The sequence below is a fragment of the Talpa europaea genome (assembly GCF_964194135.1).
Source record: "Talpa europaea genome assembly, chromosome: 7".
Lineage (NCBI taxonomy): Eukaryota > Metazoa > Chordata > Mammalia > Eulipotyphla > Talpidae > Talpa > Talpa europaea.
Window position 1 is genome coordinate 62,306,126 of NC_140074.1, and position 144,179 is coordinate 62,450,304.

At 38.8% G+C, this 144,179-nt stretch overlaps 1 protein-coding gene across 1 annotated transcript; it reads right to left on the minus strand.

Moving 5' to 3' along the window:
* Positions 1 to 6,061: 6,061 nt before the first annotated feature.
* On the minus strand, positions 6,062 to 104,398 carry ECPAS (Ecm29 proteasome adaptor and scaffold; the record flags this gene model as incomplete). Its single annotated transcript, XM_084238500.1, has 49 exons — positions 6,062 to 6,201; positions 7,940 to 8,011; positions 10,256 to 10,344; positions 10,518 to 10,623; positions 12,228 to 12,366; positions 13,666 to 13,858; positions 13,953 to 13,996; positions 14,848 to 15,056; positions 15,621 to 15,812; positions 16,016 to 16,082; positions 16,163 to 16,254; positions 16,806 to 16,872; positions 17,815 to 17,904; positions 18,769 to 18,834; positions 20,782 to 20,932; positions 21,590 to 21,711; positions 22,523 to 22,570; positions 23,634 to 23,739; positions 24,441 to 24,520; positions 26,524 to 26,691; positions 26,998 to 27,115; positions 28,730 to 28,798; positions 29,460 to 29,574; positions 30,742 to 30,796; positions 31,214 to 31,359; positions 33,798 to 33,921; positions 36,630 to 36,731; positions 37,807 to 37,979; positions 38,943 to 39,105; positions 40,428 to 40,562; positions 41,755 to 41,846; positions 42,309 to 42,534; positions 43,444 to 43,524; positions 44,457 to 44,580; positions 46,761 to 46,864; positions 48,979 to 49,101; positions 49,190 to 49,256; positions 50,290 to 50,339; positions 52,054 to 52,132; positions 52,352 to 52,437; positions 54,792 to 54,911; positions 57,322 to 57,403; positions 60,706 to 60,845; positions 70,072 to 70,240; positions 71,901 to 72,050; positions 73,747 to 73,865; positions 75,587 to 75,703; positions 82,655 to 82,785; positions 104,359 to 104,398. 49 exons carry the CDS (start codon positions 104,396 to 104,398, stop codon positions 6,062 to 6,064), a joined length of 5,541 nt encoding a protein of 1,846 aa, XP_084094626.1.
* Positions 104,399 to 144,179: the final 39,781 nt, after the last annotated feature.

The following is a 144,179-nucleotide window of genomic DNA, read 5'->3' on the forward strand; positions in this document are numbered from 1 at the left end:
GCATTTTCGTTTTGGTCCTATTCCCCATACAATTGCACCCCCCCCTTACTTTGATCCTTATCCTTCCTCTCCCCGCCCCTCCCCCCTCCCGTAGTGTTACTCTCTGGTTTATAGTTAGTTGTTGATTTTGATTTTTACTTTGTATTAATTAATCTTTTTCCCTGTCCCTTATTTAGGTTTTCTAAATTTGAATAAAGCCCCCCTTTAAACTTATTCTGTGGTCCTCGTCTTTCCCTCCATTTCTTCCCCTGCCGAAGCTTTCAGCTGGATGCTGAAATTTGGGGATGATGGGCTAGAGTGACCCATTCAAGACAAACTTGAAATAAATGTGCTAAACCCAAATGGGCTTGTTTAATTGTAAAACACAGGAAACATCTGTTAATGGCTTCACAATGTTTAATATTAACTTGAGACTATTTTCCTGAAGATCAGTGGTTATAATAAATCATTCATCACCATGCAACAAGGTAAAAAAAATTCTAGAAGATTGACAATAAGATATTAAATGCAAATGGGCATTGATATTAGAGGAAATTATCACGATTTTGTATCTAAGGAGAATAGATTGAAATTGTTCCCCAGCAAGTTTGGTGATGTAGCCTAGTGAAAGAACTAAAAATCAGTAATTTTCTTGCAGCCAGCTGAAAGATAAAGCAACCAGAAAGATACTATTATCAGCTACATTAAAATTAAGAGTCTAGGATGAGTCTAACAACAGAGATACAGATAAAAATGATCTAGAGTTCAGCTAATTGAAAAATCATTGTGGACTATGGGTGATGGCAAAGTTGGCTGGAACATTAATGGAATCCTAAACTCTGTGTTCCAGGGTTTAAAGGCAGTAACTTTCACTTTCTTTCCACCTTCTTTATATCATGAAAAAGTATTTTACACGATAAAATATTTTACATGATTTGCAAGTATTTTCCCCCAATCTGTGGGCTGTCTTGTCTCTTGGTGGTGTCCCTTGAAATATATTCATTTTAAGGAAGATGTATATGAATTGTCTAATGGTATTATAAATAAAATTGATTTGGGTAAATTAATCTTGTATCCTCATCCTTGCTGAATGCCTTTATTTTTTCTAATTGGTTTTCAATGGACTCATTGGATTTTCTATATACAAATATATATTATAATCTAGAAATATGTTATTTCTTCCTTTCCAATTTGGATGCATTTTATTTCATTTTCTTGACTCATTGCTCTGGTTAAAGACCCAGTATAATGTTGAATAGAAATGATGAGAATAAACATCTTTATCTCATTCTTGATCTTAATAGGAAAGTATTCCTCTTTCTCCATTATGTATTGTGTAACCCCATCCTGTAACATTGTGTACTGTTATTTTTCACTTTGTATGATGTAAGCTGTTCTTGTACATGCCATTTATCAGATTGATGACGTTTCCTCCTATCCTGTGTTTTTTGTTTTGTGGGACCCTCGCAGAGACGGGGAACGAACCAGTGCTGCAGAGGCTGCAGGCAGCATCGCAGCCCAGTGCTCAACCGCTGCGCCACCAGGGGAGGCCCTCCTCCTATCCTGTTTTAATTATGAAGATGTGTTCAATTTGTCAAATGCTTTTTCTGCATCTATTGAGATCATGTGGTTTTGTCCTTTATTATGTGTACAAAGTTTTACATGAATTGGACCTCCCTGGTGGCACAAGGGTTAAAGACAGTGCTATCAAGCTACTGCCAGCCAGTAAAGCACGAGTTCGATCCCCAGCCAGCCAGGGAGCTGACCCACATGGCACAGCAGACCTCTCGTCTTGCCCGATGCTTCCCTCAGAGGTGTATTTCAGTACATCTACCTGTTCTGCTTCCCACTCTTTGGTGAGTCCTTTCACCCCCTAACTGTACCCCAGTTCTTATATGCATGAATAAATCTTCTACCAAAAATTTTTTAATGTTCTTCATATGTAAAAAACCTTATATTCCTAAAATCAATCCCCCCATATGGTCATGATGTATAACCCCTCTTATATTTTGCTTCATTCCATTTCTAGTATTTTGTTAAAGATTTTCATGTGTATACTTATAAGAGAAATTGCTCTAGAGTTTTTCTTTTCTTCTCATCTGATGTCTTTGTCTGCCTTTGGTATCAGGGTGCCATTTCATTTTCAGATAAGATACCAACATCACAGAATGAGTTAGGAAGTATTCCCTCTTGTGTTTTTTTCAATAGATTTGAAGAAACAGTAGTCTTTAGAATTCACCATCCGGGACTGAGCTTTTCTTTGTAGATAGCTTTTTGATTATTTAGTTGATAGAGCTCTAGTCATATTTTCTATTTCTTTAGTACAATTTTAGTTTGTCTTCCTAAAAAGTTGTCCATTTCATGCTATCTAACTTGTTCGTATACACTTGTGTATAGGATTCCTCTATATTCCTATTTTAAAGATCAATACAGAGAACTGTATCATCAAATAGGTAAAATTGGAGTCCAAGATAGCACCAGGAAAAAAATGAGTAAATAATGGCCTAAGATATCCCAAATTTGGTGAAGTACAAAAATTTAGAAATTCAAAAATCAAAGCAAATCTTAAACAGGATAAATACAAAGGAAAACATACATAATCATCAGAGTGATTAAACCCCAAAACAGAAAAAATCCTGGAAACTGCCAGAGGAAATGACAAATCCAAGGAAACAATTTAAATGAGCACAGATGTCACACAGGAAACCTAAGAGGCCAGAAACAGTGGAACACCTTTGTAGTGCTGAAATAAAACTTGATGACTAGTAGGAGAGAACAAGCAAAGTAAATCTCACATTTTAGCTTATCTCACATAGCAGAGAATTTTTTTGGCAGTTTACAGTATGTGCCTGTACCTGATTCTTTATGTCCATAGCCATATATATAAATCTTAGTCAAAAGAACTGCCTATTTGCTGTCTTATGCTCATCTGGAGTTACTTTCATCAAAAAAAAAAATTTCTCCATGCACTCAATAACAATCATTCAGTTGTCTTGTCTTACCTTTATTTGTTTTGCCTTAGAATTTCCCCTTAAGCCAACAATTTCCGCTAGAGGAGCTCAGAATACAAAAGGCAGTAAGATCTTTCTGATGTTTAAGTATATAGTCAGTGCTTTAGAAGTTGAACTTTTCCCCTAAATAACTGGTAAAATTAATGCACTCCTTCAAAAGAAGTGATCACGCAGCTTTTATTTTCCACTTATTATCTTCTTTGGCACGGAAAGAATTTTTCTTTCAAAGACGATCACATGCTTGGCTAGATGACTATATATTGCAGAGGATTCTATGAAGACTTTGCATATAAAATACAAAAATCTATTACACAAACATCCATTTAACAACAGTTTGTACATTACAATGAGTGCCCCAAAAAAAAAAAAAGGAACAAACCAAAAAGCCTCCTTCTACTTAACAAGCAGCATGAATGTATTGTGGCTGCAGCAGGTAGAAACGTCCCCCTAGCGGGCAGTGTCCATGCCTGCAGTTGCACCTAGAGTGAGTACATGAGTACAAGATGGGAGAGGGTAACAGTGGGGATTTGGTGGCCGTCAGATTTATTGTGCAGGTGAACTCTATTACAGGCAGAAACACTGAAAATTATAAATGGGACACAAACATTAGAGAAACTGTTGCTCTTTATCACCAAAAAGATAATCTTACACTATTTTATTGTTCTCAGTTCCAATTACCAAACTTCAAGTACCTCTTTTTCACGTATCACTAAAATTGTGAAGATATATCTAGTGCACTAAATCCAGGAATAAGGAATTCAGTAATTAGACTATCTTAATCAGATGCTTGTATGACAAGTAGCACTGAATATTCCTAGAGAAAAAAAAAATATTAAAAATCTGTTCCAGATAGCTTTGAAAGATAAAGGCCAAAGATAAAAACATGCTTGGATCCTTCTGCCATTTGTTCAACAGTATCAACATCCCACAATTACAAACTCTCAGTTATTAACCCTTTTAAATAAAAACGTAAGCACATGCACACCAAGACCTACTGCAACAGGAGGCCCTGATTTAGCATTGTTATGAAAATAAATGTTTTGGCTGGCCAAGATGAAGGCATTAAGTGTACAAATTAGAAATGCGATTAGAAAGCTCAAATAAATAAATTCAATAGCACAAGTATCTTAGCACCACACTCAGCACCATGGGAAATTCCCTATATTAAATAACAGAAAGTTGAAAAATCACAAAATTTGATGAGGTTTTAACACACGATGTAGGCCAAGAGTACAATTCTCGCTCTTTCATTCTTAGTTTCTGAAAATACCCGGCCTACACTGCATTTTTGCCTATAAAGAGTTTCCTAGGTCCTATAAATGAAAATCAGAGGTGACTTTGTGGAAAACACCAAGTCCTAAGTTTCTGAAAAACACCCAAAGCTGATTTTCACCAAGCAAAATCCATTTTAACTGGAAATCCATTCCTAGGTTTCTTAAAATTCACACTACTACTAAAACAATTATATTTTGTATCAGCGAAGAAATCTTTTGGTAACAAATTTTCACTTGTAAACCCCTTTTTCAATCAGAAGCAACCCCAAAACTCAGAACATATAGCCAAGTTTAGGTACTATTGACGGTACTGTTTTTAAAAACTGAATAGCAACTCATTTGTGAGTTAGGAAAGGAATTTTAGTGAATCTGAGGTGCACGTGAAAATGGGGGTGGAGAGTGGTGGGGGGTGGGATGGTGTGTAGGTCAGGGGAGTAGAACCAAGGAATCAAAGTATATCACACATAGTAAGAGTATGCATTATTTCACAAAACATTTATTTCAGCTAATGATTTTGCATTTTCTACATACACACACACACACACACACACTCTCTCATCTGGGTCACAACGCAAAAAAGGATTTTTAACTATGCGTCACAGTCCAAAAAGCTTGAAATTGGCCAATAGAGATCACCAAATTAATAAACATGGAGTTTCTATCTTGGTGTTGTCAATAAGGGGTCAGTATTGAGTGTAAGCACATTTTCTGCTTGGAATCCAGGAGAAGCTAGGAGTTCTTGGTGTATCATAAACATTTACATTAAACAAGTTTTCCCCCCTTGCTCTGCATCCTTACTTAGGCAGGGGTGTGAGCAGTAGAAAGGAAGAAACCCTGCAATTATTTTGAGTGGTATCACATTATTCCCAGATGGCTAATTAAAATGCTTTCCTTTCTCTCCTATAGCGGAAAAGCGGGTGGAAAATTTTAAGTTGGCTTTACAGCTTTGAGATTATAAATGGTCTAAACCAAAGCAGTTGTAATTTTGGTTTTTGGATAGGGTTTTGCTAAATATGCAACCAAAGATAGATAGAATGAGCACCCTTGTCCTAATCTATTTTCATCTGCCTGTAAAAGGACAATCCGAATGATCATGTGACTGTATTCTCCCTCTCAACCTGTGAAGACGCTAAATAATCATTTCTAAAAGTCAATTATCTAAACTAATGACAAGACAATATTCAGCTTCTGTGGTGCTGAGGTAATGGGTGGGTTTGGTAAAGGCTAGTGTATGCACCTTATCTTAGGAGTTTCTCAGGTCGGCCAGGGTTAGCACTGATCAGGAGCAGGTTGTAAAAGAAAGCATCACCAGGCAAGTCTTCAAACACCTGGGGTTTGGTTTTGGCACAGACTCATAAAGGAAATTGTGTCATCTCATAGACTATTTCTTCAGGTGCAAAATAAGGGGGTTAAATGAAGTGATTACAGGTCCCTTTCTGAAATAATTTTATTTAATTTGGATGCAGTTGTAAGATTTTTATCCAGCGTGCTCTGCAACTTTTGTCTGTCAATTCATTTAATAACAACTTTCTTTCTTTTAATAACTGTGTCAGTTTCATCTACAATCACCTCTCAAACATTCGACGTTCCATTAAGTTCACTCAGCTCAGCTATTTTGAAAACATTGAGTAAAATAAAGCTAATAAGGAACAAAATTTAAGGCATTTTTTTTTTTTATTTCAGCCAAGGAATGATGCATGCTACAGATTAATCTTTACTTTTCCCACTTCTTTTCAAAGAATACCACCATTTCAACCCCAATAAACATGGCACTTGTATGTTTCTTCCCCTTCTAATTTATTCCAGATTTTCAAGTGTTTTCTTCAGTAATGATGCTTTCTCCTGCAGTTCAGGTCTGCTGTCTGTCTCCATAGTTGCTAAAGACTCAATTAGGAGTGCTCGGCATTCAGATGTCAAACTTTCCCACTGTTTAGATTCTGAATAGGAAAAGAAAGGGGGAGGGAGGGAAGTCCTTATAGAACAAGCAAGCAAAAAACAATTAGAATCATGCTTTCTGCTTTTCTTCCATGGAGTCTATCCCCCAAATAAATGCAAAGCAACCCCTTGATAACAGGACAGTCGATAATGATCGCACGTTCATAGTTGTCTCAAACCTGATTGGTGACAAAACCCTAGAAGCATATCAGGGAATTTCATCCCCTTACTCCAGTACTGGTGGGACAAGGGGAAATGAGAGATACTGAAGCAAAAAGAGAAGTGAGAAGTATCACAGCAAAACACAGGTAACAAAAAGTCATTTCAATAACTAAAAGCCTCTTTATAATAAGATACGCTCAATAAAAATATGAACAAATTTCATAATTGTAAAAACATCAGAGAATATATATATGGAAAATTTTGGAAACTCAAAAAATACAAGCAGAGCCTAAATGTTTATGAGGTTCTGTAACTCTAAAGCTATTTCAAACAAGTTATTATTTCACCTTTTAGCCTCATTTTCTGGCAAACCGAAAATTCAGTGATATAACTAAGTGCCTAGCTCTTTTATTTAACAAGGAAAAAAAGGGATTATAAGATGTGTAGTGCTAGCAGGTCCAAGAGGCCTGTTTTATGGACTCTAGGAGAGGTGATTTCATTGCTAAAGCAAAGATACAGCGAAGCAGAAGGAGCAAATACCTAAAAGTCAAAAGAAAACTAGATTCATTTCCCCATCTTCACTACCTTCCCCAATGTTAATCCACAGAGTTAAAGAAAAAGAATAAAGACGGCTTCTTTTGAAATTGGTAATAGACACACTCATAGAGAAAATGCCAGCAGTTTTCCATTCATACAACAGACACATTAGAAGAAATCTGCTTGTGGCTAAGACAGTTTAAAGAAAGCAAGCTGGGGTGGGGAGGGTAAAAAATAAGATTAAGAAAATCGCCATCAAAAAAAAAAAAAGAAAAAGAAAATCGCCATCAAAGATGTGGTACATATATACCATGGAATATTACTCAGCATTCAAAAAAGATAAACACATGCAATTTGCAGCAACATGGATGGCGCTGGAAGGGATCATGCTCAGTGAAATAAGCCAAAAAGAAAAAGAAAAATACCGGATGGTCTCACTCATAGCAGGAATCTAGAAAACTTAAATAAGGGACCAGGAAAATGAATAACTGTAAGAAAGTGAAAATCAAAATCAACAAAAAACTATGAACCAGAGACACTTTTAGGGGGGCGGGGGCGGGAGGGGAGGGATTCGGGTCAGAATGGGGGGGCTGCAATTGTATGGGGAATATAACAATAAAATTTATTATCTAAAAAAAAAAAATTTGATGAGTAATTGTCAAAACGTTTTTCCAACTCCACTTTTCAGTGTGTCGGTCTGTTTACTTAGATGTGTACAATGAACTCTACTTTGCCACTGTTGGCCACAATCTATAATTAATGAAGATTAAATCAGGATCTACAATGGAAACAAAACTGTAGTACTGTGAGATAACTAGAGCTTCATAATACGTTAAACGTATATAAAATAAGAGTACCAAATTTAAACACTTGGTAAAATTTAAAGAATTTAGCTTTGTACATTCCACTTGCACATACCTCTGTCGATCTGTATTCTAGATTGTATGATTATTAAAAGCAAAAATGAAACCAAAACACTCCTAAAACATACATTACAAAGAGTCTTGGCTTTTCCTCTGACCAGAATTCTCAAAAACTCACCTTCAAGTTTTTTAAGCAGTAATTCTATCACAGATAAAGCTTCTGTTCTCACAGATGAGTAGGTCTTATTTTCTAAGGAGAAAAATAATATAGTTCACATTACTTGTCTTATGATCTTTACAGATAGAAACTCTTAAGACTAAATTAGTGTTACTGAAAGAACAATGTTCAGAAATTATAAATTCAGGGAAAGATACACCTGTTTTTAAGTAAGGTTAAAAGGTTATCTTATATGATACTTGAAAAACTTTAAAGAGTACTTTAGGGCCTCCCTGGTGGCGCAGCGGTTGAGCGCGGGGTTACGAAGCTGCCCGCAGCCTTGCAGCGCCGGTTCGATCCCCGGCTGCTCCCCGGCCACTGGAGGAGGGTCCCGCATGGCGCGCGGACCTCTCCTGCCGCCCGCTGCTCCCCTCAGCAGTGTACTTCGGTCCTTCTGCCTGCTCTGCTCCCTGCTCTGGCTCTGGTGAATTCTCTCACCCTCCCGCGCTTCTGACTGTACCCAGTGCTTGTATAAATAAAAATATAAATCTTAAAAAAAAAAAAAAAAAGAGTACTTTAAAGGTGAAAACCAAAACACACTATCCAAACAGTCATCTTCATATGACACCTAAGAAAGGACTTAAGGTTTACATGACTCTCCTCATTTTACCAAAGAACATTACACAACCCAGGGTTTACATCAACTCAGAGATAGCTGAGACCCTGCACAGACACACCTCTTGGCTGCCAGTTCTTTATCCAAAGGCACGCTACCTCCATGAATTGTGACAGAAATATGCTTCCCTGGTGTCTACTCTAATTTCTAGTTCACAGTAGAATTTTGTGCCTAAAAAATTAATAACCAAGTCCAAGGCAAGGGGTAATGATGAGCTTTAACATCCTGTGATACTACAAGGACGTGCTTAAAAGGATGACAGAGACCTGCCAAGAGGACACGGAAGGCAGCTTGAAGGAGCTTCCCTAGTCAAATCTCAGTCAATCTGAGCAACAAATGAAAGAAGGAATATAATGCATTATAAACCAATGGGGCGGGGGGAGCAGGGGAATCTATATATTCACATTGATGATAGATAAATAAAGACATAAGGAACAAGGGAAGGATCCTGCTTCCGATAGGATGCCAACTGCCAAATGGCAAATGTGGAGGAAGTGCCAGAGTTAGAAAATCATCTTAGTAAAAACTGGTTCAGGGAAAAACCATTAATGCATGCTAGGTCCAGAGAAGACATTTTGAAGAGGAGCAGTATTTTTTGCATGTCTTAAAGTGTCTTCTCCCAGACTGCTTATTAGATGCAGTTTTCAAGAGAAGCAGGTTATTTGAATGGTCTTTAAGCGTGTTACCATGGCTGCTTATTAGACACAGAAGGGAAAAATAGTAACTGTACAGCAGAAAAAATTGAGTAATACCTTGACCAGGTAAGCAAAATTAACATCGCCAGTGAAGGCAGATGGACACTGTGTGCCTCTTGATGTGAGAGGACACAACATCACTTATGGTGTATGCCAACTGGGAACTCATAACCTGGATCTAATCACAAGGAGACATCAGACAAACATCAAATGAGAAACATTCTGACACATTCTAATTTTAAGGGCAAGGTGGTAATGCTGTCTTTTCTTCAAAATTTTAAATGTTCTACAAGACAAAGACTGAGAAAATGTTCCAGGCTACAAGCAACTAAGAAAATAGGAAAATTAAATTCAGTAAGTGATCCTGGACTGAATTTCCTAATGGAGAGATAGGGGTAATTTTTGTAAAGAACATTACTGAGTCAACTGAAAATGTAGAATATGAATGGTAAAAATTTGATTAAAATACAAGGTTAACAATGTAATACCACCAAAGCTGATGATGGTACAGTGGTTACATAAAAGAATACTAAATGAAGAACTTGGAAGTAAAGGAGGATGAGGTAAGCAACACCCGTTCAAATGGAGCAGGAAAAAACTATGCACACAGAAGTGCGCACGATAAACCAAATGGAGAAGTGTTAATAGATGTCTCTGGGTAAAGAATACACAGACACAATATGTACTGTTACTACAACTTTTGTGTAGTTTGAAATTATTTCCAAATGAAAGTTTTTAAAAATACCTGTTACAAGGTTTTCCTAATCTAGGCCTAAAATCCTAAATCAAAGTTCCAGGTTAAAATATTAAAGCTTAGGGGAACATATTGAATATACTAAATAAAACTGTTCAATAGTTGCTCCATAAATTTAATTCCTAGCACAAGGTAGGGAATATAATTTGAAGCTTAGATCCTTGAGTTTTTAAAACCAGGACTCCTTATCAATGTCAGTTTAATAGGCTCACCTAAAGAATACGTGATTGCTTTACAAGTTTCAAGGAGAATTTCAGTCAAAGCCTCAGGATCTGCATGCTCTTCTTCTAAAAGCATTAGTCTGTACAAACCAGAAAGCAAGATACAAATGTTACTAAAAAAATTCCGAAACTTTCTGGCAGAAACAATTTCTATTCCATATATCTTTTCATGATGTCAGTTGTGAGTTTTAAATTTTACAAGACTTCCACTGATAATATGTAAAATAAATGACTGAATCATAAAGCAAATTACCCCCGAAAAAAGGCATTCATTGACTGCAGGACTCCTAGCTGCACTTTCCATGTGCTGAGTTTTAGCCGTTCACACATCAGTTTGCACAGCTCCTGGCGATAACAACCTGGAGCGGGGAGGAAAGGCAACAGAATCGGACAAAGTAGGACAGAGAATGGGAAGGAGCAAGACACAAAGTAAGTGAGGGGTAGACACGGGTAGCCAAGAACAGAGAGGGGTAGAGGGACAGGGAAGGAGGGTTAGGGAGAGGAAGGAAGAGAAGGAAAAAATAAAATAATAAATGCCTTTAATTAAAGACCAAAATTTCCCCCAAAAATCCCTAAACAAATTTCCCCAATAAAAACCACTCCCACCTCCCATCCCACCCAGCCCCAACTTAAGGTCCCAATATAAATGTTCATAAATGATCACTTCCAAGGCAATATCTTTCTCCAAGGAACTGACACAACATTTTAACCACATTCCTGCTTCCCTAAAAAACACCCTGAATGACGGCCAAAAAAAGAAGAACTCTGGAGGTCAGGAGTTCCTCTCTAGACAGTCACAGGCTTCTTACAAGTTGTTGGCTTACCAAGAGTCAACAGTGTTTTACCCCAAACCTGTTAGGCCAACTGCACTTGTTATTACAATTATGTAATTAACAGTATGCTAACTAATGAAACAGGAATATAAAACATAACAAAGGAGCCATTTTTTAAATGCTGTACAATTTAGGACAGTCAAAACAAATGAAGTCGGCTAAAGATCTACAAGAATTCTACACTTGAATTGCTTTGAGAAAGACTGTAAATTCTTCCTTTGCTTTCAAGAGACCAAGCCGACACTGTAGATGATACATTTTCAGTAAGACGTACAGGAGAAACTAATGTAGAACAGTCAAATTCTCCAAGACCTTTCAAGCAAAAGCTAGTAGTCCTGATGATGTCAAACATGAGGACTTCCACTTCACTCCAAGAAAAAAGAACACAAAATTTATAGTATGTCTTGGAAAATTCTTTCTATACATAGTAAATATACTTTTTAAAGTCCACACAAAGGTTAGCAAGGCTCATTAAGTCTGATTTAAGACATAACCAATCACAATCAATAATACTCTTCACAAATTTCAAGAATACCCCACCAATAAATTCTGTGGATTCCTCAAAATAGAGCATCATAAAGAAAGGTAACAGCATTCTTTTTTATAGTCAAACAATATATATAAAACATATCATGGTTGTTACGGGCTTAACTGTGTTCTCAAAATTCCTATATTAAAGTCCTCACTCCAAATGGAATGTGACTGTACTGGGAGACAGGGTCTTTAAGGAGGTAATTTGGGTGACCTCTAATCAATGGTGCCTTTTAAGAAAAGGATATTAGAACACAGACATGGGTGGCTATTTACAAGTCAAGGAGAGACATCTCAGAAGATGATAACTCTGTCAACACCATGATCTCAAGACATCTACTCTCCAGAATTATGAGAAAATTCCTTTCTGGTGTTTAAGCCACCCAATCTGTGGTACTTTGATATAGCTGTCCCAGCAAACTGATACAATGGTGAGTGAGATTATCTGCTGATATAGGAATAAAATTTATATTGGACATTTCACTATTACTGAATCAGGCTGTACAAGACAACAATAACTGTAATTTATCATGCAAAGCATCTTTGCCCTCACTAAAGAACCTCTGATTACTTCTTCAAATGCAGTTTCAGGTACTTACGTTGGGTCTCCTCATTTCGAGGCCAGGCTTTGCCAAGACTCTCAAATGCTCCCAGCAGGGAGTCCAGCTGGAGCTCCTTTTCCTTCTCATTCTCATCCTCATTTTTGTTAGTCCGGACTCCAATGCTTTCAGGTGAGTTCTAGGACATGTCATAGAAAGGACGGCAAAAAGTAAAAAAAAAAAATTTTCAAAGTTGCAGGTATATACTGAAGGTACCAGAGTATGATATGGTAACCAAGAATTAAAAGCTAAATTCTCTGCTAAAATGCTAAATTAAATGCTAAATGATTTTTGCAATTTGTAACAAGAACACTATACCTCTTTAGTAAATCCTTTAAGAAATCTGTGAGCAAAGTAAGAAAAAATAATGTATATATAGTGTTTTGAACTCAACATAACAAAGCCTTGTACTATAATCATGAAATTAAAGAGGAAGAACTCATCAGTAAAAATCTAAATCCAAATTCTTCCTTAATATATGAGTGAAACAGAGGCCAAAAAGTGACTTGGCCAGTTAGCTAGTGATGTAATCAAATTAAAATGCAAGCCTCCCAAAGCCACACACTGTATTGCATGTAACAGAAATTACACATTCAACATTGTTTTATTAAAAGAAAACAACTGCAAATTAGCAGGAACATAAGAAATAACATTATTCAAAATATTTCATCTTTCACAAATAAACAGGTAAATGATACCTTTTTTTCTTTGACTCAGTACTCAACCTTTAAAAACAAATATTTCATTTTCCAAATAAAATCAAACACCAAAGTCCCCGAATATATGGCAAAGGCAGTCAACAGTGACACAGTGAGTTCCGTCTTCACTCTAGAAATGACTGGGGTGGCTTCTGTTCGTGCTCACAGGGTTAAGTTTAGTGTGACTATGACAGACAGAGTTCATTCACTCCACCATCCACTCTGCCCTTCTGCCACAGTGGGCAAATAGGAGCCTGGAATGAAGACAACCTTTCCTAGCTTCATCTGCAGCCAGTGTGCCTATGTGGCTAAGCCAAAGGGCAAGAAGTGCAAGTGCTGTGGAGAAGTTTCCAGAAACTGTCCTTAAGAGAAAACTGTCAAGTCCACTTGGATCCTTCATCCTCTCTTCATCTTCTCTGCCACCTCCTGTCTGGAATGCAGCTACACTGTGGACCACGAAGACAATGGCCACATCCCAGGGACAGCAGAGCTGGGAGCTGTAAAGAGCCAGAATTCCTAAACTATTATGTGAGAAACAAAATTCTCTTGTGTTTGAAGCTGCGGCACTTTGGTGTTTTCTGCTATTTGCAGTTACACTTATTCTTATAAATACACTTATTACACTTATTCTAATAAAACAAGCAAACAGGACACAGGAAAATCTTTTCTTCTTTTTCTTTTTTTTTTTTAAAGTTTTCTAAAGCATAAACCAGACCTGAGGGGATAGAGATGGTCATTACCTTCTTGATGAGAGGTATGACAATGTCAGAAAACTCCTGAAATCTGTCTTCTTTGGTGGCCTTCAAGACATCTGCCGCACAGCTGATAGCTACTATCTTGTACTTGAGATTCTCTTTGCAACACTCCTTCAGAACAGCTTGGAGAATCTCATCTATGCTGGGTTGATTGGGCACAGGCTTTTCCAGCTCTGCACTACAGGATCCACACAAAAGCATCAGAACAATTAATGAAGGCTGAGCTTTCAGGTTCAGTTTAAGAAATAGAATCTTCACTGAAAGAACATTACCTGCAAGCTGTCACCACACAGGCAATGGCTTTCAAGAGCTCCTCCTGATGGGATGAAACATGAAGAAATACCATTAAGCACATGTGTCTCTGGAATATTCTCCTGCAATGACTACAGTTACCTCAGAAATATTTAATAATTACGACTTCAAAAATTAACCGATCCCATCTTCTCTTTAATGCACTTAACTGTTTAACAAGCACTTCAAAATAGTTCTACTCCAAACCAGAGACAGGACAACTATATTCATTTCTATAAAGAGCTAGAGAACTGACTTGCCCAAGGTCACTCAGGTAGATGTGCACCCACGTCATCTGACTGAGTCTTCCTCCTAAGTTCAGTACTTCTACAGTACTGGCTTTTACTACCAACTTACTATAGATTTTTACAAAACCAGATAGATCCTTGTATGTTGCCACAATCTCATGTTCTCACTGAGTGCTCACTGTTAAGTACCATACTATTGCCCTCATATAAAAATGACTTGTATGAATTCGTATGTCCCGGAGATTGGTATTCTCAGCTCTAGGATTAGATGTAGCTTGCCTTGCTACTCAATTTCACATACACCTGATTCTGATCATCCACTGGTCAACTGGTACAAAATGGTGAACTCTTAAGATTAAGATTTAGCTTGGAAAGCTGGGCATGATAAATAAAATCAATCCTCAGCATCACCACACATATTCAAGGACACGTGGGTTATTTTGATGACATATACTTTATCAGGCAAAGTTACCCAAATTTCCCCATTGGCTATGAAATCTGGCTCACAAAAACAATTCATCAGAATGAAGTTCCACAAAGCCAGGTTATTTTTCTAGAAAAGGAAAAATGAAGTCATAATCCTTTAAAGGATACCTTAAATTCAACTGGGCATGCATGGTTCCTTTACCTTTCCTGCCCATGTTCTTCCTGCTAGGCCTTGCAGTAATGCAGTCAGTATCATTCCCAGATATGGAGGTACTAGGGAGCTGGTTTGTTTTGCAATCGATGCCATGGCAATTGCACCCTGGGCTTTCATTTTCCAGGACTGAGACTGTAAAGCCTTCTGGGTAATGGTAATCAACTCCTGCAGGTACAATCGAATGCCACCAAAGGAACCTATATGATGAAAAGCAAAATTAAATAATGTTTAAATGACAAAATAAATTAAACTGACTTTTCCCCCTAAGTTAGAGACCATTAGGCTAAAGCAATGATTCTCAATGGTATTATCACACCACTCTCTCAAAGAGAGGAAGGGTGAGGTATGGCAACTTATCTTTACAACAGAAGGGCTCTATGAACTTGGGTATGTCCACGAAAGGATGTTATGAAAATGTCACCACCCATTAATATGTATCAAGGTGAAAAACACTGCTAAGACATACTACTCTAAAATAATACTCGAAGGTGACACAAAATCACTGTTTTACTCTCATCTAAGATAAGTAAAGCTTTCCTTTGCTTGGACAGAGCAAAAGTATTGCTCACACACGCAGCAATGAGTGAAAAGTTCTGAGCGCCAACCTTGACAACCCAGTTGTTTGGATAGGCTGCAAACCAAATGGGATACATGTTAAGGTCCTTGGAAAGTAACTACAGGAGTTTCTGAATAAAGAGTATGAATAAAACATCCAGATGTGATTAAACAACAGACTTGACTCACAGGCATTATTTACTAACCAGGGACATTTTCCTGCCATACTTCAGTCCATAAGTTACATTCTTCTTTTTCAGATTTCTCCTCATCAGCAATTTCATGCATGCCTAGAAATGCCAAAGGCAGAACTTCCTTGGCATGGTTCTTCAACACATCAGGGCTGTACCGTCCAATAGCATGAACAGTCAAAGCACAAGAGGTCTTGTAGATGGGTTCTAAACAGTAGCAAAGAGAAGCATAATCTTTAGAGATGATCTAAACAGACGAATGCTCAATTTGCACCACAGAAAACAGATAAATAGATAATTAGAAATGTTTCTAGCAAACTACATAAAATCATAGAGGATAAGATTTGAATTGTTTTGTTAAATTATAACTTCTAAATTAAAGATAATATGAAATAGAGGAGAGAGGATACCTTCTTTCTCCATATACCAGCCATTGAGCTTCTGCAGGAGTTTTTCAGTGCTGCTATCCCGTGAGGTCTAAAAAAAAAAACAAGCATCATCATTTCATTGTAATTATTACAGTGTAATTACTTAGCTACATTAGAAATTCAACTCACCCGAACTAAATGGCCCATGGCAAATGCACAGGATTTCTGAATTACGCTGTTCCGATCTGTCAGGCCACTAAGCAAAGCACTCATAAGTTTACCTGTCAGGAATATGGAAGAAAAATCTGTTACCTGGTTGACCAAATGTCCTGCTCTATTCCGAGGATGAAAACAAACTTAACCCTGTAATTAACATCTTACTTACTCCATGAAAGTCTAGATCCCTTTTATGTTACATTTATACTATCCATTTGCTTCCCTTTGATATTCATAAAATTAAAAATAATCTGTGTCTAGACTATTGTAGGGGAAGTTGCAAAAATGAGAACTAGCTACATAAAATTCATTAAACCCATGTAGAAGCCAATACAGTAGAGAAAAATGCTCATGTAAAAAACTAGCAATAAACAGCAAGCAAATCTACATGGCAGATAATTTCACCTCCATGTACCACTGTACATCAAACACAAAAAATGGAAAACTTGCTAAATCTGATAATCACTGTGCCTCTTGCAAATAAAAAGGGAAGAAAAGGAAAAAAGCATATAGTATTATAAGTGTGTCTAAAAGATAATTATTTTTCCTTTTAAAACTTTGTCGCACAAGGTTTGAGGACACAAAAATATCACCAGCATGGTTCTGACAAACTCACCTGAGTAAGGTGTAAGGTCCTGGGGACACTGAGTAGTTAATGACACAATGACGCTGGCACAGCCTCCCTACAAGGTTACAAAAGCAAAGGTCTAAATGTGATGGTCACAATGCTTTGTCTATCAAACCATGAAGCTGAACAGACTCTCTAGGATTCAATTATAAAGAGGAACACTCTCCTATCAAATTAAAATGCAAAGATTTTTCTCAAGACCTTCAGCATGGAAGATGCATACTCTGCTACACTGCAAGTAAAAAAGAAAATTGATACAATTTTTCAGGAAGGCACCATAAGTCATCGTATCCACCCTTGTTCTAACATCGCCAGTTCTAAAAATTTAATAAAGGAAATAGCCTTATATATGTCAAAAGACACTCATTTCATGCTTTGTTTAAAGCTGAAAACAAACCTGATGTTACTGGATGGATTATCTACGCAATAAACTACTACATGGTCGTTAAAGGAGAGACCATAGAGGGCAAATGCATAGAAGAGTCCAGGAAGAAACACTTGGAAACATTACCATCAATTATCGCTAGGTGTTAAATTACAGACAATTTTTAGTGTTCGCCTAAAAGTAGGGGATTTCTACTAAATCTTTAAAGGTAAGCATTAATTATTTCAAGACAAAAAAAAAATCGAGGTGTCTGTTTTAAAGAGTGGGGTGGGGAGCTAATCATTCCCTAAAAAACACACCTGGGGGTTGATGAGGCGTGAACAGCCCCACCAATAACCAATAACGAACCAAGAGAGAGCCAGCATGTGCAGGGCAACCAGTGGAGAGAGAGAACTGCATTAATAAAGTAAGACAATATTCACTAAGTCCCATGTTTTATTTTCTGAATCAGTTACATGTTTTAAGTTATGAGTACAGTCATGATAACAAAAGTGACTATAAAATATTAGGTTTTACAGAAAAATAAGAACTTCAAACATGATGGCTATTCTATTTTCATGGGCAAAACCAATGAAGTTGCAAACTCCTCATTTGAAAAATATACTTACTTACCTTAGTTCCAAGACCCACACCACTTCTGATCAGCTCACATAATCTAGGAACTAGCTCACCCAGCACCGACACATCAAGATATTGCAGGCACTTTTGAAACAAGAGAACATAAATATAAAGTTAACCTTAACAAATACTTGTACCCCATCTCCAATTAAAAACTGTTAAATATGTACCCACTAGATTTCACATTCAACTGAAAAATGTTAAAACCACCATGTATTACACACACAAAAAAGTATTCATCAGTGTTCGACATTCAAAACAAAAGAAAAGCAATTATTGTCAACTTCTTAACAAAACTGACCATATTATATAATGCAGTGATATAAATCCTATTATTAATGAACGTATCTGCAGGTGTTCACTATTTCCTTAAGCTTTCTATTTCTCCCAATAACCCAATTAAGATACAAGGTCCACAGACCAAATTTTGGTAATACTCTCCCAGTAGGCACCTAAATTACCGATTTCTTTTGCCCAGCCTTATGATTTGCTTAGGAGAAGAGTTGCCAGTAACTAACAAGCTCTCAATTAACCACTACTGGCTAAGCATGGCAGTCAGTTTAATGAGTTTAGTAATTTCTAAACCAAACTCCACAACTTTGGAACTTAGAACCTCAGAGCCAAGCAACTTTCTACAAATCCCCTCCCATAACTTAAACAGCAATTTTAAAACAACAATTTTCTTTACCAATCTATGGTACCCACTTCACTGAAACCTTCCCAGTTCCTCCCAAAGATAACACTCAAGCAGAGGTGAAATCTGAACCTTTCTAAACAGGCAGGCCAAAAGAAAGATAGGTCAAAAGAAACATATTAAAAGAGAGATCTTTTATGTTGTTCTCCTGTGCAACACCAATCCGGACTAATGGATTTTAGTATTTGTAGCCTGTGGAGTTTGAACAACCACATCCTAAGGTAAAAAACAACATATTACATGTAGGTACTGACCATGTTGATCGTTTCCATCATGGGAGAGGATTTGGCAGCGCTGAGTCGAGCACTATCCATTGCAGCCTAAAGAACACAAATTCAAGTCACTGAGCAATTTAAGGACCCCAAAGACACTCCCCTAATAGGGATTCATTTCAAAAATGAATCTTCTTATAATATACAAAATAACAGAGTCACACATAAGTCTGACTCTAATTTCTTTCTTTTTTTTTTTAATAGAGGCATGTTTTATTTATTTATTTATTTGTTTGTTTGTTTTTGTTTTTATACAAGCACTGGGTACAGTCAGAAGCGCGGGAGGGTGAGAGAATTCACCAGAGCCAGAGCGGGGAGCAGAGCAGGCAGAAGGACCGAAGTACGCTGCTGAGGGGAGCAGCGGGCGGCAGGAGAGGTCTGCGCGCCATGTGGGACCCTCCTCCGGAGGCCGGGGAGCAGCCGGGGATCGAACCGGCGCTGCAGAGGCCGCGGGCAGCTTCGCAACCCAGCGGTCAACCGCTGCGCCACCGGGGAGGCCCTGACTCTAATTTCTTTTGACCATGACTCAACCATTTACCTGTATAGGGAGCATCTCACCACAGGTTAGAAATTCAGATGATACTGAGAAATTGACTGCAGTTATAATTTAACAAGTATTCCACCCTTTGTAAGTCTCAGACTCTCCACCCACTAGATACAGGAATAGACTAAATAAATTTCTAAGGTTTTCTAAGCAATAAGAAAAAAAGTATACATTTACCGCTTCAATTCTGTAAAAGGCCTTCATATCTACAATGATATTTAAGTTTAACAACTATCCTAAAGAAAAAGTTAACACAACTCAGACATCCTAAGAAAAATCGTATGGCATACAGAAGTGGTTTGCCTATGGTTGCAAAGTCTGGACTAGAATTTATGTTTCCTAATTGTCAGCACCTAGAAAACATGTTATAAGAAGCCAGGAAGGGAAATGTCTTCTGCTACAAAAAAAAAAAAAAAAAAAAGGGAAGAATGATGAATGTAGAAGAAAACAGCAATAGCAGAGGCAAATGGGAAAGAAAACAAGTTATCAGAATTTACGCAAATTTAAAAGTTAAATAGTGAACTGAGGGAAAAAATTGCAATATATATTCATGGACTTGATGATACTAATAAAAATAAATATAAAAACATAAATAAGTCAAGTGCAAAAATAGGCATCAAATAGAAAAACACAATTTACAGAATAGAAATGGCTAAAACAGTGTGAAAAGACACTGGAAACAGTAATGGTAAGTGTAAACCACAACAAAAAGATTCTTGCTTATCAGATTAATGTTATTCAATGTTGGCAAAGGTGTGAAGAACACGGAACATTCATAACTTTTAAAGTCAAAATCTCCCACAAATATCAAAACCACCTATTGTAGGACTAATCTTCATGCACTGAAAAGAATGAGGCAGATCTATATACAGGTATGATACATTGCTAATAACAAAAAGTAAGTCACGGAACAATCACAGTGTGATTCTACTTTTAAATTAGTATGTTTGCTCAGCTTTGCAGCCTCCAACTACGAAAGAATTTGAAAACACGCAGGGAACTGTTAACAATAGGCACTCCTCAGAAAACAGGGGAGGTGGATTCCTAGGAGATAACTTTCTGCTCTATTGATTTCTCACAATAAATGATGTGGGCCATGCCAGAGTCTAGAGACAAATCCTTTTTACTTGCAGAAGATAAGTTGTCCATAAAAAGATTCTGAAAGTATAGACCCACACTTCAAAAAAACAAACAAACATGTACCAAAAAACTATGTTAAATAAACGTCAATGCATTTTTGGGTAGAAATGTTACTTTCATACAATTCACAGAGTAATATGAAACTCTTCTTCCTCCCCGCCCACAAAAAAACATCCTGTGTGTGTGACACACGTGAGCTGGAATCATGGGCTTGCCTAAGGACTATGGAAGGATCTTCCAGAAGCTCCTCAGTACCTTAACAGGGTTCTTCCTCCACAATATTTACCAATAAACCTGTGCTTCCAACTCACCTTTTCTTGGTCTGTTGCCCGGAGGCTCAAATAATTGAGAACTTGGGGTTCCAATACACTTAAGGATTCCAGAAGAGCTGGGATGAGTTTTGGTGCATGTGGTTTCAGCATGGCTCCTGCACTTTTGCTGATCTTCACAAGCGTGTTAATGCTACAGACACACAGAACACAACTCCTGAATCTTCGTAATGTAAGCATGAAGCACTACAAATTTAATCATGGGAATGGTCTCCTATTTATCCCATTCGGGAATATGATCCTTTGGTTACAGAGCCTGGTATTAGCACTGTTTTTTTTTCCCACTAGAAATTTTCTGGCATATATGAAAGTAAAGATACTCAGAAATAAAATTCTGGGTATTCTCCACCCAGCTAAACAATCGGCAACCTCTGGCCAACTGTGTTCTCATCTATACCTCCTCCATACATGGGCATACTATTTCCCCTGCACTGAATTATTCTGAAATATTATGAAGTAGCATAACCAACAACCTTGGGCCTGTGGAGTAACAGGAACATGCCTGACTGGGACCCAAAGAGGTTGATGACAGTAAAATTAACACATTTACTCAAGGTGGTGGCAGAACGTTGGTCAAAATAAGGCTGTTAATAATAAGTCCCATGAGGATGTTTCTGTGAAAATGCTCTGACTCTCAACTTTCAACAATTGGTCTTGGGCTGCCTCCATGGAGTCCCCTCAACTCACTTTCCATACTTTCAAGAATCTAACATTCAAAGAAATCTAATTCCCACCGCATGGCTAGGGACTAAGTAAATTCAACACATTCATTTAATCAGCTGATTCACACCTGAGGGCTCGAACTTCTGTCACAGGACTCATCATTCCTTTGTCCAAAAGGCAAGGCAGAAGGACGGCAATGGTTCGCTGGCCAGCTGCACCTTTGGCAGGGTCACACATTTTCACACAAACCTCACATACAAAGAGCATAGAAATTAGTGAACCAATCTCTCATCCAATAAAGAATTTACCTGACAAAAGAATTCCTATTTCTCATATTCATAGAAAAAAATTAAAATATGACACTACAGAGAGAAACAGAAGAATGAGATCTGGGATTGAGTTCTGTCTGCCAATAACTAAACAGAAATTTTGGTAATACATTTTTTACTTTTTAAGTTTTGGTCTTCTAATCTGTGACATAGGAAACAGTTAAAGACGAAATGAGAAAATGTATAAAAAGATTTATCATCATCATAACTTTGGGCAGCAGCAAAATACAGTGGTCAAAAACAAATCTAGTATGAGAAACACTTGGGTTAAAAGCTGGATTACTACTTACTAACAATGTGACCTATGGCAAGATTTATACAATTAGAATGTAGAAGTCCCTCACAGATCACAAAACCAAGTCCAAGTGGGAAATGAGTTTTAAAAAAGCTTGCCGATTTCACAGGCATATTAACACATAAACATAGCAATAGTAACAGAAAAGACAGATGCTGTTTGATCTAAATGAGTAATGTGTTCCTTAGGAATACATAAGAGAAGGCAAACTTTATCTAAAGGCACAGAGAAGCTCACCATTAAAAAGATATATATACATTATTAAAAATATCAGTGTAATACTATCCCCCACCAATTTCTCATTCATTGTAAGACCAGGGGGCCAATTACACTGTAACTAAATGTCATTTTATATGACCAAAAAAACAAGCCTTTTTAGTTATGGCACACAGAAATATGCCCCACTTCACCCCCAAAGTAAAATAAGAGTCTTCACCTTGCTTAGAGTTTTCAGAGCTAGTTCTGCTGCTTTTCGTACAGATTCCTAAAAATGAAAAAAGTCTGGCATCATGCAAGTTAGAGATTTTCATTCTCATCTACCCCACAGTATTTACGTGCCTGTGACTTTATGCAGATTAGTAAAAAAAAAAAAAAAACCCTATTTTCAATACTAAGTAAAAAACAGTGTTTCACCAGGCTCATGAGGGAACATATTATCATATCATATATATTTTTTAATTAGTTATGATCTATTTGGACCATACAAAAATATGGCTATTAAGTATGTTGTACAAACTAAATGCATTACAAAAGCAAATATGTAAAGATCAACATGAGGATTATGAAAGACTCTAAATCTCTAATGAATAAAGCAAAAAGAAAGGCAAAGATGAAGTGCCTAATATTAACATATCAACAGCTCTAACATTAGATTGCCCAGGAAAAATTTAGAAGAAACTGGTCACATTATTTGGGAATGCCTGATTCAGTTTATGAAACGGATCGAAGTAGAATTATTCAGGATTATTTCAAAACTGTAACTTGATCCTAATCGATAACATGAGTCTCCTCTGAAAGCAAATCAGGAGATGGCCATGTTTATTTTCTTTCTTTTTTTGTCAAGGTTGATGTTGGTTTACATTGTTTGTATTTTAGAAGTATAGAGTCAGCCTCTTCAAGTGTTGTTGCTGTACCACATCCACCATCAAAGCACCCACAGTTCATCCCCATTGTCCTCTGTGCTCTCTCCCCACCTTCCTCCACCCCTGCCCTTGCCCCTGCCTCCCACTACAGTAGCTTCAGTTCTATGGTCAGTTTGCTAGAGCTAGGTCTTAGTTTGGCTTCATCTGACCCTCTGTTTGGTTTCTCTACAATTCACATATAAGTGACACCATCCAGTAAAAGGAAAAGGAAAGGAAAGTCAATTCAATTTAGAGCTAAAGAAACCGAATCTTGCAACTTCACAACATATCAATACTAAAACTTTGGGGAGAAACTAAGATCTTAAAATTGCCTAAATATTGAATTTTGAAATCTGTAACATGTTTATTTTAACAATTTCAGTTTAAGCTATTCTATGAATAAATGCAGATTTATTTCCAAAATACCTTTATATCATCTTGTACCCTGAATAGAGTTTCCCAAATTTCTGGAAGTTTATCAATGATGTCGTCTAAGGGTCTTCCTCTCAGTAAATCATTCAAAGCTAAACAGCTGAAAATAAGCAATTTGATTTCAAATATATAATCAAGAAAGCTCAATACTTTACTGTGAAACATTCCTATCAAATAAGAGTATGAATTCTGCCTGTATTTCTAGTTCTAAGCCCCTTACCCCAAAGTAACAATGACTGTTCTCTCCTTTGTGCTGCAAATATACCAAAAGCATATGGCATTTACAGCCAACAAATGTCTGCTTCCTACAACTACAACACAATCTCTTTACATGACACACTCTTTTTTACTTACCAGTGTGCAGTGTACCCCAGGGCATACACCCCGCCAAATGCATCACAAGTAAGTACTGAATAAATATAAATTGTTTGTGTGTAAGAGAGAAATACGTTTATATATACACACACATATATACATACACATGTGTGTGTGTGTGTGTATATATATATACATATGCTATCCCAGAAAGTCATGAGATTATACATTTATCATGTATATGTTATAAAATAAATCTTGATGCCTACCAATTTAACGAGTGATCTTCTATTTCTTTAATTTTATACTTACAAAAACGTAAGATAACTCAGGAAAACCTCTGACAAGTTTAAATGGCTAATGATAACTGTCTAACCTAGCAAGAAATACGCTTAATTGTCATCTTAATTTACTCCTTTTGCACAAAGTATGAAATTTGGACATATGCAGGAAAAAAATTTCAATTTGTATTTTCCAAAATGGTACCTGGATTCTCGAACTCGCCACATATTACTGGTAAGGTTCTTAATTAAATCTTGAAGAATTTCCTTTAAATACTTATCCACCTAATGAAAGCAAAAGGATAAAATTAAAAATAAAAAATCCATCAACAAATCATTCATCTCTCAACCACATGAATGTTTCTGTATATAACACATTAAGGGTCTCTCAAGGCCTCTCAGTCAACTACTCTTTCCCCACTTTGGTTGCTAAAATCTGCCAGAATAATCATTCTAAAATGCAAACTTGGTTGTCTTCAGTGGATAAGAATAAAGTTCAATCACCTGAGCATGGACACACAGCCCTCAATGACCTATTCACTCTATAGGTCTCGATCCCATCTCAGCTCCATCCCCTGGCACATACTACCTACTCCTACCTCCTACTTGTCTGCCAGACTCCTACTTGCCCTTCAAGGTTCAAATCAGGTGCTCTTCAGAGAAGGCAGGCCCAGCGTCCTCTGCACTGCCACAGCACCTTCTTAAAGCACATCCTATCGACCACACATTAACTCACTATGCCACCACACTGAGACCTCAAAGGCAGGGGACACTGTCCCACTTGTCTCTGCATCACTGCACCTTGCACAGTGTCTGGCACATAAAGAAGTATCATGACTGCTCAGAATAAAAGATGAGTTTAATCTTTTAACCCTCTGCTTTGTTATACAGTTACAAATCAGTAAGAACAAAACCTGGATAACAGACTCAGTTTTTATGCTGACCCAAAGAACCTGAAAACATATGGCTTCTCCACTTTTATAGGTAAGAGAGGTTTGTTATTCACACTCATACATAAGAAAATCAAGACAGAGTAGTAAATAACCTAAAATTTAACAAACTGATGTCTTTCTATTATCTACGTCTCTAAATATTCTCCAGAGATGACACTGGTATCTTAGGAACATAAGCCTACACTCTGACTCAGATCTCTAAAGTCAAGGCCTATTAGATCTTGGCTGCGCCAATGGTACCAAATAATCTCCCAGAACAAATGAAACTCACCAAGCCTTCAAAGCGAAACCCTCTAGTGCTTACCACCCTGAACAGAAAATACTCAGATAGAAAGAAGCAGAAATGGCCACATCATGTGCAGGAACTGGAAAGACATGGTACTTAAAGTGGAACTATGGAGTTACTCAAGGATTTTATTTCAATAGGGCACAACCTAATTTGCATTTTAAAAAATCTTACTCTGATAACTAAATGAAGACAGACAGGAGAAAGGTCACCACCTGTTCATCAAGAAAGAACAGAGTGGATTCGGGAATACTTAGGACACGAGAGACAATTTGATACTGGATTTAACTGAGGGTGTGAAATGAGAGAGATAAAAATCAAAGATGACACCAAGTTTCCTGAATTGGGTAAACAAATGAAGAGTGAGAAAAAACAGGTATGGTTGTTTTATGTCCTGTTCCAGGCATGGTTAATCTAAATTATCTTGGAACAACCACCAAGTGAAGATGCTAAGCAGGAGTGAGATAAGCAAGTCGGGTGCACAAGACATGTCTGGGGTAAAACTGTAAGACTGGGAATGATCACAGTAAAAATGACATTCACGTGCCACTGAACTGATGTGCTCATCTAGAAAGAAAATAGAGAAAGCAGAAGGAACTCAGAGGCAAGCCCTGAGAAATCCTAGTATATAAAGATGAAGGAAATGTGAGGAGCAGTCAGATGACAGGAAACCAAGAGAGAAAATCATATCCAGAATTGTCTGCTTTTTTGTCCATCTCCTCAACTAAGCCAACTCCTCTCAGGCAGGAATGACACGACCTGTTCTCCACTGCATCAACGGCAAAGGACACACAGTACCCGTATCTATGACACACAGTATCCCACTGGTGTGAATATAGTGCCATTTCCTTAGCCAGCTACCATTGGCTGGTTTCCATTTATGAGATACCAAAAAAAAAATTGCCAGGAGCATCTTTGAACTGTGAAAGAAGGAAGACAGCAAGGAATGAAAGTTTGTTTGAACAGGTAAGTACACAAAGTAGAAAGGAAGATGAACACTGGCTTTAAGTCCTGAGTATAATCTCGGACAAGGGTTCACAGATACTTACCGTCGTTTTGTCGGTAACCAACGCGTTCCAAATACTTGTCATTGCCTGTCGGATGCCAAGGTTGGGATCAAACTGGTAGCGATAGAGACGAGGAACTAACTGAGGCAGAAAAGGTGTCAGCTGTTCTCCAGCTCTGGTAGCAATTACATTAAAACCAAAGGCAGCACCCTAAAAAACAGTAAGATAAAGAGACTCAGCTCTGTTATAGTAAGTTGTTAACATATTAGATATATGAAAATCACAAAGTTCTCCCTCCCAAAGTAGTCCCTGAACAGAGTTCAATTTACAAAGCACCCAGCTCTCCCAGTCAGTAATGGCTGTGTGGGGGTCTGGCTCTCTTTACTCACATACCTTTACAAACCACACAACACATCAACTACCAATGTCTGTCAGTGCAGCAGGCAACGTTTTCATGGAATGTAAAAAAAAAAAAAAAAAAAAAAAAAAAAAAGCTGTCCAGATATAGTAACTTACCTTCCTAGAGTTCCACATTGCATGATGGTTGGCCAAATTCATAAATTTATACACCAGATCTGGCTGACTAAGATCACTTGCCAGAGAACAAAGCTCCTTGTAAGTAGAGAGGCCCTGGCTTGGAAATAAACAAAAAGTTTTTAGTATATCTCTACCTCCAGTCTAATAAAAATTACACCACCAATATTCCCAGGATATTTTAAAATTACATTTTCACTAAATTACTAGTACTGGATAGAGAGAGGGAACTGAGCAGAATATCCAGTCACCTAACTTGGTTATCAGCAGGCCTAGTGCAGACCTGGGCAGACCTGCCAGCCCGATGGAGGCGACATGCTCCACGCAGAAGGAGAACGGTGGCTCTGCAGGGTGTCGTGCACACATCTCTTTCATAATCATCAGGCAAGACAACTCTTGTCTCCCTAAGTCTTTTCTGAGCTAAAGGACCCCAATCCCAGTAACTTTTTTGAGACCTGTTAATTTGCCTCTGAGTATCTGCTCAAGTACCTGATCCTTTGCGTTAGTAATGTTGTGAGAGTTAGCACTTTTTAAAAACTCAGGAGTCTACAGGGAGAACAAGCAGAATGAAGGCTCTGTGAAACCAGACAGCTGTGGGCAAATGGCAAGGACAGAGTGAAGGGTGTGCCGAACTGCAGACAGCATGGAGTAGGGCTGTATGGAGGCGCCTCCCAGGAAGGCTGTGAGCTGCAGTTTCACCAGAGAAAATTTAGAGACAGGGCCTCCCCGGTGGCGCAGCGGTTGAGCGCTGGTTTGCGAAGCTGCCCGCAGCCTCTGCAGCGCAGGTTCGATCCCCGGCTACTCCCCGGCCACTGGCAGAGGGTCCCACATGGCATGGAGACTTCTCCTGCCACCCACTGCTCCCCTCAGCAGTGTACTTCGGTCCTTCTGCCTGCTCTGCTCCCCGCTCTGGCTCTGGTGAATTCTCTCGCCATCCCATGCTTCTGACTGTACCCAGTGCTTGTTTAAATATATAAATAAATAAATCGTTGAAAAAAAAATTTTTTTTTAATTTAAAAAAATAAAGGGCTGAAAATTTAGAGGCAGCCCAACACCACAGCCACAATGGAATAATTATCAGATAAAGATAGTGAAGTTCTAGGCACTAATTTGAAATGCCAGGTTGGTGAACTCTAAGATAAAGACACCAAAAGAGTTGCTCCCAACACAAAACAAGATGCATGGAAGCTAAGCTGCCCTGCCTCATTGCCCCCTCAGAACTCACTGGCCAGGAACTGGCTAACAACGGCCCTTGCTCCGAGGTCACATCCTCCATAGAGCAGGCCACCACTGATAGAATCACTGACAGGAGGTAAAGCCTGCTAGGAGGACAATACACACTGGCACCTCAAAGCAGGACAATTCTGCAAGGCCACACCGGCCCTATTCCGGAGCCTCCAGAGGTGGGTATCTGCAAGAGGGCAGAGAGCAGTTCACCTCCTTTTTGAGCCATCAGCTATATCCTGCGTCCTCACTGCTCCTAGGGTGATAATCCCAGGGAAGCCTTCAATAAACTTTCAGCATATAAATCTCCCAACTCATAGGTCTGTTTCCCTGGAAACCCATTTGGTAACACTAGGCCTTTTCCATACAAGTTTTCTTTTTCCACTAACATACAGTATTTCTTAGAAAGATGGAAATCAACCTTGTGAGTGCTCTATTCACCAAACTAAAGATGCCTAAAATGACTGATGGATGGACTTGGCATACTTACCCATCTGGTGTTTTGCCAAGGCCTCCCCCTTGAAATACCACTGTCTCTCCAGAAACTTCATGTTTCGCTCTAAACAAAAAGAACAGTAATTTTAAATAGCCTCAAATTGTTCACACCAGTGTTGAACTGCTTATTATTTACAAACTGATAAATTCAAATTCCTATCAAGTATCTATCATGTACAAAATGTGAAAGTCAACTAATTCTTTCCACAAGCCTGAAAATTTTAAAAAACAAATTCTAGAATAAACAAAGTAATGAAGTAACTGACATACAGGATATCCCATATAATGTTACACTGAATTAAAAGTGGTCACATCTTAAAATTTAGTCTCTCTACAAGGCAGGCAACATAAAGCAATGATCAATCTCTCATGCTCTTCACAGATCAAACTGTCAATGATAGGCAAGCTTCCTCTTCACATTGTAATTTTCATACCAACATATTATGGTATTTTTGCAACCCAATACTTTAACTGTCTTGTTTTATTCATTTTTCAAAGACTGATCATACAGCCATGTTTTTAAATAGTAGTTTAGTTTCTGAACAGTACACACCACATAATTAAATTGCTATCTACAACGTAACAATCTTTGATTTGCAAATTAGAAAGAGATGCTTAATAAATAGGAAAAGAGAAAGCAGAATTTTCATTTATCCATTGCATATACTCAGTATTGCAAAACTTGCCCTATGTGTTTAAATCTAAAATTTTCAAGTTCACCATACCTTTTGCCAGTCATAAGTGTTTCTACAAGGGTAGAAACCAATTCCTGTTGATCTTGTTCATTGCCCAGTTCATAAACCAACCCAAGGCCTTTTGAGGCAACATCTTGGCTGAGTTCTACAGGAGAGTCAGACAGAAATAACAATACTTTTAAGAAAAGTTTGTTTACTGGGCATCAAAATTTTTTTTACAAGTTGTAACATTAACCCAAAATGATACTGAAGATATAAAAGTAAAATCAATACTAAATCCTCTCAGCAGACATAGCATTAAGGAGTTCCTGTAAGTGAGAACTACATTCATAGAAGAGCCTACTCACAAACTGCCTCTCTGTGCGATCCACAGTGCCAGAGGCTCAAGGACTCAGACCAGAGTTCAGTGAAACAGGTTCATAGAACTTCAGTTTCTTTTAAATCAAAGGCCAATACCAGACCACATATTTCAAATCATTTATAAAACAAAGGTGCTATCAATTCTTGAATACATCTGTGATATTTGCTCTCTTCTGGAATAAGGGGAACGAATCAGAAGCAGAAGAAAACCATTACCTAGTAGAGGTATTAAAGTGAAAGAAGCTTTCAGCTCCAGCTTTACTTTTTTTAATGTGGTAAACTGTAAATTATTTATTAATGAGATATCACAGAAAAGATCATTAATCACCTCCAAATATTTACAATGGTATCTGAGTTAATGGCAAGCTATGTGAATGGTATACTACTATTTCATGGAACATATTAACATACATACAAAATAAATAAAATGTTGGTTATGTAAGTAATACTTTTTAACCTCTATGTACTTAAATATTTATTTCTAAAAATAAAGCTATTCACTTATATAACTGTGATATTACCATACTTGGAATCATTTAACATTTAGTCCATATTCAAATTTCCCTCCAAACATCTTCATAGCTTCCCCCCGCCAAATTAGTATTCAAAACAAAGTTGAAGCTTTTATTTGTTTATAAAACTTTCATCTTTTTTTCTGTGACATGAATTTTTTTTCATTAATGAAGTGCATGGTTGTACATTTTTGTTCACGTTTTGACAGAATAGGTCTGATGACTGCAATTTGAGCCTCCCCATTCTTAATCTACTACTTCTGATTTTATATCTCAGGTGTGGTCACTGCAGTCAGCTCCATCTTTAAATGCAAAGCTGAAGGGATCCAATTAGTAAGAATTCAATTTTCCAGTATCTTTTTTATTAACTCGTATTTTTCACAATTTTAAAGAACAAGTTCAACAAAGTTTAAAAAGCAAATATTTTCCAATAACCTTACCATCATTTTCTGACAAAACTGAAACAAATGCACTCTGGATTTCTTTAAGATGAGACTGAAAGAAGAAAAAAGGCATTAGAACACTGAGACTCCATCTCTTCGGGAGAGTAAGAATGTTGCTTTCAGGGTGTATGGGTGAAAAGTTTTACACCCCAAGGCAGTCATAAACCCTGCTGTGCTCTCAGCTTCAGAGGCAGCAAACTACCAGAAGGTTGAACAGCTTAGAATTAGGTCTGATGGGTGCAATTTGAGCCTCCCCATCCTTTATCTGCTTCTTCTGACTTTCTATCTTCTAGCTTAGAATCATTTTTTAGCCAATATATACCAGCTACCACCCTTCAACTCTTCATGTACGATTTTGTTTAAGATCTCTGCCATTGGTTAAGAGCCCTCACCTTCAAATGATTATTTCCTACCACCTTGCAATTATAAATATTTCATAAGTCATTTCCAATAGAGAAGGCTGACTTACCTTCACTTCTTTATGGGTACTAAGCTTCCTCACAAGGGAAAGGAGCCAGATGCAAGCTGCTTGCCTCACATGTGGGTTGGGACTGACGATATGTTTATTTAAAATTACATCCAACACCCAGGGGACCACATCATTTACTTTGGCTCCTTGGGAAAAGCAAAGATAATTAAAATAATTGAATAGTTTCCTGAGAAAATTAAATTTAAATCAACATTTACCCAGTACAAGGATCCTGTAACACTGAAATCTAAACAATTAAGACTTTCAAATAATTTGCTGGAGGAATAACCATTCATTTCAGAAGCCAGCATAAACTGAGTAACTTTCAAAGGTAAATTCTTTACATGAAACTCCTAAACAATTTCCAATTTGAAACTCCTCAAAATTACATCTTCACATACTCAACTGACTTCTGGATTATGTTCATGAGGATATTGGTCCTGCTCACCTCACGAAATGTGAAGAGAGAAGAGCCAGGAAAGCTGTTTTTCCACATATCTATGCCTCCTACAGCTTCCGACATCTTAGTAAATGTCAACTCCATTCTTCAAGCTGCTCATGTAAAAATCTCTAAAGTCATTCTGACTCCTTACACCTCACACTCAATTCATAACCACAACTCTGCTGCCTGTAGTTCTACTATCTGGGCAACTAGAATTACCAAATTAACAAAGCCCTGGTTAGAGTCACACAATATGCTGGGTACTATGCCACGTGCTAGAGATGCTAAGATGGCTAAGACCTGGGCCCTAGCTGACATTTCAAATGCTGTTCCTTCTATTCAGGCAAAATTGGTAGACCGTAACAAAAAATACCCAAAATTTTAAGTCGTTCTCACTTGAGAATGACAAACAGAACCAGTGTGATCAAAATCCAGGTCACAGGCCTCCCTGGTGGCACAAGGGGTTAAGCTTAGCAACATGGAGCTATCGACAGCCACTACAGCATGAGTTTGACTCCAAGCCAGGGAGCTAACCCACATGGCACAGCAGACCTCTCCTGTCTCGCCCGCTGCTCCCTTCAGCAGTGTACTTCGGTCAATCTGCCTGTTCTGTTCCCCACTCTTTCTCTGGTGAATCCTCTCACCCCCACACATGTGGCCTGTACCCTAGCTCTTTTATGCATGAATAAATCAATCTTAAAAAAAAAAAAGCTTTACTATTAAAAAAAAAGTATTTGAAAAAGGTGAAATTTGTTTGGAGGAAGGGTACAATTTTTTTTAATCTTGCTTCAAACATTATAAAGAGAAGAAAAAGGCTATTTGCATTTCCTCTTCAGAGAAATTTCTTTTTAGCTCTTCTGCCCATTTTTTGACTGGATTATTTTCTTTGTTTTTGTTGAGTCTCATCAGCTCTTTGTAGATTTTTGTGATCAGTCCTTTATCATTAGTGTTGTGTGCAAAAATGTTCTCCCAGTCGGTGGGGTTTCTCTTTTTTTTTTGTTATTGTGTCTTTTGCTGTGCAGAAGCTCTTTAATTTGATGTAGTCCCAGCTGTTTATCTTTGCCTTCACTATCACTGCTTTGGGTGATGTGTCTGTAAAGATGTCTTTGATGTGCATATCATGTAGTGTTTCGCCTCTATTTCCTTCTATGTATTTTATGGTTTCAGCATATGAAAAAATGTTCAACATCATTGTAATCACGGAAATGCAAATCAAAACTACAATGAGATACCATCTCACACCAGTAAGAATGGCACATATTAAAAAAACTAGCAACAACAAATGTTGGCGAGGCTGTGGAGAAAAAGGAACTCTCCTGCACTGCTGGTGGGAATGCAAACTGGTCCAACCACTATGGAGAGCTGTGTGGAGATTTCTGGACCTACTAAACATAGAGCTTCCATATGATCCAGCAATTCCACTCCTAGGTATTTACCCAGAGGACACAGAAACATCAATTCCAAAGAGCACCTGCACCCCTATGTTTATAGCAGCACTGTTTACAATAGCTAAGATTTGGAAACAACCCAAATGCCCAAAAATAGATGACTGGATCAAGAAGATGTGGTACATATACACCATGGAATATTACTCAGCATTCAAAAAAAATAAACACATGCAATTTGCAGCAACATGGATGGCGCTGGAAGGGATCATGCTCAGCGAAATAAGCCAGAAAGAAAAAAGAAAAATACCGGATGGTCTCACTCATAGCAGGAATCTAGAAAACTTAAATAAGGGACCAGGAAAATGAATAACTATAAGAAAGAAAATATCAAAATCAACAAATAACTATGAACAAGAGACACTCTATGGAGGGTGGGGGCGGGGAAAGGAGGGCTTGAGGTAAAAATAAGGGGGTTGTAATTGTATGGGGAATATAAAAATAAAATTTAAATTAAAAAAAAAAAACCTATTATGTACCCAGTGCTACTACTTACTAATTATGTAATGTGGAAAAATATATAATCTCATAAGACTTGCCTCCTCTAAATGTAAAACAGAAATAATAGTACTTCAAGCACCTGGTTATTTCATTGAGATAAAAGAAGATACTGTATGATTAAAAAAAAAAAAGAGAGAGAGAGAGAAGAAAAAGGGTTACTTAATGATTATAAACTGATTAGCGGAGTATCTGGTACCAGCAGGAGGAGTGTACTCTTCTTCGGTCACCAGCCAGGCATCCCGGGCAGCCACAGAACACGTTCCTATGGCAGCACTGGTAATAGCTTCGCCAGTAGTGAACTGAAGTTCTATCTGCTTGGCCTACAGGGAAGGAATAAAATCCATGAAACAGAGAGAACACTTCTAAAAAAATATCCATTTCTATAAAAAGACAACTTCATATCTTGTTTATAAACATGGCTTTTTATTCTTCTGCCTGGACTGCTACATTCAGCTAACTGGATGGTTCAGAAGTGAGGCAGGGCGAAGGAACTGAGAAAATAAGAATGACTTGGAGATCTTTTCCAATCCCATGTCATATTCCTCACCCTAAACAGAGAACCATGAAGCAATGTTTGTTAATCTTTGGAAGCATGACACCAGTTACCTAGGGGGTAAACGTATGGACTTTGAAACCACACAGATCTCAGAGCAAATGCTAGCTCTGTATCTCAGCAGCTACACACCCTTATTTAAGCTCTGAGCCTCAACTTCTCCGTTTGTTACATGAGCATATCATCACCTACCTCATTACATTGTAAGGATTAAATGAGGTTAATGGACATAAAGTTTTGAGTGGACAACTAATATGTAGTAACTGTATAACAGATAAGTCATTATCATTTATTAATACCTCCTTTTTGCACTCTAAAATTACATGATAACCTGCAAGTTATTTCCAAATGGCTCAGAAAAAAACAAACAAAAAAACAGAATGATAGCACAAACGTAATAAAATATCAAAATTTGGTAAATCCAAGTAAAAGGGTTACATTATTTTGATAACTGCACTCTTAAGTTTGAAATTATTCTAAAAAAATCAAATGCTAAAAAAAAAATCCTACATCATATATACTCAATTTTTTTTTTAATTTGATTCAGAAATTTTGACATGCTTCACAAGTACGAATCACTAACTCAACACGGAATTGGACCTATCAGTTCCTTTTGGCATTTTTCTCTGTCTACTGTGGATTGAGGGGATGAGAACAGAACAAGGAATGGAAGAACATGAGGACTATAGGTATACTCACCTTTAGGAAAACTACAAAGCATACATACAATAGTTTAGTCATTCCTAAGCTAAATCAGCTATATGTTCTAGCCTCAACTGATGAACTATCAAGCAATACCACATGCTTCCTCCTCTGAGGAAGAAGTTAGGCTTCTGTAGGCTTTTGTAGGCTTTTGTCCTACAGTTTCCCTGGTCAAAAGTGTCTGTTGGCAACCCACGATGAAAAAAGTTATTTCACACAGAGAGTCCTATATTAAAGATTCACTTTATGTTGTTCTTACATGTTTTCTATTATTAACAACAATATGGTGATCTTACAAACAAATACAATACTATCTAACTGCAATTATAAATAATATGAATCTAGATACTCCTTTAAACATTTCAGAAATAAAGAGGGGGTTGAAATAAAATAAAATTGAAATAAAAGCAGGCACATAAGGATTCATTGTGCGCTTACTATTTTATTTTCATGTGTGTTTAAAATTTTCTATAATAAAATTTAAAAGAAACAAAAAATTCTAGACCTTTGTCCTAGCACACTGTGAAGATACTCTGTTCTCTGATTTCTGCTTTTCATTCTTATCCTTGACTCTCTCCATCACGTTTCTAGCTCTTCATGCATTGCTGTACTTCCAAACTCTTAAAATAGTGGCTTCAATAGCAAGTTAAGAATCCTGACAAATCTTCAGTTAAACAAAACTAGAAAAAAATCCACCTTTCTCACAGATTTTGAAACAGGAAAAAGATGAAAAAGTAAACCTCATAAGCTTTCCCAAGTGGTATAACGTCAGTACATCCAGGTAGAACCTGATGTGGGTATCAATCATTGTCCAAAAAATTCACCTCAAAAAAATACTGAATTCAGAATCCTGACACCTGAATTCAACATGGGTTCCACCACTCAGCTGCCTTAGTCCTCAGTTCCAACTATCTTCTCTCCTCCCTCACATCCTTCAGGTTCCAAGAACAACCTCATCTCCAAAAATCTACACCACGTCTGTAGGACATATAATTCATACAGTTATACCTCCTTCGTGAGTCTACTGCCTTAAATGAAAATGTCTCTTAATTACTCTACCCATCACTGAAGTCCTGCCATTACCAATCACACTGCTAGATGCTTGTTTTGTAATGGTGAGCAAAAGAGACCTTGCCTTCACTGGAGTGGGCAATTAGGAACCAGGATAAATACTATGAAGAAAAAGTGTGGAGATCATGACAGCACAAATACTAAAGAATATAATATGAGGGGTCAGGGAAGGCCTTCTAAGAGGCACAGTAACAACCCTAGAAAGACATGTCTTTCAAAAGCTCAAAGCACAAAGAGGCTGGTATACAAAAATGTTTTGTGACTTTGTTAGTGATAAAACATAGGCTAGGTCAGGGGTCAGGTCAGTTCATGCAAAGACACTTATTACACTGGGCCAGCAGCCATCTGTTTATAGTCACCTTCACCACACTGGGCAGAAGTCTAAGGACAGAAGCTTAAGTTATCACACCGCAGTACAAATGGATCCAGTACCTGCTCACCAAATCCAGCCAAATGCATAGGTTTCCCCTTCGACCCAAACTGCCCATGCTTTACTTAAAAAATATGAGAAAAGATTATCTCCTACCTAGGTGATTTGTCAAGGCTATACCTGAAACAGGGATGAGTCCAAAGCTGGCACTCAATAAACATTCAGCAAATAAATCAACAGAAGTTCAATTTAAAATCTCAATAGCATGCAAAATTTCAACCAGCAAATGGCTTTTGTTTGCATGACTAACAATCAGAGAGCAATATAAATACCTCCACAGAATCCATCAGACCTTGCAAGAGCAGCTTCTGGTGAGGAAAATCTCCATCCCCAACTGGAAAATATCCCAGTGTTTGAATTGCTCGTTCTTTCATCTGGAAGAAAAGATTCATTTTTAAAAAACAAGTATGTAAAAGTTTTAACGCAAAACAATGTTTACAAAATGAGATGGCAGAGAAGGGCAATGTGTTTAATGCATTCATGCACAATTTTACAGAATTATGTCTATAATACACTGAAGGTAGATGGTGGATAGCTGAAAAGAAGAAAACTTTTAACTAGGTTTATTATCCCTCAAATTTTAACAGTTATAAATGTACGTTCTGAGCCCAGAGGCTCTAGGATCAAATCATAACTCAGCAGCTTTTACAGGTGTGTGTCCTGAAGCAGTTTCTTTACCTCTCTATAACTCTATTTCCTCACCTGGAAAACAAAGATCAGAACTATAGATACTTCACTATAGACCTGGAGGATTCAATTAATGTATGTGAAGCACCTAGCATCTGCCTGACACATTTCTGGTATTCAACAATGGTTGGTTAGCAATAGCTAGCAAAAACTACACTGTATGATCTCAGAAAAAGTTGAAGTAGTAGCCAGATCAAGAGTAAGAGTACATGTTTATTAAAATTGCAGTGAGATGAATTTTCTGTTCATTAAATCATTTGTAATTCAGACAAAATGTTTTAAAGTCTATGAAAATTTTATCTAAAACTGTAAGATTTTAAATGTTCTTTCCTCCACAGATTACTCACAAGGCTTACTAACGCCTAGACTTCTTAAAAACAACTGGTTGTAGATTAAGATTTGGATTTGGACTGAAATTAAAATGCTATTTAACCCTGTTATTCACCTTTTGCAAGAAAAATCTTAACAGCTGTGGGCCTAAATTGGAGTTATTGGGTCAAATAGTGTATACACAAAAGTGGGACACAAATCCTCCCTAACTCAAAATAAAACAGTCACCTAGATTTTCTTCTTTATCATTCCTTTCCATATTAAATCCTTCCTCCAGCTGCAATGCCATATATTATCTTTACAACTGTGGTTTAGCTCCTCTCCATATTTATGAATCTGCCCAGTGTAGTGAAAGTGACCTGTAAACAGATGGTTGTTGGCCCAGTGTTATAAAAGAATTTCAGAAGGGAAGGAAAAAAGAAAAAGACTTGCCTTATTTGTTTCTTTACTGGACGGTATTCGACTTAGTAAGCTTTCCACAAGATGCAATTTGGTAAAGCCAGACCCCTCATTAGGGATTGGGAGTGGACCATTTCTGCCAATTTCACCCAGAGCTGTACAGGCAGCAATTGCCAAGAGGGGTGATGTACTATCCAAAAACGAGCCTGTGAGCACATTTAGGAAAAAACAGAGAATAATATACTATTACCCCTGTGATCCAAAGCAGCCAGCAATGTACTCAAGACTCTTTTTAAAGATAGCAAAACAAAACCAAAGTCTGTAATACCTTCCAGTTAATAATACACTAACATTTATTCAGTAATATATTTACAATAGCCAAATTATGGAAACAGCCAAACTGCCCAACAACAGATGAGTGCATTAAGAAGGTGTGGTATATACACACAATGGAATACTATGCAGCTATTAAAAAAAAACCAAACCTTGCTATTTGCAACAACATGAATGGGACTAGAGGGATTATGCTAAGTTAAATAAGAAGTCAGGAGAATGACAAATACCAGATGATTTCACTCATATGAGGAATAGAGACAAAAACAAACAGACAAAACTAAACCAAAGCGAGCCCTAGAAATCTAGCTATAGAACTGAGGCTACCAAAGGGGATGGATAGGGAAGAAAGGGAGAAAAGGATCCAATGAACTGTATTAAGAGGATATGGATGCTTGGGTGGTAGGGGTGGTGTCGCGACACACATCTGAAGAGGTGTGAACCTAAACCTCTGAGTCACACAGTGTTGTAAACTAGTGCAACCTCAACTGGGGTGGGGGGGTGGAGGGAAGAATAAGCAAAGGGGAACAAAAGAATTCCTTAAGTAAGCAATTTATTCAGTAATAAAACACTATAGAAACAGGGAAGAGAGCAGAGTCCTTTTCTTAATGTTTAAATTTTTTTTCATGACAGAATCATCTCTGTTATATAGAAACATTAAAAGGAGTACTTTCGTTGTTATTAAAAATACAGAATTTATTTACTATCAAGTAAGATTTTATGAGAAAGCTTGTACCTTTATAGTGCAATGCTGTGAAAAGAAATTAAAGCATGAAACAAATGTTAACCTTATTCAAGAACTACAACACCCAAGCCAGCATACACATGCTACCCACCTATCGTTTCCGTGGCACTCTGAATGAGCTGCTCTTGCTCAGGCAGGAAATCACCTGTCGTCTCCAGGTCTTGCTGCTCTGTCATTCTCATTTTCTTTTTAGCCAAGTATCTTCCTACTGTGAATCCCAATGCAAGCAAGGATCCATGCTGTATCTCCGGGCTCTGAATGTAACAACACAACAGCATATGTCTGTCTTTCTATCACAGGGTAAGAATGCACTGAAATAACTATGCATTTATTACAGCTGTGCCTCCAATAAAACATAAGGTCAAATAATGAAGTGGTCAGGTGAGATTCCACTGGGCTCTAATGAATCAGAAGTGTAAACAAGAGAAACCTTGAGTTTCTAACAGAGAATCCTAATAAGAAGTTAATCTGTGTCTTCTGCAGCACAAGTTCGATCCCAGGCCGGCCAGAGAGACACCCACATGGCGCAGCAGACCTCTCCTGGTTCGCACGCTGCTCCCCTCAGCAGTGTATTTCAGTCAGTCTGCCTGTTCTGTTCCCCGCTCTGTCTCTGGTGAATCCTCTCATACTCCACATCTCTGGCCTGTGCCCCAGCTCTTGTATGCATAAATAAATAAATCTTTAAAAAAATTTTTTTCTGGAAACAAAAACTACAATAATATGTCCATTGTGGCGAGGGGGTGGGGAATGTTGCTGTCTTTTAAATTTTGATAGTCAATGATCTATCTTTGTCTTTGTGGTTTTAATTTTTTTTGTTTAATTATATTTTTGTAGCTTCTGTTTGTTTTTTAATCTTTTTGAAATAATTTTTGGTTATGTATAAAGTAAGGACCTAATACCAGTTTGGGTTTGATGGATATACTGTTCTTGGATTTCATATTAGATAAATCATATTTCCCATTGATAAAACACCAAAAAAAAAAAAAAGTTAATCTGTGTCTTGACTCACTTCAGGATTTGGATTTCCTAACCCCACACCCAGCCAGCTCTGGGTGAGGGGCTTCTCTTGCATACTCCTACAGGACCTACACTTTCTTCTAGCTCACAGTACTTATGTGACTACACTATTGTAATTTTCAAGCAGAGGTCCTCCCTACTGCCAACAAAATACAATAAAGAGATCCCATTTCTAATTGTTAAAATCTCCAAACACAAGGTAGGCAGCAATATTTGAAAGCATGTGGTCCTGACAGTGTGTTTTTGATGGGACAGGCACAATGATAGGTTTCTGATGGGGAAGGAAAAGGAACTGACATTTCTGAGCACAGGTAGTATCCAGGATTTGCACATAGTCTCCCCAATGCAATCCAAGCACTTAAGCCAAGTGCCTATCAGACATAAGGTTTCAAATTTGTTGAGTGAACCCATTAAATCTATATTATTTAATCTTTGCAATCATAAAAACAAGGAATTTCTAAGTTCATTTTTTAAACAAGAACACAAAAACTGAAAATATATTAGATGCTTTTGTAAAACTCTCCCACAATAAAGGATAAAGACAAAACTGACAACATACGTGACTGTCTTTTGTAGTCTTTATAAGCTGTTCTATCATGGACTTCAACTCGTTTCCCGACACTGTAGATACCACCACAGAATAAAATAGTGCTGCCAGTTCACGCATCTCCTCCTTACTGCTATTCATGAGACTCTGTATGTGCAAAAAAACAAACACATACATGACATGTAAAAAAAAATTCACTGTTTATCTGAAACTCAAATTTAAGATGTTCATCTGCTAGGGCCTCCCCTGGTGGCGCAGCAGTTGAGCGCTGGGCTGCAAAGCTGCCCACAGCCTCTGCAGCACCAGTTCAATCCCTGGCCACTGGCGAGAGTCACACATGGCAGCGTGCAGACTTCTGCTGCGCCCGCTTCTCCCCTCAGCAGTGTATTTCGTCGGTCTGCCCATTCTATTCCCAGCTCTGTCTCTGGTGAATTCTCTCACCTTCCCGCGCTTCTGACTGTACCCAGTGCTTGTATAAAATAAATCTTTAAAAAAAAAAAAAAGATGTTCATCACTAAATCTAGCAATCCTTTCTGGTGTGACCAGAAGACAAGAACACTCCTAACATGGCTGGTGGGAATGCAAGCCAGTAATGCTTACAAGGAGGAGGTACACTATCTACAAAAACTGCAAAAGCCCATGTCCTCAATTCCACTACTGGGGAACCTATCTAAAAATTATACTTCTTGATATTCAAAAGGATGGGCTGTTATTGCAGTAAACTTCAAATACCCTCAATGACCATGAGTAACGATCTAGAATAAACTATCACAATTCAAACAGTGAGGCTGTTACACGAAGAGGCTCTCCTCCCATTGCTCTATGACAACAGTTCCACGGGCTAACATAAGTGAAAAAAGGCACAAATAAAGTGTGAAACGATGCTACCTTTTGTGTAAAAGGAGAAAAATTGAATATGCTTATAAATAAATAAATAATTTATAAATAAATACCACTTATAAATAAGTGATGCCTTATGTATTTGTCAAGTGAGAAAGGAAGGAGAAAACTGAACAATTTGGGTAAGTGAGGGAGAGTAATTAAAGAAGGTATTTTACATATTTTTCAACTTAAATTATACAAATCTATTACTTCTTTTTAACTTTTAAAAACAAAGAATTTATTATTTTTTACCTTTATGACTCAGCTCAACTCCCACATAGAAGGACAACTGAAATACACTGACCTACAAGATTCCCATTAAGTGTCTGATGAAAAGAGTTTTCAAAATGACCCAAAGGCAGAAAAGATCATAGGAACACTGGTGGGGAGACAAAAATCATTAAAGCAAAATTCTGAATACAACAAATAAAGGGCAACATGCAGGCAATGGACATACCTTTATCCATTCTGTTTTGTCTACAAATTTGGTAGCCAGCTTTTCTGGATACACTGACACAGCTTCCAACAGGCAGTACATGACTGGCAAACCTCAAAAAGAAAAGAATTCAGAGCCATTTTAATTTCAAGAAAAGTGACAAACATACAGGACCTCTAAGTTCCTTTAAAGTGTAACCTTAATACAGTATGTGATTCAATACAGGAAATTTACAGCTAGGTTATCTATAAAATGATGCCCTATTCTTCTCACCCACCTCCAAAGTACAGTTGTGTTACAGGAAATTTACAGCTAGGTTATCTATAAAATGATGCCCTATTCTTCTCACCCACCTCCAAAGTACAGTTGTGTTACCTATTGTTAGCCTTTCTTTCTGTACAGAGAAATGGTATACAAAGGATGAATCAGATAAGTTTAGAAAAGAAACAAAGACTTAAAGTTCAGTTACAATAGTGGAGAGAGAAAATAATTTTGCTTTTATTTTCAGCTGAGGTTAAAGTTTAGATTTCCACTGAAGCACTTGCATACCTGACCTCAGTCTCACAACCTCCTACCTCCAACACCTGCTAGCAGCTGCTGAAGCAGACCAATATAGATCTGAACGGGGTTGGTTTCTCCACTCTTGGAAGAGGACGAGGAGGATGTGGCCTGGCTGCCTGACATTAAAGTCCGGATGTAGCGTCCAATGGCAGGGGAGTGGTCTTGCATATCAGCCAAGCTCTGAGAGGTGGGCACCACACCTGCACTGTGAGCCAGGCACATGCGCAAGTATAGAACGATCTGCAAACAGAAGAGAGAACACGTGGTAAGGGCTAAAGAAACCCAAGTTGGAGGGTATTCTTCAAAGTGACCGTTTCCACTTTTGATCCCCCCCAAGCTTATTTCATTAAGTTAGTGAACAATCCTCACAGAAACTAGAAAAATGATTCAGTATGTTAACTGGAGAAAATTTTACACAACAAGCTTTCATACATCCAGAATTTCTTTCAATAAATTTAAAATGTCTAAAAAATTACAATGAAAACAATTTTTTTTTTAAATGTGTAAGTGTGTGAGGGGGAGGAGAAAGAAGCTAGACAGACACTAGAAAGAAACCTAGGTCAGATGATCTATTTCTTGTGAAATTCCAGTTATTATCTCTCTGACACATGAATTTGAGGAAACAATTCAAATCACCTACAGAACACCTATCATCAAAACCTCTGATGTAAGCTGGTTACTAAGGAGTCCTCTAGAAACAGCATTCCTTGACAATTAAATAGGGCAGACAGCAATTTCACTGTGGGTATTCTTACTCTGAACAAAATTATCTCATTATTTAATTAGTACAAGACAATGATTTAAATAAAACTTCCCTTAGTAAACATAAATTAATCTAACTCTCTAAACTTCAAAACTAGATAAACCAGACATCAATAATAAATTTAAATTTCAAACTTAACTTGCTGTAAAATCCGTCAAAATCAATGCAGAGCACCCAATTTTTTCAGATACTCACTGAGCTACATATATGCACAGAGTATTATGAAATATAATAAACCATTTACAAATATTGTTTTTCTTTAACAAAGTATATGATAGATCAATGCATGGATTTACATAGGACACAAAAAATTCAGACATCTCTTTGAGTGTGAATATCTTTTTAGAACTTTAAGAAAGCAAAATAAAAATCTGTGCCAGTCCTACCTCTCCAAAGGCTGCTGGGTTAAATGGGAGGACGGTGGTTCCAGTCATGTACTTGGCTGGTGTTTTCATTCGATGGGAAGCCTAATAAGTGTAAAACAAATACAGAAACTGACACATGGAGCAGACACCCTTCCTCAACTCAGAAATAACTACTTCTGGCTACATTACAGGTCACTGATTTTCTAGCCAAAACATTTTCCCATTAATCCTTCTAACTGCACATATCCCTCAAACCCTAAGTGACAGATGTAGTAGTTTTCATTCCTTGTGTTTTCACTGGCTTGTTTAAAAAGAATAACCCACTGTAAGCATTTACTGACACTGTCATCCCACGTCACTGCATGCTAGTTATGCCCATTAACCATGGAGGCAGGGGAAAATCTATCTCTGACCATATGTACGTGTGCTGACAGAGAAAAGAATCATAGCCGCTCCATCCCAACCCCAACTCCCTGAAGATTTCTATCTAGCAAGAAGCTAGGGCCTCCAGTAGAGGGGAAGGCACTCCCCCAGAATATTCAAAGAAACACTGATGTAAAAAGTGGGATCAGGACAAGGCTGGGGGCTGACGGCCTATTCTCTCTCTGCTCTACCAGCAGAAAGCAGAGTGTGAAAAGAGGAGATTTGCACAGCAGATGAGATGTTCTCTTATGATTTCAGTGTAAAAATCGACTGCTTCCTGAAGCATTCTTAAACTGATGATTCCCTAAAAAATGCTTTTAAAAATAAAAAGATGTATTTCTAAGCAAGTTATACCAAGGGAAAACAGTTTTAAATACAACTAAGATACTAAAGAGTATAGAAAGAATTGTTAAGTAATTCAGATTTGGGCAAGATTACACTGAGAATTCTACTTTTCTCATTTTGTTCCTCTTGTAAATATTAACATTTTTAGAAACTTTAATACTGTTTAAAGTTAAATGATCACACTTTTTAACCTAAAAAAATGTTATGCTTACTGTCATCATTCCATTACATGATTCAAACTAATTTATCTGAAGTTCAATGCTTACCTTTTCTTGGATATAATACACCATCTCTGGGAAAGAAGGCATCTGCTTAGCAACACTTTCTTTTCTGTTTCTACCAGGAAGACACCTTAATACTCGCTGTGCTTCTCCATGAACTTCTTCCCGTCTTTCAGAAAGACAAACATTAATAAAAAAGAAATTTCAACCAATTGGAGAATGATCATTTGAAGAGTTAAGAACAGCAATCTTATCTGATTGCGGAAAAATGCCTTAATTATCAAATAAAGAATCATAAAATACATGGTAAGAAAGAAATTAGTTCTTGGAAATTTTAAGAGATTTGGTAAATCCTATAAATCCATCTTTTGAATTTTACCCAAAGAAAAAAAACAAGATTCATTATATAAATAGCTATGTCTATGCCTTATCCTTATTAGAGGTAAATCATAAACTGAAATATATATTTTAAAAAGTCAATCCCTCTCCTCCAGTGACCCATGCACACTACCTTACGCCCTCTTACACCTTTATGGATTCTGCTCTAATTATGTACAACTAGTAGCTGATAATATGAAATTAATGTGTAAAAATACAAAACCAATTTCAGACTACCTACAGGTAAAGTTTTATCCAAAAACCATATAAAGGTTCTTTTAAGTCTTTATTTTACTTGCCTCTGAATTGTTTCTAGTTTTCTTAACAGAGTAAAATCAAAAAGAAAGACTTTTAATATTTACTCAGAACAGTTTTAACTAAATTGAAGAAAAACTGTTGATTAGTTTTCTTTAATAAAGCTAATTTTCAGCACTTAAGAGACAAGGCTCAGTGGGTCAAGAGCTTTGCCTGGCAGTCCATCTGACTGGCTCAAAAATACAGCTCTAATGTAAACTGCCATCTTGGCCACAGAGTTTGTGACCTCTGCCTGTGGTTAGGAACCTAAGATAGAAAAATGACAAACAGTAGAGCACCAGAATACAGATTAACAATCCAAAGCCACTTTAACCAAATATAAATGCAGCTGTATGAGAAGAAAAAGCCAACATTGGGGCCTGGCAATAACCTTTGAAATATAATTAAAATTCCAACAAAAAAGCTCTAGCCAAAAATGCTAAACTCATAAAAACAGGGAGTAGAATGGTATTTCCAAGTAGCAAGAGTGGGTAGGGGAGAGGAGGTGAAGACAGGAGTTGCTGGTCTAAGAATATAAACTTCTAGCTATAAAAATGAAAAGTTTCTAAAGAGCTAATATACAGCATAGTGATTATAGTCAATAATACCACTATAATCTTAAAAGATGCTAAGAAAGTAGTTCCTACATTGCCACCACAAAAAAGAATGGTAATTATGAGTTGATACAAGTGTGAGCTAATACCATGGTTAACACTAATTATTTTGTGATATAAAAATGCGTAAAATCAACACACTGTGTATCTTAAACTTACATAATGTAATATGTCAGTCATATCTCAATAAAGTTAGAAAAAAAGATAGCAAAATTTTAAAAACTTATAAGGAAAAAAAAATGGTTTGAAGGGCTTATACTGGACCAATCAGAATAGTGATTGATTTTATTTAAACCATTCCTAAGCACAGATGATGAAGTTTCCTAAGTCTACCACAAAAAAGAAAAAAATATGCAAGAACCTCACATAAAAGATGCAAAAGTTCCAATCACTAGTTGAAGTAATGAAATTGCTATTATGAAATACATTAAAATGCTTCATGGATTTAAAGATAATAGATTTGATAAAAATTTTAATTTTAACATGTACATATACACTTATTTATATATACTCATGGCTTTTAAAGGTATGTCCCAACTTCAGAATCACATGTTTCAGAATATGTATCATACCAAAAAAATGTAGTAATATAATCATTAAAACAAAATTCAATATACACAACTCATTAAAAATCTTAGTATTCTACTAGAAACAAGATAATATTCCATTAACATAGTACTAAAATACATTTGAATCAATAAACATTTCATCTTTTTTTCTCCTTACAGTTTGATTTTGAGATATAATTATATTATGTAACAATAATTTGTTCTATCTACACTTGATTAATTCATAAACACTTCTCTATATTATCTATTCACGCATTAATATATACATGTAACCTATGTATATTTTATAAATATAAACACAGTATGTGTTATATAGATACAAACACACACACACGACTATGTGTCTATAGCATATCAAGGGTCATACTTTTAACTGTTGAGCAAACTGCTTCTAAATTCCATAAATGAACACTGCAGGCAACCGTTAAGTTTTAGTAATATTCACATAAATTTTATATAAACCCAAATTCAAATTAAGACCTTTTGATACTTACGGATCTCCTGCAGCTAATAAGAGCAAATATCTGGAAGGTATATGATCTGAGGGAAACACCGTGCTGGCAAATTTCACAGCCACCTGTCGAACTTGAACTTCAGGCTATTGACATAAAAATGAAAATACAGAGAGAGACCCTTTTTTTAAAAATTCCAATTACCAACAATTCATTTCAGTCTAGTTAAGTTATATTAGTTGCAACAATCAAAATTTAAGTTGCTAACTCAATAGATATGTATCCAAATAAATAAAATCAAGACAAACTCTTTGTTCAAGATCTTTAATCATATCTTTAAAGCTGTTTAAACAGAGTTATTACTTAAAAAGTACATTTCTGATCTAAGAGGCTCCTCCAAGGAAAGCAAGACCACAAAGATCACCATCAGAGAACCTCTCAGGACGCACTCACCCTCGGCCCAAAAATGGTCCCAAGATTGTGCCAAGGATGTGCGTGTACAGAGACCAAAATGACTGACAGTTTCTTGTCATTACCTCTGCTTCCCCACCTCTCAAACTCAGTAACACAAGTGAAATTCAGGTATTTTTCAGGAAACAGAGTTTACCTAGAATCCCTACAACTCTGAAGCAAAATACCTCCAACTGTTTCATATCCACTCTACAGTTAAAACTGACTCCCAAGCAGTCTCAACTACATAAATACATTCAATTAGCTTAAAAGGGTTAACAGTGTACAAAGTTCAACCAGGAAAGGTTTGTTCTCCTGTACTTCCCCCACCCCAACCCAGTCAGTCCTCCAGCTACAACAGAATTGAGATGACAGCAAAAGGAAATATATTCTGTCCCATGGATTCTGGTGTTCTTGATCTTTAGCACTTCCTGAGATTTAAAGAGCAACAGTGTTAAGGACTGGTCTTTAAGATTTAGCCTGGACCCTGATTGCCTTAAATGCAGTATGAGAAAAGAAACAAATTAGTTTAGCTTGGTAATATTGTTACATGATTTGATTTGCAAGAGTATAACCATACCCACATACATTATAATTAAGAATCTTACTTCTTTGTACTCTTAAGTGTCCAAATGAGCTTCCTAAAATGAGGTCTATTTTTTTTAAAGATTTATTTATTTATTTATACAAGTACTGGGTAGTCAGAAGCACGGGAGGGTGAGAATTCACCAGAGCCAGAGCAGGGAGCAGAACAGGCAGAAGGACCGAAGTACACTGCTGAGGGGAGCAGTGGGTGGCAGGAGAGGTCTGCGCACCATGTGGGACCCTCACCTGGTGGCTGGGGATCAAACTGGTGCTGCGGAGGCTGCAGGCAGCTTCGTAGCCCAGCGCTCAACCAATGTGCCACCGGGGAAGCCCAGGCCTATTCTTTTTTTCTGTGACATATGATCATGAGTTATATACAATGGACACCAAGAGCAGCTGGCAAAGGGAGTCTACAGCAATCTACTTGCCAAAAAGGAATTTTTCTGAGTGTACATAATTATTCTGTGATATTTTCACAGACATCAGATACCTTTCTCAATGTTGTATAATTCCCTCAATATGAATGTATTAAATATGCCAGTCAAATCAGTAGGACACAATATACATTCTTCTCACTAGTATTTTTGACAGCATTCCCTCTTCAATCTCCCTGTCTGACAGCACTCCCTCTTCAATCTCCATCTTTCCACTAGAAATGGAAGATGACTGACTAAAGAAAATACATAATATATTATTTTATAATGTATAATATATACCAGGTGTACATATGCCTGCATATCTACAGATGTTCAAAATTCTCCTACAAACTCTCATGAAAACCAAATAAAAAGGACTAGAAGGAAGAAAAGTAGGTATGATGGTATTGATTGACTTCCAACATACTTATTTTGATATAAAAAAATTTTTAATATATATATATAAAATCCCTCTGCCTGTCTCCCCTGATGCTACCTTTGAAATCTATGGACTTGAGCGCTCACTATCAGTTAAGATAAAAATCTTCCAACATGGAGGACATGACATTAATAGCAGTTTTCCAACATGGAAGACCTTAAACATAAAGTTTCTGTGACCATCACCAGATTTCTCTCCTAAAATCAGATTTCCATCAGGAAGAACTAAAAATAAATCATAAATCATAAGCCAAACGAAAGTAAGCATTCCTCTTAGTTGTTAAGATAATTAACAAGGTAATTCAAATCTTGTTCTTAAAAATGTAGTATGTACGTGCGCCAGCCACCGTAGTGCACATATCTAGACCTACCTTTATTAAGTACGAAGCCACAAGCGCCTCCATGAGAGTTCGCTGTGCTCCTTCCAAGGTACTATAAGCTCCAACCATCATAGATAGTGCTTCTTGAATAGCAAGTCTCGTCTCGGGCTCTTCCTATAAAGATAGTAAAGATAATGTTTCCCTCCTTTTGGGCATTCAGGAGAGCATCCAAACAGCATAAACTTTCCAGGTATCTCCCTACCTTACATAGGGCTTCAAAAAGCTGCTGCACAAGAGCTATATCCTTAGTGAATAAATGAGGCATTCGACTGTAAGAGAATATAAGACCCTCATTATTATCATAGATTTCCACAAGCTGGAAGAAAACAAAACAACATAAATATTCCTGAACTTGCACTTTCATCTCTGAACACAATGTTAGTAGCATCATTAGATTACCTCCCCAATGAACCAAATATTTTAAAGTACATATTTAATTCCTCAACTATCTAAGTAACCTTTGATTAACATACATGCTATCCAGATAGATACCCTTTATAATATTCCATGCATTCAGTTAACATTTCTGATTTTAATATAAAGAAAACAGATAATTAAGACCAAATTGCTATTTAAATTAAAAGCTATTATGATGATGGGCTTTGTTACTTCATGCCAACAGACACGAGACAAGGACTGCTGACAACCCTGCACTACATCACATCTAGGGTAGCTTTCGTCTGAGCCCCAAAGCTCCTTTCCCTGCACAATACAGAAAGCAAGACCTAGCCTACACAGGCCAATACAGTAGGGTGGAAGCGCTGGGGTAGCAGCAACACATGGTGCCACTGAGGTCACTGCACCTCTACCTCCCTACCTAGAAATACAGTGATGGAAGAGGACACCAGGAGGAAGAGGAGGAGGAAATCATACTAAGTGGAAGAGGAAAATCCATCTTTGGAAGCAGAGTCACTCAGAATCATAAAGAATCATATCAGAAAAGAGAATCACTAGGAAAACCTTGATTATTAGAGTTAATAAAGACTCAAAGTAAGTAGCAACAAGAACACTTAAAGACAATCAAATGTCTCCAGGATACAAGAAAATAACTCATTATGACAAAATCCAGTTCAAAATCTCATTTCAAGACCACCGTTTAATATGGCAACGTAATTTCAAATGTAAATTAAAGTGTCTCACATCATTTTCCTTCTACAAAGAAGTTACTTCTAAACATCTAGGGCCATTAAATACATTTCCTTTCAGAATCACAACTAATTTATTCTCCATCCATTATTAAATACACATCGTTTTTCTTAGTTTACCAACAGGATATCCCTCACTGAAAAAGAGTTTACTCACCTGGAGAGTTTTCCAACAGCTGAATATGCCATTGACAGTAGCTTAGGGTCCTTGAAATTAAGAAAGAAAAAAAAAAGAACAAAAAACAGACAAAAAAAATAGTAAACGGCAAACCTTTTTGCTGCAATTGCATGCATTACTTTACTCCTTGCTACTCTGCCTGAGTACATGATACTAGCACCTGAGCAAAACAAACAAAAATGTCCAAACCCAGAGTTCATCACACTACTAAAGGAAAAACAAAACAAAACTTGAATCCCCAATTCACTTCAAAAGAAAAATGCAGCAGTAACATATAAAAAGATTCTCTTAACTGATCTAAGTTCATGGTATTGTCAATACTATGTAACCTGCAAACACCAGAACTCATCTTCAACATACTCATGAAGCAGCTTAACTCATGAGAAAATTCATCACTGGTCCAACAGACTGGAATCCTCCCTCTCTCACCCAGAAGTACGTTAAGTTTGGGAGTGATTTTCTAAAACTCTGTACTATAATGAATGGCTCCTCATATCTTCCACCATAAAACATTTAAAGCAATCAGTCATCAAGTGAGTTTGTAATCCTCCCACTCAAAATACAGATCCACTTTACATGGTTTTATGAAAACAGAGTCTTGCTGATTACTCAGAACATAGCAACACTTCTATCAGCTGAAGTTCATACATTTAACGGAGGATTCCCCCTTCCACACCTAGATGGATACCTGTTGAAAAAACATGCCGTTGTCATCTGGAGGTAAGAGGATTAGAGCCCAGTGCTCTATCTGGCCTCTCTAATCTATTTTTAAATATAGTTTCTCCCCTAAATGTTCCAAAGCATTTTTTTATTTCTACCTACCACCCAAAGCATCTGACTATGTCATTAAAATAATCAGAAGGTTATTTATAAAACCATGCAAGCACTATTCAATAGGAGAAAGATAGGTCATTCAGGCCTAACACAGCCCCCAGAGCACAGCTGCGTAAGAAGGGACAGTGTTTTACCAATTCATTGTGCTGAACGATGGACATATTTATCTCTCCTAATCTTCATAATAATTCAGTGAAATGGCAACATTGTTTTCTTTTTCTAATAGAGAATGGGGGTCCAAAGAATTTAAGTTACTCACCAAAGAATGAAGCTAGTATTCAAACTCAATTCTAACTCCAAACGGTAAAATCTTGATCACACTACTGCAAACATGCATTCATGTTTAGCTGTAACTTAGGGGGAAAATGCTAACTAGAGTTCTTGAAACCTTTCCTTGCTTAAGCAAAACTTTACCTGCAAGCCTGGAAATGGTGAGAACGATGCAGCAAAGACAAAGAGGATTCAAAAATCTACATTCCAAGGAATCCTCATCCCAATTAGATAAGGAATCAAAAATTTACTGAATGCATGTTTTGACAGAATTTTGAATCAGTAAAATCTCAGTCCCTAATAACTAACAATTTCTCAATACAAGCAAATCCAAATAGGCCCTTATGAAAATAAACTACAAAACAAATTTTAATTCCATTTTTTACACAGTACCTCCAAATGGATGCTGCTTTGAGTTATGTTAAATTAGCCATAAGACTCCTCAAGAGTATCAGGTTTTTTTTTTTCATTTTCAAAAAAAGTAAAAGATGAAGTACTGTCTAAAATTTGCCCCACTTCAACTAAATATGTTAAGAAATGAAGAAAAGCCAGCAAAACTTAACTAAATCAACATGCAGACCAGAAAGGTTTATAACAAAATATTTTAAAATATAAAATATTTATGAAATTAACACTTACTTCTTTATATTCATTGATTAGCTTGGTGAGGCCATTCAAAAGCATTGGACCTAGTGGCTTAATCTTGATTTCTGGGCAGCTTTTAAAAAAATAACATACACAGACAAAGCAAGAAAAGAAAATTGCTATTACTACCTTTTTTGATAATCAGTTAAAATAGAGATAGAGTGAAATACACTTATATAAACAATTAAAATCTAAAAGTTTTAAGATAACAGGATTAATTTTAGGTAAGATATACTAGAATCATTACCATTCCAACAACTTGAAAACTTTACAAGCTGTTCAAAAAACTTACGTTATACAAATGTGATGCACAAATTGCAGAGACAATGTTCTTAATTTTGAATTTGTACTTGTACCGAAAAGTCCATCATATACCACCTATAAGAAAGGAACAATGTCAAGAACACCAATTAACAAGAATATCAATTACTATTTCCAAGTATTAGTCGAGTCAACTATAGACCTTTTGCAGTGCATCTTATTCTTCAAAACGAATGCAGTTCTTTTTAATAGTTTGTTTGTTTGTTTGTTTTAATAGAGGCATGTTTTATTTATTTATTTGTTTGTTTTGTTTATATATGCACTGGGTACAGCCAGAAGCGCGGGAGGGCGAGAACTCATCAGAACCAGAGTGGGGAGCAGAGCAGGCAGAAGGACCGAAGCCCACTGCTGAGGGGAGCAGCGGGAGGCAGGAGAGGTCTGCACACCATGTGAGACCCTCCTCTGGTGGCAGGGGAGCAGCTGGGGATCGAACTGGCACCGCAGAGGCCGCTGGCAGCTTCGCAACCCAGCGCTCAACCGCTGTGCCACTGGGGAGGCCCTAATGCAGTTCTTTTTAGTACAAAAATTTTAGCCTACTGACTTAGGAAGTCAATCAGCAGCTCCACTCAGCAGTCTGTAGAGTAACAAACACAACAGTTGGTCCTACCAGTCTACAGAACTGGCAGGTATGCCACCGGGGAGTAACTAAGATTCTACGCTGCTGTGCACCACCACTCAGCACTCTCTACTGCAAAGGGGACACTAGCAGATGAGATCATAGGGGGGAAATAGGTTTCTTAATTACATGTATCCATTCAGAAGATACTATAATAAAAGTGTCTCAGAAAAATATAAAAATGAAAGCATTCTACAAATCTGTACTTGGGGGACAAGTGCTCCACCTGTTGTGTAGTTAGGGCTAGAGGCAAAGAGATCATGAAGATAATGGGTTCTTTGCAGCATCCAGAGACTGCATTGATTAAATATCAAAAAAATCTAAACTCTTCAAATTCCCTTTTTTTTAATGGGATAGTCTATGTTTTAAAAAAAAAAAAATCCAACATCTTTTTTTGCATTCTTCAGGTAGACAGCCAAAAGTGGAACTGCTAGGTCGTGTGGAAGGATCCATTTTTAACCTTCTGAGAAACCTCCACAGTTTTCCATAGAAGCCGGACGAATCTACATTCCTACCAACAGGGTAAGAGGGTTCCTTTTTCTCTACACCTTCACCAACACTTGTTGTTTCTGGTCTTTACGATTTAAGCCATTCTCACACGTGTGGGGTGGTATCTCCTCTTGGTTTCAACTTGCGTTTCCCTGACAGTAAGTGATAAGCATTTTTTTGTGCCTGCTGGCCATTTGTATGTCTTCTTCGGAAAAGTGTCTATTTAGCTCTTTTCCCCACTTTAATTATTTGTTTTCTGGAAAAGACTTTTTCTTAAATTAATCTGACAATGCTGTAATATATGGAATAATGTGCTAAGACAAAAGGATTAAATCAGAATGCTACTGTTTTACAGGAAAAATAAAATTCATGGAAAACATGTGAAGAACTGCTGGGTGCTTTCTTATGTTGAAAATCAAGGTGAGGTAGCCCATGTCTACTTAAAGGCTGAGGTATCAGGAAAGAAGCAGCTCATCTGCACCATACCTTCAGGAATTCTGTGATTGACAAAAACAGAATACTGTGATTCTCATAGTAGTGAGAATATAAGAAAAGGATGACAGACAATGAGTTTGTCTTTGAATGCTCAGTTTTAGCTGAACTTACTTCTAAAACATAACTACATCTAATGTGTACACAATAAAAAGTCTATGACTATTTTCTCACAAAATTCTAGCCACTCATTATGCAATGCAATGTTACTTCAAATTTTCTGAACCAGAATTATCAAGGTATTATCTGAGAAACAGAGCTTGGAAGTGAAACTGAAGAAGCTGTGCAATAATTCTAACTTCATGAAGACAGAATACTTGAAATTAATGAACCGTTAGAGTGCCAGATAATTGGGAGTGAAAGTTTACATCTAGAAGGAGGAAGCAGCCACATAAACAAACAAGACTTAACACAGAGAGATGCTAAGACAGCAGCCTGTGTCCACCATACAGTGAACACAAAATACTTAAAGTGCAACTATCTTTTGTTGACGCATAAGGTAGAGAGCAAGAGCACTTCTACTCAAGTGATTCAAGCTTCTGGTGGTACCATTTGTGAAGAAAAACTAATTTGAGATGATCACCACACAGTATGTGTGAATAGTAACCACATACATAACATTTATTATATAGAGAGCTTCACAAATCACTTCTGCAGCTGAACTTGAGATTCAGAAAAAAAAGGTGGAATCTCCTTAATATGTTTATAGATGTCAACCTATCTCCTCAATACCCATTAACACAGTTCTTTCTCTAACAAAAAAGAGAATACAAAAGTTACAAAAAGTCCATTTTTCTCTGGAAAGAACAGTTACCTGAATGTTAGCCGGAAACGTTTCCGCAGCCTGCCTAGAACGAAGGAGATGAGGGACGATCTTTAACTTGACCCGTGTACTGACTGGGTCCCTTTTCAGCTCTGGCTTCAGAACTGCTCCCTGTAGGAAATATTTGATTATGACTCAGAATTTCAAAATTGTTTTGAACTGAAAAAAATCATGAGAAATATCTAAATCAGTTGTCTCTCAAACTTTTGTCTCAAGCTCCCTCACCCTTAAAAAAAAAAGTTTTTGTTTATATTGGGATACCTTATCAATAGTTACTATATTAGAAATTAAAACAGAAATTCTTATTTACTCACTTAAAGATGTTAATAAACCCACTACATATTTTCAAAAACATACTTGTCAGAAAAATAACTGTATTTTCCAAAAGAAAAAACTATGCTGACAATGGTATTGGTCTACATTTTCTGTAAATCTCTTCAATATCCCCCTTAGTAGAAGAAACCCAGATTTTTTTTAAGATTTATTTATTTTTATACAAGAGCTGGGGTACAGGCCATAGGTGAGGGAGGGTGAGAGGACTGACCAGAAACACAGCAGGGAGCAGAACAGGCAGACGACCAAAATACACTGCTGAGGGAAGCAGTGGGCAAGGAGGTCTGTGCACCATGTGGGATTCTTGCCAGCAGGAAGGGATCGAACCCTCACTGCAGAGGCGGCGGACAGCTTCACAGCACTGTGCTCAACCTGCTGCGCCACCAGGAAGGCCCAAAACCCAGATTCTTGAATCTTCTTGTGCACTCAGTATGTTTAGAAATATGCGTGGGGGGGGGGGGGGAACAGCTTTAAACAGATATGTGGTTGGAAAAGCAAGGATGACTTTAGCCTTTCCAGGTAACTGTGGATATTCTTTGATTCTACATAAAAACTTGATAAATAGTTGCTTACAGGTTAGTTGCCATTTGGATTGGAAACTCTGCATCAATGAACCTTTTGCATATGCTGTTATGTTAAATACCACTGGTCTATCTTGCACACTGAACAGCCCCCCTATCTTTATATGGTTCTGGGACACCACTGGCCATTTCGAAAATACTGATTCACTGAGTTAAGCAAATGTTTCAGTATGAAACATTCAAAATTTAAAAATCATGTTAATAATGTCACCACCGATCCAATCAGTAGTCTAATTTTTGAGAAATTGTCAAGCTCATTATGATGAATACAGGCTTCCAAAATTTTATTTTTTGCTTTTTAAAAGCTCAACTTTTATCATTGCCTATAAATCATGTTCGTTGTCAATCTGAAGTCTCATTGTTTCATTTTAGAGACAGTATCTGCCAAATATTGATCTCCATAAGCATAATTTGCCTGTTTAGTCTTCAGGCAAAATAATTTTTACTGCTTCATAAGCTGAGCTTTATTCTCTCTTGATTCATTTTCTTGTTTAAACCATGAGTACTGACAGCGAAGAACAGAACACTACTTAGCAGTATGCAAAGACACTTGGATTGGCACTGTGACCCTAGCTAGCACTTATACTAACACTGCTTCTGCACCATCAGAGCAACTATCAGCACAGTTTGAAAAAAAAAAAGTCTTGCCTGAATGGACCCTGAAAAGTCTGTGTCCTGACAAAGGTTCACAGACCACACTCTTGCCTCACTGGTGGCCCAGGGGTTAAGTGTCAGCACCAGACTCTTAAACCACTCATATAATCCAACCTCTTTATTGTCTACATGAAGAACACCAGGCCCAGAGGAGTTCATTAGAGAGATTAGTGAAATCCCTTCTCCCAATACATGGACGTACAACCATTCAGGACTAGAATCCAGAGGGGTCCCAATTTCTAATTCATTGTTCTTTCTATTATATCACACTCAGTTAATCAAATTGGAGCTAACAAAAATTTTAAACTACTTATAGTTTAAAAAGCAACAATCTTCTATTTCTGGGTTTGGGCTCAGAATACTTTTAAACACAGTAAACTGAGCAGAGCGTGGATTAAGTAAATGCCCTACCTTAAGGCTCAGAAGCTTCTAGATTCAGAGTTCAGAAGTCAACAAAATACAGTCCACAGGCCAAATAGGGCCACCATCTGTCTTGGGAAGGCCTCTGAGCTACATTTTAAATGTGTTTTTACATTTTAAAATGATTTTTTTGACTCAAAAGAACAGTGTTTCTTAACATAAAAACTGTAGAAAATTCAAATTTCATTATCCACACAGTTTTACTAACACACTGCCACGCTCACTCAGTAACGTGTTGCCCAGGCTGCTTCATAGTATCACAGAGTCATGTAGTTGAATTCAGAATCTACAGTCTATAAAATCTAAAATATTTGCAGAAAAAATTTACTGATCCTAAATCTAGACAATGTATCATCACGGTTTAATTATTTGAATTGAAAACACAACTCAAACTATTTTTAATCAACTTAAAATTAGTATTTTCTATAGCACAGAGTTGATTTAAATAACTATGAGAAAATGTTCAACTACACGGAGCTCATGTCAACAAAACATTTTTTATGATAACGAGAGAATAAACTAAAACAACCTACCTCTTTTGTCTTCAGTGGGATATCGCCAAGGTATACTTTGTACATCTTATTAATGATGGCAGGATTATTCCAGTCAATCAAGCTGCAGAAGGTTTCAACATAGCTTGTTAATTTTTTTTACTCCCACTTCTATGATTTCAAGAAATCAAAGTCACAATATTTGTTTCCAACGGCAAGTGTTAAAACACAAACTTGAAATGTACAATTGACATTACAGAAAAGAAGAAAATAAGCTACCAAAAGTTTATTTTAAAACAGAAAAAAAAAAGTTGCTTATTCCTCCTTGAATCAACAGATCAGTGTATCCAAGGGCCCAATTTGGTACCAAAGGAAAAAAGTAGACTCTCTCAGGGCCACTCTCAGGGTCAATGTCACGAAATAGTCAAAGAGAGCTGCACTATAATACAGACACTAGTTCTAAGAGTATAGAGGTATGATTCTTCTAACTACCACTTAGATCAAAAGTGATAAGGGAAGCGATCAAGAAAATTTTTACCCATTTTACCCATTAAAGTCAAAACCCTAGAAAGCTTGCAGTCCATGGCATTTCCCTAAAAGTTAATAATGGTTAACTAATAAAGACAATTTTCACTGTTTTCTTCTATTTTTCCTCTTGCCATCTTTTTAATTTTAATTTCCTGATTGCATGTTTGTTTTGAAAATTCAGAAATGAATATAGAAAATATAATTCCTTATAATCTGTGTCACATTCTCTCTCTCTCTATTCCTCTTCAATAACCGCTAACTTTGGTGTATCTTTTTCTAGACATCAATGAATGTAAAATAGGTGAATGGGTACAACAGGCAGGTAGTGAAGAAATAGATAACAAACAGATGCATCACTTGAAGAAGTACTTTCAGATTCTTCTTTAACAAAATGGGGTAATATCTACATATTGTTCTCAACTCACTTTTTCCTCTCTTAACAATGTTTTAATGTTAAAATTTTGTGTTTTTTAGCTGACTGCAAAAGTTACGTATCTGAATCAGGAGATAAGTAGAAGGGAAGGAAAATACAGTTTACTTTCTTACTTTTTTATACTTTCAGAGGAGTCTAGTAGAACACAGAGTACTTTTTATGATACATCAACAAGGGTTTTAATTAGTAGAAAAGAATCACAAATTTTAATAAGTTAAATGAAAGCTTGAATTTTTACTGTGGTAACTATATATATATATATTTTTTTTTTTTAAACCAGTACAATTTAGAATAAGCTTCTTAGTTTTGTTTTACCTTCAACAAATTCTTTAAGGATATCATCTGAATAGGAATTATGTACCTCCTTTAATAGAAACATCAAATCAACTCAAATAAAGGCAACTTAGAAAATTCACACACAAGAGAAAAACATGATTTGGTACCATCTTTGCTAATGATATGGCAATCAGTTATATCCAATAAAGTCCAGCTATTAAAAAAAATTAAAGTGTTATTATTGAAAAATGCCTACACTTGTTTTAAAATAGACAAAAGCACAACTAATTAGAATGCTTAAGCACCATAATTGTATTCCCAACAATTCCATCCACTATATGGTACAAAGAATAGGATCAATTTAAACACAAGGAGTTTTTAAAAAGACTTTTGATAGAACAAAAACAAATTCCTTTCTAAGGATACTAGGAAGATGTGGTTATTAGCAGCATAAATGGATATTGGTCTTGAAAGGGAGATACTGGACTTACATGGACTTACACTTAAGTGGACTTACACTTAAGTCCAAAGTAGTTCGACTTTCTTATTTTACAGAGTTATAGACCTGACAAGGTTAAGTGAGTGCTCCAAATGCCGACAATCAACAAGAGGCAGAACCAGAATCAACTCCATAATTAAAACGATTCTCCTCTATGAGGCCTCACATGCCCTTCAGTGTAAACTATTCCCTACCCCGCACACACACAGTTTGCTAATATCTCAATACCATGAAGATACCATGAAGTTCATTTCCTTATCCTGTTACACATAGTTGCAAAGGCTTCTCTGAAGAGGGGAAACTAGTATGTGCAATCTTTAAAAAGCGTTATTATCTTATCCAGTCTTCTAGCATGTTATCTATCACATTAAGCATTAAAATGTTCTTTAAAAAAACTTCTATAATTTTAGTTTTCAGCCAAGTACCTACAATTTTTCATTTTATGTTTCAGTCTTTCACATGTCAAGTTTTAAATCCATACAAATATAATTCTGTATTCTGCTTTACTGGTTTGCTCTCATTGGTGAAAATTTACATGCTCCTTTATTATTTTTAAAATTATGCTAGTAAATAAATAACATTCCATAAAGATACAGTTAATTTACTTAACTATTTCCATGTCATGTCTTAGAAATCTGAATTTGTTATAATTATAGGAAACGGCATAATGAACAAATCTGTACCATTTTTTCTAAATATTTTTTCTTATTTTCAATGATTCCCTTAGTATAAATTCCCAGAAGATTTGGATGAAAGGTTATAAATATTTTTATGATTCACTACTTACCACAAATAGCTTTCTAAAAAGTACTTCAATTCATGATGCCAATCAACAGGGTACATAAGAATAGTTTCAACAGAAACCTAAGTGGAGTTATCAACTGTTACTCAACTTTATTACCACTGGATACAAACTGCCGTTTCAGTGCATTATTTCGTATTAATTTGATTTCTCATGTATCTTCTGTGAGGCTACCTACTACCTGTGCTTGCTCCTGTGTGGATTATGATCTAATCAGCACTTCTCTTTTCAGGTCCAACTTTCATTTTATTAATCACAATACTGACATAACCTTTTTAAAAGCAATCGAAAGGTTTGTGATAAAAGATGAATCAAAACTGATTAGCCTCTGGGTTTTGACATTTTTCCTAGTATCAGTTCATTTATCGAGTCAAAGATCTCTTTTTTTTTTTTTTTTTTTTTTTAAAGCAAGCACTGGGTACAGTCAAATGCACGGGAGGGTGAGAGAATTCACCAGAGCCAGAGCGGGGTTAGAACAGGCAGAAGGACCAAAATACACTGCTGAGGGGAGCAGCGGGCGCGGCAGGAGAGGTCTGAGCACCACATGGGACCCTCGCCCAGAGGCAACGGATCCAACTGGTGCTGCAGTGGTGGGCAGCCTGGCAACCCAGCACTCAACCACTGCACCACCAGGGAGACCTCAAAGGTCTCATTTCTCATGGTAACGTTCCTGACACATTCCTGTTTTTAACTGCATCTCCAAACAGCTTTCTTCTTGCCTTACACAGAATTCTGGTCTTTAGCAAAACTGTATTACTATCAAGTTATATTTCATAGTCGCATAAATTGAATGTCTCATCACACAAAATCTTAAAATAACAATGTTAAGCAAGCTTTTATAAATCTAGTTACTTTTCAATTTTGAAATTTTGAAAGGAAGTAGTTTACCTTTGCTTGCTTTTCAATTCTAGGTCCGCGGCCGTTGCGACACTGTGGCGTGTGTCACTAGAAGCAATCACCAGGTGGAGAACAGCTTCGAGTTCAGGCACCTGCTCAGCTTCAATGAATTTCACTATGCCCAATTTGCACTGGAGACAAATAAAGGGAAGGAAAAACAGTGATAATCGAACAGAGAACAGGAACAGAGAAAAAACACCAGCCAAAAACAGTTTAATGTATTAGGTCATAAACCAAGGATTAGTAATAACAAAGTAGCAGTTCCTCTTTAAGTCTTACAATGTGCTAGGGATTATACTAAACCAAATATATTCATGATTTCATTTAACCCTCACAATCTACAAAGTAAGAATTATTATACCCATTTCTCAATGAGGAAACTGAGGCAAGAGATGAAGACACATTGTAAATGATAACAGCAGAATTAAAATTCAAGTTCTCAGACTCCAGGCCATTTTGATACCCAGACTTCCTATTTAGTTTACATAGCTTCTACAATGATAACACCTTAAACTGTACTCCAAATCTGGAGACTCCAGGTAAAATAGCAGTATATTAGGAATAAAGTGCTCCACGGATTGTTAAGACAATCCAGAAAGAACTAAACAACCCACAGTTCACGGAGTCCCCTCTACTCGACTGTTAACATTCATTCTTGTCCTCAATATTCTTATATACTAAAAACAGTCTGATTTTAAATGCACTTGCATCAATGCAAGAGAAATTCTAATCAGTTTTCAATCTAATCAACAAGCTCAAATGAACACACACTGAAGACAGACATGCAATGTGAAAGAGCTATGAATTTTGCTACAAATGACTGATTATATAGACTTTTAAAAAGATGACTTTTTAAAACCTGATATAAAGTAAAATGAAAACAGTGAACTACAAATAAAATATTATATGACACATAAAAAATGTGTTATGCAAAATTTTGTGTACACACACACAAGATGCAGATGAATGACAAACTAGAGTTGGTAGAATTCCAGGTAATTAATTTTTCTTTTTTTTTTTTTTTTTTTTTTTTTTTTATAAATTTTATTGTTATATTCCCCATACAATTGCAGCCCCCCATTCTGACCCCAATCCCTCCCCTCCCGCCCCCGCCCCCCTAAAAGTGTCTCTGGTTCATAGTTTTTTGTTGATTTTGATTTTCACTTTCTTATAGTTATTCATTTTCCTGGTCCCTTATTTAAGTTTTCTAGATTCCTGCTATGAGTGAGACCATCCGGTATTTTTCTTTTTCTTTTTGGCTTATTTCGCTGAGCATGATCCCTTCCAGCGCCATCCATGTTGCTGCAAATTGCATGTGTTTATCTTTTTTGAATGCTGAGTAATATTCCATGGTATATATGTACCACATCTTCTTGATCCAGTCATCTATTTTTGGGCATTTGGGTTGTTTCCAAAGCTTAGCTATTGTAAACAGTGCTGCTATAAACATAGGGGTGCAGGTGTTCTTTGGAATTGATGTTTCTGTGTCCTTTGGGTAAATACCTAGGAGTGGAATTGCTGGGTCATATGGAAGCTCTATGTTTAGTAGGTCCAGAAATCTCCACACAGCTTTCCACAGTGGTTGGACCAGTTTGCACTCCCACCAACAGTGCAGAAGAGTTCCTTTTTCTCCACACCCTCGCCAACATTTGTTGTTGCTAGTTTTTTTAATATGTGCCATTCTCACTGGTGTAAGATGGTATCTCATGGTAGTTTTGATTTGCATTTCCCTGATGACAAGTGATGTTGAACATTTTTTCATATGCCTGTTGGCCATTTGCATTTCCTCTTCAGAGAAGTTTCTTTTAAGCTCTTCTGCCCATTTTTTGACTGGATTATTTTCTTTGTTGTTGTTGAGACTCATCAGCTCTTTGCAGATTTTTGTGATCAGTCCTTTATCATTAGTGTTGGGTGCAAAAATGTTCTCCCAGTTGGTGGGGTTTCTCTTTGTTTTTGTTATTGTCTCTTTTGCTGTGCAAAAGCTCTTTAATTTGATATAGTCCCAGCTGTTTATCTTTGCCTTCACTATCACAGCTTTGGGTGATGTGTCTGTAAAGATGTCTTTGATGTGCAAATCACGTAGTGTTTCGCCTATATTTCCTTCTATATATTTTATGGTTTCAGGTCTTATGTCTAGTTCTTTAATCCATTTTGAGTTGATTTTTGTGTATGGTGTGAGGTGGTGGTCAAGCTTCATTCTTTTGCATGTAGCGACCCAGTTTTCCCAGCACCATTTATTGAACAAACTTTCTTTGCTCCAATGCATAGTCTTTGCTCCTTTGTCAAAGATTAGTTGACCATAAACCTGTGGGTTTATTTCTGGATTTTCTATTCGATTCCATTGGTCTGTATGTCTGTTCTTGTTCCAATACCATGCGGTTTTGATGATTATGGCTTTGTAGTATAGTTTGAAGTCTGGGAGTCTGATGCCTCCATTCCCTTCTTTTTTTTTCAGGAGAGCTTTGGCTATTCGGGGTTTTTTGTGATTCCATATGAATTTCATCAATAATTGTTCTATTTCTTTGAAGAATGACATTGAAATTTTGATTGGAATAGCATTGAATCTGTATATTGCTTTTGGAAGGATGGCCATTTTAATAATGTTTATTCTTCCAATCCATGAGCAGGGGATGTCTCTCCATTTCTTTGTGTCTTCTTCTATTTCTTTTAACAGTGTTTTATAGTTTTCTTTGTATAGGTCCTTTACCTCTTTTGTTAGATTTATTCCCAAATATTTGATTTTTTTTGTTTCAATAACAAAAGGGATGGTCTTTTTGATTTCTTCTTCTTCAGATTTATTGTTTGTGTATAGGAAGGCTACTGACTTTTGCGTGTTGATTTTGTATCCTGCCACTTTACTGAACTGATTGATGAGTTGAATTAGCTTTTCTGTGGAGTTTTTGGGGTTCTCTATGTATAATATCATATCGTCTGCAAATAGTGATAGTTTGACTTCTTCTTTTCCTATTTGGATTCCTTGGATGTCTTTCTCTTGTCTTATTGCCCTGGCTAGGACTTCCAGTATTATATTGAAAAGCAATGGTGAGAGTGGACATCCTTGTCTTGTTCCAGATCTTAATGGAATTGCTTTCAGCTTTTCACCATTGAGAATGATACTGGCTGTTGGCTTGTCATAGATGGCCTTTATGATGTTGAGGTATGTTCCTTGTATCCCAAGAATTTCAAGGGCTTTTATCATGAATGGGTGTTGCACTTTGTCGAAAGCTTTCTCAGCATCTATTGATATTATCATATGGTTTTTATATTTCTTTTTGTTGATGTGTTGGATAACGTTGATTGATTTTCGGATGTTAAACCATCCTTGTGCCCCTGGAATGAATCCAACTTGGTCGTGGTGAATTATCTTATGGATACATTGTTGGATTCTGATAGCTAAAATTTTATTGAGGATTTTTGCATCAGTGTTCATTAGGGAGATTGGCCTGTAGTTTTCCTTTTTTGTGTTGTCCTTGTTCGGTTTTGGTATTAGTGTAATGTTGGCTTCATAGAACGTGTTTGGTATTGTCCCTTCCTTCTCAATTTTTTGGAAGAGTTTGTGAAGGATAGGCACTAATTCGTCTCTGAATGTTTGGTAGAATTCATTTGTAAATCCATCAGGTCCTGGGCTTTTGTTTTTGGGGAGGTTTTTGATTACCATTTCAATTTCGCTAATTGTAATTGGTCTGTTTAGGTGTTCTATTTCTTCTTTATCTAGCTTTGGGTGATTGTAGAGTTGTAGGAATTTGTCCATCTCCTCTAGATTGTTAAACTTGTTTCCATATAACTGTTCATAGTAGTTACTGATTATTCTTTTGATTTCTGCTGTGTCCGTTGTGATTTCTCCTCTTTCATTGATGATCCTGTTTATTTGTGCTTTCTCCCTTTTTTCCTTTGTGAGCCTGGCTAGGGGTTTGTCTATTTTATTGATTTTTTCAAAGAACCAGCTCTTGGTTTCATTGATCTTTTGGATTGTTTTTTTAGTTTCAATTTCATTTATTTCTGCTTTGGTTTTTATTATTTCTTTTCTTCTACTGGTTTTGGGGTTTTTTTGTTGTTCTTTTTCTAGATCTTTGAGCTTCGAGATTAGGTTGTTTCTTTGCGTTCTTTCTTGTTTCTTGATGTGAGCTTCTATTGCTATATATTTTCCTCTTATTACTGCTTTTGCTGCATCCCATACATTTAGGATATTGGTGTCCTCCTTGTCGTTCAATTCAAAAAATTTTTTAATTTCTTCTTTGATCTCCTCATTAGTCCAATGGTCTTCCAGTAGTGTGGTTTTTAATCTCCATGAGGTAGGAAAGTTCCTTGCCTTCTTTTTATGGTTTATTTCTAGTTTGATGCCTTCATGGTCAGAAAAGATGGTTGATATGATTTCAATCTTGGTGTATCTGTTGATGTTTGTCTTGTGCCCCAGTATGTGATCGATCCTGGAGAATGATCCGTGTGCGCTTGAGAAAAATGTGTACTCCATTTTTTTGGGGTTTAGTGTTCTATAGATGTCTGTTAAGCCCAATTGCTCTAGGTCTTTATTTAGAGCTTTGGTTTCTTTACTTATTTTTTGTCTTGTTGATCTATCCATTGTTGATAGTGGTGTGTTGAAGTCTCCCACTACGTATGTGTTTTCTCTGATGTCTGTTTTCAGAGAGGACAACAGTTGTCTGATATATTTTGGTGCTCCTTCGTTTGGTGAGTATATGTTAATGAGTGTTATTTCTTCTTGAAGTATTGTCCCCTTGATCATAATGTAGTGACCATTGGGGTCTCTTTTTATCTTTTTGAGTTTGAAATCTGTTTTATCTGATATAAGTATAGCTGTTCCTGCTTTCTTTTTTGGTCCATTTGCTTGTAGGATTGTTTTCCATCCTTTAACTTTGAGCCTATTTTTATCTTTTGTAGCTAAATGTGTTTCCTGGAGACAGCAAAAGGTTGGGTTTTGTTTCTTAATCCAGGCTGCAACTCTGTGTCTTTTTATTGAAGAGTTTAGTCCATTTACATTTAGAGTTAATATTGATATGTTAACATCTGTATTTGCCATTGTGTTTGTCTTTCCTTTGATTTTATTTATTTATTCTTTTAATAACTTTTTTTTTTTTATTTTGGCCTTCTTTCATTGTTATTCGTCGCTCTGAGGTTCTGGCTTTAGGACTCCTTGTAGTATTTTTTGGAGTGGGGGTTTAGTTGCAATGAAATTCCGGAGTTTCTGTTTGTCTGGGAAGGTCCATATTCTTTCTTCAAAGAGGAAGGAGAGCTTTGCGGGATAGAGTATTCTTGGTTGGCATCTGTTTTCTTGGAGTCTGTTGACTATGTCCCTCCACTCTCTCCTTGCCCGTAGTGTTTCTTCGGAGAAGTCTGATGTCAGCCTGATTGGTTTTCCTTTGAATGTTATCTGTTTCTTCCCTCTTGCCAGCTTCATTATTTTTTCCTTGTCCTGGATTCTTGGGAGCTTTACTATTATGTGTCTTGCTGTATTTTTCCTTTCGTCGTGGAAGTTTGGTGTTCTTCTTGCTTCTTGTATATCAATTTTCAGCTCCTTCTTCACATTTGGGAAGTTCTCTTCAATTATCTCTTTGAATATTTTCTCTGTTCCTACATCTCTCTCCTCTCCTTCTGGTATTCCTATAACTCTTATATTTCCTTTCCTCATGGAGTCAGATAGTTCCCGAAGTCTTTCTTCGTTCTTTTTCCTTCGTACTTCTCTTTCCTTTTCTGTTTTGGTTCTTTTTATTTCTGTGTCTTCAAGATTACTTATTCGTTCTTCCATTTCATCTATTCTGCTTTCATTGCTTTTCCCAGAATTCTTTAGTTCTTCCATTAGTTCTTTGATCTCCTGCATTTCTTTTACTTCCCTCTTTAGGGACTCAATTTCTTTCTTCTGACCATTGTTTTCCCTCTCTAGGGACTCAATTGCATTCTTCTGATCGTTGATTATTTTTCCCTTATCATTGTTTTCCTTTATGACTTCTGTCAGTTTTTTAATCACGGCAATTTTAAATTCTCTTTCTGGAAGGCTCAGAAATTCTTCCCAGTTATTGTCGTTGCAATCTGGGGGCTGGCTTTCTTTTTGTGGTGTGCTTTTTCTCTGGAGAGTTGCTAGGTTGCGTGTGGTTCTTCTCCTCCCTACTGTCTGTTTTCTAATTTGCCGTATGCGTTGGGACACTGTGTTGTTGGGACTTGCCGGCATCTTGGGTGGGCTTCTCTGTTCCCCTCTGGTTCTTCCAGGAGTCATCTGTCAGTTTCAAGCAGCCTTTACTGGAGAAAGGTCCCTGTTCTAAAATGCCGATGTGGGGACACACTCCCCTGTGCGCCTGGTCTGCCCCGGCGGTGGGTTCCTGCTTCCCTCTGGGCTTGGACTGCAGGCCAGAGGGGGTCTGGCGTGGGCGAACTTCCCCAGTTCACCTCTGGCTCCTGAGGAAGCCTTCTGCAGGTAGTCTTTACTGAAGAAATGTCCCTGTTCTAAAATGGTGATGTGGGACACACTCCCTGCGCTTCTGGTCTCAGGCACACTCTTCTGCGCGCCTGGTCTGCCCCGGCTGTGGGTGCTCGCTCTCCCTGTGGGCTCAGACTACTTGTTCAGAAGGGGCCCGGTGTGGGCTAACTCCCCAGCTGGCCACTAGCTCCTTCAGTAGCCTGTGCTGGGGTCAAGTCGCTAGGTGGCACCAGAGATCTCTCCTAGAGCCCTTGGGGAGCTGATTTTCCACCCCGTGGGACAGGGAGCAGAGCGGGGATGGTAGGGTACACCTCAACAGCTTTGGGGTGCTGTGTCTGCCTTGTGCCCCACCGTCGTGGGGAACCCACGCCCCTAATTTCGTGCCCCGGGTCTCAGTTCCAAAGCCCTCAGTTCCAGGACGCGGGCTGTAGCCCAGATCAGTGGCGCGGGAATGGCGCCTTTTGAATCCCGCTCCCCTGCCTGGGCGCCTTGTTCCTGCTCACTCAGGGAGGGCCTCGCCCGGGTCTCAGTTCCAAAGCCCTCAGTTCCAGGACGCGGGCTGTAGCCCAGATCAGTGGCGCGGGAATGGCGCCTTTTGAATCCCGCTCCCCTGCCTGGGCGCCTTGTTCCTGCTCACTCAGGGAGGGCCTCCGCCGTCTCCCCGCAAGCCTAGGTCGCAGGCACAGGGGCCCGGGCAGCTGCAATCCGAGCGCTGCTTTCGCGCGCAAGCTTACCGGGCGGCCGGGGCTGTGTGCTGGTGCTGGTCTCCTCCTGGTGGGCGGGGCTCTCTTTTTAATGGCGCGTGGAGCTCACCTCCGCGGCGGATCCTGCAGGGTTCGCCTCAGCTCCCGTTCACGGGGTGTGGTGGCTGAAATAGTTCCTTTCCACTCACAGTCCCGCTTGCTGCATCCGTTTTTCTTGTTGGGCGTTTTGGTTTGTTGTTTCCCTGGTCTCTGCCGGTCGGTCGGAGAGTGCCGCCTCTGTGGGCGGGGGAGGGGAGCAGGGTTCTGCGCTTCCCTCCCTTCTCGTCCTCTTTTATGGCAACTTTCTTCTTCGGGCAGTTTGCTGGAGTCGTCCGTTTATCTTCCGTGTCCCAGTTCTCACTGGGACCTGCCGCTTTTCCTCCCTATTAACTTTTTTTAATGGGAGATCTTACTCGCAGCGTCTCCTCGCCGCCATGTTGCTCCGCCCCCCCTAATTAATTTTTCTTAACAATTTTCTTTACTACTTGAATCTTTTAGCTTTATCATCAAAAAAAAAAAAAAAACCCACGAAAGTTGTTTTATCTGGAAGAAAAAGTGTGATACAAAAGACACTTAAAAATTAGAAGAAAAGCGGGCCTCCCTGGTGGCACATTGCGTTGAGCAAAAGGTTGTGAAGCTGTCCGCAGCCCCTGCAGTGTGGGTTCGATTCCCGGTCAGCCAGGGAGATTCCCACATGGCGGGGTAGACTTCTGTCACACCTGCTCCCCTCAGCAGTGCTTTCGGTCTGTCTGCCTGTTCTGCTCCCCATTCTGTCTCTATTGAATCCTCTTGCCCTCCCGCACCTCTGGCCTATACCCCAGCTATTGTATAAATAAAAAATAAATCTTTCTTTAAAAAAAATTAGAAGAAAAGCACTTTCATCCTTAAAGCTAAACTCTTCATTTGAACACCAGATTATGAAATTGACAAACATCATAGACGCCCTTAGAAATTAGCAAATAATGACCAATAAAAGATGACAATTTAATGTTAAAAATTATATATTATATTACAGAACTTATAGATTTACCCCTAAGCAGACTTAGATTCAAAGCCTAGGAGTCAGAACATGATGAATGTCAAAATCTCAGTTCCTTTTAAAAAATGGAAACAATTTCTACAGTTCATTGGGTTGCTGTGAGAATTAAATGAGATAATGTATTTAAAGTATTCAGTATAGTACCTGCCACACAGGTAATTATAAAGCACAGTTTCTGTTACTATTTACCTTTCTTACTTACATTATGGTTTAAGGAAGAAAAAACTCCATAAAACAAGAAGGAGGCAATCTAATCAAACTTAACCGTGATGAACAAATCATTCTATAAATTGTAACAAGAATGCCCAGATTGCCATTTTCCCTCTCTTGGAAACACTTGTTTTGAGCAGTGGTCACTTACATTCCCCCAAAAAAAAGGATCAAGGCATTTACACTACCATGGAGAGATAAAGGAAGGATTGGAAGACTAACCCATGTTGCTTGAATTCCAAAATAATTACATACTGATCTCATCTGTTCTTCCCTGAGGTGCCTGATGACACAGACACAGTGAGGCACCTTCTCTGTAGAGCACCAGTCTTTTATAAAAGCTGCTCAGAGAACATCTGTGTCCTGTTTAAATCCAGAATAAAATTCTTAATGCCAATTTTTTTAATTCCCAGTAAGAAATATAAAAGGGAGTCATGCTTTTTTCCCCATATTGTCCCTTGTGAAGTACATTCATTTTCAATAACACCAATGTACAAAGTATTAATCCAGGAACTGGCCTAGATTTCTTTCTTATTAAAGTTCCTCACTTTACTCAAAATGTACAGCCCTAAAAGGCTGAATAATGTTAAAATAAATTATATTCTAGCTAAATCAAAGCAGCTGGATAGTTATCAGACCTATAATTAAAAACTAAAATGAAAGAAGTTGAATATACTCAAGCTATAAATGGGCTGTATTTTGTACTTGCAATATGTAAGTTGTTTAGAAAAACTGAAGTGCATACCCCACTCCTCCCTTTCCCTGGAGCTTTAACAAATAACTGACATAATGAAGGGAGCATTACATCAATTGCTCCTTTTAAAGCTATTTCACGAGAGAATCTGAAAAGACTAGAACCATGTCGCACATGCTTTCATCAACTTCACAGGGGTGAGTGTGTAGAGGTGCCATTATGAACAAGCATGTGGGATGGATACCTGTTCCAACTGTTCAGGTGTCCAGGGATTATCACCAATAACTCGTTTAGCTGCATAAAAGCTCATTCCAGGGGGAGGCTGTGGGATTCCAGAACCTCCCCCGCTATTTGAAGAAGAACTCTGTGCTGAAGATGAATTTTGGCGACTCTGGGATTCATTTAACACATATCTGGAAAAGAGATAAAAAGTTAATGTCTCTTACAAGGGAGGAACAGGGAGAGGGATCAGAGGAAGGGAGGGAGGAGCACAGGGGACTGAGGTGATGGTACACGGGTACATTGGTGAAGGAAACTCTATGGGGAATATACACCTGAGGGGGTTGGGGTAAGCAAATATTGTTTAAAAATGAAAAATGCTGTAAAAAATTAAAAAATTAATAAAAAACTAAACTATAAAAAATTAAAAAATAAAAAGTTAATGTCTCTATAAAGACTTGCACATACTTCTCCAAATGAATAAACAATGAAGTTAAATTTTATTATCAGGAAAAATTTTCTATCTGTAAAGGCTACCAATATCTATTATATGTGTGATCAAGGAAGAAACTTGGTAGAAGCAGAATTTTAGAAAACTCCCTCTTAAAGCAGGACAGCCTACAAAATAAGTAAGTTGGGAGCATTTCACAATGTGCACTGTGGCAGGGGCAGAGAGAGATGAAACAGCTCCTGACTTCAAGAACTCCAAATCTATTAGGGAAGAGGCACATGTCAACAATGCGACAGACACAAAGTGGCAATACAGAAGGGCATCTAGTTATGGACAACAGTGACCCTGTCTAGGGCAAGAAGTCAGAGATACACACGGGGTGCAGCTAAGCTAGTTTGAAACACTTTTTCAAAGTGACTTTTTTCAGTTGGCATTTCTTATTTTCCTTCTTTATTTTTCATAAGGAAGCATTGCACATAGGAGAGACCTATATTTTCTTGAAAAAATAGAGACTGTGTAAACTTGAGTGTGTTTAATAACTGTAAAATAATAGCCCAATATTTTAAGATGTGAACTGATAAGATCTGTGTTTTAAAAATATGGAAACTCGGGCCTCCCAGGTGGCGCAGCGGTTGAGCGCTGGGTTGCGAAGCTGCCCGCAGCCTCCGTGGCGCCGGTTCGATCCCCGGCTGCTCCCCGGCCACCGGAGGAGGGTCCCACATGGCGCGCAGACCTCTCCTGCCGCCCGCTGCTCCCCTCAGCAGTGTACTTCGGTCCTTCTGCCTGCTCTGCTCCCCGCTCTGGCTCTGGTGATTTCTCTCACCCTCCCACGCTTCTAACTATACCCAGTGCATGTATAAAAACAAAACAAACAAACAAGCAAATAAATAAATAAATAAACATGCCTCTATTTAAAAAAAAAAAATAAATAAAAATATGGAAACTCTATAGCAGGGTAGAAAGTTGTGAGAAAGCAGCTGAAGAAAACATCATGATAAGAGCTGAACAGAGCCACAATAATAGATGATATCAGTGGGGACAGTTCCAGGACATATCAAGGAGGGAGGCGTTACTATGAAATTGATATTGTAACAACAAGGAAAAACTGGATTCAATTTATAATTGTAAGCCTAGACAACTAGCAAAATCATCATAGCACTGGTAATGATTAAAGGAGAGGAATTATTTTATAGGAGAAGACATTTCAGCTTGGACAGGGTGAGTCTGAAATCACAACAGCAACTTCAAACCTATATATATGGCCAACAGGCCATGCAGTCGGAGCTGCAGCAAACAGAATTTGAGACACATCCACTTTTAAGTGAACGCTGAATCATTAAAAATAGTTCTTCACTCACTCAAGAACAAGGCTGCTTTATTTTGTTTTCACTTTTTTAACTTACCCATAAGGCATCAGAAGGACATCTAGCATGAAGTCCAAAAGCAGCTGCACAGTCTTTGGTTTCTCAGCAAGATTAAACGGAGAAGCTGATTTTGATGATTCAACAGGGTATTTCATGTGAAAAAGGGTTGGTATTAAAAGATGCATTAAGCTGAAAAAACAATTACATTTATTGCAACTACTTTAAAAAATAAGGTTTTCATACATGCAAATAACAGACCAAACAAAAACCACAACTCAACAAGTAGCAACTGTAGTAGGGCCATTCATTTTCAATACCACTAACGTGCAAAGTATTAATCCAGGAACTGGCCCAGATTTCTTTCTTGTTGAAAGCTCAATGTACTGAGTGGTACTTGGGATTTAGCCAATCTGACTCATCACTAAAAATGCCTTGGAATAAAGTACATAATATGATTCAGTATTAATACCTGAAGTTACCATAAGAGATTTCAAATGAAACCTTAAAATTTAACTTAGAACATTTCCTTTCAGTAAAATTTTTTTCTTCCAAAGTTAATTAAATTGAACTTATTCTAAATCTAAAGAAATTAAAAATTAATCTTGTCAATATTTTGAATTAATATTGAGGTTTCTACTGTGAATTTAAGTAACGTGGCTTCAGTAATTCCTTCTTTCACTACACTACTTGTTATGCTTAAAACACATGAAAACAATTTCAAAAGGCACTTGTAAATGCTTATTAATTTGTACTGACTACAAATTACAGTCTCTATTAAAAATGTGCATGCTTGAAAAAATAAATGAAGACACCATTTAGTATCACCCTTCCTCCATGACTTCTGCACTCTTTACTGTGACTCTCACCACTGAGAGGCCATAATGCAGACTTCTGGGCTAAGCCTAGAAACTAAAGCTGTCATCTAAACCTCTTTTTCACCTCTCCTTTTTCCATATTAATATAATCAGGTGATCTGTTTCTTAAGAAAACTACTCTGTAATTTTACATTTTCCAGAATAGAAATGTTTCGACATTAAGCATTGCGTAACTCTTTCTTTTTTTTTCTTTAAATATTTTATTTTATATAATTCTTATATCTTTTTTCATCTTTGCACAATGTATATATTTTCATTTTGGTTATATTCCCCATACACTTGCACGCCCCCTCCTTATTCTGACTCTAGTCCTTCCTTTCCTTGCCCCTCCCTACCACTCCCCTCCCCGGTAGTGTGCCTCTGGTTTATAGTGGCTTGTTGATTTTGATTTTTACTTTGTATTGATTAGTCTTTTTCCTGGTCCCTTATTTAGGTTTTCTAAATTCCTGCTATGAGTGAGACCATCCGGTATTTTTCTTTTTCTTTCTGACTTATTTTGCTGAGCATGACCCCTTCTAGCTCCATCCATGTTGCTGCAAACTGCATGTGTTTATCTTTTCTGATTGCTGAGTAATATTCCATTGTGTATATGTACCACATCTTCTTGATCCAGTCATCTGTTTTGGGGCATTTAGGTTGCTTCCATAGCTCAGCTATTGTAAATAGTGCTGCTATAAACAAGGGGTGCAGGTGCCTTTTAGAATTACTGTTTCTATGTCATTTTCTAACTTTCAATATCACATCAAATTAGCTGCTTCAAAATAACTGATGGCCATAATACACGTAGAGAATAATGTTGTTAGTTCTGCACATTTTTAATATGCTCTTATCCAAAAATTTTATAATAGTATTAATAAGATGATAATGTTAAGGTAACAGAAAATTCAATTATTTGTCGGCTGAAAGAGTTCAAGTGTACGCATTTGTCCAAGTGAAACCAAATATGCAGACCTAATTTGAAAGGCAGCTATTAACATTTGCAGGTAAGAAAGTAATTTAGGAGACCATACCTATCCTGCTGTGGCTGGGGCTTCCCTTCCATGGCAGTAAGAAGCGTAGGGGCCAGTTCACATTGTTTTTCCACTGGCAGGCGAGGATAGCCCATCTTAACATAAATTATAGTAAAATTCTAATATAATAAGAGAAAAGCAAGTGAGAATGCAGACAATATTCCAGAATTTCAAAAAAATTCTATGGCTAATAACTTAGGGAGTTACATTTATAAAAAAGAAACCCACACGTTCATACGTGTTTATTATAGCTTGGCCAACTACTACAGCTCAGCAAGAATTCCAGTCCCACTTACTCAAAACATCTGCTCACAGGCGCCTCATGAGAGGGCACGTGACCTAATCTAAAGCTCATGTACCGGACCTGTACACTTTAAAGACACACAATTTTTCTGTTAACCATGCCTCCAGAAAGCCGGAGGAGTAGAATAAATACATGTAGTTCCTTTTCACTGAAAAGCAAAAGTTGTCATTTCACTAAATCTGTACGCCACACATTAGCATCAGTTCTCCCAGTCTCCCGCATCAATTCTTCCAAGCTAAAAGGAAACTACAGGCGCAAAGCCAAAGCTGCCATTTCCCAGCTGGCCAAGCATTAGGACCCCCTTGTACACCACAGCCCTCTGCCTCCTCACTCCCACAACTGACCAGGAGATAATGAACCAAAAGAAACTGAGTGCCTCATTTTAAGCAAACTCCCGAATGTATATCTGGATTTATATATAAGACAAAGGTTTGTTTTTCTGAAGGGCTTATCGGTTTAGAACAGATTTTATAAGGTTATTCCTCTGAAGAGATTCTATTTCCAGTTTTATTGGCAATGTTTCTATTTGCTGAAAGGACAACTGCAAAGAAGCTATATGTCCAGAATAGGCACCGACAAGATTTCTAAGTCAGTAGGTGTCTCCAAAGGTTTAGGATCCAGATGTTAGATAAACCCCAACAAGATTCAGCCTTAACGCTAGGAACAACAGGGATCAAAAAAGAACATCTGTCATCATACCGCATCAACATTCTTTACCCTGAATTTTTATGAAGATGACAACAGAAATACGTCTTACCAACCTCTGTTTACTCCACTTTTTTGAAAGTATAACTTTCTGAGTATATACGTATATACAGTTCAGGAACACAGATTTTTAATTCAGTCTCCCAATTTCTTCTTGCCATTGGACCTTTTCTTCTTCTTCCTTTATTCACACCTCACTACATTACATTAAACTCTTATTTCTACTCAAACTGATTTCATATAATCTTTACCAAGAAGTAATTATTCTCTTATATATAAATGTACCTGACAAGTGACTTCACCAACAATCCTTTGCCCAGTGTAAACAGCCACGTATTATACTGTTCCTCCCATTTCCTTTAAGGTAAATATTTTTTCTGGGCTGGTACACAGTGGGAAAAGTGTGTCATTTAAAGATAAACATCTGGGGCTTCCCTGGTGGCGCAAGGGGTTAACACGCAACCAAGAAGCTGTCTGCACCCACTGCAGCACGAGTTCGATCCCCGGCCCGGGAGCAACCCACATGGCACAGCAGACCTCTCCTGACTCTCCCGCTTCTCCCCTCAGCAGTGTACTTCAGTTGATCTGACTGTTCTGTTCCCCATTCTGTCGCTGGTGAATCCTCTCACCCTCCACACCTCTGCCCTGTACTCCAGTTCTTGTATACATAAATATATAAATCTTAAAAAAAAATAGAAACAAACACAAACATCTTATGTTTCATTTAGAAACTAAGGTGAAATCTTAAGCTTGCCAATATATTGATGACATCTGATAAGTGCTGCAAGAAAACTTACTGTAAGTCAGAAAGCATTGCACAATAGCACTCACTGTGACAAAGGAAACTGCAGCAGGGTCCTGGTACTGAACCAATAGTGTCTCTACTGGTAGCTGTATTTTTGGGCGACTTTTTATACGCTTATTCAGATGGACCAATAGTTCCATAACCTAAAACAGAGATAAGGACCAAAATGAATGAGCCTACCTTATTAAAAGCAAATTCACTTTTCTTGGTATTACTTATTTTGATGAGTGGCAGTTACTTTGTTCTCTTGAAAAATAAAATTTGACATCCCATAAAATAAGTATCAAAATTTTATTCCAAAATGGTACCCCCAAGATTCCATACGCCAGAATTTTACTAGTGAATTTATTTTCACAATCCCCAGAAGACCTATAAACAAATGATTGCAACATACCATTTATGGACTCAAATGTTTTTGCCTTCCCAAAACTCGTATTTTCAACCTCTAGTTCCCCATGTGATGGTTTGGGGAGGTGGTTAGGTTTGGACAAGGTCATGGGATGGAGCCGTCAAGATAGGATTGTGTATTCTTAACAGGGGATGAAAGGCTCAAAGTTCTCTCTGCCACATGGGGATAGAGCAAGAAGGGAGCCCTCTGCAAACCATGCAGCTTCTCCAGAAGAATGTGACCATGCTGGCACCATGATCTCAGACTCCTAGCCCCCAGAACTGTGACAAAAGAATGTTTGTTGTTTAAGTCACCCATCCTATGGCATTCAGTTATAGCAATCCAAACTAAGGCACACTATGGATACTACGAAAAGTGAAATGTACACTATGTGTTTCCAGAAGAGAAATTATCTATCAGAGCAAGATATCCAAGAGGAAGTAGGGAAAAACTCTAACAGAACATGGAACATACACCGTATCTGCTGAAGACAGAGGGGAAAGAGATAGACTCAGGATTATAAAAGGATTCGGGTACAATGCTGAGGAATTTTTACTTTATTCTGAAGATCACCTGATTTTACCAAATAATTTTCAGTAAGTAAAAACAATCTTCCTCTCCTTTAAGTGGGAAAAAAAGAGCAGAAATATAGGTCAACAAGTCAACGATTTCCATGGGTGAAAAGGAAGATACAGATGCTTATGTCAAATGGCCTCAATCTTACAATAAAAGTCAGATTATCTTGGTGAGAGAGAGGCAAGAAAGGTTACAAATAGAAAACCTCACCTAAGAAAGACTCAAGAATTTAAAATATCTATTCTGGAGAAACAGGCCCATATTAACATCATTTCTGATTTATGCTATAGTTTCAAAACAAGTATTAACAAGAGTCGTAAGGATGTTCAAAACAACAGCAAAAGTTCAAAGGAATTTACAGCAATAATGAAATCGATGAATTTTAAGAGTAACAACAAACCTATAATCAAAGTTAAATGTTAAATGAATGATAATAATAAAATAAGTGACATTTATTAAGCAGTTCCTATGCAAAAGATACTTGTGCACTTTGCATTCCTTATCTCATCTGATCCTCACCAGAGATGGTTTGCCACTCCATTTTACAAGTGAGAAAGCAGAGGCTCAGGGGAGTGGAATAACTTGTCCAAGGACACCCACTCAACAAGTGGCACTGTCTAGATTTGACTCCAGGGCCCTTTTTTTTTTTTTTTTTTTTTTTTGGTGGGCCCCTCACCGGTGGCCAGGGATCAAACTGGCGCTGCAGAGACTGCGGGCAGCCTCGCAACCCAGCGCTCATCTGCTGCGCCACCAGGGGAGGCCCCAGGGTTCATATCCTTAACCTTTTCAAACACTGATAGTTGAGCTCTACTCATCTAAAGTGTCTGGCCAGCTGAGTCATCTCAGGACCCCCTAATACTTTACAGAGACCCAGAATGGGTCTCCATGGAAAGGAAAGACTCTGGAAAACCATTATTAAGGATGCTAGACATCATATTCATGACCCCATGCTTTCTTTTTATGACAAATTTTTAAATTTTAAAAGAATTAACTACTTAATTTCCTTTTAGCAATAATATCCCCTTAAAGATTAATTTTCTAAATTTGGTTATCCATTCTCTGGAATCCTCTGTAAGTTCATAAAAATCAAGAAGTCAGCAGAATCAGTCCTTCCTGCTGGATAAAGAGATAACAGTTAACCTCTATCAATAAGCCCCCAGAAATAAAAACTCAGGGGTCGAGTATTTTGTCCAAATCTGTTATCTTAATAGCTGTTCATTATTTTGCTAAATTATTGTTATAACTTAAGTATAACATAAACTGTCCCAACATTTTCACCAAGTAAACACACCTATATAACCAGCAGAACTGAACCACAAAAGTCTGCATCCCATGCTCCTATCCCTTACTCACTAGAAGATAACCACTCCTTACTAGAAGATAACCAATGTCTTGACTTCCAATACTATTTTTAAATTTATACAAATGGATATACAGGATGAACTCATGTGTCTGAATGTTTTTTCATTCTATATTATATTTGAGATTTATCCACATTGTTGCTTATAGAAGTTTTTTACTTTCATTACTCTAGTAATGAAAACACCACTATTTATGAATTCTACAATTATGGACATCAGATTATTTCCAGTTTGGGTTATTAACAACATTTCTATGAACATTATTAGATATTTATTTTGGTGATCATATATGCATATTTCTGTAGTATAGAGACCCAGGGTTTGAAATGATCTGTCACAGGAAACACATATGATAAGCTTGGGAATATTTTCGAACCATTTTCCAAAAGTGGTAATATTAATTTATACTTCTACCAGCAGTATCTGTTTTATAAACAACATAAATAATATACCTTAAAAGGAAGAGAAATTGCACAGTACAAATGCAAATCAGAATGCAGTAAAATCAGGTAAATTGCACACTGAATTTTTTTTGTGTGTGTGTGTGTGTGTGTGTGTGTGTGTGACCCTCGCTGGCGGCCGGGGATCGAACTGGCACTGCAGAGGCTGCCGGGAGCCTTGCAGCCCAGCGCTCAACCACTGTGCCACCAGGGGAGGCCCACACACTGAATATTTTTAACTAAAAACAATGTTCTTGGGCCTCCCTGGTGGCCAAGGGGTTAAATCTCAGCAGCGTTAACACCATCATGAAGGCCCTCCCAAAAAGTGGTCTGGGTTTGATCCAGGCAGGGAGCTGACCCACATGGCACAGCAGACCTCTCCTGTCTCACCTGCTGCTCCCCTCTGCAGTGTATTTCAGTGGATCTGCCTGCTCTGCTCCCATCTCTGTCTCTGGTGAATCCTCTCACACCCCCATACCTCTGGCCTACAACCCAGTTCTTCTGTGCAAAAACAAATAAAATAAAAATCTTACAATAAAGGACTAGTTTTTAAAAAAAAAAAAAGTTCTTATAAACTAATACTAAGTCAAAAGTAAACCAAGCACTGCTTATAAACATAACTATTGAGTATAACCAGGTAATAATTAAAGAGAAATTCATAAACTAAGGTAATTTTTGGTTCTGTGAGCTTTAAGAAATATAATCTGTATAATCAAAGAACTAAGCAATTATCTGGGGACTAACCAAGCTCACATTTTGAAATTTTAGCACCCTGGGTTCAAATTCTGCCTCAAGTACTTGTTATCTGACCTTAAAACAAGTTATCTGAGGGATAAAAATAGGATAATACCTTCCTTATATAACCTTGTAAGAATTTAAGAGCTTAGCACGTCTACTCACACATAATAGCATTACCACTATTAAACTTAGGTGAGAAAAACATACCAAACCAAAACAAAGAGGAATAATTTGAACACAATAATTTTTATTAAATATACCTTAAAAAGGAAAATTAATCTAGAAGTTGGTTTTTCTTTTAAAATGGCTCATAAAAAAGATTAAACCTTGGGCAGTAGTAATCAATAAAATTAGAAATGAAAATGGAATGTCTCCATTTGACTATATGAATATGAGGTGTCATAATAGCATGATAGTTGAATAAAAAAACTAAACATTTAGATATTAGATATTCCTTTGTACAAGTTAGTAGTTAGATAGTAGTTAGATATTACTTTGTACAAAAAGGTAAAATACAAGGAAACATAAAATCCTAAGTAAGAAGGTAAGGAAAAAAAAAAAACTACTACTGAAAATAGCCTGAACAAATGCAAAAACTTCCTTCTGTTGAGTCTCCTGGTCTCTACCGCAAGTCTTTCTCCGCCAGTAGACAGTGTCTGAGTCACTCCCAACCAATACCCTTCAAATCACTGCACACTGGAATCCCTGTTCCTCCCCACACCTGACCTCCCATCACTCTTCCTCTCCTGCATTGAGTGGCCCTCTCTAGTCTCGTGAAGCCTTCACACTCTGTGAAAGCTCAGGATCTCAGCACTGTGCCTGTGTCTTTACCTGTCTCACTCGTTGTGCCATCAGCAGTTACCTCTCTACACACCACAGAGGCCTCACTTTTGCCCCACTCAACCTAAAGTGAGCCCCCAAAGATTTTTTTAAGAATCCTTTCCCATCAGCACATATCATAATTTATAATTTATGCTATTTGCCTGACTGTTTAATACTGATCTCCCCAACTAAATGTGGTTTATTTTTCATTGACCAATGTAATCCTAACACCTGGCATGTAAAAGACACTCAGTAAATATCTGTCAAAAGAATGATGAGACTGATGAAAGCTAAATAAATAAACAGAAACCAACTCATGAAGAACCCTTTATAACTTATTATCCTAAGGGCAGCAGAAGGCCATGAGAAGAGTTTTAAATAGAAGGATGACATGATCAAATACACATACATACATATATATGTGTGTCAGCAAAGCAGTATTAACAGCAGGCATATCAAATATAGAACAAGAATGCACCATTCCATTCTGCAAACATAACAGACATTCTTAAAGATACTCTTTCTCCAACAAACCCAAATCAGGCCTCAGAATTCCTCTCAGGGCAGTTCTGCAGGAAGTCATTGTCAATCACTTAGAATGATCTAAGGGATGAAATTTGATGACCACTCAAAGATCTGATGGTCCAGTATAAATACAATGAAGACTAATGAACTATGTTAAAAATGACTGGAGCAAATGTTCCATGTAGAACACTGAATTAAAAAAGAAAATCTTGATGTGACAGTTTTCCAACTTCAATAACACTATTTTATATAACCCTGAAAGAGGAGCTATACAACATTATCTTGCTCTAAAAACATTTATTTACTTACTTTTAATTAAGGTAACATTCACAGTCAGCCAATAATTAAAAATACCTGACTTTCATATTGGAATCAAGGGCATGGATTTTAGATCAAGTCGCCATACATTCCAAAATAATTATTTCAATTATATCATCTGGCACCGATGCCAAATGTACAGTTGGCGCGGTATGCAGCTCTACTAAGCATACAAAAGCTATTTTAAAATCATATAAACTGCCTGCAAAATGAAAGAAACCATCATTAAAACAAAAAGACAGTCTACTGAACGGGATAAAATATTTGTACTTCATACATCTAACAAGGAGTAAATAGCCAGGATTTATAAAGAATTTATACAACTCAAAAACAACCCAATCAGGGCCTCCTTGGTGGCGCAGACGGGTAAGCACTGCACTATGGGGCAGTGCACAGCCTCTGCAGCACAAGTTCGATCCCCCTCCGCTAGGCCAGGGAGAAACTCACATGGGGAGGCAGACCTCTCCTGTCTCGCCCACTGCTCCCCTCAGCAGTGTATTTTAGTCAGTCTGCCTGTTCTGTTCCCCACTCTGTCTCTGGTGGATCCTCTCAGCCCTCCGCATCTCTGGCCTGTACCCCAGCTCTTGTATGCATAAATAAATAAATCTTTTTTTAAAAAAATCAGGGCGTCCCCTGGAGGTGCAGGCGGTTGAGCACCGTGCTGTGAAGCTGTCTACAGTCTCTACGGCACCGGTTTGATCACAGCCGACCTGAGAAGGTCCCACATGGCGCTGCAGACCTCTCCTGTCTCTCCCGCTGTTCCTCTCAGCAGTGTGTTTCAGTCAGTCTGCCTGTTCTGTTCCTCACTCTGTCTCTGGTGAATTCTCTCACCCTCCCGTGCATCTGGCCTGTACCCCGGTTCTTATATAAATAAATAAATCTTTAAAAAAAAATCAAAAAATAGCACAAGAGCTAAATAGACACTCCTCCAAAGAAGTCATACAGATGGCCAACAGGCATTTGAAAAAAAAATGTTCACCATCACTTACTAACAGGGAAATGCAAATCAAAACCACAAAGAAATATCAACTCACACCTGTGAGAAAGGCCCATATCAAATAGACCAGAAAAAGCAAGTGTTGGAAAAGGCAGAGAGAGAAAGGAACTCCTATACACTGATGTAGTAACTGTTGGTGGGAATGATCCACTTTTATGAAAAACAGTATGGACTCTTCTCATTAAATATAGATCCACCATACAATCAGGCAATTTCATTCCTAGATATCAAATGGAAGAATACTAAAACACTAATTCAAAGGGATATGAGCACTTCTTTGTTCACTGCAGCACTATTTATTAGAATAGCCAAGATATGGAAACGGCCCCCAACAACAGATGAGTGGATAAAGATGTGGCATATATACATAATGGAATACTACTTAGCTAGGAAAAAAGACGAAATCTTTCCATTTGTGACAACAAAGCATTGGAGGGGAAGTAAGTCAAGTCAAAGGAAAAACACAAACACTACATGACTTCACTCATGTGTGGAATATAAAGAAACAAAGCAAAAGAAAAGATAAAATTAATTAGTTACAGATTTAGCTACAACCAAATAAACCCTTGGATTCTAACTAAAGAAATAAGGTCACCAGAGGGAGGGGGGAAGGTATAAACAAAGGGGACAAAGACCCAACTGACTGTGGTGCTGGGTTATTAGTAATCTGGTGGTGGGTGGGGATAGTAAAGACATTTAAAAAGGTGTGAACCTATAATCCAAAAATATACACAGTATAGTACATGAGTGTTACCTCAATTGAAAAAAAAAAAATCATCACGTAAGCTGGTCCTAGGCTTATTCTCCACTTTCAAAGGTTATAATCCGCATATGAACCTAGATTTTCAATAATGGGAATAGAAAACTCACTTGATAATATATACCATTTATTTACCACTTAATTCCCCTAATAGTCTCAACCAGCTTACCTTTTTACGTACTCCTTCTTGGGTGCTGGACAGCTTGAGCAAAACAGGAGGAAGAAATTTAGATATAATATTCTGTAACTGTTCATCTGTTTCAGCATGGCCAAGTCGTAAAAAGACCCGTTCAAGCTGATCTATAATATAAAAAGAAAAAAGGAGAACTTAGGCAAATCAAATTCTACCAAAACTGATTTTTTTTATAATTTAATCCTCTTCTCTGTACTTCACTCAGAACTTTTCACCATAGCCAGCCCTGTATACAGATAACTAATACAGCTACGAAACAACACTAAAAGCTTCACTATTTAATCATACTACCTTACAACTGCCCTGGTCACATAGCCTCTACCAGGGAGGAAAACACAGCAAGGAATAACAAAATTTCCTCCTCTGCATACAAGGTTTTTCAGTTTTCCAAAAAGATTTGGACACTAGAAAGTATACAAGGATTTTGAAGAAATCTCTAGACCTACCTGAGTAAGGCAACAATTTAATCAGACACCAGAGACAATACATCTTTGGTGAAAATATCTTACTGATAACATTTCTCCAAAGAAGAATCACTGCCCAATACTGTGTTCATTTACCTAAGCAGAATAAGACAAGTTTCCACCAAGAAAACCATTGAGAGAGAAACAGGTTAAACATTACAACAGGGATGGCTGGTCAGAGAGGGGTGGTCTCGGCAACACCCAAACTGATAAATATAAACCAACCAACCAATATAATTCTATTTCTTCAACCAACAGATTGCAAATGACTGGATATATGATTTTAAGGAATTATTATTACTTTTTTAGATGCCATATTGGTACTGTAACTATAGCTGCTTTTTAAAGGTTCTTTCAAAAATTATATGTGGTGATCAGTGAGCCTTTGAAGAAATATTCTATATCTCTCTCTGAATGATGGTTACAGAAGAGAGACATTTCTAAAAATTCACTGAATTCTACACTTTAATACTTTCTACTGTACCTATTATGCTTCAATTAAAATTTTATTTAAGAGAGACTTTAGTTTTCAGAAATAAAGACTGAACTACCTTCTCGTAAAATAATATAGTTGCCTACTGTGACTTACATCAGATATCAGGGGTGCACTACAAATTTGCCAGAAGAACAAATTTCAGATGCCTCATCACAAAATAGAAGGTAATTATATGAGAAAATGTTAATAGCTTGACAACCGTAATCATTTCACTATATACATGAGTATCAAATCATATTACATACCTTAAGTTCATACAATTTTATTATAAAGTCATAGCCTCAAATAGGATCTCATTTAAAAAATAATAACTGTACATGGCATGAGAATAGGAAACCATTAAGAATGAAACAAGATTAACCACTTCTATTGTTCATGCTGCATGATAGATACTGAGAATTTATTCTTTTTTTTTAATTTGTTTTTTTTAAATAATAAATTTTATTTTTATATTCCCCCATACAATTCTTTCGTATGTGCTTGAAATTTTCCAAATTAATGTTTTAAAGGAAGAGAGACAGATATTCTGAGACAACCTAGAGGCAAAGACAGCCTTCCAACAATAAGCATATCCAACACCAAATCTTGTATAAAAATGCCATTTCCCCCTCCAAAAAAAAGAAGCGGGTTCCTTGAAAAAACAGCTGATTCTAAGGCTGCAGCAGGAAAAGCAAAATAAACCTGAAGCATCTTATAAAGCCAGAAAGAACATGGAGTCTGTTACATATGAATGGAATACAGGAGGCAGCCTATGAGAGCCCCGCTGTGACCTATGAGGAATCTGGATCATAACACCAAGTATAAAATAAATCCACACATTAATCCATATTGACAGAAATAAATGACTGAATAATGAAACACACTGGGGAAAGCAAACAAGTCTTTCTTACAGAATTCCAAATATATTTATTCCAAATAGTAACATATGCAGATACTTCTCCCTACAAGAGGACAGAATAGATTTAGAGACTTACTCCAAAAAATAAAGGAAAAGGGAAATGTTAACTTTACACAGGGGAAATCTGATAAATAGTATCATCACCAGGTGATAGAATGTGTCATCAGTGATGCATGTGGCTGCCCTGACCCCTGACCAGCAGGGCGTTCCACCCCTGTGGTATCCCTTCCAAAACGCACAGCCCCCATCTAATCTCACACACACACACATACACACACACATGCACACACAAAAAAAAAAATCAGAAAAACCTGAGAGACAAGATTCTGGGATATAAAGACTTTTGAGATCATGAGAAACAAATAAAGACTAGAAACCATCACCACAGACCAGAGGCAACAGGTGATAGGAGAACTAACAACACACAGTAATCTGGGTAAGATCCTGCAGGAGAAATAGCATCTTCATGGAAAAAAAAAAAAAATGAAATATAAAGTCTCTACCTCTTGTAAGAAATATAGTCTTGAGTTTGTTTCTTTTTAATTAAAAATAAAGGAAGAAAATAATGAGGGATGAGAGGAAAAGCAGGCAGGCTGACTAACCAAATGCTCTTATTTGGTAATTGCAAAAGGAGTTCTGAAGAAAGGAGAATTTAATTCACCATTTTTGTGGAAGTTACAGGCAAAGAGACTCGCCTTAATATCTTACAGATCACAGGCTGACCACGGTAATCACTTCACGATATACAAATGCCTACAGATTTTAGTTACAAACACTGTAGAAGAACTGCTCTATGGGAAAAGGCAGAAGGTTAAATTCTTCATAACAAACTAGGGAATCTGTGCCAGAGACTTCAAACACCAGGTGATACCTGGTCCCTTTCATTTTTCATACAATTACTTATTTGGGTGCTTTCTATGCATACCCAGTATAGTGCCTAACTAGAAAGGAAAATATAACATTCTAAACACAATAAAATTACTTACAATGGGAATGCCAGAAAGAGAACCAAACATAATGTGGGAGTCAGGCTAAAACAGGCAGGGCGCAGCTGAGGATGAGGCAAGCCCTCTGCAGAGGAGCCAGGTAACTGACACTGTGAGCTCTAGACACGTAGCTATGTTCTAGAGATACACCTTCAAACTTTATGAAAAGAAAGGTAAATTATGTGTAAATAAAGTCAACTACTAAATTGTTCAGCCTGTCAAATCAAGCAAAATACAGAGTAAAGACTTAGCAACAGTACAGCCCTCGAATCCTGTTTTTAGAAGCACAAAAAGAATGTGAAGCCTGTACCTTTACCCACAGCCCAGGAAACACAGACTCATGAAAGAGACAATCCAAATTAGGCCCAGGTCTCCAAAAATATCTGTTCAGAAACAAGAAGCAATGTCACCAAATGTTCTGACAATTTATAAGGAACCTAAACTCAGGTTCATCTTTCACATACTCAGTTTTAGTTGCAGGAACTGAGATCAGATCATCACAAAAATACCTGAGATGTGACAAACACTATTTGAGACTCAGGGACAAGTTTCATCCTCACCACAATTTCAGCTTTATCTTATTCAAACATTTATCAAATTAATTTCACTTATAAAAAAATTAAGGACGTTACCATATCAGATCACTGTTATATGGGGAATATATTCCGAACTATTATTTTTTCTTAATCACACACTAACATTTTAACCTAAAAATGGAAATATGACATCCTTTTTTCCCCTTTGAATAACACAAATTCTCTCCGTGAAACCCTTGGAGAATAATATACATATGTGAGAATTTTTCAGATTTTAAAATGATAATATAGTGTAATGCTGTGTATTTCAAATAGCCCTATCCTCCCATAATGAAATAAAACATATGGGATGGGATAATCAAAGATTATAAAGAGCTTCATATATCCACTCAGGTTACATTTTAATATCAAATGAAATACACTGAAATATCTTAAATCTCTTTCCTCAGCACTACATAAAGACAGAACCAATGATGGCTGCATGGCAACTTTGTCTACATAAGTAGTTTAATTTATTTAACTAGCCCCCTATTTGTATAGTCCTCTATTACTAGTTTTACTACAAACAATGTTCCAGAGGATACACCCTTACCCATGTGTATCTGTGTGCTCATATGAGTATAATCAAGATTAACAGATTTGGGGGAAATGCCCTTCGAAAAGGGAGTGTAGTGTTAGTTTATACCACCAGCAGAATGTGTAAACACTGATTTCCCTATATCTACTCCCACCCAGAGTAATCAATCTTAGCTGAATATGATAGATGAAGGAAGATCATACTGTTGTTTACTTTATTACTGAAGTAAAGTATCTTTTTCAGATTTTTACTGAAATTTCTTCTTAGGCAAATTATTCTTCTTTTGAGTTGCTGATTTGTTGGGGTTTTTTAAAAAGATTTTTATTTATTTATGCATACAAGAGCTGGGATACAGGCCAGAGATGTGTGGGGTGAAAGGATTCACCAGAGACAGAGTGGGGAACAGAACAGGCATATTGACTGAGGGGAGCAGCAGGCGAGACAGGAGAGGTCTACTGCGCCATGTGGGTTGTTTCCTGGCCAACAGGGGATTGAACTCATGCTGCAAACGCTGCAGATTGCTTCATAGTGCTTGTGCTTAACCCTTTTTGCCACCAGGGAGGCCCTGAGTTGCTGATTTGTAAAAGCTTTAACATATTGAGGAAAAAACTCCCGTTTCTTCCATATATTGTAAATACTTTTTCCTAGTATTCCTTGTGACTCTAGTATTTTCTTTTCATAACTTATGAATAAATTTTAAATAAAAATTTATTAATCTCTCTTCTTATGGTTTCTGAATTTCCAGTCATGCTTACAAATGACTTTTTCAATCCTGGATTATCAAAAACATTCTATTGTGCAGAAAAAAGCTAAGAGAGCATGTCTTGGGACTGCCATCCTTAGGAATGTCTACTTGTAAGGCTGACCCCTCGCTGATATCTGGAAACTTGGATTTCAGGCGAGTTCCCACCATTCCCAGAACTGGCAAGAGTGGCTCACCACGCCTCAGCTATTTGTACAAACAATAGGGCCCATGCAGAACATCTGCTTTCCTGCTGGGAATCGGAATTTTGGCACATGCTAGGCAGAAGGTTCCAAGGTGACTAGCGCCAAATAAAAACCCTCAGCACTGAATCGCTAATGAGCATCCCTGGTAGACAACATGTCATACATGTTGTCACAACTTGTTGCTAGAGGAATTAAGCATGTCCTGCGTGACTCCACTGGGAGAGAACGCGTGGAAGCTTGCACCCAGTTTCCTTGGCTCCACGTGCCTTTTCCCTTCGCTGAATTTGCTTTTTTCTCCTTTCACATAATAAATCTTAGATGTGAGTATACACATGTGTGAAGTCCTATAAATCCTCCCAGCAAATCACTGAACTTGGGGGTGATCTGAAGACCCTAGCACATATATTTATCTATGTTTTCTCCTAGTTCTTATGATTTTGCTTTCAGCACTCAAGTCTTTAAACCAACTGGAATTTTTTTTGGTACATGGAAGGATTAAGAAACAGTCTTCTATGGGTTTTTCAAGTCTTTTTCATTATGAAATAAAACAGAAAAATATGCAAAATATAAATGTGCCATTTAACGATTATAAACATCCATGTAACAATGCCAACGTTTAGTAAAATTTTTATTTTGAAACTTGTACAAAGAACGATTTCTACCCTGGACTCAAAGTTGAAGAGAACTGAAAAACTGACATAAAAAGTACAGTGAGTTTTAAGGCCTCACTTAATGTCCCAGAGGAAATTAGCAGCAGAACAAGAAGTTTGACTTTAGGGTCTTCTGACTTTCAGTATAAAAATGTTTGCCTATATCATGTAACAGTCTACAACAATGACCCTATTTTCCATAGGACACTAAACAATATACTGTACTTTATACAAGGAGCCCAGTTTGAGAGTATCACCAAAGATTGCAAGAATTTTTCTCATTAATGTGGTATTCATGACAAAACAGGAAAATGTATAAATTCAAGATCAGAAAACACCATCACCAGAGAAAACTCTCTGTGATTAAGAAACTAATACCAAACGTGTCAAATTGCAACTCATCCTTTCTCCTCTCTGCTCACCTACATGTTCTCCTCCTTCAAATTCTCCCATTTTCCTACTTCTACTATGATGCACTTATCTCCCTCTCCAGGTCACTCATTCACTCATTTCAGTACTTACTGAAACTCTACTACATATAAGACCTTGGAGAGCATAGGTGTAAAATGTGAAGATGAAAAAGGCAAGGATATTTGCCATTTACTGTGTGTGTGTATGGTACTTGCAGTTAGAAAGAAAACAGAAGACCTAAGAAAGAGTGCTCAAGACAGCGACATTTATGGATAATGAGGAAAAGTGTTCAAAAATGGGTATGACAGGCAGGTAACAAAAAGAAAACAGACTATGGGGGATGAAAAGCAAAGAAAATGATAGATAAACCAATTTTCTCCATACCAAAAAAAAAAATGCCTAAAACTCCTTCACAGATTAATGTCAAGTATAAAAAGCAAGATGCTAATGTTTTTAATAGAAAAATGAGAAGGGAACATTAAATCAAGCATAAAATATAAAAGACTAATAGATTAAGATTTTAAAATATCATAAATCACAACATAAGGTAAAAAAAATAAGCTACATGGGCCTCCCCGGTGGTGTAGCGGTTGAGAGCTGGGTTGCGAAGCTGCCCACGGCCTCTGCAGCACCGGTTCGATCCCCGACTACCGGGCGAGGGTCCCACATGGCGCGCAGACCTCTCCTGCCGCCCACTGCTCCTCTCAGCAGTGTACTTCGTCAAGTCTGCCTGTTCTGTTCCCCATTCTGGCTCTGGTGAATTCTCTCACCCTCCCACACTTCTGACTGTACCCAGTGCTTGTATAAATAAATAAATAAATATTTTTAAAAAAAAAAGCTACAATATTTTCAAACGAAAAGGAATTAAACACAGAATACTTAAAAAAAAAAAAACCCTGCAAACCAAGACAGTGAATTCATTCTAACTTTTTAAATAGACAAAGAATAAAAGCAGAGATCACAATTATCACGAATAAGCAAAATTAATACACCAACGAGATTCAATTTCACACCATTCACTTTAGAAAAACTTTCCAAATCTAAAGCACCAAATGCTGGAAATGACTGGGAACAACCAGGTGGTCACAGGTGTCAGGGTGCACACTGACAAAGCCTCTGAAGGACAGGTCTCTGATCATGTCATCTCCAGGAAAGTGGAAGAAGAGGCACAGACCCTTCATCCTGGGGTTGAATTCTACTCCAGGGTAAGGCACCCCAAAGCAATGCTAGTCAAAGAAGCCCCACTTCAAATCTTGCCACCAGTCAGCAGAGATATATAAGGAACATTTCTGCCTTCCCTGAGAAAGTCGTCTAGGACAAGAAATGTTATCTAAATTAACACCCATAGTTGATTTACACTTTGCTGCAAATTTCCTAGTAAGAAATAATTCCCTAGTCCTCAGACCACACTTTGTGTACCACTATCCTAGAGAAAAACTCTCAGAGAGAGACAAACGCAAAGATACCTGCAAGAAAGAGCTCAGAGCATCAGTAAAAGAAAAAAGAATTAAAAAAGGAGACAATCTAAACATCAGTCAACTGAAGAGTGGGTAAAGAAATTGTGGCCGGATCATATGACAGTGAAAACAGGCAATAGTTACATGTCACATGAAGCAACATGACAAGTTCTAAAAAAACTAAGATCAAAGAAAGCAAAATGCAGAAAACTGCAAACTGTACAGTATAGTTCCACTTATGTAGTTTTTAAATCCAATATGTTTATGTATATGTGTGTATATGTATATTCTGCATATGATATACAGATTACAGGTATAACACCTGGGGGGAGGGGGATTTAAGGGAGGGGAGAGGAGGGACTAACACAGGGAGTTTGAATTGTATCTGCAAAGTTTATTTCTTAAAAATATAAATGACCTAAAAGCTAACAGCAAGAAAAGGAAAAGACTTGACAAAGACAGACAGGACACACATTAAGTGTTTCTAAGATTACTCATTCCATTTCTCTGTAATTGAGGTATTTCATTATTTTAAAAAGTGTATATACCAAAGTAACTTTTTTTAAAAAAGATTTATTTATTTATACAAGAACTGGGGTACAGGCCAGAAGCACAGGAGGTTGAGAGAATTCACCAGAGACAGAGCGGGGAGCAGAACAAGCAGACTGACAGAAATATACTACTGAGGGGAGCAGCGGGAGAGACAGGAGAGGTCTGCCATGCCATGTGGCTATCTCCCCGGCGGGTCAGGAATCGAACCCGTGCTGCAGAGACTGCGGACAGCCTCACAAAATAACTTTTTTATGATCAAACTATATAAAAGGGGAAGGAATAAACAGCAATTTTTCTATAGTTTCATGTACTAATCAAATATTATTTAGTAAAAATAAACTTTTTAGAAAAATTAATATACAGAACAAATTATTTTAAAGAATACATAATGTGAGGAGAAAGAAAAAAATTTGAATCACAGAATATTAAAGTTAGAAACCTTAAAGAATATGGAAGAATAAAAATAAGAACATTTAAGGCCTCCCTGGTTAATATTCCTTAAAGGAACATTACTAAGTGAAGAAGCCAGCATGAGAAGGTTACACTGTATAATTCCAACAACATGATGTTTTGGAAATTACAAAACTAGAGACAGTAAAAAAGACCAGAAAGGAAGCGATGAATAGGTCAAGCCAGAGGATTTTTAAGACAATGAAAACAGTACATATAAAATTATAATGATGAACACATGCCGTTGTACTTTTTCTACACATATAGACCATACAGTATCAAGAATGAACCATTATGTGAATTACAGACTGGGTGATTCTGATGTCAACACAGACTCATTCATGGTAAAATATGCATCATTCTGGTGAGTCATATTAGACAATAGAGAACACTATAAAATTGTGAGGACAGGGAGCTATGGGAAGTCTCTGTGCCTTCCTCTCAATTTTATTATAATCCTAAAACTGCTCTAAAAAATTTAAGTCTTTAAAAAAATTAATTTCAAAGAAAACATCAAAAACACTGAGATTCTCAAGTCACCAAATGAAAATAATTTCCAGTTTAGTATACTTAAAACAAATATACATTCATTTCCTTTCCATTAAATAATTCTCTAGTTCATATTTAATCTCTCTTTATTTTCTCTATCTAAAGAGAAAGAAGGGACTTGCCTTCCTTCTATTCCCCAAGGAAGAAATAACCAGGCATGGTTTAAGGACTTCATTTCACCATTGGGAACTGATACTCCTGAAAATGTGTAAATATTTCTGAGAAATAAAACTGTCCATATAAATCACTCATTCTTCAGATCTCTTCAAAAGTACACAACTTTGATTTTTGAGTTAAGGAAAGGTTAAGGACTAGGCCTGGGGGTAGAAGGGAGGGAAAAAGGGAGGGAAAAAAGGAAAGGCTATTTTCTCAAAGGATTAACAAAGGCAATTACTGGTTTTTCACTCATTACTTATAAGGAAAAAACTTGTAAAAAACAAAAAAGTAATAAATCAGTTTTCCTAGATCTATCATTTTTTCATGACAACTTGAACATCAAAACATTCCTTACAAAGTATGCAAGAAAAGTAAACACTGTCAAAAGAATCAGGAAAAAGACTATATTTAAGGTAGTGATTATGTTCATGTGGTGGAATTTCAGGAGTCTTTTTTCCTTACTTGTTTAACTAGTAAATTTACTTCATGAGCATGAATTACTTGTGTGAATTAAGAAGAGAAAATTTTTATTTCTTGGGGACAAGCATTGGATTTTTTTAAGATTGCTTACATTTTCTACAAGGAACATTATTTTTTCAGATATGAAAGTAAATTTTGTTATAAATTAGGTTAGCAGTCTCAAGTGAAGTCAGAACACCTAGACAACTAAGTGCCATCACATTCAGAAAATAATTAATTATCTAAAGCTACAGGATATTTTGAGGAAGCTCTATTAAGCTACCATGGAAATACACTGGACTATGAGAGAATATTTCACAAGGAATCATTCTCTGTAGTGGTATTTAGTTTCTTCCCATTCACAAATATGTAAATACACTACAGTCACAAAGCAGTTTCATGCAGACTTTTGAGGCTCAGAAAACCAATGTGAACGGACAGCTATAGTCTGTATTTATAGATGGGGCCTGAGATCTAACTTAACAAATGTTAGTCACCAAGCAAAGGTTACCAAGCAAATGAGACACAGGAATTATAAACTGAACCTATACAAGTTTTTACACACCAAGAATATATCAGAACACAGTACCTCCCACTATAGTACTATTTACTGAAGCAGGTGATAATAGCTTCAACCTAACAGATAAGGAAAGAGTCCAGAATCCATTATCAATGTTAAGCAACATTACAAAGCTGGTAAGTGGCCGTCCAACTCCCAACCCGAAGCTCCTCCTAAATTACAGCAGGGCTGAAGCAATGTGGGTGGAGATGGCACTAAGCCTTACTAGGCAACTATGGACAACGTGATTTCATACCCTGGCCGCAGTGACAGAGGTCACTGAGGCAAACTGCCCCTTTCTCAGGAATTCATAATTGGGACCAGAGTCAAGCCTCCTTTGAGTGTCTGAACCTGTAAGACTAAGTCAAGAATTATGACACAGGCATCTTCAGCCTACCCATGCAGCACAAAATCAGAAGCAGCTAGTCTGAAGAAAGAATGGCACCCAATGAAAGCTGGAAGAACTGGATGACTTTTAAGTGCGCAGATCCAATCCCCTCTTGAGTGCACCTCTTGTTCCCATAAGATTCCCTGATTCCTTAGAGTAAGTGCCTCATTTTTGCTTAAATCAGCTTATAACTATGTACAAATACAAATTGAAAGTCTTTGCCAAGAAAAAACAAACAACATACTTCTAGAAAAGTATAAAAAATAAAAATAAAAAGCATCAAGCTTATGCCTAGGATGAATATCAGACCAGAAAGGGAGTCCTAGTTAAAAGTTGGCCAGTCAAGCCTCAAGGGCTAGCTCCACCAGCATTCATCACTCCCCAACAGCCATCCAAATCACAGTAACTTCTTACGTATACCATAAATTCTTCCAGTTCAACTCTTTTGGTCAACCAACCTCTCCTGATTAAATCTTGATCTCCACACATCCTTCTCATCCGAGGTCCAGCTCAAATAGTACATGGTACACACTGACTGACACTGACACACACACACACACACACACACACATCCGTCCTTCAAAACTGGTCCTTGCTACATCTATCCTGGCACTTGCTATCTTTTGCTACAGATAACAGCAATCTTCCCTTTCCTCGAATATCACAGTTCTTTGAGGTGTGACTTAAATCTGACTCCACCAGACTGCCTACTCATTAGTCTTGATCCATTTCCAGAGCTTCTCAGGTTGAGAAATTGTGACTTAGTCTCTTGATATTCCAGCACTAAATTCAATGCCTTGCAGAATATGGTTGTCCAAATACCTGGTGAATGCATGAAATATTCCTTGTGCATTAAACAAGTTATTTTAAAAAATTTCCATATCTAACATCTGTAGCAAGGGAAAGGAGAAGACTGGTAGCAATAAACCTGACATCAAAATCTTTTAAAAGGGGGCTATAATTTTTTTTAATACTATGACACCTGCTTAGAGTTTTAAAAATAAAAATAAAGGAAAGTAGGAGGAGGGAGAATAGGGATTCCTCCTTAGAGAGTCTAGAAGGTCTCAGCCATTCTTCTCTGGCCACTTAAGCAGAACTCATCTCCAAAACAGAAGGGGACCAACAGTTATCACAGAGAGAGTAGAAAAGAAAAAGATGGAGAGAAGGGATGAACCAATGAAGGAGGAGAAAATCAAGAGCAGGAAGCCTTACCCCACGACTCACCAAATCTTTAACAGTAAACTATATTCCTGAAATGCTTGAGGAAAGGTGTATATATATGTGTGTAGACCATTGAAATGGAGAGGTTTCATGTCCAAGCTGATTCAAAATACCATTTTCAGAAATGGAAGCCCAGAAGCTAAGAAAAGCAAAAGTGAACTAAATTATGGATGTGAGGGGAAAAAAAAAGGATAAATACCTCTGGACTTAAATAATCTCTCCAACTAAGAGTTTAAGGCTCAAACTATGAAGAGTAAGGAAGCCCTTGCTGGCATCTAGATTTTGTATGTAATACTCAATATATTCTGATAGCTCAATAATGTGAATTATAAATCTAACCAGATACTGACTGGTGAAGTTCACATCATCTACTGAACCCTATATGCCATTTCAATTCACTAAATGCCACTCAAATATTTGTCAAAATCCAAATGAAGCCAGCAGGACATTTCTTTAGTATTTAATGTTTTAAGCTGTTTCTATTCTTGTGTTTTTAAATACAAGTTTACACCCCCACCCACCATCTTTTGAAAAGTTTTAAGTCACTAAATGCAAATGTGACTTAAAAAGAAGCATGTCAGGAAGTCCACATAAACAAATACAATAAGCTGAAGGTTGGGAGAGGAGCCATTTCCAGAAAGAAGTAATCCATTACAGTTCCTGGGAGAGTTGCCACCCTCCAGCCAAAGGAGCCCAAGTGGGTGGGTTGGCAGGACTGGGCCAAGTGACGAAACAGCAGCCCTCATCTGTACCCTAGATTTAATGAATGTAGTGCTAGGCTCCAGATACACTGAGGTACATAAACACTCCCACCTCCAAGGGAGGCACTTTGCCCCAGAGACAGCAGCTGGCAGATACCCAGTTAGAAATCAGTGTTAGTAAACTGATGAGCAGAAAGATTAGCTTATGAAAGCCAGATTAGAGGAGATAATATATACTATGCAAGAGTTCAGACTGCATAAAAGTCAAATGTATGATACTTAAGATCCACCCAAAGCAGCTAATTACATACAACAATGCTCATTTGGATGTATAAACTGTAGAATGTTTTTTTTTTAAGTCACTATTTAAATCCCAGCAATTGTGGTTTGACCTGCTTGCCTGGGGTATATCATAATGACATTAACACATCACAGGCCCAAAAGCTCTAAGAAAGAAATAATCTAGGAAAGAATAAACAATGTTCTCACTTCTATTCTAAACAATTCCTCCAACCTCCCAACTTTCCATTTCTCTCTTCTGGAATGAAGATATGTGAAATAGTAAAAATAAACCAAAATTCATTCTAAAACTGAGGTTTTTTATAAAACATTCATTCCAACCCTCAAAATGAAGGCATCACACCATTATCAGCAACCTTCTGGCTGCAAAGCAGTAGAATACAGTGGGACAGAGGGAATCCAACAGTTAAATCAGAAGGTAGCAATAAAATGTACCATTGGAAAAAAGCTACGAAGCCCCAATGACTCGCTAGACCTTGAACTCAAGATATCAGAGAACTACCAGACGAATTTCAATCAAAGGACCATGCAGTATCATCTAAGAGTGAAACTGATACCAGAATGAAATAGAATTAAGTGACTTTCCCATCACAGGGTAGGTCAAAATGGAAGAATTAGGAACTTCTAATTACTATGACAATGTTTTTCAGAAGACTGCTTTTCACAGATAAAACAACTCCATAATGACATCCCTGAGCATGTACAATTATTTGTTGTTGTGGCAGACAAGTCTACTTATAAACTAACAGTCTTTTCTTGGGCACACTGCTACGTAGCATCTTCAAATTTTATCTTTCTCTTGTCTTTTTTTATTTTTAAACTGTTTATCATCACTGAGAATAGAGGCTTCAGGCACATACAAATGAACAGGAACTTCACGGATTCTCTCAGGATAACCAACAAAGGAGAAAAACTCATGGAGACCCGGGGATGAAACTGCTGGAAAACCTAGGCATTTTTATAAGCTACTTTAAAAAAAGCATATATCCTAAGGAACTAAATCTACTAACCTCTACAATCAATGTGATACATGGTTTATCCAGTCTTGACAAAAATCCTCTGGATCACCAATGGTATGTTCATCCACTCGGACATATGCAATTGTATAAAGAATCTATTATTTAGAACACCAGGGGAAAAAAAAGCAATTAAAAGATTTATATTCATAGCTACCATTTTCAAGAAAAAAAAAAAATAAGCACTTTTTCCACGTCTGCTAATATCTTCTAAAATGCCCTCCCTGCTTTGCAATTTCAAAAGAACAATGAAAATCAGTGATTACAGAATTGGAAAAATATTAAGGAATATGTCCACAAATAAAATTTATTGTGCAAAGTAATATGCTAATACTTTTTAAAAAAATACGCTGGTGATTATTTGCTGAAGATTATAAAAATACTCCAATGCCAATCAATACAACATATATTTTATCACATGTGAATACATGATAAACATACAAAACCTTATACTGAAATTGGAAGAAAGCATCTGAATTATGTTTACATTTCATTTAAGTATTAGTGGGTGGGCACATATTTTAGCACATGAGAATGCAAATAGTTAATAGTCATAATGCTAAGAAACTTAGCCCTCTCCTGATGCCTGGTTTTTCTGTCTTCTCACTCCTAAATATGCACAACCCCCGCACCCCCACTGTGCTCTGGACTCTACTATAACCCTCAGCATTCCTGTGACTCCACTATCACCCTCATCCCACACTCCAAGTTTTAGAATCAAACTCTCCACACACCTGCAATCTACCTGCCGAGCACTATGCCAAGTTCTTAACATGCATCATCTCTCCCCATTCTTGCAACAATCCCATATAAATAAACTTTGTTATTCCATTTTAAAGATAAGAAAAACTGGGGCCTCCCTGGTGGCACAGCAGGTTGAGCACAGCACTGTGAAGCTGTGCTCAGCCTCTGTGGCATGGGTTCGATGCCCAGCCAGCAAGGGAGTTCCCCACATGGCATGGCAGACCTCTCCTGCCGTGCCCGCTGCTCCCCTCAGCAGTGTATTTCTGTCAGTCTGCCTGTTCTGCTCCCCACTCTGTCTCTGGTGAATCCTCTCACCCTCCCACACCTCTGGCCTGTACCCCAGCTCTTGTATAAAAAAATAAATAAATTTTTAAAAAATAAAAATAAATTAAAGATGAGAAAAACAAGACCCAGAAGTTAGGTGCTTTTTCAAGGACATGAACTAAGAAAAAAAAAAAAAAAGGTAGCAGATCCAGGATTCAAAACCAGCTCTGACTCCAATACCTGAGCTTTTAAGCCACTATTCAAAACAGTCTTCCTAAATAAGTCAGGTGGGTGACTCAATAATTTATCTCATTCATTCAACAAATAATTTAGTTGTTGTACATGAACCTGCTCTCTCTTTTCTCCACTTCCACTTTCCCAAAGTGTCTGGCAGCTATATACTCTTCAACCTTCCTCCCTAATCCCAATCACTCAGGTAGATTGTTAGAACCATCTCCAACTCCTCCCTCTCTTACATAAATCTCATCTACTTAGCCAATAATTTCTGCCTATACTAGGGACTCTAGATTATATTACTTCCTTGTCAAGTTCAATCCCACTGTCCCAATTTGGACCTTAAATTTCTTTTATTCAACCACTCCCAGTCCCTCATAATTAGCCACACTGCTCTTGGTCGCTAGATCCTGGCAATCAATGTTACACCACTGCCACCTGTTACCCTTATAAAACAGATGTACTCATGTTACACCCCTGCTTGAAAGCCTTTGATGATTCTCTACATGTCTACAGAACAAAGTCTAAACTAGTTGTGTTGGCATTCCTACACAAGCTAGTTCCAACCTATCTTCTCAGCTTCCCTGCCACCTCACTGAAAATAATAATAATTTATAGAGCTTAATGGTTTATACAGCACATTTTCACATATAATAATCCTAACAGTACAACAAGTTTTTATTATTATCTCAATTTTATGAGAAAGAAACTGAGACTTGGAGAAGATAATTTGTCCAGGATTCCAAATTGTGAAAGGCAGAAAGAGCCAAGTCTCAATCTCCTAATTTTATTTACTTTCCCTGAACTTCGTGGAGCCAAAGCACCCCATTCCAGTATTATCATAATTCTTCAAACTTTCTCTGAAAACACATGTTTTCCAGCACTTATTTCTTAGCTCAAGCTACTGTTCCCTTAGCCTAGGACAGTCCTCTCCTTAATGTTTCCAAAGATCTGTTAGGCATTTTCAAATCATGCTTTCTCCCAGTTATTTATATAAAAGCCTGTCTCTACACTGAATTATAAGACCTGTGAGGAGTCTGTTTATTGAATTGAAATGTGTGGGAAAAAACAAGTCATAAGATTGCTTGCATCAAGGCAGAGACTGGCCAGGCCTGAAACCAGAGACCAACAACTTGGGTCATGCCATCTGAGCACACTGGCAGTGCCTGCAATTTTAATATCTGTCTTCTCAACAAAGTCAAATGCCCCACTGCCAACTATTCTCACCAACATTGACCTTTATTAAATACTACGATTTAGTGAAAGCATAATTTAAAGCAAAATGGGGTAGTAGTGGAAAAACTAGAGGTTGCTTAAAAAAAAAAAAACCAAATATCATTATTTCCCTCTTTAACCTTCCTATTTGGTTAAGTTACCAAAATTTAAAGGATGCACACTTGGTTCAGCCTTTCTACAAATATCAGTCCATCTGCCTGGCAGCGATCATTATAGCTCCTCTCTCTCTCTCTCTGGGGCTATTTCAGATGCCCCCAGAATCGCATTCACCTACACAGCTACACACACAGCTTCCCACTGCCCATCCTCTAAAAGATCCATTTGGATTACCAGCACTGGCAGAGACTGTCTCAGAAGGTGCTTGACATGTTGATTATCTGGTCAACTTTTGTAATTAAAGTTTCTAGCAGCTACGTTAAACAGTCAAACTGAAAACATATGCTTTAAGATTATAGTTCAATACTGCTTCATGAGTTGTCTTTATTCCAATGAAGATCAAATTCTAAGGATGTCTTAAAATTATAAAGCTCTGAATATGACACCACTAAAGAGCTGAGCACGTGAAGTCTCAAATGTTTCCCTCTATCAGAAATCTCCCCACTGACATGTAACTACAATGTCACCTTTCCACGAATTGGCAGAAAATAGCATTAGAAGAAAGCAAGCCCACGTGCCCTGCACTGAATTTCACTCCGTGCCATACAACTCTATCACACCGAATGTAAAGAAAGAAAACTGCAAACAGTAACCTTAAGTACATTACAAACGAGATTTCAGGACTGCCTTTAACAGTCAGAACCCATTCTTCTCTATTTTGACATCTGACCCCAGAAATCTAGTATGTTCTATCTAATGAATATCAGACTAGTGCCACAATTTCCACAAGACAGGAGATTCTTCTGGAGACTAGCAAGACATGGAGAGGGGAGAGGGGAATTTATATTGATTTTGCTATAGGTTGCCCATATTCCTTTCAGAGAAAGTAAAACAGTGGTAGAGCAAAATTAACGTAGACTGGAATGAGAGAACCTGAGTTTCAAGCCCTAACTCTGCAGTATGAGGGTAGCTCCCCCAGGGAGACAATAGTATCACAATAGTATCACACTCACAGTTTTGTGGCAAGGATTCAATCAGTTAATACCTACAAAGTGATTTAAACACAAGGTAAGCCTTAATAAACATTAGCTTTACTATTAGTCTATGACAATCACTTCATTCAAAGTGACAATTAACATGACATTTGTGAAAAAGAAAAAAAAATCTAACAAATTCCAACCCAAGATCATCTTGCTTACCTTCTGACAATTTTCACTTATGAAAAATATGAAAGAAAGAAAAGGAAATAAATCAAAGAAAAACCTAACGGTCAATTCCGTGTCTCAAGAGAAAATGCAAAGTGTGGTGACAAATACAAGTGAAAGGAGCTACAGATTTAAATTTATGACATGTCATCACTTCAAATGCAAAGGTACAAATGCTGATTTGAAATCTATATGGACGCAATGTTGCCAGTTTTATATCTCTAAATGAAAGAGCTGGGAATCACAGGCGGTTGATATTACTTTAACATTTAATGATAATACTACTTGAACATTATCTGTACAATATAATCATAAATTTTGGTCCTTAGGTATCTGTTTACACTTATGCTTCCTCTTTCTTCTTCGCAGAATAACTCCACTCCTAGACTCTGGTGTTCCTCTGTACCCCACAGCAACATTAAATAGTAGTCAAATAGTTGGATTCACGGAACATCTGAGAATTTAGCAATGCATCCAAAAGCTATGACCTCTTTTCATCAACATAAATGCTTTGACTATAGTGCACAGAGGTAATGTGGTCTGAAGATTTGTTATGAGCACACACTGGAGTGTGATGAGACACCTGGGATCCGATTCCAGCTCCACCACCTACTAGCTGCAGGATCTTGGGAACCAAAGAGGCCTGCTTCCGTTCCATAAAACCACGGTAAGTTTATTTACCTTTTAAAATTATTCTGACAAATAAAAATATAAAGTCTCGACAAATAAAAATCTGACCCAAAAAAAGCACTTAAAACAATACTAAATATTTAAGAAAAGGTGTAATTGATGTTTTCCAATTGGAAACATCTGGGTTGAAGTACTTACTGCCACTGAACTCTTTCACTTAAAATTGTTAAGATACTGGTTACTAGAGAAGAGGATGAGGGAGTAGAGGGTAGAAAATGACAAAGTGGTGGCACTAGCCCCTTGGTAGAAGGTGAGGCATGCGCATATATGGAATGTTAATACCTACAAATGTTAATACCTACAAAATTGCAGTTCTGTAAATGAGTGGCAAATCAATAAAATTTGAGAGGAAAAAAATTAAAATGATAAATTCTGTGTATTTTACCATAGCCTTTTTTAAAAATAATAAAATACGTAAATGAAAATTTTAAAAATGAGTAAAAAGACGGGAAAGACAAAGCTAGTAAAACAACAAATGTAGCATATAAGTATTGAGTATATGAAAATTCATTTTCAAATTCTCTGTACTTTTTAACATGTTTACAATGTTAAGCAGGGGAAAGGCAATGCTGGCCTCTAGCAGTTTGCTTTTATTATCCTCTACTAGTCAGACATAATGTCCCAGCAAATATTCAAATACTTAGCTCCTTTTATTAAGGCATTATTTTTATAAGCATCTTTTTATCAGCCATCTCTCCTTTTATTATAACCATTCTGGAACCACAAGTGGTTTATTTAAAACATCTTAGCTAGTAAATATATGTGATTTTGATTATTCTGTGGTACCAACTATGAAGTAGTTAATGTCTCCTGAAGAATACAAAAGCCAAGTCAACTGATATGTGTGGCCAACAATTGATGATTTGATCAAGCAAAACAATGGAAAAGCAAGGGCTGGAATTATTTGTTCCTAGCTTTACCAATAGCTGTTGAAGTAAGTTCCTTAACCAGAAATACTATTAATGTCTTAACAGGTACCTGACATACAGGAGCACACTGCACACATACAAATACAAATACAGCCACCTAAGAATGATAGCCAATTCTTCTGGTGGTGTTCCCCATTCTAACGGGAAATTTGCATTTTAACATGTTTAGCAGTGCAAAAGTAACTCAGATATCATGAAGAATAACAACTTTAAAAGATTACTTCAAAGGCACTGGGATGGCTGATATCAAAAATACAAAAAATAACAAGCATCGGGAAGGATGTGGAAAAACTGGAACCCTTGTGTACTGTTATCGTATTGTTAGGGACATAAAATGGTACAGCTACTGTGGAAAACAGCTTATCAGTCCCTCAAAAAATTAAAAATAGAACTAACATACGATCCAGCAATCCCCCCTTCTGGGTATTTATCCAAGAGAACTGAAAGCAGAGTCTCAAAGAGACATATATGCACATTCATTTTCACAGTAGCATTAGTCACAATAGCTAAAACACAGAAGCAACCCAAGTGTCCATCAACAGATGGAGAAAAAAAGTGGTATATGCACACAAGGGAATATTATTCACCTTATAAAAAAAGAAATAAGAGTCATGAGTCACTTAATACAGGGATACATTAAGGGACTTCATCCTTGTGTGACAGTCATCATAAAACTGGTGTGGCCTACTGCACAGCTAAGCTAAATGTGTGTGTGTGTGTATGTATGTATGTCTATATACAGGACTGTGATATCATACAAAGTCTGTCCCTGACCAAAACATGGTCAGGCAACACATGACTACATTAATTAACATATGCTATAACATGAATGAAACTTAAGGACATCATGCTAAGCGAATTAAATGAGTCACAAAAAGACAAATACAGAAAGACTTCATTTCCATGGGATACTAGTCGAGTCAGAAATCACAGAGACAGGAAGTGAACTGGTGGAGGCCAAGGGCAGGAGGAAAGGGGAAGGAGGAGTTAAGGTTTAAAGGGCTGAGTTTCAGTTTTGCAGGATGAAGTGTTCTGGAAATGGATGGTGGTGATGACTGCATACCAAGATGAATGTACTTAGTACCACTGACTTGTACACTTAAAAATGGTTAAGATGGCAATTTTTGTGTTTTACCTCAGTAACAAAAAAAAAGAGGTGGGGCAGGGAGCTGATGTCCTCAGAAGGAGCACCTGGGGTGCTCCAGCATGGAACTGAAAGACAACCCCTATCTCTAACCACACCAAAAGACTGTCTACTCACTGTCCTGCCCAGGGTCACATCAACTGTTTATGTCAGCTTCAAACATTACTCCAGTTCTGTGTCAAAGCAGCAAGGAACTGACTCTCTCCAAACCGGTCTCTCTTTAAAATAAGGGTAATTCGTACCTACCTCACAAGATTGTTATGAGTGCACAAGTGAGCTCATGTATTTAAATCAGCTTTAAACTGCCAAGCAGCAAGAAACCGAAATTATTACGTTTATAACTACTTACAAATGGAAAATCAGAAGAGGCAGCAACAAACTTCACAAAGCCTGAGATACCTCACCCAAGCTTCGTTCCCCGTAAAACTCCCATTTCCCCCCTCCCCCCAAAATAACACCTTTCTGGGTTTTGTGATCAATTGAAGGACAGCGTGGGGAAAAGTGAGGGCAGGGAGCCATCAACCTAAAATATTTCATTTCACGACCCAAAACGCAAGCAAAAATTATTTTATCCATCCTAGAATAATGCCATTTTCACGACCCTAAGGCGGGCCTGCGGCGACCTGGAACTACACTTCCCACAAAGCAGCGAGGCGAACCGGGCGCGGGCGGGCCGCCTGGGATTCAGGGTGACCACCGCTCTCCCCGAGCGCGGATCGCCGAGCCCCGGAAAATGGCAACATTCAGGGGTCGAGAGTGCTCTGGCCTCCTTTCTGGAAGCACCGTCGCCGCGCGGTCTCCTGCGCCCAGCGCCGAGACCCTCTCCGCCCTCGCGTCCTTCCTGCTCCTCCTGCGGGTCACCGCCTATTCTTGACCTTTCGCTGATTTCTAGGGTGTCACCGAAAGGCACCTTCTCTCCTTCCCTGAAAGCTCCGGGACCCGAACTCGCCCAGTGACCGGAGCCCGGGGCCCTGGCGGGGTCAGACGGGACGGGGGTGTTGGGGGGGGGGCCCAGCTCGCCACCCAAGGGGCTCCAGGGCCCCGCACAGCGGGCAGGGGGCTGGGCTCCCCCATCCCCCGGCCGGGGCGGACCGCGGGCAGAAGTGGCTCCGCCCGGAGCTCCGGTTTCAATTTCGCAAGGTGACGGTGCAAACCTGAGGCCTACAAACGCCCGCGGCGGCGCCCGGCGCCCCGCCCGCCCGCAGGCCCGAGCGCCCCAGCCCCCCGAGCGCCGCGGCCGCCGCCCGCCCACCCGCCGGGCCCGGCGCCCCAGCCCGCCCGCCCGCCCGCCCGGCCCCGGCCTCCACCCCCGGCCCGCGCCTCGCCGGCTCCGGCTCGCGGCCCCAGCTCGCCGTGGCACTTACTCAGCTCGTCCTGGGAGGCGGAGGCGGCGGCCGCAGCCATGTTGCGCCGGGCAGGGAGGGAGGGGCCGGAGGGGGAGGGCACGGCCGGGCGGCGCGGGGGGCTCGCCGCTGGCGGGGCGGCGGGGGCCGGGAGCCGCCGCCGGTCGCTGCGCGCGGGCCGCGCTGCACCCACGCGGCCCGCCCGGCGCCGCCGTCGCCGCCTGCGTCCTGCGGGCGGCACGCGTCGCTCTCGCCGTCCCCCGCGAGCTCGCGGCTCCCGCGCTCCCGCAGCCTCGCGCCCCTGCGGGGCCGCCGCCGTCCGTCGGCCGCGACCCGGTGCGCCCGGCCCGCGCGGCGGCTCTGCGGCTCCGCGCCGCGCTCCCGGCTCACGCCGGTTTTATATTTAGAAAGAGCTGAGCCATCCTCCCAGCGGCCCCCCCGCCGGGCCCCTCGCGCGCCCGCCCGCCCGCCCGCCCTCGCTCGCGGCTCGTCCTGCCCACCTGCCGCCGCCCGCCCCGCGAGCGCTCCCCGCGCCGACCCGGCACGCGGCGGCCTGCGCGGGCGGCCCGGCCTAGCCGCCCGGCGCGGCCTCCGGGGCCCCGGCGCGGGGCGGACGCGCGGGCCTCTGACCTGAGTCGGAGCCGGTCTCCATGCCGGGGAGCTCCCGAAGAGGCGTCCGGCGGGCTCGGCCCCGAGGAGCCGCGCGCCGCAGTCCGTGAGGGGCTGGACCGCGCCGGCCCGGCCGCCCCGGCCCGGGAGATCCGCGAGGCGCGGCCGCGGCTCCCTTTCGTAAAAGCCGGCGGCTGTCACGCTGGCCGATGCCCGACCTGAGGGAACACGCCTGTCCGGAGGAAGAGACGTGGACTCGGGAAAGTGGAGCCCGGCTCGGAGTCGGCGGGAGGAAGCCCCGCCCTGCGCCTCCCGCCGAACTTCTCGGCCCCGGCGCTGACTCAGTCCCAGGCCCCGCGAGCCCCGCGCCGCCAGCCGCCCGGGACCTGCTCCCCCGGCTCCGGTGCCGGAGCGGAGCTGGCGAGAGCGTCGCGGGTGCTTTTAGGAACTTGAGGAGAGAAGAGCACTCAGCCCTACTGAAAGTTCCAAGAACCAAGATTTTTCAAGTGCGAGTTGGAGTATATATGCTTACATGAGGTTTTCCATTATTATTATCATTATTATCATTATTATTATTATTATTATTATTATTCGGATATCTACGCTCTTTTCGGTAACCCGAGCGATTTATTTTTAAGACACCGATGTAAATGGCATGCTTTAGTTTTTCCGTGAGGTTAGGTCCGCGAAAAACACTTGCTAAATGGAATTCAGAGGAACGGATTGTATAATTGCTGTACTTGAAGTGATGGTCCTGTCATAACAAATTAGGTACAAGATCACAAGATCTTTATAGGAAGAAATCAGGATCCTAAATGGATTGAAACTGCATTTATTCCTCAGAGCGGAAATCTATAAAGCCCTACTTAATGTCTTTAAAAATGAACATGTATCACTCCAGATATAAAGTAGGCAGGTACAAGGTACTTACACAATATTAAAGACAGTCTTTTTTCTTTATTGCTTTTGTTATAGAAATTATACGTGATTTTTGTAAAAAAAAAAAAATTCAAATGTTTCGGATTATCTTCAAAGTAAAAGGGAAATGCCCTCCTCCCACCTCCAACACCCCCACACCCAGAGGAAAATACGGTTCTGGTACTGCTGAAAGTTCATCCTCCAATCCTTGTCTCCACATATATGCCACCCCAAATACAAGTACTCAAGATAAAGTATGGAGATAAAGTTTCTGCCCCATAAACATTCTCCACTGTTAATTCAAAAAGCTCTCCAGGGCCTCCCTGGTGTTGCAAGCAGTTAAGACCCAACCTATGGAGAGTTCCTTCTTCTGTACATATACACAATGGAATATTACTCAGCAATCAAAAAAGATAAACTCATGCAATTTGCAGCAACAGGACAGAGCTGGATAGGATCATGCTCAGCTAAATAAGCCAGAAAGAAAAAGAAAAACATCGATGCCTCACTCGTAGCAGGAATTTAGAAAACCTAAATAAGGGACCAGGAAAAAACCTAATTATAATAAAGTAAAAATCAAAATCAACAAACAACTATAAACCAAAGACACACTGCATGGGGGGGGGAGGGAGTAGGATGAAAACAAGGGGGATGGGAATTGTATGGGGACTATAACCAAGATGAAAATGCATACATTGTGCAAAAATGAAAAATGATGTAAAAAATAAAGACCCAACCAATGGAGCTATCCACATGGTGCAGCAGACTTCGCCTGTCTCCCCTGCTGATCCCCTCAGCAGTGTGTTTCAGTCAGTCTGCCTGTTCTGTTCCCCACTCTGTCTCTGGTGAATCCTCTCCCCCTCCACATCTCTGGCCTGTACCCCAGTTCTCGTATGCATAAATAAATTTAAAAAAAAAATAAAAAAGCTCTCCACCACCATCGCTTTTTGGTTGATAACTTCATGGTAATAAGTTTGCCAAGCCTTTTTTGAGGACATTTTGGCCCTTTTCATTTGACGTTGACTATGAAATAAATGCATAATGAACTATTTACAAAGAGTACACCACAGAAGTGAATAAAAGTTCTCCACCTCTCTGCTCACCAGCACTTCATGCTTTTCCCTGTAATCATCGCTGTTTACCTTAAGGTACACACAACCTTTCCTGAAGGTTTATAAGACATATAGTGTGGCTGCACCAACGACTGGTTTGGGAAGAATTTGACTTCCCCTAATCCCATATAGATCCTTCTAACATCACGGAAATAGAGATTTTAAGTTTAAAAAAACACAACAGGGCCTCCCTGGTGGAACAGAAGGTTGGGCCCAGCACTGTGAAGCTGTCTGAGACCCCCATGGCAAGAGTTCAATCCCTGCCTGCCAGGGAGCTGCCCACATGGTGCAGCAGACCTCTTCCTTTCTTGCCGGCTATAAGAGATAACAAAATCCAAAAACTGAAAGCTACGTCTTTTACTCCTGAGCAGTCCCCTTGCCCTGTTTTAGGCCTTGGTCAGCCATGCTAAATGAAGGGGTTAAGGCACAGTACTGTGAAACAGTCCAGCAGCCTCTGCAGTTCGATCCCCGGCCAGGGAGCTGACCCTCATGGTGCAGCAGACCTCTCCTGTATCACCCTCTGCTCCCCTCAGCAATGTCTTTCAGTCAATCTGCCTGTTCTGTTCCCTACTCTATCTCTGGTGGGTCCTCTCACCCCACCCCTTGCACCTCTGGCCTGTACCCCAATTCTTGTGTGCATAAATAAATAAATCTTTAAAAAATTAAGGCTCTAATAAAGTAAATAATCTTGTTTCCAATGTCAAAGTAGATTAGGAGCAGAATACTAGCAATCTTCACATGCATGACAGAAAATTAACACCCTGAAAACGAGGGGAAAACTTTGAAAAGAAGTTTAAAAACTCAAAAAGCAAAACATTCTGGGCTTATTTGTAAAATATAAAAAGCAACCCCCCACCCCACATCCCACACCCATAGGCCCTGAATAACTAATGCTCACGGTGCTGGGCCCAACTTTAAGAAATGGTCAAATTTTGTCTATTATATCAGCATCAAAAACCAAGAAAGTATGGAATATATTTTACCAAACTTTTCATCTTAAATGCAATTTTAGGCTCCTAAAGGGATTAATGTTAAACTACCCTGAAAGTCCAACTATCCCAAATGATCAATTACCCACCCCAAAGTGTTCCACACAAGTCAAAATTCTGTATAAATAAGTCTCATACAATAGTTATTCTGGTTGCTGAAAAAAGTCAGGGACTGAGTACAAGCTGCCAGCAGCCAACACCACTATTGATCTTCATCGCCACTCTTCACTCAGTTATTGATTAGTCATATCTCACTGCACAGAAACCCCTGTTACAACTCACAACATTCCACCTTCTAAAAACCAAACTCAGAAACACAGTGTCAAACCATCATATAAAATCCTTCCACTGTTTCACTCTCTGCGTTTGCGGATTTAAAATATATTTTACGGGCCTCCCCGGTGGAGCAGTGGTTGAGCACTGGGTTGCGAAGCTGCCCACAGCCTCTGCAGCGCCGGTTCGATCCCCGGCTGCTCCCCGGTCACCAGAGGAGGGTCCCGCATGGCGCGCAGACCTCTCCTGCCTCCCGCTGCTCCCCTCAGCAGTGTACTACGGTCCTTCCGCCTGCTCTGGTCCTTCTGCTCCCTGCCCTGGCTCTGGTGAATTCTCTCACCCTCCCGCGCTTCTGACTGTACCCAGTGCTTGTATAAATAAATAAATAAATCTTTAAAAATAAATAAAATATATTTTACTTTATTTTTTTTTAGATTTATTTACTCATGCATACAAGAACCAGGGTACAGGCCAGACGTGCGGGAGGGTGAGAGGATTCACCAGAGACAGAGCGGGGAACAGAACAGGCAGACTGACTGAAATACACTGCTGAGGGGAGCAGAGGGCAAGACAGGATTGGTCTGCTTCTGCCCCATGTGGGATTCTCCCTGGCCGGCCAGGATGGAATCAGCACTGCAGAGGCTGCGGACAGCTTCACAGCGCTGCGCTCAACAGCCTGCACCACCAGGGGAGGCCCTAGAATTTATTTTAGATCCTCATTGTCTCAGTTCTGACTGCGCTCTGCTCCGAGGTGTCTTCTCATAAGTATCATTTGCTAGATTCGTACCCTGATCCCCAAAGGTGACAGTGAATTCTCACTAGCATTTTCAAATCTTTCCTTGTTTCTACCCTACAGTTAGTGCCACACCAATCCCAACCTTGGACAAATCCCACCATTCACTTTATTTTTTTCCTCCCAAATATGAAGGACAAAGAGCTGATCCAATATATTACTACAAACTGCATTTTAGAAAACTAAGGCAAGCTTTCTCTTAGGGGTAAGACTTGCCTCTATCTGTGCTGATTTCCTTTGGTGACTTTGAAGTTTTTGGTTCATGTCCCCCTAAAAAAATTTTTAAAACAACGTAATCCATTCACACATTTTTAGGCTGGCATCTGAAAATTTCCCTCCTAACCTAAATAATTGAAAAGGAGAAATTTCAACAATAAATTCAAGTGTAAACATTAACATTTTAAAGAAAGACCCTTCTTTATCACTTTCTAAAATAAATTTATAGAATTTAAGTAAAAATTTTTCCAGTTAATATACTAATTTGATGCCTATATTATCTATTAAAAAATATATGACCAGCACCTCCCTGGTGGTGCAGGGGTTATAGCCGTAGTGCTATGAAGCCATTGCCAGCCACCACAACATGAGTTCCATTCCAGCCAGGGCTCTAACCCACATGGCACAGCAGACCTTTTCTGTCTCACCCGCTGCTCCCCTCAGCAGTGTATTTCAGTATATCCACCTGTTCTGCTCCCCACTCTGTCTCTGGTGAAGCCTCTCATCCCCTGCTTCTCTAGCCTACATTCCAGTTCTTGGATGCATAAATACACAAAGTCTTAAAAAAAAAACATGACCAAGTTCTTATTAGTCAGAAAGTTTATACAATGGCATTTTTTTCTTTGAACATGTATTTCAATTTTACCTCCCTCACAATAATTTCTACTAATGCAAACAGTTTTATTCTACTCATTTAAATGAGTCTTATAGTTCACTTTATCATCCTTTTCCTCAACAAAAATATGTGTAATAATTAAAAAAATTTTCACAATTATCAATGGCCATCTAAAAATCATTATAGCTGAGTAATCATAATTAGTAGTATACATAATCACAACCAGAAATATATTACAATTTTTTAAGTCTTCAACTATCAGTGATTAGCATGTTTTTTATGTTAGCAACTTTTGAGTTAATAAACACAATACATATTTTATTGGAAATGCATCTTTAGTGAGGATAGGATTTTTTTGCAACAACAGAAAGTATACCCAGTCTGGGGCCTCCTTGGTGGTGCAAGGGGTTAAGACACAACCTATGAAGCTATCTGCAGCCACTGTAGCACAAGTTCCATCCCTGGCCAGGGAGCTACCCATATGGTGCAGCAGACCTCTCCTGTCTCACCCACTGCTCCCCTCAGGAGTATATTTCAGTCAATCTGCCTGTTCTGCTCCCCACTCTGTCTCTGGTGAATCCTCTCCCTGCCCACACACCTCTGGCCTGTACCCCAGTTCTTGTATGCATAAATAAATAATTTTTTTTAAAGATTTATTTATTTATACAAGCACTGGGTACAGTTAGAAGCACAGGAGGGTGAGAGAATTCACCAGAGCCAGAGCAGGTTGCAGAACAGGCAGAAGGACCAAAGTACACTGCTGAGTGGAGCAGAGGGCGTGAGGAGAGGTCTGCGCACCATGTGGGACCCTCGCCTGGCGGCCGGGGATCGAACCGGCACTGCAGAGGCTGCAGGCATCTTCGCAACCCAGCACTCAACCCTGCGCCACCAGGGGAGGCCCTAATTTTTTTTTTTTAAAGAATACCCAGACATCATTCACTTCCTTGTTACCTAATTTGATATATCAGATTGTCCCTTTGATAGTGTTTTGGAAGTCTTCCATACTTAGACTGGAGATGGCAGAGAGGTGTAACTTGATTTTATGAAGTAAAAGAAAGGTCACAATGAAAAAGGACACTTTGACTTTACAGGTGTACTTAGACAAAGCAATTTGGAGAAAAAAATACAAGTGATCTAGAAATGGATGCCTGTATGACCAAAGAAAATTTTCATGTAGCCTCAGTGCACCCTTGCTCCAGAACAATGTATCTTGAGTGTTCTTTCTTCCTACCCTATCCTGTTCATAGTTTGTCCTTAAAAAAAACCTCCCTAATCCTACTTCTTCCATTCTCATTGTCAAACCACATAGGACTCCCCTAAAACTAGTTGCTAGAGGACAAACCGACTATAGACTCTGGTGGATACTTTTTCATCCAAACCTGATTTGAACTATTGACTCCATCCTCCTTTTCAAAACACTCCTTGATTGGTTTTCCTTATACCAACTTTCTCCTGATTGTTTTCTATTTATCAATTATCTTCACTGCTTCCCCTTTTTTGGCCATTGCTTTAAAGTCAGTATTTTCTTGGGTTGAGTCACCAACCACTTCTTACCCTGTTCCCCTTCTTTGCACTCACCACTCCCTCATCCTCCATTACTAAGTGACCCTTTCATTTCTCTCTCCAGTTAAGTTTGTAAATTTCTTGTATGTTGTAAGCTTCTTGTATTGTTGTAACTTTCTTGTATGTTTCAAATTTCTTGTATGCTTCTTGTATGTTTCAATGTATGTTTCAAATGTATGTTTCCCTAGATCCCCAACTGAACCAATCTTCCTTCTCAAATGTACTTCCTTTATCCCTCAGAACAGGTGGAACCAGCATCCGGCAGACCAAACTAGAGACCTGGGTGTAGTCACCAATTCTATCTCCTCCCTCACTTTGCTCACTACCTCAGATCACCAGTGAGTTGGTATCACTGATGCATGCAAGCGCAAAAATATTTGTAGAAGAGGACTGCAGTAGTTCACAGAAACAGAGAAAAGTTTAACAAGCAGGCTTCAAGGAGGAAAGAAACTGGACGGCTTCCAGGATCTCTGCAATAGGAACTTGAAGCTCATGCCCCAGGGGACCACAATCAGATAATTCAGCAACAACACAGTCTTTCATTTCTGGATATTGTGGAATAAGAACTGTAAGTCCCAAATTGTGATTCAACCTTGGTTAAAATTAAAAGAAACTTTAAGCTGAAATAGGTGACAGGTAAATAATTTGTTGGTATAAATTCTTTGAGAATCCAAAGTACTCTATTGGTCTAACATTTCTTAAAAACAAAAGAACAAGATGATCAGAAAAAAACATACAATCTGATAACTAAAACTGTAAGAAATTAATTCTGAAAGGGCAAAGTCAAGTTTAAGTTTCAAATCTGTGCATGCTCCATTTCTTGTTTTAATTACAACTTTTCAAGTTTAGTAAGGAACTTGAGCTATTGTTCTAATTCATACTGTAAATGAATTCACTAACCTTATTCATGTTATACATAAATTTACACTACATATACTATATGGGTTCTTTTGTCAGACCAAGATAATTTTGAATGACTCTCTCTCATACCTATAGAAATTAAAGTCACTTCTGATGTAGCTTATCTAAACACAAAACAGAGTTTGATTTCTCAGACAGTGTGAAGATTAAAATCCTGGGATGGAAGAGTTGATTGATTTAGCTTGGATCACTTTATCCACTCTGTCCTAGGGAGTGGGCACTAGCAATAGGAGACCACAGTGACCACATCCCAGTTGTGTAACTAGTAAATATTCATTCTCCTTAAAAGGGCTTTAATCTGTTACTTTCTCTCTATATTTTGCCTTAATCTATTGTTTTGAAAGACATCATTTGGTGGAAAAAAGTTCTCAGTCATTAATCCCTTTGCATTCTGGTTTCTGACTTCTTCAAGTTACCCTGATAAAAGATCACTACTATTATTCTCAAAGTTTACCTGTAATTTCTCATAATAAATATTTTTCAAACTGAGATAAAATTGCTATGTAACATTGTATTAGTTCCAGGTGTATGATAATGATTAAGTATATAATTTTGTGACATGATCACAGTAAGTTTACATATTGTCCATCACACCCATAGTTACAATGTTTTCTTGTAATGAGAATTTTTAAGATCCATTCTCTCAGCAACTTTCAAATATATATTATAAATTTTTAACTACAGTCACCATTCTATACATTACATGCCAGGACTTTATTATCTTGTAACTGGAACCTGTTGGCCTCCTTTACACATTTCCCCTATCCCCCACTCCCTTATATTATATTTAGTGGTTTTTCAAGACAGCTAGCCTGGCATCTCTTGAACATCAAATATTTCTGACAACTCCATTTTCATAACATCCCTGACTCATTTTTCTTCTTTCTTTTTTTTCCCCAAAGACTGATTTATTTATTTATACGAGAACTGGGGTACAGGCCAGATGCACGGGAGAGTGAGAGGATTCACCAGAGACAGAGTGGGGAACAGAACAGGCAGACTGACAAAATACACTGCTGAGGGGAGCAGCGGAAGAGACAGAAGAGGTCTACTGCGCCATGTGGGATTCTCGCCAGCTGCCAGCTGGGATCAAACTCACGCTGCAGAGGCTGCAGACAGCTTCACAGTGCTGCGCTCAAAGGCCTGCGCCACCAGGGAGGCCCTCATTTTTCTTCTTTCTAAAGTCTACTAGGAGGCCTCCCGAGGTGGCGCAAGGGTTAAAGACAGTGCTATCAAGCTATCACCAGCCACTGCAGCAGCAGTTCGATCCCCAGCCAGGGAGAAACCCACATGACATAGCAGACCTTTTCTGCCTACCTGCTTGTTCCCCTCAGCAGTGTATTTCAGTAGATTTGCCTGTTCTGCTCCCCACTCTCTCTGGTGAATCCTCTCACCCCCCGCACCTCTGGCTTACACCCCAGTTCTTGTATGCATAAATAAATAAATCTTTAAAAAAATAAAGTCTACCAGATTCCATTAACACCTCCCCTTTTTGCTCCCATATGTACCTTACTGACAAATTTGGTCTGTAAGGGGGTAAATAATAAAGATTTATCTACATATGGACCAGGACTGTGTTCCAATAAAGATTTAGGAAAATGGGCAGTTGGTGAGATTTGGACTAAGGGTCAGAGTTCATTGCCTTCTGTTCTAGGACATTCCTGAGAAGTGCAGACAGGAAGGTCATTGTCAGGGGCCTGTATATCAAAAAATATCTCTAATCTACACTGAAACAACCAGGATGGCTGGGAGAGAATTCTAAGTGGGAAATAACTTCTCATAATTTTGTTCAATTTTTTCCTGCCTTGTTCCTTTTAGCTCAGCTAGGTCCACTAACATTGTATTAGTTCCAAGGGAGTGCTGAGCTATTTTACTACATTAGTAAGATTAAAATTGCTTGTTTGGGGCCTCCCCTGGTGGCACAGTGGTTGAGCGCTGGGCTGCGAAGCTGCACGCAGCCTCTGCAGTGCCGGTTCTATCCCTGGCCACCAGCGAAGGGCCCACAGGGTGCACAGACCTCTCCTGCCGCCCGCTGCTCCCCTTAGCAGTGTATTTCATCAGTCTGCCTGTTATGTTCCCTGCTCTGCCTCTGGTGAGTTCTCTCACCCTCCCGTGCTTCTGACTGTGCTCAGTGCTTGTATAAATAAATAAATAAATCTTTTAAAAAAAAAAATCTTGTTTGTTAAGGAAAATCCATTTAAAGAAATTGACCGTTACATTTTCTAATGCCCTTTCCCCAAGGAATAGCTTTTTTAAAATATTTTTTTATTTTATATATTTTTACATCATTTTTCATTTTTGCACAATGTATGCATTTTCATCTTGGTTATAATCCCCATATAATTCCCACCTCCCTTGTTTTGATCCTAATCCCTTCTCCCCCTCCGTGGTATGTCTCTGGTTTATAGTTGCTTGTTGATTTTGATTTTTACTTTCTTAAATTTAGTCTTTTTTCTGATCCCTTATTTAGGTTTTCTAAATTCCTGCTGAGTGAGACCATCTGGTATTTTTCTTTTTCTTTCTGGCTTATTTCGCTGAGCATGATCCCTTCCAGCTCCATCCATGTTGCTGCAAATTGCATGAGTTTATCTTTTTTGATTGCTGAGTAATATTCCATTGTGTATACGTACAACATCTTCTTGATCCAGTCATCTTGTTTTTGGGCATTGGGGTTGTTTTCCCCAAGGAATAGTTTTTACTAGAAAGTAGTTCCAGGAAAAATTTTGAATCTTAAAAACTTCTGTGTTGTCTTATGAGAGCCTCCTTTTTTTTTTTTAATTTTTTTTCAAGATTTATTTGTTTGTTTGTTTGTTTGTTTATACAAGCACTGGGTACAGTCAGAAGCGCAGGAGGGTGAGAGGATTCACCAGAACCAGAGAGGGGCACAGAACAGGCAGACTGAAGAAGGACACTGTCGCGCCATGTGGGACCCTCACCCGTGGCCAGGGATCGAACTGGTGCTGCAGAGGCTGCGGGCAGCTTCACAGCCCAGCGCTCAACCACTGTGCCACCAGGGGAGGCCCATGAGAGCCTCCTTTTTGTTTTTTATGACTATTAGTCTCCAATTGCATTACATTCTCATGCTGTACTCAATTCACTTGCAAATGCATATGTTTGGTAAATGTGAAGGAAATAACAAAGGGAAGACAACTATTTGCAGCCATTGCAATGTTCCAGATGGAAAGTCACAGAGATGGCAAGTTGAATTTCAAATTCAAGGGACTATGCAAAGGCAGATGGGAAGTAGAGGTTTAGGGGTAGAGAGCTCAATCCTGAGGTTCCTGTTTAGAGGTGTGATAGCATATTTAATGTCATTAACCAAGATAGAGGGAAGAGTTTAGAAACAACAGAAAAGCTACAAAAATGGGTTTTGACTGTGTTGAACTGTCTAAACAAAGAAACAAACTTCATTAGCTTTTCCCTCCCACCTACTTAGTATCAAAAAGTAGTGATAGTACTCTTATAATAAGAGTAATAAGGAAGAACAAAGGTTGTCAATGGAGACAAAAGCCAAGTCATAAAGCAAACAGGAAAAAATCCAGCTGATGTCCAAGCAAAGGTGAAATTTTCTGAGTCAAGAGGACATCAACTGTGACTAGGTAAGATTGACACACTCAAAAAAGCATCTACCACATGCCAGCTTGCCCGCATCTCTTGTTCCCAGACCATCGGGGCCCAGTCCCTGCAACCTGGTAACCAATGTTGAGAAACCAGCCAACTCCAAGGAGAAGCTCCATAGCAGTCACTGAGACTCAGGGAAAGCAGAGACATATGAGTGTGAGAGTATTTCAGGCACATTCAGTGTTTGTATTCAGTCTCCAAGAATCCTTTCATTCCAACCTGTAGGGGCAGGAAGGGCCATTGAGCAGGTTTTCTATGATCCTATGCCTGCCAGACGGGTAAAGGAGAGTCCTGGAGCTCTCTGTGGCTTTCTCAGGCTTTTATTGAGCTTTTACAGGTAGTGCAGTCACCAGGTACACAGCCTGCAGGGGTGCTGGGGGTCCAGGAGGCCAGGAGGATCCTGGCAAGTCTTCACTCTTGGCTTCTTTCTCCCCTTCTCTCTCTCCTGCCTCTTCTGCTTCTGCTTCTCTTAGCCACTACCTCAATACTCCAGCCATAGCCCACAGAAGTAAACAATATAACTTATAACAATGTAACAAAATGCAGGTGCCCCTTCAGGCAGGGCAATCCCAATGGCAGGATGGCAGAAAAGCCTGAAAAATTACTTACTTACAACAACCCTATTCAGAGAGACACACCTATCTCTGCAGATAAGCTCTGGAACTGGATGGGGCCAATAACTATGAAGCAGGGAAGATCTGAATGCAAGCAAATTATTAATACTATCAAACAGAGGGAACAGCTATTGAAACCCAGCTTTAATTCACCCTGGGCTAAGAAATGCTTTGCCTCTCTTAAAATCCTCAGGGTTCCCCAGAGGATCTTTCTATTCCTGTGCTACAAACCCCATGCTTCTGTACATTCCTCCAGGCTGTACCAACCTTTCATAATCACCTCCAAATCCTCCACTGAGCCTCCTGGAATCTGTTAAGTAGTTACAAACACTCTATATCCTCAAGATCTTCACAAAACCTACTCCTACATCCGACCTTATCTAGTAATGCCTTTCATTATGCAGCCATTTCCAGTATAAACTGCTAAATCTCTTATATGTGCTAAATCTCTTATAATGTTCCACCTAGCATAAGGCTTCCTTCTCCCTCCTAAATGCTGGCTACCTTGGATGTCAACATCCATTGGTGAAGCCATCTCTTACCTTGGCCTTTCAGTTCCTTGAATTTTCTTCTCCATTCCCCCTCACCTTCATTCCACTGACCCTAGACTTGGTCACCACCTGCAACTTTCCTACTGTTTTAGTTTTCAGGCCATCCACTAGCCTGTCATTCTGCCTTTAATTCAGTTATTCCCATTCATTCATTTTTTTTCTTAGTCAAGTTTTTGAGTAACAAATTTTTAAGCTTTATCCTGGTTTAATTCATAAACAGTAACCGAAACATTTAAAAAGTAAAATTTGATGAGTTTGTTCAACACATATATGGTGTATCATATGCATGCATACCACAATCAGTACAAGGAACATATGTCACATCTAAAAGTTTCTTCATGATCCTTTGTAATTTCTCCCACTCTTCTCTCCCAGGCAAGCATTGATCTGCTTTCTGCCACTATAGATTAGTTTGTATTCTCTAGAATTTTGTATAAATGGCCTCATATACCATGCATTCTGTTTTTGTTAGCATTCTCACATTTTGATGTTTCATCTAGTTTGTGGCATGCATCAACAATTCCTTTTCATTGCTGTGTAGTATTCCATCATATGGATATACCACTATAGTCTAGTTGTAAACATCTGAGATGTGTCCATTCTCTAACCATTATTGAAAAAAAGCTGCTGTGAATAGTCATATACAAATAGGCTTTTATTTCTATTAAGGTATAATTCTCTTATCATAAAATTCGCAATTTTATCTGACAAAAGTATACAGTCTATTAAGTTGATCGCCATAAAATCATGTATCACCACCATAATCAGGTGATAGAGTATTCCCCCAAAGTTTCCCTTGAACTCCTTCTGGCCACTTCCAGTGCCTGGCAACCACTTATTTTTCTAATTTCTGTCACTGTAGCTCTGCTTTCTTTATGTTAGTTCTCTACTTTCTTCCTTTATTTTAGCCCTTAACTTCATCTCACTTATTTAAGTTGGATTCCATCCATCATCATTTAAAACATGTGCTCATTTCCTCACATCCTTGTCCCACAACTTCACTGTCAAACTCACTCTTCAAAACCCCATCTCCTAGATCAACCCAACCTTGCTTCTTCTCTGTCCCTAGTCTGCTACTTGCACACACACACACCATTCCTTGACTCACTTCCCTCTGTTACAATGAACAGTGGCCCTTGGCTTTGCTGTTGGAGGTTCATCTCTCCATCTCTGTGCTTCCACCTAACTTCTGAGTTCTTACTCTATAGAATGATTCTTTGCTCTATATCTTTACTTTCTTTCTCTCATGCTATTAGCTGGCAATTGCTTGATAGTGCTGAGACTTAACTCCTTGCACCACCAGGGAGGCCCAGGGCATTTCTCTTTCTAATGCACAATTTACCACTCAAAAGCTAGTTTGGTCACCAGTTCCAAGAAGGGGTTATTCTTTCCTTATAATTTATTCATATGTAGGATGCCATTAAATTATAGAATATTTCACCTAGTGCAGTGTTTCGCAAAGTGTATTTCAAGGATCACCTACAGCAGGTCGTAGGGAAGGTGAGTCCCAAAAACTATATTCAAACACAGAACACTAAGTGATTCTAAGTCACATAAAGATAGTGAACCACTAATAAAAGTATCTCTGTCTTTCCCAGTCAAACTAATAAGCCAGTTTCATTTCACAACCCTCCACTTTCCCCAGCTTCTCCTTAATGTCCTCTCCATCTTTTGTCAGCCAAGAGGAGGTGGTGGAGGAGAGGAGTAACTTATTCCGACCTGCGACTAGGCTAGATTCTTCTTGGCCTGGGACAGCCCTTTTTCTTCCACTTGCCTTGCTGTCTGTGAGATGAATCTAGTGGTTCATTTAGTTGAGCTTGCTCTGTCTTTTTAAAGTCTCAGGACCTCACTTATTCTGCTCCTTCTGTCTTTAAGGCCTTTCTTTCCCAATTCCACCCCTCTAAGTGTTATCCATTTATTAGGACCCTCCAAACAACCATTCTAGAGTTCTGCAGCCCTTTTTGCTATTCCCCAGTGATCTATGCAAGCACTCATTCATATAATAAACAAATAGATATCGAGTACCTACCATATGCCAGGTTCTGTTCTAGGGTCTGGAGGTTGTATCTTCATGGAACAAACCAGATAAAAATCCTCATCCTTGTGGTATTGATATTCTAGTGAAGAAACAGATAATAAATAGTAAACAAGTAAGAAACATATGCTATGTTACAAAGAGACATAGGACTGGGAGTGGGTGGGTTCCAATTTAACAGTGATGGGAGAACTTAGAGAAGACTCAGAAGGGGTAAGTGAGTCAAACATTAGGCTGCTTGGAGGTGGAGCATGTCCATCAGAAATGCCAGGCAGGTTAGAGAGAGAAGCAGACAGATAGGAAGAGGCCATAAAGACAGAGGCTGAGGGCCTCCACTGGTGGTGCAGATGGTTGAGCGCAGGTCTGTGAAGCTGTCCACAGCCTCTGCACTGCGCGTCCCATCCAAGCCGCCAGGGAGATACCCACATGGCACAGCAGACCTCTCCTGTCTCTTCTGCTGCTCCCCTTAGCAGTGTTTTGGTCAATCTGCCTGTTCTGTTACCCACTCTGTCTCTGGTGAATCCTCTCACCACCACCCCCACACCTCTGACCTGTACCCCAGCTCTTGTATGCATAAATAAATAAATCTTTTCCAAAAAATTGAAAAGAAAAGACAAAGGCAGGAAAATGGGAAAGAGGTCAGAGAGGTTAAGGTTAGGTCCAGTAGGCCTTTTAGGCCACTGTAAAGATTTGCCTGTTTGTGCTAAGTGAAATGGTAAGTCATTGCAGAGTTTTAAGGCAGAGGAGGGACATAATCTGCTGTATGTTTTGAAGAATTTCTCATGGTCAGGGTGAAGATTAGTGAAATCCAGATGCTCTTTCAATAATCCAGTGGCACATGATGGTGGTTTGAGTTATGGTTGCAGGTATGCAAAACATAAAATTAACATTTGTTTAATTCAAATTGTGGCATTAATCATGGATTGCATTGAATGCAACGTTAATATGCTTCTGCGGTGGGTTTTGCCAGCCTGGATTTCAGGGAAAGTAAGGCAGGAAGGAGGAGGGCTGGTTTGAGGTTACCAAGGAGATATAACATCAAGGACCTGAAAACCAGAGATGGTTCTAGGCCTTCAGGCCTCTGGCGCAGCAATAATTCTGCGGTCAAGCCCACCAGCTGCTTCCCAATAACCATGCGCAACAGGCCAGGGTGGGAGCCTATGGAAAACACAGGACTTTCGCAAAACGGGACAAGCGCATCCCGGGAATGGTAGTTCTGCGCCCCTGCGCAGGCGCAGGGGCTGCCAGCGGGCTTGCGCGCGCAGCTCCTGCAGGACCAGTTTCTAGAAGCTCATTGCGGTGGCGCTTTGGTCCTGGCTGGCTGCAGGTGCTGACGCAGGTATTGGTTGTCCCGGGTTCCTAGTTTGGGGTCCGCAGCCGAGTTGCTGGCTCCGATGGCGCAGCTGGGGCGGGTGGGGACCGAGGGCAGCCGACCGATCTCGCCGTGCACTCCCATTGCTGCAGTTTCCTCGGGAGATACGTGCGCTCCTGAGTGATGGAGCTTGCCTGTGCCTCTGCCCATCCCCTCTGTGAGCCTGGAGTCTCGTAACTTCGGTACTTTTGACCGTTTTAGCGGGAAAGGTCCTAGGGTGCGCATGGGGCGGAGTGGGAGACCCGCTGTATTGCAGGATCTTCAGCAGCATCTCCGACTCTGCCCACTGGGTACCGGGAGCACCCCTCATTCCCAGCCACCGTAACCAAAAATGTCTTCAGACATTGCTGCGCGTCCCGGGTGGGCAACCCTCACCTCCCGCCCTGGTTTTAAGAACTTCTTTCTACCTGCGTCACATTTTCATGGAGCTTCATTTGTAATTTCCCTGGGGATCTAGACGCGCGTTTTAGTCACTGCAGAGTCCCAGGCACCAGCAGGGCGCCAGGTACGTGGTGGGCACCTAACATGTGGCAGAAGAATAAGTGACTTCGTGTATGCTGTGTACCCAGTTGTGTTTTCTGGCTGTGTCATTATTGGTATCTTAATTGCAATAGGAGAGTGTCTTGTCACTTGCATTGTAGCACATCTTAGTCTATATTGCTATTTCCTGGGTGCTCTGTGAGAGGGGGACCCCTTATCTACCAACACATCTACCTCCGTAGCTGCCCAGTTATTGAGAATGAAAGAATGTGCAAAATTGCACGTGGGAATCAGAGAGCTTCACATAAGAGGTGACAGGTGAAAGGAGTCAGGTTTAAAAAAATATGAGAATGTCTAAGAGCAGTCTGAAAATGGGGGGCTACATCTTTATGGCTGCAGTGTCCATCCGGGGAAGCTGGAGCTTAAGAGGTGACATCATCAGGGCAGGCTCTGTCCATTATCATGCATGACCTTTGCTTTTGGATTTTGAGACAGTTGGGGAGTGATAGGACCATGTATTTCATATTAGAGGGAATTGTTAGGCTACAGCGTGAAATTGAATTGAAGAAACTGTATGTCTGCTTTTTCACTGGGATAGAATGGGGAAGTGATTTGGAAATTAAACCACCAGAACCTGGTTATTGATTATGCGAGAAATATAAGAGTCAGATATGAAATCAGACTACTGATTTGAGCAAGTGGTGGGACATGTGTGGCCATGCACTGAGAGGGGGCAGGAGTTGTTGAATACCCTTGTAAATAGGACCCTATTTAGCTTGAAAGAATGATTTCCTTGGCACATACCTGCAATTACCCTTAAATAACAGCGTGGCTTTTCACTTACAAAAAAATTTATTCTTTAACATAGTAGTTGGGCAGGGCTGTTCTAGGCTTCTAAAAGTTATGTGCATAGTTATATGTATTTCAGCCAAACCAAGAACAGTATTTTCAGAGTTAACAATTTGTTTTATTTATTTAATCTTCTTTACAGTTTCTTCAAGACCATAAGCTGAATCCTTGGAATTCTCATACTTTTGCTGTCTCTAGTGCCTGTTGGAGGAGTGTACTGATAGTCGAGGGGCGGCTAAAGGCGACTGGACTGCTGCTGGTGATACTCATGCAAGCGATAGTGCCCTTGAACAAGATGACCACCCTCTCCCCAGACCCTAAAACTCTGGTCTTAAGTGAACAAAACACGGCTCTAAAAGTGGATGCCTCTGGGGATGAAGAAGCTCTCTTAAGAGGAGACACTGTTGAGCCAGAGTCTTTCAGACAGAGGTTCAGAAGGTTTTCTTACTCAGATGTGTCTGGACCCAGAAAAACCCTGAATCAATTGTGGGAGCTCTGTATTCGATGGCTGAGGCCAGACATTCACACAAAAGAACAGATTTTAGAGCTTTTGGTCTTTGAGCAATTCCTGACCATTTTGCCTGGGGAGATCAGGATTTGGGTAAAGTCACAACATCCTGAGAGTAGTGAGGAAGTGGTGACCCTAATAGAGGATTTGACTCAAATGCTTGAAGAAAAGGAAGGTGAGTTTATAGATGCAGCGAGGGTGTGGGACACATCGCAAGGTGTGAAAGTGACCTAGCCAAAAGAAAGAAGTTTATTGTGAGGTAGAGTCTAGCTGTGGTTGGCACTGGGTTCGAATCAGCCCTGCCTTTTACTCTGCTCTCAGGCAAGCTATGTAAACTCTCAGAACTTTAATTTCTTTTTTTAAAATTTGTATAAAGGGGATCACATCTTTTCTGCAGTTCTCTTGTGAGGATTAAACAACATGAGATATAACAGCATGGATGCTCAAGAAATACTAATTTCTTTCCCTTCACCACTGGGTTAGCGGGGACCTTAGAACACAAGCGAGAAGGAAGTTGTCTGCAGGTGTTTGGAGGCATGGCTCACATTGCAGCCTCAGCTTCTGGTCCCAGTTGTGTGAAGCAGCACATTTCTGGGCTGGCCCTGCCCAGTATCTGAAATGATGGAAATGTGTTCTGTGTACTGTTCTGTACCTTAGATGACACACATGCAAGATAACTAGTGCAAACAGAACGAATTTTTAATTAAATTTAAATTCAGCTGTATATGGCAACAGCTGTCTTACTGGATAGTGCGTCTCCACAGCCTTCGGGGAGAAACAACTGAATTACATTTTTCATAATGACATTATTATAAATTATGTATAAATGTATAAATAGAAGCACAATTGTAACAATTATGTCATTGTACAATATTGATTAAAAGACTAGAGAAGATAACCACTTGAGGCCATGTGGCTCAGCTTATATAAAATTCCTCTAGTAAGACTACAAATATTTGTCCCTGTAACATGGTACTTTCTAAACTAAGGCCTCTGTGGAGGCCCCTGTGGTGGAGAAGTTCCTGGATAGAGTGCTCCTGCATTCTTTAAGGTAGAACAGTTTCCTTAATCTGTCTTTTCTCGTTGATTACATATCTGTTCCTTAATTTCTATAGCTTGTCTAAGCAGCTACCTAAAATTCTTTTCATAAGAAAGTAGAGTATGATTATAAAAGTAACTTTTTATTAGACGAAGAGCTGTTGGTATCTCAGGGTACTTGATACATTTAGTTCACGTGTTCCAATTTTTGATTTCTATCTTTAGGAATTTGCTCGTGACCCCAGAGGTGGAATCTCTTCTTGAGATCAGCTTTGTGCTTTCATTCAATAAGTGACGCTTACACAAGGCACTATGAGAAACTATGCTTGAACTGAGGAAAGCAAGTTAATACATTTAAAAAAAAGTTCATGCATTTGAAAAATGCTTTTACTGTAACACATCTCAAATATTTTTAAAATGATTATGTAAATTAAATACATTAAAACAGATGGTATTGGATGAATGGTATTTTTTATAAACTTAGGAATTGAACGATTGTTTTATGGTGTAAGGAGTAAGGCTTGGGTTTTATTTTTATTTTTTTAAAGATTTATTTATTCATGCATACAAGAACCAGGGTACAGGCCAGATGCACGGGAGGGTGAGAGGATTCACCAGAGACAGAGTGGGGAGCAGAACAGGCAGACCGACCGAAATACACTGCTGAGGGGAGCAGCAGGCGAGACAGAAGAGGTCCGCCTCGCCATGTGGGATCTTGCTGGCCAGCCGGGATTGAATCCGCGCTGCAGAGGCTGCAGCCAGCCTCTCAGCGCTGCGTTCAACTGCCTGCGCCACCAAAGGAGGCCCAAAAGGCTTGGATTTTAATAGAAAATTTATCTGTGCCTACTCTGTCTACCTTAAAGAGTAGGAACCTTTTGTTTCTTCTCATTTTTCTCCAGAGAGACATGAGACATATAAAAGAATTTCCAGTGTAAGGAATCCATTTGAAAGACTGGATTTTTTATTTTCTCCCTTTCCTAGATTTGATCTCTCAAGAATCTGTTATTTCCCAAGAGGAGAACCCTGAAGAAGATAAGATGGTTTCCGTCCTTCCACATACTGAGTCTTGGGTAAGCTTCTGCCCTCAGGTTTTTACTCTTAAGTGAATGCTTGGTTGAGCTGCTACTGAGTGGTGTAAAGTACTGGAATATTGACTAGTCTCCTTTTCAGATTCTTCACATTCTTACTACTCATTCTTCACCTGCTACTTTATTTCAGTTACCAAAATTGGCCACAAGTCTGTCTCTAATAAAAACAAACAAAAATTACTAAAATTCAGCAGGTACTCCTGATAAAATTAGTTCTGCGGAAATAGAATTATATTTCCTTAGCATGACTTAAAACATTTCCAACTGATTAGTGTTGGAATAGAACAGGCAGTCTTCTGAATATTCTTGCAGTGAGACAAGAAAGAAATTACATCAGTGTTGGTATGGAAGAGGCAAATGTGTATTATTTGCAGATAATACAATCTTTGGAAAACCTCGGAGAATCAACTAAACAAGTGTTGATACTCATGTAGTAGTTGAGAAAAGCAGCTGGTGATAATCCAGTGCATTTCCTGTATGCAAATAGACCAGCAAAGAAAAAGCAATTCTTTTTCACAGTAGTGGATAGAGGTGCTGCAGTAGGCTAACAATGGCTCCAGAAAGTATATCCAGAAAGTGTCCTTATGAGAGAGCAGAGGGAGATTAAACATAGGAACAGGAGAAGGCATTGTGAGGACAGAGGAAGAGGTAGGGGATAATACCACAAACCAAAGAGTGGCAAGGAAGGATGACAGCCATCAGAAACTGCAAGAGGCAAGGAGCAGATTCCACCCTGGAACCTCGGAAGGGAATGCAGCTTTGCAAACACCTTGACTTTAGACTTCTGGCTCTGGAATTGTGAGAAAATACATTTGTTGTTTTACTACCATTACCATAATTTGTTACAATGCTCACAGGAAGCTAAGACAAGTGTTAACAGCCACTGTGCAAAGGCCATGCAGAGGATGCTATAGAAAGTGCATTTTAATGAGTCAGTGTGCTTGTTTGTGGAGTAACTGTAAGAGTGAGTATGTTATTCAATATAGTTTCCTGTTTGATTGTGATAGGAAATAACTGCTACTGATAATCAACTGGGAATTAACATTGGAAATGTCATCACTGATACTACTATAATGTATTCAATTATTAGTTAGCTTGCATTCGTTCTGCAAGTTTGGGGTCTAGGAATGTAAATTGTATCCTTCATTTAGTATTTTTCTTTTAACCCTGTAAATCAGTGTGTGAGGGAGAATTTCCTGAGGCTAGACATCCCAGAGAAACCCTGCACAGCATTTCACACCAAGGACCAATAGAACAGGTGGGGAGTGTGCATTACCCTGCTTCTTTGTTATTCATAATAACCATAAAATGCAACTGTGTAAGTTGCCTTGGAATTCTTAGATACTTGAGTACTATTAAAGTGATTACTTTATGTCCTAAGCATTTCTCTGAATCCTTGGGATCCATCTGGTAACAAACCAATGCAAAAAGACTATGTATGGTGTTCTAGGGGCCTGTGACGTTTAAGGATGTGGCCGTGAACTTTTCCAGAGGAGAGTGGAAGAAGCTGGAGCCTCCTCAAAAGGAGCTTTATAAGGAAGTATTACTGGAGAACTTTAGGAACCTAGAATTTCTGGGTAAAGACATCTTTTTTTCATGATCTAGCATCTAAGCTGGGTTTCTTTTTTTTTATTATTTTATACATTTTTACATCATTTTTCATTTTTGCACAATATATGCATTTTCATCTTGGTTATAGTGCCCATACAATTCCTACTCCCCTGTTTTGATCCTACTCCCTCCTTCCCTCCCCTCTCCTACCCCCCCCCCCACCGTGTTTCTCTGGTTTATAGTTGCTTGTTTTTTTTTTTTTTTTTTTTTTTTTTTTTATATAGTTGCTTGTTGATTTTGCTTTTTACTTTATTATAATTAGTTTTTTTCCTGGTCCCTTATTTAGGTTTTCTAAATTCCTTAAGCTGTGTTTTTTTTTTTTTTTTTTTTGTCTGTTACTGAAAGATAAGGGCTGTGTAGAGTACTTCAGCTGTTTCTGGCTGGGAATGCAGGGGTGATATGACTAATTCTAAAAATGGGTCCTGAAAATATTTTTCTGCAGTATTACTTGCAAAAAAATAGAGTCTGTTCCATTATACTTGAAATGTTGAGTATCATTTTGCTGTCATCAAGCCATACCTTTCCAACATTCTTCCTCAAATTCCAGTATTGATGCCTGTACTGAACAGCATCTTCTCTTCCCTAGACAACCAACAGCTAAGTATGAATTTTGGGATGCCTTTGTTCTACATATGAACAGCCACTTTCTACTCTTTTCTCTGTGAGCAGGTTTTCCGGTTTCCAAATTAGATTTGATTTCCCAGCTAAAGTGGGTTGAATTACCATGGCTGCTGGAAAAAGAAGTCTCAGAAGGCTCCAGAATAGGTAAGTTGGTGAAAAGTAGACAAAGAAATTAAAACAGTTGTTTACCAAGGTCTTGGGAAAAACTTTTGAAATGTTGGGTGGGACAGATGCTAAAATACAAAGATGATGAGAATAGATCCTTTGCGTTCCTGGAATATTCATTTTAGTGGGTGGACTCTGAGTTGGGTCCTCAGAGAAGTAAGTGTCAAGATGTGATTAGCCTTCCTTGCCAGAGGCTTAACGATGCAGGTCAAACACTTGTGCATGAGAAACAGAAGGAAGAAAGCCTGGGTAGGAGTCTTAGACTGAAGTGGCATTCTAAGAAAGTTTTGGCAAGGCCTAAAGAGTCCTTGAGTCAGAATCGACCCCATCTATCAGAGGAGTCCTGTGACTCACAGAAATGTACCTAAATATAGCTGCCATTCTTGCTGACTGAGAGCAGTGGGGACATGACTTCGGGGTGAAGGTTGTGGAGGAATCAGAGCAGCAGCAGGGGTGATAGGGAAGCAGCCCATAGGAGACCTCAGAGGAGCATTTTTACGAATGCCACAGAGGCAGATACCAAAATAAGTGTTAGTAATATAATACAGGCTATAATCATGGCATGTATAACAAATAGTGGGAAAATACAGGAGCAAAGACTTCGTTGGCATTTAAATTGAATCTTAAGGAATAAATAGGGATTCACACAATGGACAGTGTGCATAGTACAATCCCATTTTTGTTAAAAGGAAAAAGAAGTACATATACATGTATCTGTCTAAATACATAGGTATACATAGATTTTTAATATCTGAAGACCATATATATTAACTGTTTACCTTTGAGGGATTACGTTTTTTTCTTTATCCTTTCCTTATCTTAAAGTTTAGTAACAAGTATTTTAAATTTAAATTTTCAAAATAAAAAATAAAAATAATGGTATATCAAGACCTCGGGTTATTTTAAAGAAAAAGTAATTCCTCATGCCTCATTCATCTTTACAATTAATTTTATAAAATCCATTGGCTGTTTTCAGTATAATTAAAACAAATGATGACAACAATTGATTTATTATGGCTGAAGTAGAATTTGGGAGAGTAATTCCAAAAAATAAATTCTAAAAGTGTTTTAAGTACTTCTAACAGCCTCTGTACCCGCCCCCCCAGATGCGTATGTAATAGAAGGATCATTTAGATGTGCAACTTGTTTAAAAAGTAACTTACAACACAATTGGTAAGAAAACTTTTGATAGACAACCGCCAGTTGCCATAAATTTATAAAAAGCTCATGTAAAAGGAACTCTTGAGTCCTTTTACGCTTAGAAAGATGGGTAAAGAAATTGAATACAAAACTGTCAAATTTAAAAACAACCGACAAGCTTTAAAAAAATCTAAATAGCTGTGGACAACAGAAGTTCAGCATCTCTGGTCAATATATTATGAATCGTATTTGCAAAGATTTTTGCAAACATCATCTGACCAGAGATCAATGCTCAGAAACTTCTGCTCATCATTGTCTAGTGGTGAGATTTTTCTACCTTTTGGTTCGGCAGTCCTTTTATGACTTTTCTGAGAACATAATCATTTCATAAATATTTAATGATGGAATAACTAACCAACATAAATCAAACATAAATTACATATAACTGAATAAAATTATATTTATGAAGAATTACCAATGAGAGGGGAAAGAATTACATAATGAAAAAAAATGTCACACTACACATTACATAGTTTTTCTGTTCTAAAATATATAGAAAATTTTCTAGAAGAAAATGCAGACCTTTTAATAGAGGTTAATTTTGGGTAATCAGTTATCTGTTTAAAAAAGACTTGAGCATATGGTATTGGAGAAAGCTCTGAGGAGACCTGAACTCTAAGTCCTACAAATTTATACGTTTGTAACAGTGAAGGTGCTGTGGGATTACATTACAGGTGTGCAGTTAAGACTGAAAGAATAGAATTGAAATTGAATGTAGAGTAGTGGGAACAATAAGTAGATGCTTGATTTTAGAGAATCCATAAGGTTGCCGAGGCCAGATTTGGGTAAAATATTGTTGCATATCTGGGCAACACGTGTACTTAACGTTTTCTATAAACCTAGTGCTATTTGGCTGCTTTGAGGAGAGGCAGTATGGTATGGGGATCAAAAGTATGGACTTTGATGTCAGACTGGGTTACAAATATGCTGACTTCAGGCAGGCTGCTTACATTCTAAGTAGCTCACATCCATAGAACAGGAACAGTGATAGGCACATTTCATGCAGTTCTGAAAATTATGTGAAATATAAGTGCATGATATGGTATGGGACCTGGCTTTTGGTAAATATAAATGTTCATCAGTTTGGCAAGAGAATAGATTGGATGTGTGGAGAGTAAGTTTGAGCCTATTACAGAAATTTGAAATGAGGATGAGAACTTTCATTTATAACTATAAAGCAAAAACTTTCATCTCCTTCAAATTTTTCTTAGCCCCTGGGTTTACATAGTCTCCCTAAATCACCATTCTTTCTCCTATTTTATAAGACTCTTAACTGAGAACTGTCCAGCCATTCCTTATAATCACTACTGTCTGTTCCTATTTCAGTCCCAAATAAGCTGATTTTCTTACAAACAGGAAATATTCTGTTATTTCTTTTATTAGAGTATGATCCTAGAGGTGAATTGAAGGAAACTGTTCAAGATGTTCTTATGGAAGAATTGACTTTAGAGGAAATAATAGAAAGATACCTGAGTGGTGATGACTGTGGTTTGACAGGAGAATCCTGGAAACGTTATGGCAGTTTAGAAGAGGTGTTTAGTAATAAGGACTATTCACAAGTAGCAGTCACACAAAAGAAAACTCATGGGAGAGGCAGTAAGGGTGAGGGATTTGACCCAGAAAAGATCCCCTTTGGAAATAATTTCAAACAAACTTCAGACATAATTAAACATCTGAGAGTCTACTTACGGAAGAAATCTCGGAGGTATAATGAATGCAAGAAACCCTTCAGTTTTCATTCAGATCTCATTCTGAACCGCAAGGAACATGCTGGAGAAAAATCACGGAAATCTAATGAAGGCAGGAAAACCTTAAATCATTCTTCATCTCTTACTGAACATCAGAAACATCATAAAATTCATCTGGCAGATAAATCACAGAAGTGTAGTAACTGTGGGATTGCCTTGACTCAAAGCTCTTCTCTGACTAAGAGAAAAAACACCTCTATGTGTGAAAAATGTTGCAAAGATTTGAGTCAAGAGGCAACCTTAAATAAAGATGAGGGAACTGATAATGGAGAAAAAACCCATAAATGTAGCAAATGTGGAAAAGCCTTTGGCTATAGTGCCTCATTGACCAAACATCGGAGAATTCACACTGGGGAGAAACCTTATATGTGCAATGAGTGTGGAAAAGCTTTCAGTGACAGTTCATCCCTCACGCCACATCACAGAACTCATAGTGGAGAAAAACCCTACAAGTGTGATGACTGTGGGAAAGCTTTCACCCTGAGTGCTCACCTCATTAAGCATCAGAGAGTTCATACTGGAGAAAAACCCTATAAGTGTAAAGAATGTGGGAGACCCTTCAGTGACAGTTCATCTTTAATTCAGCATCAGCGAATTCATACTGGAGAAAAACCCTATACCTGTAACAATTGTGGAAAATCCTTCAGTCACAGCTCATCCCTTTCCAAACATCAGAGAATTCACACTGGAGAGAAACCGTATAAATGTGGTGAATGTGGAAAAGCCTTTAGACAGAACTCTTGCCTTACCCGTCATCAGAGGATTCACACTGGGGAAAAACCATATTTGTGTAATGATTGTGGGATGACTTTTAGCCATTTTACATCTGTCATTTACCATCAGAGACTTCACTCGGGAGAAAAACCCTACAAATGTAACCAGTGTGAGAAAGCCTTCCCTACCCATTCACTCCTTAGTCGCCATCAGAGAATTCATACTGGTGTAAAACCTTACAAATGTAAAGAATGTGGAAAATCCTTCAGCCAGAGTTCCTCTCTCAATGAACATCACCGAATTCATACTGGAGAGAAACCCTATGAATGCAACTATTGTGGAGCAACCTTTAGTCGAAGCTCAATTCTGGTAGAACACCTAAAAATTCATACTGGCAGAAGAGAATATGAATGTAATGAGTGTGAGAAGACATTTAAGAGTAATTCAGGCCTCATCAGGCATCGGGGATTCCATTCTGGAGAGTAATTTTGGATTATGGTAAGGTGGGGCGGATATCTGCTCCAAATTGACCCTTTTAAAAGAAAACCTGCATTGATTAGTAGCTGCTACTCTTGATAGGTTGGCAGCTAGGAATATTTTTTTTTCCCATTCACCACACATATTTGCTAGGATGTCACCTTTCGGTAGGTTAGCATTAGGATTGATAAAATCACATGCAAAGTCAAGAGAGTAGTATGAGACTTGAAATGATTCTAAAAAGCCAAATGTGAATTTAAAAAGCGGGGGAGGGATGCACAGGACCATCCTTACCATCTTTTCAGATTTCCTTTTCTTCTCTACTTCATTACCATGTAGTGTAAGAGGAAGAGATATTGACTGGAGTCAGAGAGCATGCATTCTGTCCCAGTTTGCCAAGCAACTCCCTATCTAACCTTGAGCAAATCATTTGACCTTTCTGAATTTTAGTTTCTTTACTGGTAGAATGAGTAAGTGGGACTCAGGAATTCTAAGGTTTATTTTATTTATTTTTTATGTCTCTGTTACTCTGAAGTTGAGGGGATTAAGGTCAAACATTTTTGATTCCTTGGATTTTTCATGTTTCCCCAGTAGAAGAGTCCTCGCTCAGGATGCTGACCTTCCAGCATAGTAGAATGCAGTGTATTTTTTGAATACTTGATGCTAGAATACAATCACTGGAATACTACTGACAGGCACGTCAGTGAAACTCAGACAAGTTTGCTTTCAGGGAATGTCTTAATTGGTCAGAACCCCCACCCTGTTTCTCCTCTGGGCATTGGCTGGCTGAGGAGGTTGGGAATCTAGTGGGCATGTACCTGAACCATCTCAGCCATAAGAACAACACTTCTAGGAAAACAGAATGGGGGTTTTGGGGACAGGGGGTGGGGAAGGAAACGGGTGCTGATAACAGCTATTCTGGAAAGTTTATCTTTCACAAAATAGAATAGTATTTTTTTAATTTTTGCCTATACTAAAAGAGCATCCTATATATATTTAGTGTGTAAGCATTCTGTATGCAAAGGGCATAGGCTAAGATTGGGCCACTGAACATGGTCATCTGGTCTGCCTGGTATATTGAGTGTGTGTGTGTGTGTGTGTGTGTGTGTGTGTAATTAGCTGCTACCATTTAAAAATTAGGAATTTTTCATACCAAAAAAAAATCTTATCTTGAAAAATTATAAGGGCTGACAACATTTTGCCCATGTTTCAATGGGATATTCCACTGGTTTTAGGTAGTAGCTACTGCCTTTTAAATGGAGAATCAACTTCTCTACAAGCCAAATTTACTCATTTATTTAATCTGACTTACTTATTCCTAGCTGTAGGAATTTGATATGATCCCCTTCCACCTGGTCAATATATGTTCTAAAATTTAAAAAGACTCCCTTGATTCAGAACAAGAATATAGAAATGATACAGAATATATTTTTAGTTAAGGCTTCTGTTGTGAAATTAGACTTTGAAGGAACGGAGTAGATAGATATGTGAGTAGCTTATTCCTTATAAATTTCATTGTGGAGTCTGAATGATAATTACTAACCGAAAAAGCAGCTCAGTTGGGCTTGGGACTCAGTTGGGTTTGGGACCCAGGCCGTGGGGTTGAGGAGGAGCACCCCTGACTCAGCAGTACAGAGCTCCCTAAAGCTGAAATGAGCTCAGCAGCTCCTATAAAAAGACAACTAAACCAGAAGACTTTCAGGTTATGAAAGTGAAGAGATGCTTAATGCTCACCTGAGATTTGGCAATATTTGCTGTGATATAGTAGGTTTACGTTTGTACCGCTACCTTGGGGTATTTTTCCTTTCCTCTTTGTGCCCCTAGTCCCCCGGGGAGGGGGAGCTTACAGTTTAAATATTATCATGATACATTTATCTGTATAGTTACTAAATGGATTAGTCAGAACCATCCAAGCCATGGAAGGAACATGGTTTATGAGACTCATTTGCCCTGGTTTAAGTTTTTTTCTGCAAAGATAGGCACCCTGGTTTGTTTCTTCTGAAAAGATAGAATTTATAGAAAAAATTAAATATGTAAAATTCTTGAAAAAGCTTGTTCCAGAATGTTTCCTAGTTATACTCCCCCAAATTTGTACCAGTATCAGTTGGGAATCTGGAGTGTATACTTATTTTTTAAACCACCTTAGTGAGGTATAAATTACATGTCATAAAAATCATTTCAAGTGTCTCAGTGAGTTTTAGCAAATTCTCTGAGTTGGGCAATCACCATAACCCATTTTCAGGACACAGTCATCTCAGTAAGATCCTGCAAGTCATTTACAGTTAAACCCCAATCCCATGCAACCACTAACCCATTTTCTCTGTCATCATAGAGTTGCTTTCTTTAGACACTTTATATAAAAAGAGTTACATGTCGTCTTGGGTTTTCACTGATGTGTTTCTAAGTTCATCCATGTTGTAGGATATCAGGACTTTATTCCTTTTATTGTTTCATAGTATCCCATTGCATGAGGATACCATGTTTTGTGTATTCACAGTTGAAGGACATTTGAGTTGTTTCCATTTTGGACAGTTAAAAATAATCCGTTGTGTGGATATACATTTTCATTTTTCTTAGATAGATGCCTGAATGAGATCAGGTTGTATCATGGTTCTAAGTTAGGAGCCCAAACCTGAAAGTAACCAGCTAAATAGATCAAAAGACCAGGAGTCGGGCCTCCCATGGTGGCGCAGGCAGTTGAGCACTGCGAAGCTGCCCGCAGCCTCTGCAGCGCCGGTGCAATCCCGGCCAGCCGGAGAGGGTCCCACATGGCACGGCAGACCTCTTGGAGCACCTACTGCTCCCCTCAGCAGTGTATTTCGGTCGTCTGCCTGTTCTGTTCCCCACTCTGTCTCTAGTGAGTCCTCTCACTCTTCTGCACATCTGGCCTGTACACAGGTTCTTGTATAAAATAAATAAATAAATCTTAAAAAAAAAAAAAAAACCAGGAGTCGTCAGGTACAGTGTGTTATAGACAATGTGCTTGTTTTCCAATTTTATGTTATTAGGCTTCTGCTTCCCCAGAGGAACACAGCCCTCTCCATCAGGTGGTGGTTGATGTCTCATAAACCCCTCCTTGTTCAGCAAGTAGCTAATCCAAGACTAATTATCCAAAACCAGTGTAGCCAGTTGCCAAGTGATTGTTCTGGGAATACAACTGCTTTGCCTGTGGAATTAGCTCGCTCTCATGTGTTAGGGAGACATTCCTGGTCACCTGTTCACTGGCATTCACTTCAATGAATGGGAAAAGGCTCCCCACAGACCCAACAGTGACACCTCCAGGAAGTTCCTATTCAAAATGACAAGGTTTAGTTCAGATTTGTTATGACTGTCAACAGGGACAGACATCCCAATATGCACTGACCTCCAGATCACCCGCTTACAGGGTCTAAAAAGAAATTGGTTATAGTTAAGACCAGAGTGTTCCAATATCATGAACATGGACAGATCAGTTTCTGGTGACAGACAGTAAGATGGATTTTTCACTTCTTTGCAGTAGATTGAGAAATGCAGGTTAAGAGCTTTGTCTTTCCAAGAAAGACAGGGCAAAAGGTAAGAGAATGAACAAGGTAAACAAAGTATACAGGCCTGGTCTGGTCTCCTTATGAAATCTGTGGGCCTCCAATGTCATCTATATGAAGTCCTAGAGATTTTTATTTTCAGGTTACATGGTTTGCAGGTACGTGGGAGTTCAGTGTTTCCTTTAGATGAAATATGTGCACCAAGACTTTACTCCTTGGAATTTTGTGGCACAAGGATTAGTTAACATTACCTGGTAGAGACCTTTCTGGCGAGGCTGGAGAGAATATTTTCCCAGTGAACAAGATCTACAGGTTGCTAAATGAGGTATTCAGGGTTGTCATCTCTTGTGAGCATGCTGCAAAAGATTGCTCTACTCAACGGTGGTTATCTTCAACGTAAACAATTAGGCCCTTTTGATAATGAAGTCTATCTCCCTTGTATTAGCTGTAGATCAAAAGAAACAGGAACCAGGCACATTGGGCATCCTGTGATTATCTCAAGGCAGAGAGTTTATGAGTTCTAAAAGGGATAGACCTGAGATTTAGAGAAATAATAGAAGGGCTTTTGGCTTTTAGCCAGGGTTCCTGCAGTGTTTATAAATTTTGCCAGTTGCATCTTAGTGGTGCCATTTGTATGTTGGATTAACCCTGTGGATGGAGGGTGGTAAGCACAGCAGAAATGTAGCACTGGTCAAATAAACTTGCTGTAATATTTGGCCAGTAAAATGGGTTCTCAGTTGCTTTGGAGCTCAAGAGGGGTTCTCCATGTAGGTGCCTTAGCAGCCTGGGGTCTTTGTATGGGTTCTGACCCTTTGTGAAAAAAAAAAAAAAATTGACAAGGAGGCAAAACATTACATCCAAACAAGATTGTATTAGGCTTATGCTTAAGCACAAGGGAGGCAGCACTGAAGGAGAGGTTTTCAGGTTGGTTTATTGAGGGCCTGGAAGGGGCTGAAGGAGTTTGGTTATCAGGGTGAAGTAAAGTGGAGCTATGTCCATACTGTGTTCTGGGTTGGACTGCCCTGGGGTATGCACAGACAGATTACATGCTGCTTCATGCCTGTTTAGTAGCATCTTAAATCTCTACCCAGGGATTTGTGTCTTAGTGTGCTAGTGAGACTTTGGTCTTTATAAGTCAGGGTCTTAAACTATCAGCATATGTGGAGCCCCTGACATTACCCCTTCCAAGGAATTGTGCCACTATCAGCTGTTGAAAAAGGGGGGGGGACTAGCCATTTTAGGGTGTGGTGCCATTTTTCAGGAATTGGCTATTAGTCTGGAGAAATAAGTCAAACACATAATTTAAATAAGATGTTGGCCAAATCCTGCCAGCTTTGGTGTAGTCCACCTACATTCTCTCAGATAAAATCTTTTCTAATAGAATTTTAACCACAGAGGAGGCAGTAGCCTATCTACAAGGAAAAGCTTCAGTCCACTGGAAAAAAACATACAAACCATTATGAAAACATTTACATCCATGAAACAGAGGGAGCTGAATAAAATCCATTTGCCAAACCTCAGTTGATCCAGTAAGGGACCTATTTGGCTCTTAATAGGAGGTACACTGTGAATTTTGCCAATATCAGTTGAGGATTTTGCCCAGAAGGAGAATGGTATGTTTATCCAATAGGGACAAATGATTGAGGTCCTTGAAGTTAGTTTTTTTTTTTTTTTTTTAAGAGGCATGTTTTATTTATTTGTTGGTTTGTTTGTTTTTGTTTATATATGCACTGGGTACAGTCAGAAGCATGGGAGGGTGAGAGAATTCACCAGAGCCAGAGCGGGGAGCAGAGCAGGCAGAAGGACCGAAGTACACTGCTGAGGGGAGCAGCAGGCAGCAGGAGAGGCCTGCGCGCCATGTGGGACCCTCCTCCGGTGGCCAGGGAGCAGCCGGGGATCGAACCGGCGCTGCAGAGGCTGCGGGCAGCTTCGCAATCCAGCGCTCAACCGCTGCGCCACCGGGGAGGCCCCTTGAAGTTAGTTTTAATGCCATCAGAGATAGAGCAAATGAAAGATGTTGAAGAGCCATTTAACTCACCTAGTTGACTATTATAGCAAGGCACAGGGCAGGTTCTCTCTGGATCCAAGTAAATGGGTAAAGGAGCGTCCTGGAGCCCTCAGTGGCTTTTTCAGGCCTTATAGTGATCTTTCTATACAATGTGTAGCGAGGCAACCAGGTGCAGGGCAGGTAGAAGGCCTAGGGGGCCGGGAACATCCCGGCCCTTGGCAAGTCGTTACTCTCTGGGTTCTGTGGCCTTGTCTTGTGGTCTCTCTACCTCTCTCTGCCTTACTGCCTCTGCCGCACCTGTTCTCTGTGAGGCCACCCTTATGTAATCAACCTCCAGGTTCAGCTGTGCCCATTTACGCATGCCCATGCTGTACTCCAGGTGCCGCACTTGGGGTGCACGCGCACCCCAAGCCCACGGTCCCAAGCGCCTCCTGCATTCAAGGCCGCAAACGATAGCCAGAGGCCAATGGCGTAAAAGCCTGAGCAATCTTCATTTACCCTACAACTATTTTGGTTGTGGTCCTCACAGCCTAGAATCATTTCTAGAAATATTTCTATTTCCCCTTTTCAGGAGAGAAAAAATCCAGCATTTTTAAAGAATCTTAGCTGAATGAATAGGATTGGAGAAACTGAGGACTTAGAGGGGATAGTTTTAGATATAGGAACTTGTTGAGGTTACACACTCCCAAGATTTGAATTCTTAGTACTTTGGGACAGAGGCTGTTTAATATTAAACAGTAGACGTGTGCACCAAAAGTGTAGCTCTGCCATCACCCAAGAGAGAAAGTGATTCATTCCCAATTTGGAGAGTGGTTTCTCCATTTCTGTTAAGGAGGATTGGGGAAAGGCTGTGATACTTTGGAGCTCCATTTTTGGACATTAGAAGGGCATTGGAAAGATTGGGTAAAAGATTAATTAAGCTTGAAGCACTTAAGCTTGTAATAGTCTCTCTTCCGTTGCCCTGGCTTTTTTTTTTTTTTTTAAAGATTGACTTACTTATTTTTAAAGATTTATTTATTTATTTATACAAGCACTGGGTACAGTCAGAAGGGCAGGAGGGTGAGAGAATTCACCAGAGCCAGCGCAGGGAGCAGAACAGGCAGAAGGACCGAAGTACACTGCTGAGGGGAGCAGCGTGCGGCAGGAGAGGTCTGCGCGCCATGTGGGACCCTCGCTAGTGGCCGGGGATCGAACCGGCACTGTGGAGGCTGCGGGCAGCTTCGCAACCCAGCGCTCAACCGCTGCGCCACTGGGGAGGCCCTGCCCTGGCTTTTTGCAATAAGACACCAGGAGGATTTTGATGTTCTCCAGGGACCTCCATTTGTTGGGAATGAAAATTGAGGTTATCAAGATCTTACTTTTCGTTGAGTCATCAAAAGCATAGTGATTTGGTTTGCTAAATTAAGTAAATCTGGAGTTGACATAGTTTCCCATTATATCCTGGTCCTTTTGACCAGAAGTGAAAGGTCCAGCTCAGCCCATCAGTACAGAGCCATTGGGGCTCTTCTGTTGAAGGAAAGGGTCTTTATTGCCCACTTGACTCCCACAAGCCAAATGTGGGTTCCAGTTCCACAGCTGCCTACCATGGGCTTGGCTGGTAGGGAATGGGTAGCAGTGACTGCTAAGGACTAAAATTCACCCTTTTATGCTCCAAAACCATTACAAGTTTTTACAGCGACTCCTGCATTCCAAAGTACTGTCAGAACAATTGTCAGATCAGATTCTTCGAGCTTCCTCCCCTCACATCCCATCCTCGTCTTTGAGTTTCATCCTGCTTTCTGGAAGGGTTCTTCAACCTGTCTTCTAGCTCTACTGCTTAATGTTTTGTTGTTGTTGTTGTTGTTTTACGATTTATTTATTTATACAAGAACCAGGGTACAGGCCAGATGCGCGGGAGGGTGAAAGGAATCACTAGAGACAGAGTGGGGAACAGAACAGGCAGACTGACGAAATACACTGCAGAGGGGACCAGCAGGCGAGACAGGAGAGGTCTGCTTCACCACGTGGGATTCTCACCGGCCAGCCAGGATTGAACCCACGCTGCAGAGGATGTGGACAGCTTCACAGAGCGGCGCTCAACCACCTGACCCACGAGGGAGGCCCACAGATAAATTTTTTTTTAAAGATTTATTTATTTATGCATACAAGGACTGGGGTACAAGCCAGAGGTGGGGTGTGTGTGTGTGAGAGGATTCACCAGAGACAGAGTGAGGAACAGAACAGGTAGATAGACTGAAATGCACTGCTGAGGGGAGCAGCGGGTGAGTAAGGAGAGGTCTGCTGCGCCATGTGGGGAGCTTCGTGGTGGGGGATCGAACTCTTGCTGCAGTGGCTGCGGATAGCTTCATAGGTTGCGCCTTAACCCCTTGTGCCACCAGGGAGGCCCCTAAATGTTTTTAATGTTTTCTTTCTGTTGTCATGTTTATATTTCCAAGTAGATCTTCTGATCCTCTGTCCATTTTTTAATGGACATTTTTTAATATTCTATTTTTGCTTCATGTATGAACTATTTTCTTTCTCTGAGGATGCTTAACATAGTGTCTTTCAGTGCTGCTGTTCTCCCTATATTATCTTTCCCCAGAGTTGTTTTTACCCATTACCTGTCTTGCACATTTGAGGCTTTCCTCAGACTTCTTTGACTAATCACATTTATGAAGAAGCTTGTTGGAAGTTGTCTCAATCCAGTAGGAACAGAATGTGAACCGGATAGAACTTCACAGTTTCTAGTAGCTACTTTTACAAAGTAAAACAGGTGAGATTAGTAATATACTTTATTTCACTCAGTATATCTATAAAGTTATTTCCACATATAATCAATATAAAAATATTGATGAGACATTTTATATTATTTTCACATTGTCTCCAAAACCCAGTGTGTATCTTGTATTTATTTTTTTTTTAAGTTTTGTTTTTTTTAATAGAGGCATGTTATTTATTTATTTATTTTATTTGTTTGTTTGTTTTGTTTATACATGCACTGGGGTACAGTCAGAAGCGCGGGAGGGTGAGAGAATTCACCAGAGCCAGAGCGGGGAGCAGAGTAGGCAGAAGGACCGAAGTACACTGCTGAGGGGAGCAGCGGGTGGCAGGAGAGGTCTGCGCGCCATGTGGGACCCTCCTCTGGTGGCCGGGGAGCAGCCGGGGATCGAACTGGCGCCGCAGAGGCCGCGGGCAGCTTCGCAACCCAGCGCTCAACCGCTGCGCCACCGGGGAGGCCCTGTATCTTGTATTTATAGCATACCTTAATGCATACAGTAAATTTTCATTTGAAATTTCTAAAATTTAGAGTTGAAAAGTAGATTCACACAGTCCTTTCAAATGTACTTTGTTATTATGCTAATATACTTACAAATTTCCAATAATAAGTAGATCAAGTATCAAAAAATTATTTTCCTTTGATATTTGTAAACATATTCATAAAATTTTCTTTTTACTAAAAGTAAAAGCATATCAGTTTCAAACTTTATTTGCTTAAGTAAATTGCATAAATGGAAACAAAACTAAATCTTATTGATTTCAGTAAACCATTCTTCACATTTCTCTTTTTTTTTTTGCCAACAGTTTACACAATGCTATTGATTACATTTAAAATTTACATATTGACTGTTAGAAAAATGTGTAAAGTCACTATGTTATGAAATGTTTTGGCTTTAATTAAATTTTTTCAATTGTCTAAGTAGGTTACAAGTTTTTTCCATACTATATCATTCAAATTCATTTGCAGTGTGATTTTAGGGAAAAACATGAATCACACTGCTACTGTGTCTTCGATTATTGAGTATTTAACAGTTCTTCCTTTTGTTTTATGAAAATCTTGAATTGGAATTCCTAGTACAGGAAATCTTTGTAAAATTCTTTCATAATTCAACCAAGGAATGTTGGTAAAGGATACAGGACCTTTAAAAAAATTATCTTCCAACAGTTCCATAATCTGGCAGTAATTATTTTATCGTTTTTGCACATAGATACTGAAGAACTTTAATATCTGTATCCTTGACTTTTTTCGGAGTCTGCTTCAGAAAATGGAACACAAAATATTTTCAATAGTTATCAGATGTTGGAACAGAGCAATGAAAAAAAACTTTGTTTCACAATACCAAGTTATCTGACCATTTGACTTAACACAGCTGGGTTCCATTATGATAGAAACTAATTTTTCTATCTCTAGCTGAAATTCTTTGATAGGAAATTGTAAAAAAATTGTCATGAATTTGAGCTTTTAGGCAATGAATAGACATTTCTTTGTAAATTTGGCTATCCTTTGAGACTGAATATATCCAGTTTTCACTGGGCACTGTCTTATATCACTCACCTAAAGCTAAATAACTTTCAATTTTTCAAATTTTGAATCAACTGATCTTTGATATCAGAAACTTCTTCGATGATCAGAATTGCTTAGAGAATTGAAAATTTCAATTTTTGTAAATGCCTTTTTAAGTCTTTTCCACATAATTTTCTAATTAAATTATCATTAAAATGATTTCTTATATCTCAATCTAAAATTATTTGTGTATGTGTTTGTGTGTGTACAAAAATTCAAACACTGTCTGTTCTAGCTGTCCATGTTTACAAGTTCAACTTTTATTAGAATTTTGTTGTTGTTGTTGGAAATTTAGATTTAATTTCATGTAATCTGATGGATTTGACTTTTAGAAGACTACTTCTTAAACTTACTTGATTGTTGTTGAAAAATGACATAAATGCTAAGAATTGTCTTAAAGTATCGTCTACTATATTGACGTTAACACTTTGTATCCAGCAAGGAAGCAGCTTTTTCATTTGGCTGTGCCTGTAATAAATTGCAGTTGCTGTTCATCATTGAAAGTGCACTGAGCCCCCTTCCTCTGATTCTCTCCTGTGCTAGTCATAACACTAGCTTCTGTATTGCACTGAATTCTACCTTGACAATATGCCTTCATTTAAAATTTAAATATTTTTCTGTATTTTTTAACCTAGAAAGTAATTTTATTATGAAAATAGTATCTCAGCTTGTTATGATTTCCATAGGTATGACATTGGGCTGTCTGCATAGGTGCACTTTAACTTGTGCTATTTACATAAAACTATCCAAGTAACACATTGTGATGTTGTTTCAGTGCATAGAAAAAAAACATCTGAACTGAATCAGATGGTTGATAATGACTAGACTGGCCAAGTGTTTATCTGTTACACTAGAAATAATGCACGTTCCTGTAAAAACGTTCTAACAGCGTCCTGTGTGATGCAGTGAAGTGAACTGTCATTCTTCGAAAACAATAAAGTTGTGTTTAACGGAAAAATGGTTACTCTGCTGTGCTTTTTAAAATCTTGACATGTGGCACTACCCATATTACTAGTTCTCAGTAACCTCAAGTGACTATCATGTTGGACCGTATAGAGTTGGAGTAAGTAATGCCAGCCAGCCCACAGAGGCCCAGCAAGTGAGAGTGGTTTAAATAAAAGTTTGTTTCCGACAGGCTGCAAGCATTTTGTTGCTTTCCAACATTCTGTGACTGTCATCTAGAACAGGTGGCCTCCATGGTCCCAGATGCAGGGAGAGCCGTGACCGAAGCATTATGTAATGTTTTTAAGCACTGTCTTGGAAACAGCCTAGGACCCTGGGACACACCTGGGTGCCAAGGTGTCCCAGGACACTTAGAGAACTTTCAGGGGCTTCCCAGGATATTTTAAATTTTAGAGAAACAGCTATTATTATTGAACATGGTACCAACTATTACTATTGTTGTCTGAATCTAACTATTTAGCAAATGGAACGGTTAGATACTTCTTTGGGGTTAGAGGCACTATAGAAAAGATGATTAAGGGTGCTGTACCCAAGAAAGTTTGGAAACCTCTGGCCTAGAAATGACTTCCACTCCCTTCCATTGGTTGGAAATCAGCCACATGACTCCAGACCCAACCTGCTGGCCATAGTCTGTCCCTCTGATCACCACACCCGTTCATTCTTTCAACACACAGTAAATATTTTCTTACCCCAAGGGATACAATCCAAAATTTGATTGGATCAGTATTTCCGCCTCAAAGTCCAAGGTCTCTGAAAGCTTGAGTACCTGGGGGCAGCAAATTAATTTATGGGCTTCACAGAAAGGTAACTGAACCGTCATTTAATTTTTGCCTTTAAGACCCTAAATGAGTTCACCCTCTTAACACAGACTTCCACTTGGTCTGTTTTCAGCCTGACATTTAATTTCTACCCTCCGACTGGGCTAGGATAGCCAAATAAAAAGCCTTTCAAGTTCTATTTGGTGAAAGATTAGACCTCAGTGGGGGTTACAGAGGGACGGATAATCACCTCACTACAGAGGAGGTAGGTGTGGCAGCTTGGACTTGAACTACTCTTTACATCTATTTTCAAGCACTCTCTTTTAGCCCCCAATTTCTCCTTCTATCCAGAGTACCTGATGCCTCCATCTCCTAAATCTTTTCTGGATTTCATCAGTCTCCTTTCAGAAGAGCCTCATGTCTTTTTCTGAGCTCAGCCAATAAAATTCTTCTGAACAATGTGTCTTCACATGTTATTGTTTGGGGTTACCCCTGTGTCTTAATTTTTTATAACAGCTTTATTGAGATACAATTCATTCATAAAATTAACTTTTCAGCTTTATTGAAGTATAATTAACAAAATTGTGACATATTTAAAATGCATGTGATTATTTGATACACATATAAATTATAAAGTGAGTCATAACTCCATTAAGTTAATTAACACGTCTACCACCTCACGTATTTACTTTCTTTGCGAAAACATTCAACTTTTACACAATACAGTGTTAACTATAATCACCGTGTTACACATTAGATCCTCACACCTTAATTTTTTTAACTAAAAGTTGGTGTCCTTTGCCAGTTTGTTTCTTTCATCCCCAACCCCTTTTCTACTCTCTTCCTGAGTCTAACTTTTTAAAATTCCACATATAAATGATACCATACAGTATTTGTCTGACATGTTTTACTTAGTATAATGCCTTCCAGGTTTGGCCACATCTTCAGAAATGGTAAGACCATCCTTTTTAAAGGCTGAATAATGTTCCATCATCTTGTCTTTCTAGCTTCTCTGTTTGTCTGTCTAGCTATCTAGCTAGCTGTTATTTTTTTAATCCATTTGTCTCTTGATGGGCACGTGGGTTTTTTTCATACCTTGACCCTTGGGAATAATGCTGCAAAAATTCACCTCTTTAAAGTATACAATTCAGTATACTCATATAGTTGTATACTCATAAAATTGTACAACTATCACTATTGTATAATGCAAGAACACTCACGACAAATTCCATACCTATTAGTCACCACTTACTCTTTCCTATTCCCATTCCCTGAAAATGAACCTACTTTCTGTTTCTAAACTTACTTTTTTGACACTTTATATAAATGGAGTTACACAATGCGAAGTCTTCTGTGTCTTTTACCTAACATGTTCAAGGTGTTCATGTTGCAACATGTATCAGCAAGTGCCCTGGAGGAGTGTAAGTGAGTGCAAGCCAAGAAAGGCTTGAATTGCTCTTCTGCATATTTTCAAGGAATCTATTTTTTGCCTTTTTATGACAGTATTTCATTGTCTGGATATACTATACCTAGTCCATTCACCATGTAACAGGCTTTTAAGTTGTTTCC